We start from the raw sequence: 137,213 nt of genomic DNA, 5'->3' as shown, positions 1-137,213 counted from the left end.
CGGGCCGCGTCGCCCGTTGCGTCACACGCCGCGCCAGCAGCAGGGCCTGCCGGGAGTTGGAGTCTCGGGCTGACAGCCACTCATGTGCCGCGATAGCCGTTGCGTCACACGCCGCGCCGGCAGCACGGCCTGCCGGGAGTTGGAGTCTCGGGCTGACAGCCACCGCTCCGTCCCCCGGGAGCCACCGGGACCTGCACTCCCTCCCGGGCATCAAACGGGTCCTTCGCCCCAGGGCGGGGAAGGACCTGAGGCAGCACCGCTCTTCCCGGATGCCCTCTCTTTTTCCCTCCAACTCTTTTTACTTTTTTCACCCTGTTTTTCACCACTTCCCTTCCCTCTTCCTCTCCTGCTTCCCTTCCTTCCCTTCCCCTTCCCCTTTCTTGTATTTCTGATCTTGGTTTTCCTTTCCACCTTTAGAATAAAAAAGCAGCAGTAGAAACTTTCAGGCTACCCGGGAGTAAAAAAAAAAATCCAAAACGAAAATGATTTAAAGAAAACTATTTATTCCCTGGGAGCCTGAAATTTTCTACTGCTGCACGTGACACAGAGCTTTTATTCCTTCTTATAGATAGTTGATATTTTATATATATTTATCGTTTATATTGATGTATTATACTAATAACTATATATAATATGCACCTTATTCAAAAAATATACGGGAAATATTTTTTAAATTATTTACCATATCTACTGCTACAACTTATTTTTCCTTATATTTCTAATTTTTATATAAATCTTTAACGTGTTTATGATATATTTCTATACTCATATTTCTACCTTTATATTATTTGTATTTGTAATTTTTACACGAAAACCCCTGCTTTGGCAAAGAAAAAACAAAACCATCCATTATTTTAAACTACCTAAATGTTTTTTTATATTTGTATTTATCATAATATACAACAAATGATAGATAGAGATAGATAGATAGATATATCACATCCATATTTATATCTATTTTATATCCATTTCCTATAATATTTTTCATAAAATATATGCAGTATCACTTGTATTATATATTGTATCAATTTATGTTATTTTATATTTACAATTTATTATTAATTTTTTATATATCTGCATATAGTTGCAATACATTTATATATTTGTATTTTTGTTTGGGTTGTATTTACATTTATATTCTCTATTCATATATCTATAAACATACACAATACTCTATTAAAATTAGAATAACTTATTGTAACATATAATGACTCATGTTACATGTTAAATTTTAAAAATTGACCGAATATATAAAAATAAAATTGGCTCATTCCCATTGCTACACATCTATTTCTTTTGTTTCAATACAGTTAGAGTCATAATTGTATATTTAAAATCCAATTCCTAAATGAAATGACAGAACAAACAGCATCAAATTCCCACCAATATCTTCCAAAAACATCAAGATACCTCCAACAGCCAAACAAGTGTCAGCGAAAAAACAAAGAACACTCTTTTCAATAACAATTCTCATCACGACAGAAAAATGGAACCAAAATAAAAGAAAATCCTATAGAAACACACACAGCAAATTACAAAAAGTACTAAAAAAAAGTCAAACCAATCTACTAAACTCAAGACAGTGCCACTCACCCTGAACGACGTTACTAAAAAAAAATAAAAAACAACAAAATTCTACCTCTACACTAACTCAAGGAATAAACAATCCTCTGTAAAAATAACTTTAAAACCTGAACTAATTAACAAAATGGAAAAACATCTCAACCACTAAAAACTAAGAAATTAACTACCCAAATAAATAAATACTTTAAAAACCCACCATATAAATACCCAAAAAAAACCCTGATAAACAATACGCAAATACATTAAAAGACAACAACAACAACAACAAAAAAGGAAAATAAAGAAAGCAACAACAAGAATAATACCAAAAACCAAATAAACTGAAATCTGCAACAAAAAACTTATTCCCAACTGAATAAACCCATAGTGCCTCAAGCTATCAAAATAAAAATACCACCTAGAAACAAACACAAAGACTAAAGACAAACGTAACCATAAACAATGTCCCCCAAATTACCCGTAACCATAAAACATACACTACAATCAAACAAACCAAACAAATAAAAGCCCTGGAAGACGATAAACACACATGCAATTATCGAGATTAAAAACCCGCTGCTATGAAGGACAGGACGCTTCCCCAAGCCCCCCAAAACAAACACTACACACTCACGCTAATAAAAGCCACCGCAACAGAATTAAAATGCGAACCGCTGCTTCGCGCTACGACCCGTAAAAAACATTGCGCGCCCTTCTAAACATAATACCCCGGCAAAAAAATATATATCCGACTACAAAACTCAATCCAAAACAAACCATTATCATCCCTACCGGCACCGAGAACCGTGCCCACTCAGGAAGAACACCGTATCCCTTAGCGGACACCCGCTGCAAACCGAACCCAGCGATGCCATCAACGCCTCCAAAGCGCCTCCGAGCCACGGCACCGCCGAACTTGGAGCGGCCGAACCCCGCGCTCGCTGCCGGCCCCGGACGGAGCGCGGCTCCCGGCAGGAAAGCGGCTCCTGCGGCGGCCGCTCCGGCGCGCGGGGCCGGCGCCGTCCCGGGGAGCCCCGCCCGCTGCCCCTGCCCGGCGGGGCCGGCACCGGGCGCGGGGCTACCGGCGGCGCCCGAGCCCCGCGCCCGGAGCGGACGGAGCGGCCGGCACCGCCCGGGCCGGCGCAGCAGCGCCCGCGCCGCCTCTGCCGCCCTTGGCCGGCCCGGCCCGGCTCCGCTCGGCTCCGCACGGCTCGCACCGGCGCGGCTCCGCCACTGCCGCCCTCGGCCGGCCCGGCCGCGCCGAATCCCCCGTGCGCCCCGGCAGCTGTCCGGGCCGTGCCAGCAGCGCTCCCGAGCGGGAACGTTCCGCGCCGGGCCGCGGGCACGGGCAGCGCCCTCCAATGCAGCGGTACAGCCCCATTGCAGCCCTGCAAACGCTGCGGGAGCTGCGGCTTCCCGCAAGCCAGCCCCGAAACCGCAGACGGAGCGCACCTCACTTCAACAAGGGCAAAGAAATGTGTTCTCCCCTAAAATTTCACCCCCTAGGAGAGCAGAAAAGTAGGGGCGCTCCCCAAATGAAAGCCTTCGACTGATGGGAAAGGGCGATTTCGACCTCCATTCAAACCCTTGAAAAGGAGGGACACCAGGGCTGCCCCCGCCATTTAAACCCGAGGGTGGTGCAAATGGGGTGGCTGCCTTCAAATCAAACCCATAATGCCACAAGAATACTTTTCCCATTCCCCTTAGAATAGAACGCAGGGATTCCCTGTCACCCCCGGGATACCCCTAACAGCCTGGAAAAGGCAGCTTTTCCTGCAATCAACACCCTTAAAACCACAAGTCAAGAGGGATCCCCTCAGGTCAAATGCAGACAATAAGAGAAGAGGAGCTGCTTCCTTCTCCTTAATCCCTTTTGTCCTCGCAAGCTCCATTTGTGTTCCTGGGGAACCGGGGAGGGACTGGCAAGATGAAATTGCAAAGGGGAAGGAGAAAAGTCCCCGCTCCAAACCCACACGTGCTCACCTGTTCGGCTGCTGTTCCCCGGCACAAAGATTCGTCCCTCGGCGCCTCCTTTAAGCGATGCTCCACGTACCCAAGCGCGGATCCAGGTGGTGCCCCCGACCCTGTGGGAAGCTCCCGCAGTCCTTCCATGAGACAGCGCCGGGAGCGCCCCATAAACCCCTCCACTCAGCAGCTCCATGCAAAAGGGAGCTGAGGCAAAGCCTCCCCCTAAAACAGCCTCGCCCCGGCAGGAGCCGGCCCCTCATCATCCTCACACTCACACCTGGGCTGCTCCGAGCCCCCATCATCCTCACAGCTCATACCTGGGCTGCTCCGAGACCCCATCATCCTCACACTCACACCTGGGCTGCTCCGAGCCCCCATCATATATTTTTCATATTTATATTCGCATTTATATTTAGAATTTATATTACTCTATAATAAAAATTATATTATATATTGCATCTCTTCATGTTACTTGCATAGATTTCTATTTCTATTCATAGTTTGGTATTATATCTTTATATCTCTATATATTTATTATATATTTCTGTATGTCGATTTACATTTCTATAGTACTTATATTATTTAAAATAAAACCCCTGCCTCTAACGAAATAAAAAGCAAAGACACCCCTTTCTTTAAAACACATTTAAAAGTTTAAAAATAATTTTGTTTGTCATAATTCTATTCACATCTATATTTGTAATTTTCGTTTGTTATATTTATAGATATTATATATATTGGAGAGAATACCTTTTTATATAATAACATATAGATTCTTTTGACACAATAGATTTCTTTTACTTATATTTATATGTATTAAATATTTATTGATATCGACATATATATGATATATTTGCATTTCTAGTTTTATATTTTTTATGAAATCTCCAGCCCATACCCCAATAAAAGCCAAACAATCCCCAATTTATTTAAACTATATTTAAACATAAATCCTGTCACGGCTGCATTGCACAGCAGTGCCCCAAGCTAATCTGACACTTGTTCATCTCCTGGACCTGAAACTGAACCCGCTCACCTTGATCGCACCTGGCAGAACCATTTTCGTACCTTTTTCTGGCATGTCTTGGTTTTGTTTTCTTTTGTCTTGAGTTTTTGTGGCCTTTACTGCCTCTCTTTTTTTCTGGCACTTCTTGGGGTTTTTTCTTCGTTTCTTCTTGCCCATCTTGGTGTTTTTTCTGGTTTTTCCTTGCCCCCCTTGGGGGTTTTTTTCAGTTTTTTTTTTTTTTTTCCTGGGTTTTCCTTTTCTGGATTTTTTCTTTGCCATCTTAGTTTTTTGTTGCGATTTTTTTTCTTGCCCATCTTGGGGTTTTCCTCTGGTCTGTTTTCAGGGATTTTTCTTGCCCATCTTCGTTTTTTTTTTTTTTTTGGTGGTTTTTCTTTTCTTTTCTTCTTCTATTTTTTTTCCCCCTAGGTTTCTCCTTGCCCTCCTGGTTTTTGGGTTTTTTTATCTTCCTTCCTTCCTTCCTTCCTCTCCTTCCTTCTTTTTTCCTTTCATTTCCTTTCCTTATTTTCTTTTTTTCTTTTTCTTTCTTTCTTTCCCTGCATTTCTAATCTTGGTTTTCCTTTCTAGCTTTAGAATAAAAAAGCAGCAGTAGTAACTTTCAGGCTACCTGGGAGTAAAAAAACCTCCAAAACAAAAATGATTTAAAGAAAACGATTTATTCCCTGGGAGCCTGAAATTTTCTACTGCTGCACATGACATAGAGCTTTTATTCCTTTTTATAGATAGTTGATATTTTATACTTTATACAGCGCCCCCTGCCGTGTGCACCGGCGCTCTGCAGGCACAGCGATCCCTGCCGTCTGCACAGGCGCACTGCATGCAGAGCGCTGCGGCGTCGTTCGGTTCTGTTTAATGAAACTCGGCTGAATTCGGCGTGGTTCGGCTCTTGGTCTAAACTCGTTTCAGTTCGGCTCTTCGGCTAAACTCGGTCGTATTCGGCACATTGTCTAAATGCGGCTCAAGTCGGCTACACTCGGCTATCGGTTCCAGTCGGCTATCATCGGCTCTTGGTGTAAACTCGGCTGTTTTCGGCCGCACTGGGCTCTTCGGCTCAACTCGGCTGTTTTCGGCCACACTCGGCTCTTCGGTGAAACACGGCTGTTTTCGGCCACACTCGGCTCTTCGGGGAAACTCGGCTCTTTCCGGCCACACTCGGCTCTTCGGGGAAACTCGGCTCTTTCCGGCCACACTCGGCTCTTCGGGGAAACTCGGCTCTTTCCGGCCACACTCGGCTCTTCGGGGAAACTCGGCTCTTTCCGGCCACACTCGACTCTTCGGCTCTTCGGAACTATTCGGCCCGGCTCGGCTCCCTCAGGGCGGGAAAGCGGACGTGAGAGGACCCCGGCACAGCGAGGCGTTTACCCAGATGCCTCTCACAAACCCGCCAAAATACGCCCGCCCGCGGAGCCCCTGAGCCCACAGCATGTCTCGGGTACACATGAAACGCCACAGAAAAATCCGTCGGGGCCGCCATGACGTCGGTATTCCGCGCAGGCAGTGCAGTTAAACACCCACACGGTCCTCCACTTCCCCGCCCTTTTCGCCGCCATGCTGAGAAGGTCAAACAAAACTCCGCGACATCGCCCACGCGCCACTCCCAAGCTGGCCGCCTCTAGCTGCACGGCTGCAGTACCGCGCTCTGCCCACAAGGCGGCAGCACTGCCGCCCGCCCCAGCCGGGGGCGCAGCGCGCCTCGGGGCTGCGGCAGCGAAGGCGGCAAAAAAGAACAGGGGCGACCCCCGCCGAAAACTGCTCTGAAATAAATGCCCCAAAACAACCGGGAAGAGGGAAAAAAACCGTCTGCCTCTAATCTAATAGGATAAAAGACAAAACAAAACAAAACACAACACAAAAAAAATTATTAAAAAAAATATTTAAATATTTTTAAAAATATTTTTTCATATTAATATTCACATTTCTATTTACAACGTATATTGATGTACACTGTCCATTTATACATTTCTTTTTATAAATACATTTCTATTCCATATTGCATATATCCCTAAAACTTAAATTTATTTGTATATTTTTATAAATATTTTCACATAGTAAGTATACATTTCTGTTACGATTTTTACTTCGGTAACACTTGGATTATTTAAAATAAAACCTTTGCCTCCATCCACATTAAAGCCAAAAAGAACCCCTTTCTTCCAAACTGTACTTAAATATTTTATAAAATTCTATTTTTCAGGTTCATATTCACATTTACATTTAAAATGTATACTTATGTATACTGTTATTTGTATTCTTCATTACATCACTTCCTATTATTTGTATTTATTTATATTTTGTGTTTATATATATATTCATATCTTGATTGTATATCTCAATATTTAGAAATATATAACAATATCTACATTCATACTATTTAAAATAAAAACCCTGCCTCTAACACAACAATAAAAAAAAACCGAACCCTTTCTTTTAAAAAATATTTAAATAGATTTTATCCTCATGTTCAATTCTTATATTCATATTTGTATTTATAATGTATATTAATGTATATTGCTTACTTATATATTTATCTTTACCAATGTCAATTTATAAATAAATTTATATTCTATATTACATCCGATGCGAGTAGGTATTTATATTTTTTATATTTTTTTATTCATATTTTTATATGGATTAAATATTTCTGCGTCAAGATTTTTACTTCTGGAACACTTATAATATTCAAAATAAAAACCCTGCCTCTACTTAAATAAAAGCCAAAACATTCCATTTCTTTTAAACGATATTTACATATTTTTATATTTATATTCCCATTTATAATTTATATTGCCATTTAATGTTATTTATATTCCACGCCACAACTCCTCATATTACTTACATATATTTATATTTAAATTTATATTCATAGTTTAGCAATTTGTCTTTATATATTTATTATATATTTCTATCTTAAGATCCACATTTCTATATTGCTTATATTATTTAAAATAAAACTCCTGCCTCTAACCAAATAAAAACCAAGGACACCCCTTTATTTGAACCAGATTTAAAATTTACGAAGTAAATTTATTTTTCAAAATTATAATGATATTTATATGGATATTTTTATTTATTTTATGCATAGATTTTATCTATATTAGAGGGAATACCTTCTAATATAATCATAGAAATATATTTTCTGTATTATACATATTTTCTTACTTATATTTGTTTAAATTAAATATGTATAGATATTTGTATTTCTATATATATTTGTATATCTGAATTTATATTTTATTGCTATCATTTAAAAACCCCAGCCTATACCCTAATAAAACCCCCCAATTTACTTTAACTCTATTTAAATATTTTTATATTTACAATCTATATTTATATATCTTTGTGTATATATATATAAAATAGACTATCATTTATCTATATGATAACATGTTACAATTATATACCATATATTATAGTTTTATGTATGTATCTGTTATCTATATTTATGTTTACCACTCTAATGTTATATTTATTTTTAAATGTATATTTATTTCTATTTTCATCTCTATATTAAACCATGTCAGTTCATTAACCCGACGCACCAGAGCCACAACAATACTGTACCTTTGTCAGCACCAGCACGCAGCACACGCCCATCCCATCGCAGCACAGCAAAACAAAACCTATTTCTATTACTAACAGAACAAACATCCCACAACGTCACTGAACCCTAATAAAAACTCAAATAAACCTAACTGTAAATAAATTTTAAATCTCACTATAAAGTAGCCCAAAACCTCCGCACATTCTCATCATAAACTTCCTCCTAAACCAGTATCTCAAAAACCCCAAAAAACTCAAACACACCTTGAAAATGACACAACTGCTAATAAAAACAAACACCCATTAAAAATTAAATCAAACCAACGCACTAGACTCAAAACTGCACAACTGACCCTAAACATTACTAAAAAAAGTCCCCAAAGCTCTACCTTTATGTTAATGCACAAATAATAACATGTAATCTATAAAAGTTATTTCAAAAAATTAAAAAAATAATTAAAACCATGAAAATAAAAAACCTAAACTATTAAAATATTAAAAAATATCACTACCTAAATTAAAAAACATATTGCCTATAAAAACCCACCATATAAATGCCCCTGTCCCAAAAAATAAAAATAAAAAAAAATATTGAACCACAAAGAAATCAGAACTTAGGAACACCAAAACCATAATGTTCAAGAACTCACACCACATCCCTTATCATACACCAACTACAAACAAGATAAAGCAATACAATGAATTCTTAAAAACCACCTTAAAACCACTACATTGAAAAACATTTCAAAAATTAAAAACTGCATCTAACAAAAGCCATCTAATAAATTCACACCCAAAACTCCAGCAGCCCAGCTGGCCCTACCAAAGCTCTAGGTTCATACATACAGTAAACAAAACCAAAATCCCAGTAATACCCATCAGAAATCTATGAAAGAACCCTACTGAAATTAATCCTCCCTCAAATACAAACCAACCCATCCAGAAAGTCAGCTTCACTCAAAAAACAATTTACACAGAGTTAATAATACCAAGAAATAAAACAACACACCATATACCACCAATGAATATCATAGTGAAGGAAAAAAAAAACACTACATTTTTTCCTTTTTGTTTTTTAAACTAACTTCTTTTATTAGCTAGAACAAAAGCTTTTGCCAGGACTGTAGCAACAACTTCTTTTTCTTCTTCTCCTTCTGAAATGTCCCTTCTCACTCCCAAATTCCTTTCAACTCCTGAGTTTACATCCAAGCAAAAAGCAAAATTCGTGCACTCGTGCGTTCGCTGCTCCTGTCAGATTCTCTCTTTCCCTCCACATCTTCTTACACTTTCAGTCTTCACGCTGTCCCGCCGTGATGAGTCTGACAGAAGAATTGGCACATGTTAACAGAGCATTTCCCTCCCTCCCTCCCTCCCTCCGCTTTCCTCAGCGCATTTCAATCCATCCCAGGCCTGCAGTGATGCACGCTCACCCCAAAGCTCACAGCAAGCATGCAGCAGCTCAGGCTCACTCGGCTCCAGGGCCCAGAGCCTGCAGGCCCTGCAGCTGCCACACGGATGGACCTGGTTCCCTCCCCGGGTGCCCAGAGGGAAACCTGAGGGCAGGCGTCCACCCCGAGGGTGCACCCGCAGCCCCGGGCAGGCATGGAGTCACCGGCTGCTCTCTGGGGATGACACCCTCCCTGCAGGCCACACTGCCTCGTCCTCTCCCTCCCTGTGGGACAGGCACCTCCAGGGTCTGTGACCAGCCCCCTTCCGTCAGCATCCAGGGGCTCTGTCAGAGCCAGAGGGCTCAATTCGTGGTGAGTACCGATGGCACACAAATGGCAGCCCGAGGAAATCGTGTTCTGGCCTCTAAGTGCTTGGGACAGGGTCTGATTTTTTGTTTTGTACTTGTATAAGATTAGTACAACAGGGCTCTGATGGATGACATGGCAACAGAGAATTAAAAACTCCTCGACAGGATTACATCGACTTCTAGGAAAAGACAAAAGCTTAGGACCCTTCTGAAATCTACTTTTATTCCAAAGCACGGGGATTGTCAGCGCGCTGCACCTTCCAGCTTTTCAAAGCAGCTTACCTCTGAAGACCAGGAAACATTGATTTCTACAGAAACAATGGGCAACCCCCAGGCTAATCTCAGCACTACTGTTTAATAGGGGACCTGCCAGCGTGCCAGTCCAGCTTCAAGTGTGCTTTACTTCAGTCTAACGTCCCCACAAAATTCTTCTCACATCTTCCAACCCTGAAATCTTATTTTCCCCTAAAGCTTCTCTTCATTAGCAATTTCCAAGTAACATGGTATTTTTACAACATTCAAAAATGTCATGCTGGACTGTGCTAGAGAGTAATCTGCAAATATCAGCTTAGCAAAGTTTGAATTGACTTGTCCAGAGATAAAACCTACAAGTGAACACCTACACCTGCCTACAAAGAGCTAACAAGCCCCTGGCAGCTGCCAGCATCAAAGCACAGCGGATGTTTCTAATACAGGGTAAGGATAACAACATCACCTTCTGTTCTCTCCAGCTTCTTTTCCCTGCAGTCATATTTTGCTTCTTATGATTTTTTTAGTCCCCGTATCTTCTTGGACAGCACCGAGCCCGACGACAAGGATACGAGAGTCTTTCCCTGCCGGGCGGAGAGAACCAGGAAAACAGTTAAAAAAAGAACAGGGCAGTTTGAAATTCGTACTTGCAACGAGAAGCAGCGCCTAACCAACAGAACAAGAGTAAACAAAGCATGATACCCCCTGGGGACAGAAGACTCATAAACTCTCCAGGATTCACAATTCCAGCCACCAACCCCTTCAGGACAGCAGCCAAGTGTCCCATGGGGTGGTGCTGCACCAAAGAACCATCTGAGAGGTTCCAAAGAGTGAAATGCACAGTATTTTGCAAAGACAAAAAATCTTGCAAAATAACAAAAATACAATAGATGTAAACTACAGGGCAAGAGTACAAGTGTTACCTTTGGCAGCTGGAACCATCCAGGTGAGCACCTGATAACGGGATCCTCGCCAGAGTTTGAACCCTTCAGGACACAGAAGGGTTTTCCCCAGGAATTTCACAGACTGAGTTTTGATAGAAGCACGCTCGCCGGATCCTCAGAAACGTCACCCATTCTCCAGGTGTCTGGAGAGAACTGCAAATGGCTCTCACGTAGTTGGAGCTAGTTCTGTAAGGTCTCAGGGTGAATTTCACCAGATGCAACCAAACTGGGCAACTCCCAGTGGGACAGAAGGAACCCAAAGCTTGGGTAAGCAGAGCTGCAGCAAATACTGAGGAAACAAACATAACAGCGTAAAAAATAATAAACCATCCTTTTTTTTCTCTTGCTTTTGTTTTTTTTTCTTATTCAGATCAGCATAGCAATTAAAGAGAAGGTGAAAAACTCACCATTACTGAACATTTCATCACCTGTAAGCTGAGCATCCTTAGCATAGTGGACTCCAAAGTTAAAATTCACCGATCCCTGGGAAATAAAGCCAAATATCGTATGGTAAAAAATCAAACAGCAGACATAAAAATTTGTTTCCTCTAAGCACTTTCAGGTACGTATGTATCTTTGCATTACACATTAGAACATACACTTTATACCATCACCTAATACATAATAATTTACCTTTAAATTTTGATAGTATAGCATGAATTTTTAACTTAAACTGGTGATCTATTATTATTCAGTTGGTGCCTAAAGTTATTTCTGCTGTCACGTTCAAAAAAACATGAATTTTTTTTACTGGAATGAGCAATTGATTTCAAAGTCATCACAAGCCCACCAAAACACAAACCTGGGTTCACTGGACGGGCCTGTGAGCTAGAAGTAGTTAGGCTTGTACTTCCCTCTTGTTCTTCCAGAACCAATAAATCCTGTCAACAAAACCAGGATCTTTAGCCCGCTGCTGTGAAAGATTCTACAAGGATGATGGTTTGATTTGTGTTTAGAAGTTTTGATTTGAAATGGCCAGTTCAATGGATAAAGACAGTTTACGTAGTATTACATTACTGTTATTATTATTTCTATTGTTATTTTTACTAGTACTACTGCTATTGTTATCACCTGCTACTGGAAGAAACAAACCAGTAGTACCTATACTTAATTACTTTTATTTCCAGAAAATAATAAAGAAAAAGAACCAAACCAAAAAAAGTCACTTCCTACCTTTTATATCAAGGGATGAAAAATTTCTCTTGGGCTCTTCTCCAACTTATCAAGACTCATAGCACTGAAAGGCAAACAAAACAGTGCTTTATAGAAGGCCAAGTGCACGTTTCAAGGCTGAACCACTAACTGATTGCAGTGACAGCACTTACAACATGAATCGTTCCCAGAGCCTCTGTGAAATGGAATGTTCTGTGGAACTGCCGTTTCTTTCCCAAAACACTAACTTCCAACACTTCCTAATCGTATTTTGTATTTTAAAACAAAAGAAGTTAGTGAGACTCTGTGAGGAGGTCAGGTTTAAATTTATTTCCTTGCAAAGCACAGAGCTCTGTTCCATCACCCTTCCCTTTGGCTCTACACTGAATTATGGTGAGCATTTGAGGACTGCTCAATAATCGATTCTATTTCTCTCTTTTTCTAGTTCTCTCTATTCCTAAATCATTCAAGACAAGTCAAATGAAAAATGACAAGTTCAGCATCAAAGTCACACTTTTTCCCTTTGTCTGGTCAAGAACAGGCTCTAAATCCACTTATTGCTACCTTCAAGGTTTAAGACTTGCAAAACCATTTTTACATGTTTTACAGGTTTATCATAAAACCCACAGAACGCAAGCTCTGAATTACAGGAAAAGGTACACCGGCAAATATCTAAAGGGATCACTTATTTGTAAATACATACCTTGATAGAGATCGCACTGAGAACCTTTCCGTGGGACTCTAAGGGACGCATGCTTTCTGAGCACCATGTAAACAAGAAAAGCGACGATATATTACAGGACATCCCCACTTTTTCCACATATTCAAATAGGATTTTTAATAAAAACAGTTCCGTTACAAAAGAAGGAAGAAAACCAAGCTAATTTTACTCAGCTGTATTTACTGCCGATTTAGAGAAAAATGCCGGGCCGCGTCGCCCGTTGCGTCACACGCCGCGCCAGCAGCAGGGCCTGCCGGGAGTTGGAGTCTCGGGCTGACAGCCACTCATGTGCCGCGATAGCCGTTGCGTCACACGCCGCGCCGGCAGCACGGCCTGCCGGGAGTTGGAGTCTCGGGCTGACAGCCACCGCTCCGTCCCCCGGGAGCCACCGGGACCTGCACTCCCTCCCGGGCATCAAACGGCTCCTTCGCCCCACGGCGGGGAAGGACCTGAGGCAGCACCGCTCCTCCCCAATGCCCTCTCTTTTTCCCTCCAACTCTTTTTACTTTTTTCACTCTGTTTTTCACCACTTCCCTTCCCTTTTCCTTTTCCTTTTCCCTTTCCTTTCCTTTCCCCTTTCTTGTATTTCTAATCTTGGTTTACCTTTCCACCTTTAGAATAAAAAAGCAGCAGTAGAAACTTTCAGGCTACCCGAGAGTAAAAAAAAAAATCTGCAAAACGAAAATGATTTAAAGAAAACTATTTATTCCCTGGGAGCCTGAAATTTTCTACTGCTGCACGTGACACAGAGCTTTTATTCCTTCTTATAGATAGTTATATTTTACATATATTTATATTTTATATTGATGCATTATATTAATAACTATATTTAATATGCACCTTATTCAAAAATATACGGGAATTTTTTTTTTATTATTTACCATATCTACTGCTACAACTTATTTTTCCTTATATTTCTAATTTTTATATAAATCTTTAATGTGTTTATGATATATTTCTATACTTATATTTCTACCTTTATATTATTTGTATTTGTAATTTTTACACTAAAACCCCTGCTTGGGCAAAGAAAAAACAAAACCATCCATTATTTTAAACTACCTATTTTTTTTTTTATATTTATATTTATCATAATATACAACAAATGATAGATATATATAGATAGATAGATCACATCCATATTTATATCTATTTTATATCCATTTCCTATATTATTTTAAAAAAATATACACAGTATTACTTGTACTATATATTGTATCAATTTATGTTATTTTACATTTACAATTTATTATTAATTTTTTATATATCTGCATATAGTTGCAATACATTTATATATTTGTATTTTTGTTTGGGTTGTATTTACATTTATATTCTCTATTCATATATCTATAAACATACACAATACTCTATTAAAATTAGAATAACTTATTGTAACATATAATGACTCATGTTACATGTTAAATTTTAAAAATTGACCGAATATATAAAAATAAAATTGGCCCATTCCCATTGCTACACATCTATTTCTTTTGTTTCAATATAGTTAGAGTCATAATTGCATATTTAAAATCCAATTCCTAAATGAAATGACAGAACAAACAGCATCAAATTCCCACCAATATCTTCCAAAAACATCAAGATACCTCCAACAGCCAAACAAGTGTCAGCAAAAAAACAAAGAACACTCTTTTCAATAACAATTCTCATCACGACAGAAAAATGGAACCAAAATAAAAGAAAATCCTATAGAAACACACACAGCAAATTACAAAAAGTACTAAAAAAAAGTCAATCCAATCTACTAAACTCAAGACAGTGCCACTCACCCTGAACGACGTTACTAAAAAAAATAAAAAACAACAAAATTCTACCTCTACACTAACTCAAAGAATAAACAATCCTCTGTAAAAATAACTTTAAAACCTGAACTAATTAACAAAATGGAAAAACATCTCAACCACTAAAAACTAAGAAATTGACTACTCAAATAAATAAATACTTTAAAAACCCACCATATAAAAACCCACGTTCCCAAAATAAACCATGATAAACAATACGCAAATACATTAAAAGACAACAACAACAACAACCAAAAAAAGAAAATAAAGAAAGCAACAACAAGAATAATACCAAAAAACACAGATAAACTGAAATCTGAAACAAAAAACTTATTCCCAACTGAATAAACCCATAGTGCCTCAAGCTATCAAAATAAAAATACCACCTAGAAACAAACACAAAGACTAAAGACAAACGTAACCATAAACAATGTCCCCCAAATTACCCGTAACCATAAAACATACACTACAATCAAACAAACCAAACAAATAAAAGCCCTGGAAGACGATAAACACACATGCAATTATCGAGATTAAAAACCCGCTGCTATGAACGACACGACGCTACCCCAAGCCGCCCAAAACAAACACTATACACTCACGCTAATAAAAGCCACCGCAACAGAATTAAAATGCGAACCGCTGCTTCGCGCTACGACCCGTAAAAAACATTGCGCGCCCTTCTAAACATAATACCCCGGCAAAAAAATATATATCCGACTACAAAACTCAATCCAAAACAAACCATTATCATCCCTACCGGCACCGAGAACCGTGCCCACTCAGGAAGAACACCGTATCCCTTAGCGGACACCCGCTGCAAACCGAACCCAGCGATGCCATCAACGCCTCCAAAGCGCCTCCGAGCCACGGCACCGCCGAACTTGGAGCGGCCGAACCCCGCGCTCGCTGCCGGCCCCGGACGGAGCGCGGCTCCCGGCAGGAAAGCGGCTCCTGCGGCGGCTGCTCCGGCACGCGGGGCCGGCGCCGCCCCGGGGAGCCCCGCCCGCTGCCCCTGCCCGGCGGGGCCGGCACCGGGCGCGGGGCTACCGGCGGCGCCCGAGCCCCGCGCCCGGAGCGGACGGAGCGGCCGGCACCGCCCGGGCCGGCGCGGCAGCGCCCGCGCCGCCTCTGCCGCCCTTGGCCGGCCCGGCCCGGCTCCACTCGGCTCCGCACGGCTCGCACCGGCGCGGCTCCGCCACTGCCGCCCTCGGCCGGCCCGGCCGCGCCGAATCCCCCGTGCGCCCCGGCAGCTGCCCGGGCCGTGCCAGCAGCGCTCCCGAGCGGGAACGTTCCGGGCCGGGCCGCGGGCACGGGCAGCGCCCTCCAATGCAGCGGCACAGCCCCATTGCAGCCCTGCAAACGCTGCCGGAGCTGCGGCTTCCCGCAAGCCAACCCCGAAACCGCAGACGGGGCGCACCTCACTTCAACAAGGGCAAAGAAATGTGTTCTCCCCTCCAATTTCACCTCCTAGGAGAGCAGAAAAGTAGGGGCGCTCCCCAAATGAAAGCCTTCGACTGATGGGAAAGGGCGATTTCGACCTCCATTCAAACCCTTGAAAAGGAGGGACACCAGGGCTGCCCCCGCCATTTAAACCCGAGGGTGGTGCAAATGGGGTGGCTGCCTTCAAATCAAACCCATAATACCACAAGAATACTTTTCCCATTCCCCTTAGAATAGAACTCCCGGGATACCCCTAACAGCCTGGAAAAGGCAGCTTTTCCTGCAATCAACACCCTTAAAACCACAAGTCAAGAGGGATCCCCTCAGGTCAAATGCAGACAATAAAAGAAGAGGAGCTGCTTCCTTCTCCTTAATCCCTTTTGTCTTCATAAGCTCCATTTGTGTTCCTGGGGAACCGGGGAGGGACTGGCAAGATGAAATTGGAAAGGGGAAGGAGAAAATTCCCCGCTCCGAACCCACACGGGCTCACCTGTTCGGCTGCTGCTCCCCGGCACAAAGATTCGTCCCTCGGCGCCTCTTTAAGCGATGCTCCACGTACCCAAGCGCGGATCCAGGTGGTGCCCCCGACCCTGTGGGAAGCTCCCGCAGTCCTTCCATGAGACAGCGCCGGGAGCGCCCCATAAACCCCTCCACTCAGCAGCTCCATGCAAAAGGGAGCTGAGGCAAAGCCTCCCCCTAAAACAGCCTCGCCCCGGCAGGAGCCGGCCCCTCATCATCCTCACACTCACACCTGGGCTGCTCCGAGCCCCCATCATCCTAACAGCTCACACCTGGGCTGCTCCGAGCCCCGATCATCCTCACACTCACACCTGGGCTGCTCCGAGCCCCCATCATCCTCACACTCACACCTGGGCTGCTCCGAGCCCCCATCATCCTCACACTCACACCTGGGCTGCTCCGAGCCCCCATCGTCATTACAGCTCACACCTGGGGTGCTCCGAGCCCCCATCATATATTTTTCATATTTATAGTCGCATGTATATTTAGAATTTATATTACTGTATAATAAAAATTATATTATATATTGCATCTCTTCATGTTACTTACATAGGTTTCTATTTCTATTCATCGTTTGGTATTATATCTTGATATCTCTATATATTTATTATATATTTCTGTATGTCGATTTACATTTCTATAGTACTTATATTATTTAAAATAAAACCCCTGCCTCTAACGAAATAAAAAGCAAAGACACCCCTTTCTTTAAAACACATTTAAAATTTTAAAAATCATTTTGTTTGTCATAATTTTGTTCACATCTATATTTGTAATTTTCATTTGTTTTATTTATAGATATTATATATATTGGAGAGAATACCTTTTTATATAATAATAGATATATTCTTTTGACACAATAGATTTCTTTTACTTATATTTATATGTATTAAATATTTATTGATATCGACATATATTTATGATATATTTGGATTTCTAGTTTTATATTTTTTATGAAATCTCCAGCCTATACCCCAATAAAAGCCAACCAATCCCCAATCTATTTAAACTATATTTAAACATGAATCCTGTCACAGCTGCATTGCACAGCAGTGCCCCAAGCTAATCTGACACTTGTTCATCTCCTGGACCTGAAACTGAACCCGCTCACCTTGATCGCACCTGGCAGAACCATTTTCGTACCTTTTTCTGGCATGCCTTGTTTTTGGGTTTTTTTGTCTTGAGTTTTTGTGACCTTTATTGCCTCTCTTTCTTGCCTTGTTTCTTGGGGCTTTTACTCCCTTTTTCCTTGATTTTTTTCTGGCACTTCTTGGGGTTTTTTCTTCGTTTCTTCTTGCCCATCTTGTTGGGTTTTTTTAGTTTTTCCTGTTTTTCCTTGCCCCCTTTGGGGTTTTTTTTTTCAGGTGTTTTGTTTTTTGGTTTTTTTTCCTTGGATTTTCTTGGCCTTCTTTTTTTTTCTTTTCTGGATTTTTTCTTCCCCATCTTGATTTTTAGTTCTGATTTTATTTCTTGCCCACTTTGGGGTTTTTCTCTGGTCTGTTCTCAGGGATTTTTCTTGCCCATCTTGGGTACTTTTCTGTTTTGTTTTGGTTTTTTTTTTTTTTTTCTCTGCCTTTCTTACGTTTTTTTCTGGTTTATTTTTTTTTCTGGGATTTTTCTCGCCCATCTTGGGGGTTTATTCTGGGCTTTTTCATGCCCATCTTGGGGTTTTCTTCTGCGTTTTTTTCTTGCCCATCTTGTTCTTGTTTTTCGGGGTTTTTTTTCTTTTTTTTTTTTTTTTTTTTGTCTTTATTTTGTTTTATTCCTGTTTTTATTTCTGTGGTATTTCTGGGATTTTTCTTGCTCATCTTAGATTTTTCAGGGAGGGAGGTTTCTCACCCATCTCGAGGTTTTTTTTTTTTATGTGGGTTTGTTTTTTTTTTTTTTGGGTTTTTTTTTTTTTTTCCGTAGGTTTCCCCTTGCCCTCCTGGTTTTTGGGTTTTTTGTCTGTCTTCCTTCCTTCCTTCCTGTCCTTCCTTCTTTCTTCCTTTCATTTCCTTTCCTTATTTTCTCTTTTTCTTTTTCTTTCTTTCTTTCCCTGCATTTCTAATCTTGGTTTTCCTTTCTAGCTTTAGAATAAAAAAGCAGCAGTAGTAATTTTCAGGCTACCTGGGAGTAAAAAAAACTCCAAAACGAAAATGATTTAAAGAAAACGATTTATTCCCTGGGAGCCTGAAATTTTCTAATGCTGCACATGATATAGAGCTTTTATTCCTTCTTATAGATAGTTGATATTTTATACTTTATACAGCGCCCCCTGCCGTGTGCACCGGCGCACTGCAGGCACAGCGATCCCTGCCGTCTGCACAGGCGCACTGCAGGCACAGCGCTGCGGCGTCGCATTTTAAGACAGTCGTGCTTTACAGCAGTCGCGCTTTACGACAGTCGCGCTTTACGGCACCTTTTACGACAGTTTTGCTTAACGGCACCTTTTACGACAGTCGCGCTTTACGACAATCTTTACGACAGTCGCGCTTTACGGCACCTTTTACGACAGTCGTGCTTTACGGAACCTTTTACGACAGTTCTGCTTTACGGCACCTTTTGCGACAGTTCTGCTTTACGGCACCTTTTACGACAGTCGCGATTTACGACACCTTTTACGACAGTCGCGCTTTACGGCCGTATTTACGACAGTCGCGCTTTACGGCACCTTTTACGACAGTCGCGCTTTACGGCCGTATTTACGACAGTCGCGCTTTACGGCCGTATTTACGACAGTCGCGCTTTACGGCACCTTTTACGACAGTCGCGCTTCACGGCCGTATTTACGACAGTCGCGCTTTACGGCACCTTTTACGACAGTCGCGCTTTACGGCCGTATTTACGACAGTCGCGCTTTACGGCCGTATTTACGACAGTCGCGCTTTACGGCACCTTTTACGACAGTCGCGCTTTACGGCCGTATTTACGACAGTCGCGCTTTACGGCCGTATTTACGACAGTCGCGCTTTACGGCACCTTTTACGACAGTCGCGCTTTACGGCCGTATTTACGACAGTCGCGCTTTACGGCCGTATTTACGACAGTCGCGCTTTACGGCCGTTTTTACGACAGTCGCGCTTTACGGCACCTTTTACGACAGTCGCGCTTTACGGCCGTATTTACGACAGTCGCGCTTTACGGCCGTTTTTACGACAGTCGCGCTTTACGGCACCTTTTACGACAGTCGCGCTTTACGGCCGTATTTACGACAGTCGCGCTTTACGGCCGTTTTTACGACAGTCGCGCTTTACGGCCGTATTTACGACAGTCGCGCTTTACGGCACCTTTTACGACAGTCGCGCTTTACGGCCGTATTTACGACAGTCGCGCTTTACGGCCGTTTTTACGACAGTCGCGCTTTATGGCCGTATTTACGACAGTCGCGCTTTACGGCCGTATTTACGACAGTCGCGCTTTACGGCCGTTTTTACGACAGTCGCGCTTTACGGCCGTATTTACGACAGTCGCGCTTTACGGCACCTTTTACGACAGTCGCGCTTTACGGCCGTATTTACGACAGTCGCGCTTTACGGCACCTTTTACGACAGTCGCGCTTTACGGCACCTTTTACGACAGTCGCGCTTTACGGCACCTTTTACGACAGTCGCGCTTTACGGCACCTTTTACGACAGTCGCGCTTTACGGCCGTATTTACGACAGTCGCGCTTTACGGCCGTATTTACGACAGTCGCGCTTTACGGCACCTTTTACGACAGTCGCGCTTTACGGCCGTATTTACGACAGTCGCGCTTTACGGCCGTATTTACGACAGTCGCACTTTACGGCCGTATTTACGACAGTCGCGCTTTAAGGGAACTTTTTACGACAGTCGCGCTTTACGGCCGTATTTACGACAGTCGCGCTTTACGGCCGTTTTTACGACAGTCGCGCTTTACCGCCGTATTTACGACAGTCGCGCTTTACGGCCGTATTTACGACAGTCGCGCTTTACGGCCGTTTTTACGACAGTCGCGCTTTACGGCACCTTTTACGACAGTCGCGCTTTACGGCCGTATTTACGACAGTCGCGCTTTACGGCACCTTTTACGACAGTCGCGCTTTACGGCCGTATTTACGACAGTCGCGCTTTACGGCACCTTTTACGACAGTCGTGCTTTACGGCCGTATTTACGACAGTCGCGCTTTACGGCCGTATTTACGACAGTCGCGCTTTACGGCACCTTTTACGACAGTCGCGCTTTACGGCACCTTTTACGACAGGCGCGCTTTACGGCCGTATTTACGACAGTCGCGCTTTACGGCCGTTTTTACGACAGTCGCGCTTTACGGCACCTTTTACGACAGTCGCGCTTTACGGCCGTATTTACGACAGTCGCGCTTTACGGCACCTTTTACGACAGTCGCGCTTTACGGCCGTATTTACGACAGTCGCGCTTTACGGCCGTATTTACGACAGTCGCGCTTTACGGCACCTTTTACGACAGTCGCGCTTTACGGCACCTTTTACGACAGTCGCGCTTTACGGCCGTATTTACGACAGTCGCGCTTTACGGCCGTATTTACGACAGTCGCGCTTTACGGCACCTTTTACGACAGTCGCGCTTTACGGCCGTATTTACGACAGTCGCGCTTTACGGCCGTATTTACGACAGTCGCGCTTTACGGCACCTTTTACGACAGTCGCGCTTTACGGCCGTATTTACGACAGTCGCGCTTTACGGCCGTTTTTACGACAGTCGCGCTTTACGGCACCTTTTACGACAGTCGCGCTTTACGGCCGTATTTACGACAGTCGCGCTTTACGGCCGTATTTACGACAGTCGCGCTTTACGGCACCTTTTACGACAGTCGCGCTTTACGGCCGTATTTACGACAGTCGCGCTTTACGGCCGTATTTACGACAGTCGCGCTTTACGGCCGTTTTTACGACAGTCGCGCTTTACGGCACCTTTTACGACAGTCGCGCTTTACGGCCGTATTTACGACAGTCGCGCTTTACGGCCGTATTTACGACAGTCGCGCTTTACGGCCGTATTTACGACAGTCGCGCTTTACGGCCGTTTTTACGACAGTCGCGCTTTACGGCACCTTTTACGACAGTCGCGCTTTACGGCCGTATTTACGACAGTCGCGCTTTACGGCACCTTTTACGACAGTCGCGCTTTACGGCCGTATTTACGACAGTCGCGCTTTACGGCACCTTTTACGACAGTCGCGCTTTACGGCCGTTTTTACGACAGTCGCGCTTTACGGCCGTATTTACGGCAGTCGCGCTTTACGGCCGTATTTACGACAGTCGCGCTTTACGGCACCTTTTACGACAGTCGCGCTTTACGGCCGTATTTACGACAGTCGCGCTTTACGGCCGTTTTTACGACAGTCGCCCTTTACGGCCGTATTTACGACAGTCGCGCTTTACGGCCGTATTTACGACAGTCGCGCTTTACGGCCGTATTTACGACAGTCGCGCTTTACGGCACCTTTTACGACAGTCGCGCTTTACGGCACCTTTTACGACAGTCGCGCTTTACGGCCGTATTTACGACAGTCGCGCTTTACGGCACCTTTTACGACAGTCGCGCTTTACGGCCGTTTTTACGACAGTCGCGCTTTACGGCCGTATTTACGGCAGTCGCGCTTTACGGCCGTATTTACGACAGTCGCGCTTTACGGCACCTTTTACGACAGTCGCGCTTTACGGCCGTATTTACGACAGTCGCGCTTTACGGCCGTTTTTACGACAGTCGCGCTTTACGGCACCTTTTACGACAGTCGCGCTTTACGGCCGTATTTACGACAGTCGCGCTTTACGGCCGTATTTACGACAGTCGCGCTTTACGGCACCTTTTACGACAGTCGCGCTTTACGGCCGTATTTACGACAGTCGCGCTTTACGGCCGTATTTACGACAGTCGCGCTTTACGGCACCTTTTACGACAGTCGCGCTTTACGGCACCTTTTACGACAGTCGCGCTTTACGGCCGTATTTACGACAGTCGCGCTTTACGGCCGTATTTACGACAGTCGCGCTTTACGGCACCTTTTACGACAGTCGCGCTTTACGGCCGTATTTACGACAGTCGCGCTTTACGGCCGTTTTTACGACAGTCGCGCTTTACGGCCGTATTTACGACAGTCGCGCTTTACGGCACCTTTTACGACAGTCGCGCTTTACGGCCATATTTACGACAGTCGCGCTTTACGGCCATATTTACGACAGTCGCGCTTTACGGCACCTTTTACGACAGTCGCGCTTTACGGCCGTATTTACGACAGTCGCGCTTTACGGCCGTATTTACGACAGTCGCGCTTTACGGCCGTATTTACGACAGTCGCGCTTTACGGCACCTTTTACGACAGTCGCGCTTTACGGCCGTATTTACGACAGTCGCGCTTTACGGCCGTATTTACGACAGTCGCGCTTTACGGCACCTTTTACGACAGTCGCGCTTTACGGCCGTATTTACGACAGTCGCGCTTTACGGCCGTATTTACGACAGTCGCGCTTTACGGCCGTTTTTACGACAGTCGCGCTTTACGGCCGTTTTTACGACAGTCGCGCTTTACGGCCGTATTTACGACAGTCGCGCTTTACGGCCGTTTTTACGACAGTCGCGCTTTACGGCACCTTTTACGACAGTCGCGCTTTACGGCCGTATTTACGACAGTCGCGCTTTACGGCACCTTTTACGACAGTCGCGCTTTACGGCCGTATTTACGACAGTCGCGCTTTACGGCCGTTTTTACGACAGTCGCGCTTTACGGCCGTATTTACGACAGTCGCGCTTTACGGCACCTTTTACGACAGTCGCGCTTTACGGCCGTATTTACGACAGTCGCGCTTTACGGCCGTATTTACGACAGTCGCGCTTTACGGCCGTATTTACGACAGTCGCGCTTTACGGCCGTTTTTACGACAGTCGCGCTTTACGACACCTTTTACGACAGTCGCGCTTTACGGCACCTTTTACGACAGTCGCGCTTTACGGCCGTATTTACGACAGTCGCGCTTTACGGCACCTTTTACGACAGTCGCGCTTTACGGCCGTATTTACGACAGTCGCGCTTTACGGCCGTATTTACGACAGTCGCGCTTTACGGCACCTTTTACGACAGTCGCGCTTTACGGCCGTATTTACGACAGTCGCGCTTTACGGCCGTTTTTACGACAGTCGCGCTTTACGGCACCTTTTACGACAGTCGCGCTTTACGGCCGTATTTACGACAGTCGCGCTTTACGGCCGTATTTACGACAGTCGCGCTTTACGGCACCTTTTACGACAGTCGCGCTTTACGGCCGTATTTACGACAGTCGCGCTTTACGGCCGTATTTACGACAGTCGCGCTTTACGGCCGTATTTACGACAGTCGCGCTTTACGGCACCTTTTACGACAGTCGCGCTTTACGGCCGTATTTACGACAGTCGCGCTTTACGGCCGTTTTTACGACAGTCGCGCTTTACGGCCGTATTTACGACAGTCGCGCTTTACGGCCGTATTTACGACAGTCGCGCTTTACGGCCGTATTTACGACAGTCGCGCTTTACGGCACCTTTTACGACAGTCGCGCTTTACGGCCGTATTTACGACAGTCGCGCTTTACGGCCGTATTTACGACAGTCGCGCTTTACGGCCGTATTTACGACAGTCGCGCTTTACGGCCGTATTTACGACAGTCGCGCTTTACGGCCGTTTTTACGACAGTCGCGCTTTACGGCACCTTTTACGACAGTCGCGCTTTACGGCCGTATTTACGACAGTCGCGCTTTACGGCACCTTTTACGACAGTCGCGCTTTACGGCCGTATTTACGACAGTCGCGCTTTACGGCACCTTTTACGACAGTCGCGCTTTACGGCACCTTCTACGACAGTCGCGCTTTACGGCCGTATTTACGACAGTCGCGCTTTACGGCACCTTTTACGACAGTCGCGCTTTACGGCACCTTCTACGACAGTCGCGCTTTACGGCCGTATTTACGACAGTCGCGCTTTACGGCACCTTTTACGACAGTCGCGCTTTACGGCACCTTTTACGACAGTCGCGCTTTACGGCCGTATTTACGACAGTCGCGCTTTACGGCCGTATTTACGACAGTCGCGCTTTACGGCACCTTTTACGACAGTCGCGCTTTACGGCCGTATTTACGACAGTCGCGCTTTACGGCCGTTTTTACGACAGTCGCGCTTTACGGCACCTTTTACGACAGTCGCGCTTTACGGCCGTATTTACGACAGTCGCGCTTTACGGCACCTTTTACGACAGTCGCGCTTTACGGCCGTATTTACGACAGTCGCGCTTTACGGCCGTATTTACGACAGTCGCGCTTTACGGCACCTTTTACGACAGTCGCGCTTTACGGCCGTATTTACGACAGTCGCGCTTTACGGCACCTTTTACGACAGTCGCGCTTTACGGCCGTATTTACGACAGTCGCGCTTTACGGCCGTATTTACGACAGTCGCGCTTTACGGCCGTTTTTACGACAGTCGCGCTTTACGGCCGTATTTACGACAGTCGCGCTTTACGGCACCTTTTACGACAGTCGCGCTTTACGGCCGTATTTACGACAGTCGCGCTTTACGGCACCTTTTACGACAGTCGTGCTTTACGGCCGTATTTACGACAGTCGCGCTTTACGGCCGTATTTACGACAGTCGCGCTTTACGGCACCTTTTACGACAGTCGCGCTTTACGGCCGTATTTACGACAGTCGCGCTTTACGGCCGTTTTTACGACAGTCGCGCTTTACGGCACCTTTTACGACAGTCGCGCTTTACGGCCGTATTTACGACAGTCGCGCTTTACGGCACCTTTTACGACAGTCGCGCTTTACGGCACCTTTTACGACAGTCGCGCTTTACGGCCGTTTTTACGACAGTCGCGCTTTACGGCCGTATTTACGACAGTCGCGCTTTACGGCCGTATTTACGACAGTCGCGCTTTACGGCACCTTTTACGACAGTCGCGATTTACGGCACCTTTTACGACAGTCGCGCTTTACGGCCGTTTTTACGACAGTCGCGCTTTACGGCCGTATTTACGACAGTCGCGCTTTACGGCCGTTTTTACGACAGTCGCGCTTTACGGCCGTATTTACGACAGTCGCGCTTTACGGCCGTATTTACGACAGTCGCGCTTTACGGCACCTTTTACGACAGTCGCGCTTTACGGCCGTTTTTACGACAGTCGCGCTTTACGGCCGTTTTTACGACAGTCGCGCTTTACGGCCGTTTTTACGACAGTCGCGCTTTACGGCACCTTTTACGACAGTCGCGCTTTACGGCCGTATTTACGACAGTCGCGCTTTACGGCCGTATTTACGACAGTCGCGCTTTACGGCCGTTTTTACGACAGTCGCGCTTTACGGCCGTTTTTACGACAGTCGCGCTTTACGGCCGTATTTACGACAGTCGCGCTTTACGGCACCTTTTACGACAGTCGCGCTTTACGGCCGTATTTACGACAGTCGCGCTTTACGGCACCTTTTACGACAGTCGCGCTTTACGGCACCTTTTACGACAGTCGCGCTTTACGGCCGTATTTACGACAGTCGCGCTTTACGGCACCTTTTACGACAGTCGCGCTTTACGGCCGTTTTTACGACAGTCGCGCTTTACGGCACCTTTTACGACAGTCGCGCTTTACGGCCGTATTTACGACAGTCGCGCTTTACGGCACCTTTTACGACAGTCGCGCTTTACGGCCGTATTTACGACAGTCGCGCTTTACGGCCGTATTTACGACAGTCGCGCTTTACGGCACCTTTTACGACAGTCGCGCTTTACGGCACCTTTTACGACAGTCGCGCTTTACGGCCGTATTTACGACAGTCGCGCTTTACGGCACCTTTTACGACAGTCGCGCTTTACGGCCGTATTTACGACAGTCGCGCTTTACGGCCGTTTTTACGACAGTCGCGCTTTACGGCCGTATTTACGACAGTCGCGCTTTACGGCACCTTTTACGACAGTCGCGCTTTACGGCCGTATTTACGACAGTCGCGCTTTACGGCCGTATTTACGACAGTCGCGCTTTACGGCCGTATTTACGACAGTCGCGCTTTACGGCCGTTTTTACGACAGTCGCGCTTTACGGCACCTTTTACGACAGTCGCGCTTTACGGCCGTATTTACGACAGTCGCGCTTTACGGCCGTTTTTACGACAGTCGCGCTTTACGGCACCTTTTACGACAGTCGCGCTTTACGGCCGTATTTACGACAGTCGCGCTTTACGGCACCTTTTACGACAGTCGCGCTTTACGGCCGTATTTACGACAGTCGCGCTTTACGGCACCTTTTACGACAGTCGCGCTTTACGGCCGTATTTACGACAGTCGCGCTTTACGGCACCTTTTACGACAGTCGCGCTTTACGGCACCTTTTACGACAGTCGCGCTTTACGGCCGTATTTACGACAGTCGCGCTTTACGGCCGTATTTACGACAGTCGCGCTTTACGGCCGTATTTACGACAGTCGCGCTTTACGGCACCTTTTACGACAGTCGCGCTTTACGGCACCTTTTACGACAGTCGCGCTTTACGGCACCTTTTACGACAGTCGCGCTTTACGGCCGTATTTACGACAGTCGCGCTTTACGGCACCTTTTACGACAGTCGTGCTTTACGGCCGTATTTACGACAGTCGCGCTTTACGGCCGTATTTACGACAGTCGCGCTTTACGGCACCTTTTACGACAGTCGCGCTTTACGGCACCTTTTACGACAGTCGCGCTTTACGGCCGTATTTACGACAGTCGCGCTTTACGGCCGTATTTACGACAGTCGCGCTTTACGGCCGTATTTACGACAGTCGCGCTTTACGGCCGTATTTACGACAGTCGCGCTTTACGGCCGTATTTACGACAGTCGCGCTTTACGGCCGTTTTTACGACAGTCGCGCTTTACGGCCGTTTTTACGACAGTCGCGCTTTACGGCACCGTTTACGACAGTCGCGCTTTACGGCCGTATTTACGACAGTCGCGCTTTACGGCCGTTTTTACGACAGTCGCGCTTTACGGCCGTTTTTACGACAGTCGCGCTTTACGGCCGTATTTAGGACAGTCGCGCTTTACGGCCGTTTTTACGACAGTCGCGCTTTACGGCCATATTTACGACAGTCGCGCTTTACGGCACCTTTTACGACAGTCGCGCTTTACGGCCGTATTTACGACAGTCGCGCTTTACGGCCGTTTTTACGACAGTCGCGCTTTACGGCCGTATTTACGACAGTCGCGCTTTACGGCACCTTTTACGACAGTCGCGCTTTACGGCACCTTTTACGACAGTCGCGCTTTACGGCCGTATTTACGACAGTCGCGCTTTACGGCCGTATTTACGACAGTCGCGCTTTACGGCCGTTTTTACGACAGTCGCGCTTTACGGCCGTATTTACGACAGTCGCGCTTTACGGCCGTATTTACGACAGTCGCGCTTTACGGCCGTATTTACGACAGTCGCGCTTTACGGCCGTTTTTACGACAGTCGCGCTTTACGGCACCTTTTACGACAGTCGCGCTTTACGGCCGTATTTACGACAGTCGCGCTTTACGGCACCTTTTACGACAGTCGCGCTTTACGGCCGTATTTACGACAGTCGCGCTTTACGGCCGTATTTACGACAGTCGCGCTTTACGGCCGTTTTTACGACAGTCGCGCTTTACGGCCGTATTTACGACAGTCGCGCTTTACGGCCGTTTTTACGACAGTCGCGCTTTACGGCACCTTTTACGACAGTCGCGCTTTACGGCACCTTTTACGACAGTCGCGCTTTACGGCACCTTTTACGACAGTCGCGCTTTACGGCCGTATTTACGACAGTCGCGCTTTACGGCCGTTTTTACGACAGTCGCGCTTTACCGCCGTATTTACGACAGTCGCGCTTTATGGCACCTTTTACGACAGTCGCGCTTTACGGCCGTATTTACGACAGTCGCGCTTTACGGTCGTTTTTACGACAGTCGCGCTTTACGGCCGTATTTACGACAGTCGCGCTTTACGGCCGTATTTACGACAGTCGCGCTTTACGGCCGTTTTTACGACAGTCGCGCTTTACGGCACCTTTTACGACAGTCGCGCTTTACGGCCGTATTTACGACATTTGCGCTTTACGGCACCTTTTACGACAGTCGCGCTTTACGGCCGTATTTACGACAGTCGCGCTTTACGGCACCTTTTACGACAGTCGCGCTTTACGGCCGTATTTACGACAGTCGCGCTTTACGGCCGTATTTACGACAGTCGCGCTTTACGGCCGTATTTACGACAGTCGCGCTTTACGGCACCTTTTACGACAGTCGCGCTTTACGGCACCTTTTACGACAGTCGCGCTTTACGGCCGTATTTACGACAGTCGCGCTTTACGGCCGTATTTTCGACAGTCGCGCTTTACGGCCGTATTTACGACAGTCGCGCTTTACGGCCGTATTTACGACAGTCGCGCTTTACGGCACCTTTTACGACAGTCGCGCTTTACGGCCGTATTTACGACAGTCGCGCTTTACGGCCGTTTTTACGACAGTCGCGCTTTACCGCCGTATTTACGACAGTCGCGCTTTACGGCCGTATTTACGACAGTCGCGCTTTACGGCCGTATTTACGACAGTCGCGCTTTACGGCCGTATTTACGACAGTCGCGCTTTACGGCCGTATTTACGACAGTCGCGCTTTACGGCACCTTTTACGACAGTCGCGCTTTACGGCCGTATTTACGACAGTCGCGCTTTACGGCACCTTTTACGACAGTCGCGCTTTACGGCCGTATTTACGACAGTCGCGCTTTACGGCACCTTTTACGACAGTCGTGCTTTACGGCCGTATTTACGACAGTCGCGCTTTACGGCACCTTTTACGACAGTCGCGCTTTACGGCACCTTTTACGACAGGCGCGCTTTACGGCCGTATTTACGACAGTCGCGCTTTACGGCCGTTTTTACGACAGTCGCGCTTTACGGCACCTTTTACGACAGTCGCGCTTTACGGCCGTATTTACGACAGTCGCGCTTTACGGCACCTTTTACGACAGTCGCGCTTTACGGCCGTATTTACGACAGTCGCGCTTTACGGCCGTTTTTACGACAGTCGCGCTTTACGGCCGTATTTACGACAGTCGCGCTTTACGGCCGTATTTACGACAGTCGCGCTTTACGGCCGTATTTACGACAGTCGCGCTTTACGGCCGTATTTACGACAGTCGCGCTTTACGGCACCTTTTACGACAGTCGCGCTTTACGGCACCTTTTACGACAGTCGCGCTTTACGGCCGTATTTACGACAGTCGCGCTTTACGGCCGTATTTACGACAGTCGCGCTTTACGGCCGTTTTTACGACAGTCGCGCTTTACGGCCGTATTTACGACAGTCGCGCTTTACGGCCGTATTTACGACAGTCGCGCTTTACGGCCGTATTTGCGACAGTCGCGCTTTACGGCCGTTTTTACGACAGTCGCGCTTTACGGCCGTTTTTACGACAGTCGCGCTTTACGGCACCTTTTACGACAGTCGCGCTTTACGGCACCTTTTACGACAGTCGCGCTTTACGGCACCTTTTACGACAGTCGCGCTTTACGGCCGTATTTACGACAGTCGCGCTTTACGGCCGTTTTTACGACAGTCGCGCTCTACGGCCGTTTTTACGACAGTCGCGCTTTACGGCACCTTTTACGACAGTCGCGCTTTACGGCCGTATTTACGACAGTCGCGCTTTACGGCACCTTTTACGACAGTCGCGCTTTACGGCACCTTTTACGACAGTCGCGCTTTACGGCCGTATTTACGACAGTCGCGCTTTACGGCCGTATTTACGACAGTCGCGCTTTACGGCCGTTTTTACGACAGTCGCGCTTTACGGCACCTTTTACGACAGTCGCGCTTTACGGCCCTATTTACGACAGTCGCGCTTTACGGCACCTTTTACGACAGTCGCGCTTTACGGCCGTATTTACGACAGTCGCGCTTTACGGCACCTTTTACGACAGTCGCGCTTTACGGCCGTTTTTACGACAGTCGCGCTTTACGGCCGTATGTACGGCAGTCGCGCTTTACGGCCGTATTTACGACAGTCGCGCTTTACGGCACCTTTTACGACAGTCGCGCTTTACGGCCGTATTTACGACAGTCGCGCTTTACGGCCGTTTTTACGACAGTCGCGCTTTACGGCCGTATTTACGACAGTCGCGCTTTACGGCCGTATTTACGACAGTCGCGCTTTACGGCCGTATTTACGACAGTCGCGCTTTACGGCCGTATTTACGACAGTCGCGCTTTACGGCCGTATTTACGACAGTCGCGCTTTACGGCCGTATTTACGACAGTCGCGCTTTACGGCACCTTTTACGACAGTCGCGCTTTACGGCCGTATTTACGACAGTCGCGCTTTACGGCCGTATTTACGACAGTCGCGCTTTACGGCCGTTTTTACGACAGTCGCGCTTTACGGCCGTATTTACGACAGTCGCGCTTTACGGCACCTTTTACGACAGTCGCGCTTTACGGCCGTATTTACGACAGTCGCGCTTTACGGCCGTATTTACGACAGTCGCGCTTTACGGCCGTATTTACGACAGTCGCGCTTTACGGCCGTTTTTACGACAGTCGCGCTTTACGGCCATATTTACGACAGTCGCGCTTTACGGCACCTTTTACGACAGTCGCGCTTTACGGCACCTTTTACGACAGTCGCGCTTTACGGCCGTATTTACGACAGTCGCGCTTTACGGCACCTTTTACGACAGTCGCGCTTTACGGCACCTTTTACGACAGTCGGCTTTACGGCCGTATTTACGACAGTCGCGCTTTACGGCCGTTTTTACGACAGTCGCGCTTTACGGCACCTTTTACGACAGTCGCGCTTTACGGCCGTATTTACGACAGTCGCGCTTTACGGCACCTTTTACGACAGTCGCGCTTTACGGCCGTATTTACGACAGTCGCGCTTTACGGCCGTTTTTACGACAGTCGCGCTTTACGGCCGTATTTACGACAGTCGCGCTTTACGGCCGTATTTACGACAGTCGCGCTTTACGGCCGTATTTACGACAGTCGCGCTTTACGGCCGTATTTACGACAGTCGCGCTTTACGGCACCTTTTACGACAGTCGCGCTTTACGGCACCTTTTACGACAGTCGCGCTTTACGGCCGTATTTACGACAGTCGCGCTTTACGGCCGTATTTACGACAGTCGCGCTTTACGGCACCTTTTACGACAGTCGCGCTTTACGGCCGTATTTACGACAGTCGCGCTTTACGGCCGTTTTTACGACAGTCGCGCTTTACGGCCGTATTTACGACAGTCGCGCTTTACGGCCGTTTTTACGACAGTCGCGCTTTACGGCCGTATTTACGACAGTCGCGCTTTACGGCACCTTTTACGACAGTCGCGCTTTACGGCCGTATTTACGACAGTCGCGCTTTACGGCACCTTTTACGACAGTCGCGCTTTACGGCCGTATTTACGACAGTCGCGCTTTACGGCACCTTTTACGACAGTCGCGCTTTACGGCCGTATTTACGACAGTCGCGCTTTACGGCACCTTTTACGACAGTCGCGCTTTACGGCACCTTTTACGACAGTCGCGCTTTACGGCCGTATTTACGACAGTCGCGCTTTACGGCACCTTTTACGACAGTCGCGCTTTACGGCCGTATTTACGACAGTCGCGCTTTACGGCCGTATTTACGACAGTCGCGCTTTACGGCACCTTTTACGACAGTCGCGCTTTACGGCACCTTTTACGACAGTCGCGCTTTACGGCCGTATTTACGACAGTCGCGCTTTACGGCACCTTTTACGACAGTCGCGCTTTACGGCACCTTTTACGACAGTCGCGCTTTACGGCCGTATTTACGACAGTCGCGCTTTACGGCCGTATTTACGACAGTCGCGCTTTACGGCACCTTTTATGACAGTCGCGCTTTACGGCCGTATTTACGACAGTCGCACTTTACGGCACCTTTTACGACAGTCGCGCTTTACGGCCGTACTTACGACAGTCGCACTTTACGGCACCTTTTACGACAGTCGCGCTTTACGGCACCTTTTACGACAGTCGCGCTTTACGGCCGTATTTACGACAGTCGCGCTTTACGGCACCTTTTACGACAGTCGCGCTTTACGGCCGTATTTACGACAGTCGCACTTTACGGCACCTTTTACGACAGTCGCGCTTTACGGCCGTATTTACGACAGTCGCGCTTTACGGCCGTATTTACGACAGTCGCGCTTTACGGCACCTTTTACGACAGTCGCGCTTTACGGCCGTATTTACGACAGTCGCGCTTTACGGCCGTACTTACGACAGTCGCGCTTTACGGCCGTACTTACGACAGTCGCGCTTTACGGCACCTTTTACGACAGTCGCGCTTTACGGCACCTTTTACGACAGTCGCGCTTTACGGCACCTTTTACGACAGTCGCGCTTTACGGCACCTTTTATGACAGTCGCGCTTTACGGCACCTTTTACGACACTCGCGCTTTACTGTAACCTTTTACTACAGTCGCGCTTTACGGCACCTTTCACGACAGTCGCGCTTTACGGCAGTCTTTACGACAGTCGCGCTTTACGGCAGTCTTTACAACAGTTTTTTCTCGCCCATCTTGGCGTTTTTTTCTGTGTTTTTTTCTGGGTTTTTTCTTGCCCATCTTGGGGGATTTTCTCTGAATTTTTTTCTGGATTGTTCTTGCCCATCTTGGGATTTTTTTCCGTTTTTTTTCCCTGTTTTTTTTTTTTTTCCTGGTTTTTCCGGGGTTTTTTCTGGTCCATCTAGCATTTTTTTTCTGGGATTCTTCTTGCCCATCTTGGTGTTTTTTCTGTGGTTTTTTTTTTTCCTCTGCCTTTCTTACGTATTTTTCTGGTTTTTTTTTTTTTTGTTGTTGTTTTTTTCTGGGCTTTTTCATGCCCATCTTGGGGTTTTCTTCTGCGTTTTTTTCTTGCCCTTGTTGTTGTTTTATGGGTATTTTTGGTTTTGTCTTTATTTTGGTTTTTTCCTGGTTTTTTTTCTGTGGTATTTCTGGGACTTTTCTTGCCCATCTTGGATTTTTCGAGGAGGGGGGGGGTTTCTCGCCCAGCCCGAGGTTTTTTCTGTGGGTTTTTTTTTTTTTTTGGTTTTTTTTTCTTTTCCTTTTTCTTTTTTTTTTTTTTCCCCCTAGGTTTCTCCTTGCCCTCCTGGATTTTGGGTTTTTTTGTCTGTCTTCCTTCCTTCCTCCCCTTCTTCCTGTCCTTCCTTCTTTCTTCCTTTCATTTCCTTTCCTTATTTTCTTTTTTTCTTTTTCTTTCTTTCTTTCTTTCCCTGCATTTCTAATCTTGGTTTTCCTTTCTAGCTTTAGAATAAAAAAGCAGCAGTAGTAACTTTCAGGCTCCCTGGGAGTAAAAAAAAACTCCAAAACGAAAATGATTTAAAGAAAACGATTTATTCCCTGGGAGCCTGAAATTTTCTACTGCTGCACATGACATAGAGCTTTTATTCCCTCTTATAGATAGTTGATATTTTATACTTTATACAGCGGCCCCTGCCGTCTGCACAGGCGCACTGCAGGCAGAGCGCTGCGGCGTCGTTCGGTTCTGTTTAATTCGGCTTGGTTCGGCTCTTTGGCTAAACTCGGTCGTATTTGGCACGTTGTCTAAATGCGGCTCAAGTCGGCTACACTCGGCTATCGGTTTCAGTCGGCTATCATCGGCTCTTGATGTAAACTCCGCTATTTTCGGCCGCACTGGGCTCTCCGGTTCAAGTCGGCTGTTTTCGGCCACACTCGGCTCTTCGGTGAAACTCGGCTGTTTTCGGCCACACTCGGCTCTTCGGTGAAACTCGGCTGTTTTCGGCCACACTCGGCTCTGCAGCTCTTCGGAACAATCCAGCCCGGCTCGGCTCCCTCAGGGCGGGAAAGTGGATGCGAGAGGACCCCGGCACACCGAGGCGTTTACCCAGATGCCTGTCACAAACCCGCCAAAATACGCTTGCCCGTGGCAACCCGGAGCCCACAGCATGTCTCGAGTACACATGAAACGCCACAGAAAAATCTGTCGGGGCCGCCATGACATCGGTATTCCGTGCAGGCAGTCCAGTTACACCCACCCGGTCCTCCACTTCCCCGCCCTTTTCGCCACCATCTTGAGAAGGTCAACCAAAAGTCCGCAACATCAGCCACGCGCCACTCCCAAGGTGGCGGCCTCTCGCTGCAGGGCTGCAGTACCGCGCTCTGCCCACAAGGCGGCAGCACTGCCGCCCACCCCAGCCAGGGGCGCAGCACGCCTCAGGGCTGCGGGCAGCGAAGCTAATAGGATAAAAGACAAAACAAAACACTACACAAAAAAAAAAAAAAAAAAACCAATTTATTTTAAAAATATTTAAATTTTTTTAAAGTATTTTTTCATATTAATATTCACATTTCTATTTACAATGTATATTGATGTACACTGTCCATTTATACATTTCTTTTTATAAATACATTTCTATTCCATATTGCATATATCCCTAAAACTTAAATTTATTTCTGTATTTTTATACATATTTTTACATAGTAAGTATATATTTCTGTTACTATTTTTACTTCTGTAACACTTGGATGATTTAAAATAAAACCTTTACCTCCATCCAAATTAAAGCCAAAAAGAACCCCTTTTTTCTAAAGTGTATTTAAATATTTTTTAAAATTCTATTTTTCAGGTTCATATTCACATGTACATTTAAAATGTATACTTATGTATACTGTTATTTGTATTCTTCATTACATCTCTTCCTATTATTTGTGTTTCTTTGTATTTTGTGTTTATATATATTCATATCTTGTTTGTATATCTCGATATTTAGAAATATATGACAATAATATCTACATTCATATTATTTTAAATAAAAACCCTGCCTCTAACACAAGAAGAATAAAAAAAACCCCAACCCTTTATTTTAAACAAAATTTAAATAGGTTTTATCCTAATGTTCAATTTTTATACTCATATTCGTATTTATAATGTATATTAATGTATATTGCTTACTTACACATTTATCTTTACCAATGTCATATTAAAACTAAATTTATATTCTATATTAGATCTGATGCAAGTAGTTTTTCATATTTTTTATATCTTTTTTTCATATTTTTTTATATTTGATTAAATATTTCTGCGTCAAGATTTTTACTTCTGGAATTTTTACTACGGCAGCAGGCCATGCGGCAGGGCAGAACAGCTCCGGCACAAACGTGTGCACACACCCGTGACACAGAACGTGACAAACAGGGGGACATTAAACACGACACATCATGCTTGTGGTGAGGGGATTGAGGTGGGAAGGCAAAAGGGACCCCAAAGACACACTAGGGAACACGGCACACGGGACAACACGACACAGACCAGAGCTGTTCTGCACTGCACGCCTGAAAGCTGCCATCAAAAGTAGAGCCTCTTCCTTTTGCTGTCCTAAGAGGCCCTTGGAGAAGATTGCTTTCCCCTCTGCTCATTTTTGAATCTGCCCCAAGAACTCCCAACCTGCTACTCCGCCATCTCCAGGCCAAGGCCCCCGACTTATCTTTTGGATGATTGGTGAGGTGGATCCACGTTGCACCTGAAATGAGTCTGCCTTGGAGGGCCCCATGATCACCTGTTAGTCTCTGGTCAGCTACAATAAAGAAAACCAAAACCAAAGTGTGAGTCCAGAGTTATGTGGGCCAAATCCCAGCAAGGCAGCTACTTGCCCTCTCCTGAGTGTGCCTGGCTCCCTCAGGCTCCAGCTTCATCCTGATTCCAAGGCTGGGGCCTTCATTAGGAGTGGCACCTGGGTTAGAGAAAGGCAAAGTTAAATGGCATTCCTGTGAGTGCACTGGATGACCTTGTGTGCTCTAAGACATGGCAATGCCTCTGCTACGCTTCTGAACAGCCTTGTGTGGGGGGGCCCTCAAATAAACACCCTTTCTCACCCTGCTGCCTTCAAAACCCCTCCCAAGAACTCCTAAACTGGATACCTGATCACCCTCCCTCTCCCAGTCACAATCCTCAACGCACCTGAAGCCTCAATCTCAAACATCATCCTTGACACTGGGCAGATCCCTCTTGTGCCATGATGAATCTGCTGAAAAATTGTTGTGCTTGAGAGCTGAGCAATAACAACCACTTCTCTCCACTGCTCACCTTGGCTGCTGGCATCCAGATTGACTTCCTAAAAAGAAAGACAAAGAAGAGTGCTGTAACACAGTCACCATACACACTTCTGCTGCAGAGACAAATTGGGCCTCACCTGCTCGGGGCAATCCCCTCACCCGGGATGGGGCCCTCTGGCACAGATTTAATCCATCTGAATCTGAAAAGAAAGTTAGGACAAGAATCAAAATGTGGCAGGATAATTTAAGAGCTCCAGATATCCTGTGTCCATCTACAAATCCCATCTAGAGTCCAACTACACCCCACATGACAAATTCCAAGTCCCTGAGACTTCTCCTATTGCACCAGGCTGTGCAGCAGGGCAGAGCAGCCCCGTCCCAAATGTGTGCAGACACCCGTGACACAGGACAGACAAGACATGACAAACACTGGGGACACAACAGGAACAGCAATCTCTTAGCAAGGAAAATGGCTGCAAGGACTGAGAGAAGGCAAAAGAAGAAGAGTTGAAGATGATGGCAAGCTGATGAGGCTCAGAGAACCCTGGAGGAAGAAGATGCAAACTGAATGATTTATTCCAAAAACTGCAAAGATGGATGCCCGAGAATCCTACAGTCAGAATCCTCTCCCTAACCTCACATCCTTACAAGTCCCAGTCTGCTATAATGGATCATTGCGCAGCATGGCTGTCCGTACAGCTCAGAACAAGACCTGGCAAGACATCTGACTGGATGCTTCTAAAGAGAGATGCATTTCTGATGCCTGTGCGAGCTCCCCAGTCAAAAGTTCTATTGCATGGGTGCCAGGGCGAGGAACGCTGAGATCACGGATGCTAGGAAAGGTTTCTGAGAGGCCCCTCACAGGGCTAAGGTAAGAGACATGAGATATCCAGACAACACACAGTACACAAAAGACAAGTGACACGAGACACACCGGGACTGCTCTGCCCTGCTGCGCACCTCAGCACTGTGATCAAAAGGGAGACTTTGCTTTTATGGGGCCTAAGGGGCAACATCTTGGCTACCCTCATTGCCAGAGCCAACTCAGACCCCCAACTCAGGGAGTCCTGACCCAGCACCCCACGTTCATCCCCTCTGTGGGTCACAGCCCTCTACTTATCTCTCAGACATCTGGGGATGCTGGTCCCTGTCAGGTGTGAAGGAAGGCCACCTCGTCACCTGGGAAGGTCCTGCTGGCATCGGGCTGGTGTCTCCCAGACAGCAAGATTAAAGAGAACCAAACATCAGTGCCTGACCTTGGCACCGCATCGGCCAAAACCCCACCACTCTGCTACTCACTGCGCTCCGAAGGAGGCCCAGCACCTCCTAACCCTGACCCTCTGCATGCACACCTGAAAGAAAGTTAGAACATATGTCAAACACCTCCACAATAACTCACAAGCTTCAAACGCCCTATGTCAATCTAGGAAGAGCATCTAGAGCCCAAGTACAGCCCACATCACAAATTCCAACCCCCATGGTTTGTCCTACTGAAGCACGCCATGCGGCAGGGCAGGACAGCTCCGGCACAAATGTGAGCACACACCCGTGACACAGAACGTGACAAACAGGGGGACAAGAAACACGACACATCATGCTTGTGGTGAGGGCCTCGAGGGGAAAAGGCAAAAGGGACCCCAAAGACACACTAGGTAACACGGCACACCGGAGCTGTTCTGCACTGCCCGCCTGAAAGCTGCCATCAAAAGCAGAGCCTCTCCCTTCAGCTGTCCTCAGAGGCCCTTGGAGAAGATTGCTTTCCCCTCTGCTCATTTTTAAATCTGTCCCAGGGATTCCCAACCTGCTACTCCGCCATCTCCAGGCCATGGCCCCCGACTTATCTTTTGGATGATCGGTGAGGGGAATCCACACTGCACCTGAAATGAGTCTGCCTCGGAGGGCCTCGTGATGGCCTGTGAGCCTCTCGGTCAGCTGCAATAAAGAAAACCAAAACCAAAGTGTGAGTCCAGAGTTATGTGGGCCAAATCCCTGCAAGTCAGCTACTTGCCCTTTCCTGAGTGTGTCTGGCTCCCTCAGGCTCCAGCTTCATCCTGATTCCAAGGCTGGGGCCTTCATTAGGAGTGGCACCTGGGTTAGAGAAAGGCAAAGTTAAATGGCATTCCTGTGAGTGCACTGGATGACCTTGTGTGCTCTAAGACATGGCAATGCCTCTGCTACGCTTCTGAACAGCCTTGTGTGGGGGGGCCCTCAAATAAACAAATAAACACCCTTACTCACCCTGCTGCCTGCAAACCCCCTCCCAAGAACTCCTAAACTGGATACCTGATCACCCTCCCTCTCCCAGTCACAATCCTCAACTCACCTGAAGCCTCAATCTCAAACATCATCCTTGACACTGGGCAGATCCCTCTTGGGACATGATGAATCTGCTGAGAAATTGTTGTGCTTGAGAGCTGAGCAATAACAACCACTACTCTCCGCTGCTCACCTTGACTGCTGGCATCCAGATTTACTTCCTAAAAGAAAGACAAAGAACAGAGGTGTAAGAGAGTCAATTGAGAGGTGTACCAGAGTCTGCTGCAGAGGCAAATGGGGCCTCACCTGCTTGGGAGAATCCCCACACCTGGGATGGGCCCTCTGGCACAGATTTAATCCATCTGAATCTGAAAAAAAAGTTAGGACAAGAGTCAAACTGCTGCAGGATAACTGAAGAGCTCCAGATATGATGTGTCCATCTACAAATCCCATCTAGAGTCCAACTACACCCCACATGAGAAATTCCAAGTCCCTGGGACTTCTCCTTTCGCACCAGGCTATGCAGCAGGGCAGAGCAGCTCCAGCACATATGTGTGCTGACACCCGTGACACAGGACAGGCAGGACAGGACAGACAACGGGGACACAACAGGAACAGCAATCTCTTGGCAAGGAAAATGGCTGCAAGGACTGAGAGAATGCAAAAGATGATGAGTGAGCTGAGACCGATGGTGAGCTGATGAGGCTCAGAGAACGCTGGAGGAAGAAGATGCTAACTGAATGATTTATTCCAAGAACAGCAAAGATGAATGCCTAGGAATCCTACAGTCAAAACCCTCTACCTAACCTCGTAATATTACAAGTCTTAATCCACCATAATGGATCCAGGTGGGGCATAGCTGTCCATACAGCTCAGAACAAGACCTGAAAAGATGTCTGACTGGACGCTTCCAAAGACAGAAGAGAGTCTGATGCCTGTCTGAGCTCCAGAGTCAAAAGTTCTGCGGCCTGGGCACCTGGCCAAGGAATGCAGAGATCACAGAGGCTAACAATGATGCCAGGGTTTCTGACAGGCCCCCCTAAGATAAAGATATGGCATACAAAAACAACACATAATGCACAATAGACAAGTGACACGAGACACACCGGGACTGCTCTGCCCTGCGCACCTCAGCACTGTGATCAAAAGTGAGACTTGGCTTTTATGGGGCCTAAGGGGCCACTTCATGAACAACCCCCACCTCCCAATTGGACTCAAAAACCCCTCCCAGTAATTCCCAAACCAGCACCATGCATTCATCCCCTCTGTGGGTCACAGCCCTCTACTTATCTCTCAGACATCAGGGGATGCTGGTCCCTGTCAGGTGCAAAGAAAGGCCACCTCGTCACCTGGGAAGGTCCTGCTGGCACCGGGCTGGTGTCTCTCAGACAGCTAGATTAAAGACAACCAAACATCAGTGCCTGACCTTGGCACCGCATAGGCCAAAACCCCACCACTCTGCTACTCACCGCGCTCCTAAGAAGGCCCGGCACCTCCTAACCCTGACCCTCTGCCACACCTGGAATGCATCTGCGCCTGAAAGAAAGTTAGAACATATGTCAAACACCACCAGGGTAACTCACAAGCTAAAAACACCTTATGTCATTCTAGGAATAGCATCTAGAGCCTAAGTACAGCCCACATTACAAACTCCAACGCCCCATGGTTTCTCCTATTGCAGCAGGCCATGCGGCAGGGCAGAACAGCTCCGGCACAAATTTGTGCACACACCCGTGACACAGAATGTGACAAACAGGGGGGACATGAAACACGACACATCATGCTTGTGGTGAGGGTCTCGAGGGGAGAAGGCAAAAGGGACCCCAAAGACACACTAGGGAACACAGAACACTGGACAACACAACACAGACCGGAGCTGTTCTGCACTGCCCACCTGAAAGCTGCCATCAAAAGTAGAGCCTCTCCCTTTAGCTGTCCTAAGAGGCCCTGGGAGAAGACTGCTTTTCTTGCTGCCAATTTTTAAATCTGCCCCAAGAACTCCCAACCCAATATTCACTCATCTCCAGGCCAAGGCCCCCGACTTATCTTTTGGATGATCGGTGATGGGAATCCACGTTGCACCTGAAATGAGTCTGCCTCGGAGGGCCCCGTGATGGCCTGTGAGCCTCTTGGTCAGCTACAATAAAGAAAACCAAAACCAAAGTGTGAGTCCAGAGTTATGTGGGCCAAATCCCAGCAAGGCAGCTACTTGCCCTTTCCTGAGCGTGCCTGGCTCCTTCAGGCTCCAGCTTCATCCTGATTCCAAGGCTGTGGCCTTTATTAGGGGTGGCACCTGGGTAAGAGAAAGGCAAAGTTAAATGGCATTCCTGTGAGTGCAGTGGATCACCTTGTGTGCTGTAAGACATGGGAATGCCTCTGCTACGCTTCTGAGAAGCCTTGTGTGGGGGATGCCTCAAATAAACACCCTTTCTCAACCTGCTGCCTGCAAACCCCCCTGACCACAATAATGCCTAACTGGATACCTGCTCACCCTCCCTCTCCTACTCACAATCCTCAACTCACCTGAAGCCTCAATCTCAAACATCATCCTTGACACTGGGCAGATGCCTCTTGTGACACGATGAATCTGCTGAAAAATTGTTGTGCTTGAGAGCTGAACAATAACAATCACTTCTCTCCGCTGTTCACCTTGGCTGCTGGCATCCAGATTTACTTCCTAAAAGGAAAGACAAAGAACAGAGCTGTAACAACGTCACCATATAAACTTCCGCTGCAGACACAAATGGGGCCTCACCTGCTCAGGGCAATCCCCTCACCTGGGATGGGGCTCTCTGGCACAGATTTAATCCATCTGAATCTGAAAAAAGTTAGGACAAGAGTCACACTGTTGCAGGATAACTGATGAGCTCCAGATATGATGTGTCCATCTACAAATCCCATCTAGAGTCCAAGTACACCCCACATTACACATTCCAAGTCCCTGGGACTTCCCCTATTGCAGCTGGCTATGCGGCAGGGCAGAGCAGCCCCGTCCCAAATGTGTGCAGACACCCGTGACACAGGACAGGACGTGACAAACAAAGGGCCCAAGACACAGAGAGAAATCTCTTGGCAAGGAAAATGGCTGCAAGGACTGAGAGAACGCAAAAGGAGATGACCGAGCTGAGACCGATGGTGAGCTGATGAGGCTCAGAGAACCCTGGAGGAAGAAGATGTTAACCGAATGATCTCTTCCAAGAACTGCAAAGATGGATGCCTAGGAATCCTACTGTCAGAAGCCTCTACCTACCCTCACATTCGTACAAGTCCTAATCTGCTATAACGGATCATTGTGGGGCATGGTTATCCATACAGCTCAGAACAAGACCTGACAAGACATCTGACTGGATGCTTCCAAAGAGAGAACTTTTGACTGGGGAGCTCAGACAGGTATCAGAATCGCATCTATGGCCTTGGTGCCAGGCCAAGGAATGCAGAGATCACAGATGCTAACAATGATGCCAGGGTTTCTGACAGGCCCCTCAAAGGCCTAAGGTAAAAGACATGAGATACCCAAACAACACAAAATACACAAAAGACAAGTGACATGAGACACAGCGGGACTGCTCTGCCCTGCTGCACACCTCAGCACCGTGACCAAAAGTGAGACTTTGCTTTTATGGGGCCTAAGGGGCCACTTCACGAACACCCCCCACCTCCAAAGCAGACTCAGAAACCCCTCCCAGTAATTCCCAAACCAGCACCCTGCTTTCATCCCCTCTGTGGGACTTAGCCCTCTACATATCTCTCAGACATCTCAGGATGCAGGTCCATGTCATGTAAAAAGATGGTGGCCTCTACATCTCGGAAGTTCCTGCTGGCACTGTTGTTCAACTACCTCCTGTTGTTTCTTAGCCAGCTACATTAAAGAAAACCAAATATCAATGCATGATCTCAGCAGTACACTGGCCAAAACCCAACAATTCTGCTACTCACCATTCTCCTAAGAATGCCCAGCTCCTGGGGCCGTATGCTTCGGCCTCACTCAGAGGCTGACACCGTTGTCGCAGGGTAGGCCTGGGATAAGAGGAGAGGAGGTGATGTTGCACTGCTGAAACCTGAGTGGACCCTCGCTCCTCCTCCCTACTTCCCTGACTCACCGCAACTCCTCAGCCGTTGCTTAAGGCCACCCTGTTGACACCTTTAAATAGAAAAGGCAGAGGCTTCATCACAGAGTGCTGTGATACTCCTGCAGGGCTCAGGAGAGCAGCAAACCTGGTGCATCGGCCAGTGGGTGAGTGGGGCTTGGCATGCTCTGAGTGGAATGCCTAAAGTGCAGAAACAGGAATAGATGCTTAGAGTTGCACCAGAAAGTGAGACTTGAGCAATAACAACTGCTTCTGTAAGCTATTCAATGCTAACTTTGCCCATCTTATCTTGACTGCTGATATCCAGCTTTACTTCCTAAAAAGAAAAAGAACAGTGCTGTAACAGAGTCACACTTTACACTCCCCCTGCAGAGACAAACAGTGACTGACCTGCTCAGGGGAACCTCCTCCCCCAGGATGGGGGGATGGATTTTGCCCTGGATTTTATCCTCTGCATCTGAAAGTGAGGACAAAAGTCAAAGGGCTGCAGGATAACTTCACAGCTCCAAACATCTTGTGTCTATCTAGGAATATCATCTAGAGTCTGGAAATACCCCATAAACATCAAGCCTCTGGGACTTGTCCTATTGCAGCAGGCCATGCGGCAGGGCAGAACAGCTCCGGCACAAACGTGTGCACACACCCGTGACACAGAATGTGACAAACAGGGGGACAAGAAACATGACACATCATGCTTGTGGTGAGGGCCTCGAGGGGAAAAGGCAAAAGGGACCCCAAAGACACACTAGGGAACACGGCACACCGGACAACACAACACAGACCGGAACTGTTCTGCACTGCCTGCCTGAAAGCTGCCATCAAAAGTAGAGCCTCTCCCTTTAGCTGTCCTAAGAGGCCCTTGCAAAAGAATGCTTTTCCCTTTGCTAATTTCTAAATCTGCCCCAAGAACTACCAACCCACTATTCTCTCATCTCCAGGCCGTGGTCCCAAACTTATCTTTTGGATGATCGGTGATGTGGATCCACGTTGCACCTGAAATGAGTCTGCCTCGGAGGGCCTCATGAGCGCCTATGAGCCTCTTGGTCAGCGACAATAAAGAAAACCAAAACGTGAGTCCAGAGTTATGTGGGCTAAATCCCAGCAAGGCAGCTACTTGCCCTTTCCTGAGCGTGCCTGGCTCCCTCAGGCTCCAGCTTCATCCTGATTCCAAGGCTGGGGCCTTCATTAGGGGTGGCACACGGGTTAGAGAAAGGCAAAGTTAAATGGCATTCCTGTGAGTGCACTGGATGACCTTGTGTGCTCTAAGACATGGCAATGCCTCTGCTAGGCTTCTGAACAGCCTTGTGTGGGGGGGCCCTCAAATAAACAAATAAACACCCTTACTCACCCTGCTGCCTGCAAACCCCCTCCCAAGACCTCCTAACTGGATACCTGCTCACCCTCTCTCTCCCAGTCACAATCCTCAACTCACCTGAAGCCTCAATCTCAATCATCATCTTTGACACTGGGAAGATCCCTCTTGTGACATGATGAATCTACAGAAAAATTGTTTTGCTTGAGAGCCGAGCAAGAGCAACCACTTCTCTCCGCTGCTCACCTTGGCTGCTGGTATCCAGATTGATTTCCTAAAAACAAAGACAAAGAACAGTGCTGTAACACAGTCACCATACACCCTTCTGCTGCAGAGACAAATGGAGCCTCACCTGCTCAGGGCAATCCCCTCACCCGGGACGGGGCCCTCTGGCACAGATTTAATCCATCTGAATAAAAAGTTAGGACAAGAGTCAAACTGTTGCAGGATAACTGAAGAGCTCCAGATATCCTGTGTCCATCTACAAATCCCATCTAGAGTCCAACTACACCCCACATTACACATTCCAAGTCCCCAGGACTTCTACTATTGCAGCTGGCTATGTGGCAGGGCAGAGCAGCTCCGGCACAAATGTGTGCTGACACGCGTGACACAGTATTGGAAAAAAAAGCTCCCAATATTACCAGTTAGATTGTGCCTGGGCCAGTCTGACCCTCGCTGCTGGGCCAAAGGCAGCAACTGCGGTGTAACACCCCAGAGATACCTTGGCTTGCTGGTGGTTGCAGCTGGGCACTGAACAAGTCCAGGCTTGTAAGGGACCCCGTTACCTCAGGAGGAATAGCTTCAGGCGATGGTGAAGAGAAAAAGGAGAGATTCTGCTGGAGGGTTTAATGTCTAAGAGAGGGTTTAATGTTTAAGAGAGGGTCCCTCTGGTCCCGGTCCTTTTTTGGTGTGTTCTTTGCCTTAGGTGTTTGTTTTTCCTCCCACTGGAAAATAATTCCATGGAGGTGTGGCAACTTACCTAGGATGATAAATTTGAATGGCAGGTCAGGCCGGCATCGGTTGGCCTGTCTTGTGGACATTGCAATCTGAACCTTTTCTAGAGCTTTCTGTGCCTCTGGGGTAATAGACCTAGGAGCACCTGGGTCCTCTCCCCCTTTCAATAAATTGAAAAGAGGGGCAAGGTCTTCATTAGTCAGACCGAGCCATGGTCTTACCCAATTCAAAGACCCACACAACCTGTGGACATCCGCAAGGGTCTTGATCTTTGGATTGATTTCTAATTTTTGAGGAACAATGGTCCTATTTCCAATTTCTAAGCCCAAATACTTCCAAGGTGGCATCTTTTGAATTTTCTTTTCCTGGAGCTCGAACCCTGCAACAATCAATGCATCGATCGTTAGGTCAAGCGCATGCGTGAGTAAATCATCATTGGGGGCACACACAAGGATATCATCCATATAATGATAGATGATGGCCTTCTCTGCGGCTGCACGTACTGGGGAAAGCAGGGAAGACACATACCACTGGCAAATAGCTGGAGATACCTTTAATCCCTGAGGAAGAACGGTCCAATGGTACCTTTTCATAGGGGATTCCATATTAATAGAAGGGACTGAGAATGCAAAACGCGGTGCATCGTCAGGGTGCAAGGGGATTTGGAAAAAACAATCCTTAATATCAATAACAGCTAATTTCCAATCTTGGGGAAGCATTGTTGGGGATGGCATACCAGGCTGGGGAGAACCCATATCTTCAATTACATTATTAATTTGTCGGAGGTCGCAGAGGAGCCGCCATCTCTTTTTGTCAGCTTTTTGGATGACAAACACTGGAGAGTTCCATGGGGACATGGTCTCCACAATGTGGCCCTTTTTTAGTTGCTCTTCCACTAGTTCTTCAAGCACCTTTATTTTTTGTTTACTTAGCGGCCACTGTTTCACCTGAACTGGTTTGTCTGTTATCCACTTCAGTTTTGGGGTGGGGCGCTGTTGTTCAGTGACTGCTGTACAAATATGCTGTGGAGAGTCTGGAATATCAATTGTGACACCCCACTGGGCCATTAAATCTCTCCCTAACAAAGGTTCTGAATAATCCAACACAAATGGACGGATTTTAGCCAATTGTCCGTTTGGTCCCTCAAATTGAATAATGCTTTTGGATTGTCTTGCCAATTGTAGACCTCCTACACCTTGAAGGTGACCGGCAACATTTTGCAAAGGCCAATGTGCTGGCCAGTCTTGTACTGGAATCACTGTGCAGTCTGCACCTGTGTCTACAAGCATCTCAATGCGTTTAGACTCCCCACCCCCACTGACATTACACCATAATTTGGGTTTGTCTTTTCCAATAACTTGGACCCGGGCGACTGTGGGCCCTTGTTTTTTGATATTTTCAGGTAAAGATGGCACAGGGATAGCTTGTGCAACAATTTGTCCTTTGGGAAGAAACAGGGGTGGGTGGAAACAATGCAGGCCGAGAACGAATTGCTCAGGATCTGATGTTGTCATTCCCGGAGCAATTTTGATCTCTTGTGGTGTGTGTTTGGTGTCCCCAATGACGATGTACTTACAACGAATCCGGTTCCAAGTACCTTTCTGTTCAGGATTTACAGACACAAAATGCCAATCAGTGTCCTCTAGATGGAGTGACTCAGTCAGCTGCAACCTGTAAGGCTCATTGACAGAAGATGTGGTTAACACAGGATCACTTAAATCATACACAGTCTTTGAAGCACCTGCTTCACTTACACAAACATTAATATTATCGCGCGTTTGATTTGTTTTGCTACCCTTATTCCCTTGGCCTGCTCTTTTTGTGTCTACGCGCCTGGCAGGCCGGCGCTGGCTCTTCAGTTTTTTTGTTGTTGTTGACCCCCAGGGAGGGCTTGTAGTTCTCCTCCCCTGCCATTTCTAAATTCATCAAATTCCCTTTTCAGGGGGCACTGGTTACTCCAGTGCCCTAGGTTGTTACAAAGCAGGCATGGTTTTGTGGGCTCAACCATTGCTGGTCTCCGCTGCTGCCCAGGGTACTGCTGTGCTGAGGGGACAGGCGCAGGGCTGGCAACGGCGACACGCTGGGGTGGTCTTGGCAGCAGCCTTGGTCTGGTGTCTTCAGCTACACTCATCAGAGGGACTTTCCTGTTACACACTAGAAGCATGTCCTTTAACGTAGGGGTAGGTTCGAGAGGAAGGCTCAGGATTGCCGCTTGACACTGTTCATTTGCATTTGTAAACGCCAATTCCTCTAAAATTGCTTCCCTAGCATTCTCTTTTTTAACTTGTATTTCAATAGCTCTAGTTAACTTTTCTACAAATTTCAAAAAAGGCTCTGATGGTAGCTGTTTAATTTTACTATAGGGCTCAAAAGGCCCCTCAGGTTGTAGGGAAAAGAATGCTTTCTCTGCTGCTTCCTTTACTTTTTCGAGTGTTTCTGCAGGAATTGCAGTAGCTTGGATCGAGGGAGAAGACCATTGGCCCTCACCACAGAGGTGCTCAATGGTGATAGGGTTACCACTGTTGTCTTTGGCTGTGTTTGGATCAGCATGCAAGCCTGGGAGAGCATCTTTTAGCATTTGTTTCCATGCTATTTCCCATAATTTAAATTCCGTGGAGGTCATTAGACAGGAAAAAAGCTGTTTTAAATCATGTGGAATCACTACAGTCCTACTCAATTCAGAATTTAAAAGGCCACGGAAATATGGACTGTGTGGACCATATTCTTTATGAGACTTACAGATCTCTTTAATCAATTGCCGTCCAAAAGAACTCCAATTAGCAGTTGGAGCTGCTCCCCCCTGAGCTGCAGGCTGAAATGTAACAGGAGCCAGTGACAACATGGGACTATGCATTGAATCTGCTGTTCCCTGCTCTGTATCCCTTGAAACAGAAGCATTGGGATCACAGCTACAGGTTTGGGGGATGGCAGTGGGTGTGTCCCCACCGTGGGAACCCGGGGAGGGGGCGGGGACGCAACGGGGACAGGGGGCGGGGACAGGGGGCTGGCAAGGGGCGGGGATACCGTGGGAACAGGGGGCGGGGTCAAGGGGCAGGCAGGGGGCGGGGACACCTGGTGACATCACATCAGCAGACGCCCCCTGGGAGGGGTAGAGGGGCGGAGCTGAGGGTATTGCAGGAAAGGGAGGGGGAGGGGGAAAGGTGTCACGAGGAACAGGAGGAGAGGGGGATGGGGCTGGAGTTTTGGGATGCTTAAGGGGATTTTGGGAAGGAGAAGACCAGGTTTGGGAAGATGCCACGTGGCATCCACCATCTTGTGGACCCCCTAGGGGCTGGGGGCCATTTTGGGTAACACTACTCTCTGCAAAGCTAACACGTGCTGTTGGTTTCTGAGGATGGGACACAGGGGATTGGGAAAGGTTCCAAGCAGCCTGGCCAGGGCCTTGTGGAGAGGGCAACTCAGGCATTTCAACAGAATTTGGGCGTCGACTTCCCAATGAGTTTGATCTGTTTAAAATACTAAGTTTTGGGGAAAGAGGTTTAGGGGTTTTAGAACTAGGAGAGGGAGAAACAGGGAGAGTAGAGGTACATGGCTTTACATTTGGCTTTTTCTCCATTTCCTTTTGTTTGAGCAATGCTGTACGAATTTGTAAACTCCAAAACACAAATTTAGCTGAGGGGGCATTGCCAGATTGTCCTAAGGTTATCAATTCATTTCCAACTTTATCCCAGAATTGAATATTGTGGATTTCTTCAGGGGAGATTTGTGGGAAGTGGAGGAAAAGCCATCTTACAAACTGTTTCAATTTTCCTTTAGAGAACTTAACATTACCACTGTCCAAAATGCTTACAATATTATAATACACTCCTTTTTGTACAATGCTGAGTTTCAAACCCATGTTAGATGTAAAAAGCAAAGTACTAAATCCTGCCTGACCAAAAACAAAGCCAAAATCAGCTACCGATTTCAAAAAAAAAAAAACCACAGATGGAAAGGGATAACGAGCCGACAAAAGCTTCACAATGCAGCTGTATTTACCGCTTTTAAAATTCCCGGGCAGCAGCAGCAGGGCACGCCCTGCTGAGCTGAGGCAGAAAGAAAGCCTCCCCCCCCCGCCGTGGAATGCAGCCCCCCCGCGGAGCAGAGAGAGCAGCCACGCCACGTGGCAAGCCGAAACCGGGGCCCCCCGCACCGCGTGTGCAGAGAACCCCCCTTTCCCCCACAGAGAGAGAGAGAGAGGGATCCCCCGCGGCAAGAGAGCCGAGAACCCCCCCTCCCCCGCACAGAGAGAAAGATCTCCCGACCACGTGGAGAGCCCGAGCACGCTGCGCTGCAGAGCCTGGGGGAAGGGCAGAGAGCACTCCCGCTCCGGCGCGAATTCCAAAAGACAGCAAAACACGCGGCAGAAAGCTAATAGCTAGAAATCAATGAATTCCCGTCTGTGGGGCTGCGCAGCCAAAAATGCAAATGCAAAAAGGAACAGAACTCACGGCAGAGTCTGTTTTTGAGATCCTGCCCTACCGAGAGCAGAGATACTCACCCAAAATGGAAGCTGTAGCTGGCTGGGTACAGGCAGGTCTCTTCACCGGAACAGGACCTCTCTTGGGCGAGAGAGGCTCCCCTGTCCTCCCTCTGGAAAATCTGCTCACCAGAAAGGAGCTGGGCTTTCCAGAGGCGCCGAACAGTCCACGAAACTTCTTCTGGGAATATTCCCAAAGTCTCTAGCCGAGGGCTTTGCAACCAAAGCCCCTTTCAGCTGGATGCACAGCTGCCAGAAGCTTCTCCAAGATGCTGCGGGTCCGTCTTGGGCTGCAGAGTCGCTTTGCCCGCCTCAGGGACGCCAAATATTGGAAAAAAAAAAAAAGGCTCCAAATATTACCAGTTAGATTGTGCCTGGGCCAGTCTGACCCTCGCTGCTGGGCCAAAGGCAGCAACTGCGGCGTGTCACCCCAGAGATATCTTAGCTTGCTGGTGGTTGCAGCTGGGCACTGAACAAGTCCAGGCTTGTAAGGGACCCCGTTACCTCAGGAGGATAGCTTCAGGCGATGGTGAAGAGAAAAAGGAGAGGATTCTGCTGGAGGGTTTAATGTCCAGAGGTTTATTCCATAGTTACAGAGGTCTGAACGTGAGGACCTGCTCCAACAGAACGAAGACCGCATGGTCTGATCACCTTTTTAAGCTCAGGGACAGGGGGAGGGGAGGTACAGGTGAGCCACCAACCAGGTGAGAGGGGCAGGGTCTCAGGGGAAGATGACACCCAGACAGGCCAATGACCTCTGGGCATAGGGGCATCCTTTAAACTTGACCAACCACACGACGCCTTGCTGGAATGTTAGGTCTGAGTGACAGGACTCACTCAGCATGGGGGTAAGGGGGAAGGGAGAGAGACATAGGCACACCTGGGAAAGTGACCTGGAAGGCCAAAATGGGACAATACAGCACACCACAACAACACAGGACAGACAGGACAGACAATGGGGACACAACAGGAACAGAAATCTCTTGGCAAGGAAAATGGCTGCAAGGACTGAGAGAACGCAAAGGGAGATGACCGAGCTGAGACCGATGGTGAGCTGATGAGGCTCAGAGAACCCTGGAGGAAGAAGATGTTAACCGAATGATCTCTTCCAAGAACTGCAAAGATGGATGCCTAGGAATCCTACTGTCAGAAGCCTCTACCTACCCTCACATTCTTACAAGTCCTAATCCACCATAATGGATCCAGGTGGGGCAGAGCTGTCCATACAGCTCAGAACAAGACCTGACAAGACATCTGACTGGATGCTTCCAAAGAGAGAGATCTTTTCACCAGGGAGCTCCGACAGGTATCAGAATCGCCTCTATGGCCTGGGTGCCAGGCCAAGGAATGCAGAGATCACAGATGCTAACAATGATGCCAGGGTTTCTGACAGGCCCCTCAAAGGTAAAAGACATGGAATACACAAACAACACATAATGCACCACAGACAAGTGACACGAGACACACCAGGACTGCTCTGCCCTGCTGCGCACCACAGCACTGTGATCAAAAGTGAGACGTGGCTTTTATGGGGCCTAAGGGGCCACTTCATGAACACCCCCTCCTCCAAATCGGACTCAAAAACCCCTCCCAGTAATTCCCAAACCAGCACCATGCCTTCATCCCCTCTGTGGGTCACAGCCCTCTACTTATCTCTCAGACATCTGGGGATGCTGGTCCCTGTCAGGTGCATAGAAAGGCCACCTCGTCACCTGGGAAGGTCCTGCTGGCACTGGGTTGGTGTCTCTCAGACAGCTGTATTAAAGAGAACCAAACATCAGTGCCTGACCTTGGCACCGCATCGGCCAAAACCCCACCACTCTGCTACTCACTGCGCTCCTAAGAAGGCCCGGCACCTCCTAACCCTGACCCTCTGCCACACATGCAATGCATCTGCACCTGAAAGATAGTTAGAACATATGTCAAACACCACCAGGATAACTCACAAGCTGCAAACACCTTATGTCAATCTAGGAAGAGCATCTAGAGCCCAAGTACAGCCCACATTACAAATTTCAACTCCCCATGGTTTGTCCTGCAGCACACCATGCAGCAGGGCAGAACAGCTCTGGCACAAATACCCGCAAACACCCGTGACACAGAACGTGACAAACAGGGGGACATGAAACACGACACATCATGCTTGTGGTGAGGGCCTCGAGGGGAGAAGGCAAAAGGGACCCCAAAGACACACTAGGGAACACGGCACACCGGACAAAACGACACAGACCGGAGCTGTTCTGCACTGCCCGCCTGAAAGCTGCCATCAAAAGTAGAGCCTCTCCCTTTAGCTGTCCTAAGAGGGGCCCTCAGACAAGATTGCTTTTCCCGCTGCCATTTTTTAAATCTGTCCCAGGGATTCCCAACCTGCTACTCTCCCATCTCCAGGCCGTGGCCCCTGACTTATCTTTTGGATGATCGGTGATGTGGATCCACGTTGCACCTGCAATGAGTCTGCCTCGGAGGGCCCCATGATCACCTGTTAGCCTCTGGTCAGCTACAATAAAGAAAACCAAAACCAAAGTATGAGTTCAGAGTTATGTGGGCCAAATCCCAGCAAGGCAGCTACTTGCCCTTTCCTGAGCGTGCCTGGCTCCCTCAGGCTCCAGCTTCATCCTGATTCCAAGGCTGTGGCCTTCATTAGGGGTGGCACACGGGTTAGAGAAAGGCAAAGTTAAATGGCATTCCTGTGAGTGCAGTGGATCACCTTGTGTGCTTTAAGACATGTGAAAACCTCTGCTAGACTTCTGAGAAGTCTCTTGGCGGGGGAGGAAGGGAGTGGGGGGGGGGAAATGTGTCCTCAAATCAACAACCTTTCTCACCCTGCTGCCTTCAAATCTCCCCCCACCCACAATAACTCCTACCTGGATACCTGCTCACCCTCCCTCTCCTAGTCACAACCCTTAACTCACCTGAAGCCTCAATCCCAAACATCATCTTTGACACTGGGCAGATCCCTCTTGTGACAACATGATGAATCTGCTGAACAAAGTGTTATACTTGACACAACTGGGAGCCTCTAGAAGATCTACTCCTCCTAAAAAATAATAAAAAACAAAACAAGAACAACACCAGAACATGCAAATGCACTTTACCACCCCTAAACACAAAACCCGAAATTGTTAACTTAAATACTCCCTGTATTCCATGCTGTTTTCTTCAGTCTCTTCCAAGCCTCCATTGCTTTAGATGCCCAGAAACACCTGCTGAAAACATGCTGAGATGGGCTGAAAAAGCCTCTTCACTGAAATGAAAAGAGAGCTCTTACCCCAGCACATCCCAGAGAGGAAATGAAGCCCCTCAGCCACGGCTGGGGTTAATATACCCCTGATAGTGCCCGCCTCTCGTTCCCATGGCACCCAGGAAAAGGGAGGGGGCGAATCCCACCAAGCCCTCAGAGCAGCTGCAGCTGTTTAGCTCTGACTCAGATTCAAGGGCAGTAAACGTCTTGTTATAGAGGAAAACTCTTCAGAAAAGTAACAGTGCTTTCTTTTTTGCAACAACTACTTGGAGCAGAAGAACACAAAACTGGTAAAACATAAAACTTTGTGTTAAGGTTACACATCTAGCTAAATTGGGTAATTTGCTGTTAACTTATATAATTATTCCTTGGTGATTACTTAGTAGTACATCAGTAGTACATGCTGCCTAGCCTGCTCGGGTGCTGCCCCTTGGCAAGAGGGTTCTTCCCTTGGCATTTTCTCAAAGTGATGCTCTATGCCCAGGTTGGCCTAGCAGCTCCCTAGTCCCTGCTGGATGCTTCAACCATAGCTCCCAGAGGGATGCTTGGGATACCCCCGTTAGCCCCTGTGGACTAGCAGCTCCCTGTGCAGGTGTGCCTGGGTAACCCTCTGAAAGCAGCTGGTCGCGTGGGGGGCTGCTAGACCTTGGAGCGGGGGAAGAGGTGAAAAAAGGTCATGTGGGGTGTTCCCTTCCCTACACAGCTCTTCGTCTGCCCCTTAAACAATGGGGTGCCAGACTTGCCTTTCCTTCTACCCCAAAACTCATTAAAATTCTAAAAAATCTACCCCAAAAAATACCTTAAAATTCCCTCAAAAGCCCTAAAGATACCCTACTCATAAAAAGTCCTAAAATTACCCTCAATAGTCCTAAAAAAAAATCCCTAAAAATCCTTCATCTCCTGTCAAATGAGACATGAGGTTAGGAATTAACTTGGGTTAGAAATCAACTTCAGATTTAAGTGGAATGTGCTGTTTTGAATTGTTTAACTTGTTTAGTCTGTTAAATTTGCTGTGTTCAAAAAAGCCTGTAGCTCTCAAAATTGTCTCAAACAAGGTGAAAGGAATGTGAGCTTCCAAGCTAGAGGAAGGTAAGAGGGGCCCCTTGGACCTTGAAATAAGAAGCAAGCCAAAACTGAGGCTGCAGGACACAACGGACAAACAGCGAGCTCTCTGCTCAAGGACTGACATTAACTAATTGTAATGCGATGAATATGCATGAACCTATTGCAAAACTTAATGCATATGCAATAGGCTGGGGGAAAAAGGGGAGTTTGGACTCTCGATTGCGCGCATGTTCTTTAAGGAGTTATCCTGCATGCGTCCGACACTGAATAAAGATACATACCCACTTCACGACTTTTACTAGTTGTGGAGTTTTTTCCGCAAATCATGCGGACCCTGTGGGAAACCTGAGTTATGTCACCGGGGCGAGGGGAGCGCGGGGGCTGTGGGGATGATGGAGCGGGAGCTGCGGGCGGCACCCGCGGGGCGGGGGGCCCCGGGACCGGGGCGGCACCCTGCAGACTCTTCCCTTGAGGGTCCAAATGTTTATTTTGAACATTTATCCTGCAGCTGGATAGCTCAGGTAACAACCCCTCCGTTGCCTTGTACTGCCTTATCTGGCCTACTTCTCCATTTCCTTCCATTATCTTGGCTTCCACTGCCTCCCCTTGCCTTGCCTGGACCCCTTGCCTGCCCCTCCCTTTCCTCGTGTTGCCTTTACCAACCCTCCCTTCTGTCGTCTTGCCTTCTCCTCTGTTGTTTTGCCTTGTTTAACCCTCCCTTGCATAGCGTTTCGTACCCTTCCCTTTTTTGCCTTACCTAACCCACGCTTGCCTTGCCTTGTATTGGTGCCCTCTTGAATTGCCTCTTCCTCCTTTGCCTTTCCTCACCGACCAACCCTTCCGTTCCCTTGCCTTGCCTACCCCTCCTTTGCCGTTGCCCCCATTTCGACACATGACTCGAGGGGCGCGGACGGTCTCGTTCCCTCCCTGCCCCTCCTCGCTGTTCTCTCCCTCGGGTTTTTGCGTCGGGGGAGTGCTCCTGAGTGCCCCCGCTATGTTCGGAGCGGGTACTCCACCCTGCAGCGCCCGCTCCTCCAGGCCCTCGCTCCGGGGACGGCGCTCTACTCCCCTCCCGCCCCCAACAGCTCTAAGCCAATCGGTTGCCAGGCACACCAGGCCTCGGCCAATCAGAGCGCTTCATGCTTTGAGTCGCCTGTTGCCAGTCAGATCAGCAGAACGCAGCGCCCCGCAGAAACCCGCCGTATCTCGCAGGGCTGCGAGCCCAACCCGGACCGCAGCCTCTCCGGGGAGGGCTTTGCGGAGCGGGAAAGTGCAAATCAGCCAGACCGCTATCTTCTGATGCTGTCCGAGGGCTGTGGCGGGTGCCAAGAATGGCCGGTCAGGGTGGGCGCAAGGCTGGGCTTCGGGCATTCCGGATGTTTAGGGGGTCCCAGGAAGAGCCGGGACTTGTGGGTTCAAAAGCACAAATTTTATTAGGAGGAGATAAATGGGGCCCTCCCACACTGCATTGACTCAGGCATCCGGGAGAGACCCAGCTATCTGGTTTTGAATGGGGGCACGCAGGGGTCAGGTGTCAGGTGAGTTGGGATGGAGTCACGCAGGGTTCCAGCAGAGTCAGATGGGGTTAGGTAGGGTCACAGCTGGGGTCATAGCCGGTGTCAAGGTGAGGCATAGGGTTGGCAGGGGTAAGGCCGAGGTCAGGTGGGGTCAGTCAGGGGGTCACGGTCAGCCAGGTTCAGGCAGTGTCACACAGGCTCAGGTGAAGTCAGGTGTATTCAGGAAGGGTCAAAAAAACCTCAGGTGAGTCACAGTGTGTTCAGAAAAGTAATAAAGTGGTCAAGTGGAGTCAGGCCAGGGTCAGGGTAAGCCCGGAGGCTGGCAGGGCACCATACGCAGGCGAAAGGAGGGGCAGCGCAGCACCGTGCCCGGCGAGCCCCTCAGCCCCGGCAGTCCCTCCGGGCCCGGCTCCAGACGGAATTCCCGCAGGATCAGCCCCAGGAACACGAAGAGCTCGGCCCGCGCCAGCCCCTCCCCCGGGCACGATCGCGCCCCGCAGCCGAACGGCAGCAGCGACCGCGAGGGGGCGCCCGGCGCCAGGAACCGCTCTGGGGGGCGGCGGGTCAGCTCCGAGGGGTGCGGGGGGACCGGCAGGATCAGGGGGTTCCGGGGGGGGACCCACAGGCTTGGGGGGAGCGGGCGCCATGGGGGGACCCAGGACTTAGGAGCGGACCTCCACAAGTTTGGAGGGAGCCTGGGGTTGGACTTCGGGGTTCAGAAGGGAAACATGGGGGTTTGGGGTGACCCAGGGGCTCAGAGGGAGCCTAAGACTCGGGGGAGACCCCAGGATGACAGAGGGGATTCACATGTTTGGGGAGTGTTCAGACACCTGAGGGGGGTCTCAGGGGTTTCGGCAGGGGGGTAGAGGGGAGGAACAGATTTTGAGGGGGGTACACAGATATATGGGAGAACTAATGGGGATGGTGGGGGGTAACCACAGGTTTGGGGGAGGGGGTGTGGGGTTGGGGTGGTTCAGGTATCGGGGGGGGGACACTCATGACACAAAGGTGTTCCCAGGATACCCAGGAATCAGGGAAAACACCATGGCTGGGGGAACCCAGTTTGATGTTTGAGGAAACCCAGGAGTTCAGGGGGGCACTCAGAGTGCAGGCATACCCACATACCGGGCAGGAAGACCTCAGGGTGCTGCCAGATGTCAGGGTCCTGTTGGGCTGCCAGCAGGTTGGGGATCAGGACAGTGCCGGCTGCCACGGGGAGCCCCCCAAGACTGGAAGGGGACAAGGTGCATGGAGATAGACTGCGGTCTGCTGGGGGCTACTGCAAGTTACATGGGCCATACTGAGACCTACTGAGGCTCTCTGGGGGCTCACTGGGTATGACTGGATGTCTGTTTGGGTCTACAGGGTCTATACTGAGATCTGGTAGGTGCTGCTGGGAGTTACTGGGTGTCTGTTGGAGTCTACTGGGGCTCTCTGGGGTCTCCTGGGATCTATTAGGTGCCTACTGGAATTTACTGATGCTATACTGGAATCTACTGGAGCCATACTGACACCTACTAGAATTTATTTGGGGTCTACTGGCACACTGGGTGGGATCTGCTAGTGCCATACTGGGATCTGCTGGAGTCCTACTGGAGCTCTCTGGTATCTACTGGCTATCTGTTGAGGTCTATTGGGGCCATACTGGGGTCTACTGGGCTCACTGGGAACTGCTGGACCCATCGTGAGCTTTTCTGGGGGCTACTGGATGTCTACTGGGGTTTAGTGGGGCTACCTTGGACTTACTGGGATATATTGGGAACTCCTGCTGGGATCTTCTGGGCTCTGCTGGGGCCTACTGAGGCTATTCTGGAATCTTCTAGGATCTACTGGGTGTCTGTTAGGGTCTACTGGGGTCATTCCAGAACCTGCTGGGGCAAGTGGAATGTACTGGGGTTATACTGGGGCCTACTGGGACCTAATGAGTCTTACTGGGATTTATTGGGCTCTGTTGAAGCCTACTGGGTCCTACAAGGACTTACCAGACTGTACTGGTCTATTGGAGTCTACTGTGGCCCTACTTCTACTGGGCCCTACTGGTAAATATTCTGCATATTCGGGTCTTACCCGGGCCATGCTGGGATCTGATGGGTCTTAGCGGGACTTGCTGGGGTCTAATGGGCTCTGCTGGGTTCTCCTGGACCCTACTGATGATACCAGGCAGACCCTTCCTGTTCTGTGGTGGTTGCCCCTCACCCAGGCTGGCCGGTGGCGGCTCCTCCCTGCCCTGGTACCTGGTGTGGCGCAGGGCGCAGTGGGGCAGCGCCAGGGGCGCAGGGGGTCGCAGCCGCAGGGTCTCGCTGACGGTGGCCTGAAGAAGGGGCAGGCGCCCCATGTCCCCTGGCCCGGGTGGTCCCTGTGCCCCCTGCAGCTCCGCCCGCAGCCGCGCCTGCAGCTGCACAGGTGTGCCATGTCTGCCATGGGGCACCAGGGGACGGGGTGCATCCCAGGGGGCACACAGTGGCAATGGGATGACAGGGCGACTCCCCAGAACCCCAGACCCCCCCAAACTCACCAACCTGCCCCTGGGACCCCAAACCATCCTCAAGCCTGGCCCTCTCCCTTGGCAACCCCCTTGAACTCCCAGATCCTCCCCAGACCTGTCCTGAGACCCAACCCCCCCCCCCCCCAAACTTGCTCCTCCCTCCTCCTTGGGGACACCCCTGAGCCCCCAGATCTCTCTCTTGGGACCCTCTATCCCTGGACCACCTCTCCATGGAAACCCCAAACCAAGGAGCCACATAGGGACACAGACACAGCTCTGAAATGTCTGAGAGATCCATGGGGCACCTCAGGGTGGTGCAAGGGCACAGTGTCAGCCATGGGGAGGAGGACGTGGGGGACATGTAGGACACAGGTGGGGATATGGGACCCCCAAGTACACACATGGAGCCCTGGCACTGTACAGGGGACAGAGGGTGCTCCACATCATCTGGGGGCAGAGCAGCAGGAAACCCACGGAGAAGGGAACATGAGGGACATATGGAACACAGGATGTAGGGGGGGACACAGGACCCCTGGGGACACACAGGACCCCCCCAGGGCTGCATGGAAGACATGGAGGGACATGTGTTTCACCTCGGGGCGGTGCAGCAGGAAGGCCACAGCCCAGCCCAGCGCCGCCGCAGTGGTCTCGGTGCCCCCAATGAACAGGTCCACCAGCGCCATGTGCAGCCGGGGGGGGCTCAGGGGGCCCTCCCGTGCCCCAGGATTACGCCCCAGCAGTGCCCCCAGAACTGAGTCCGGGGGAGGGGAGGGGCACGCCTGGCAAAGGGGTGACACGTGTTGGGGGTTTCTCCTGATCCCCAGCTGCCCCCAAACACAGGAGTCTCTTCCAAACCCCCAAGTCCACCTAAACCCCTGGCCCTCCCCAAGGCCTTACAAGCCTCCCAGACCCCCGGCTCCTCCCATCCCCTTGGGTCCCCCCAAAGCTCTGTTTCCCCAAAAATATGTGGGTGCCCCCAAGCCCCTGGGTAGCCCCCAAACTCCTGGTTTCCACCCAGAACCGGAGTCCTTCCGGACCCCCATGTAGTTTCCAAAGCCCTGGGTTTCCCCTGAGGCTCTGTTCCAACCGCGCCGCTCCTGACCTCGGGCTGCCTCCCAGCTCCCCGGGACTCCCCACCTGATGCCGCTGGATCTGGGTCTCCACAAACATGTCACGGTGCTGGACAAGCTGCAGCAGCTTCCGCAGTCCCGGGTTGGGCAGGGCCTGTGCACAGGGACTCCATGGGGACCCCCACCGCCAAGAAACCTTTGACCTCAGAGAGACACCCGCTCCCCCAGAGATGCTGCCTGAGTCTCCTGAGCCCCAGAGAAACCCTATGGCCGCTCCCCTGGGCCATACAGACCCCTCCAATGTCCTATAGGCATCCTCAGCACCATAGAGACACTTTACCCCACCTCAGCCCTATACAGCCCCCACAACTGCCCCTCCCAGGCCCAGAGATCCCCAACACCATATAGACCCTGTAACACTCACCCTAGCCCCACACAAACACTACAACCCCTGTCCAGCCCCATTAGAGTTATAGGGTCCCTTCCCAGTACCACAGACACCACCCAAGCTCTCTATAGACCCTATAAGCTCTCTGTCAGCCCTCCATACCCTTCTCCAGTCCCACACAGATCCTATAACCTCACTCCCAACCCCATATAATCCCACCAGCCCCATATCTCTCCCATGGGCCATATAATCCCCCTGAGACTCACAGCCCTTCCCAGGCCCCCAAGGGCCCATAGTCCCCCTGTAGACCTCCACAATTCCCTTATTGCCCCCATAGGGCTCTATAGCTCTGGGCTCCATAGACCCTCATGCAGCAAAAAGGCCACAGCCCCACAGCCACCCCCAGGAGCTGCCAGGCTCACCCGCAGCAGGGGCAGCAGGTCCAGCACCCGAACACTGCTGTGCCCCCAGACCTGCAGCAGCTCCCCCAGGCAGCGTGAGAAGGCCTGGAGCTCCCCTGGAGGGGGCACCTGGAGGAGAACACACCTGTGTACTGCCCAGTACTCAATTGTCTCTGGATCCCCCAGAACACCCCGAACATCATTTCAGACATTCGAGTCCCCTCAAATTCCTGTGTGCCCCCAAACCCCTGCCACCCACACACAAATTGGTCAGTCCCCCCAAACAGCTGGATGTTCCCTCCACAAACTCCTGGGTCCCCCCCAAACCCCTGGGCCCCCATAAAAACTGGGGTCCTCCTCCAAACCCCTGTCTCCATCCTGGGCCCCCTGCCAGATCCTCACCAGCTCCCCAAAGAGGAGGCGTGCGATGGTGCTGCAGGTGTGGAAGGTGAACACCTCAAAGGGGTCCAGGGGGGCCTCCCCATACGAACGCAGCTCCTGGGGGAAAGAGAAGGTTAGAGAGAGCCCCAGAGCAAATAAAGGGGGACTCCAAGGCTGGTTTAGGGGGTCGCACAAGAGAAGTGCAGAGCTCTGAGGGAGTTATGGGGACTCACAGGGATAATGCCCTTTTGGGGTGCAGAGGGTGAGGTTTGGGTGGGTAAGTTTTGGGGGACAGTGATGCGGGTGCAGGGTTTGGGGATCAGGTTTGGGATGCAGAGATTGGGGGATGAGTGCAGGGAGTAGGGTTTGGGGGGCAGTTTTCAGATGCAGGGGACATGGTTAAAGTGCATGGGTGGGGTTTGGGTGAAGGGAGTGGGGCTCAAGATATCAGTTTTGGGGTGCATGGGCCAGGGTTTTGCTGGTCAATATTGTGTGGGGATCTGTTTTGCAATGCTGGGAGGATCAGTTTTGGGGGTGTCGGGGTTGCAGAAGGATCATTTTGGGCAGAAGTCAGTTTCAGGGTCTCACCTCACACAACTCCCGGCCCTGCAGCCAAAGGAGGGGCCCGAGACGCCCCCCAGCCCGTGCCAGTGCCCCCCGAACTGCTCCCCGCTGCCGCCGCCAGCCAGGGCAGGGGTCTCCCAGTGCCAGGTCCCGGCCCCCCCGTGACACCAGCGACCCTGGGGTTGGGCAGGAGCAGTCAGGGACTCCCAGAAACCCCCCAGCCCCTATAGGGACCCACCTCCAATACACCAGGGGTGTGCTACAGGGCCCCACTACCTCATAAAGCCTCCTTCAACCCCATAGCCGCTTCCTCCATAGGACCCTCCTAATGCCACCCTGGAGGCTGAAGGGTGTGTCTGGTGGGGCAGAGACCTCTAGAAACTGCCCTAGCCCCTACAGACAACCCACCCCTCCAGAACTGCCCCCCCCCCCCAGTACCCATGTCCCCAACTCCATAGGGACCCCCTCCCAATCCCGTAACAACCCCTTCAATCTCCTAGGGACGCCCTCAAAACCCATAAGGACTTGCAATCCCACAGGGCCCCCCCAAACCCTTAGAGACGCCCCCCGAGCCCCACAGAGAACCCCAGAAACCACACAGTGACTCCCTTCAAATCCCCCGAAGGGCTTCACTGCACACAGGATACTCCCCAAACCCCACAGGAACCCCTCCAACCGCCCCCCCCGCCGCCATACCCAGATAGCTGTGGGGGCGCCCCAGCCAGTCCCCCCAGTGCCGGACCAGCGCCTCGCGGATGGTCGCCACCGAGCTCGGCACCAGCACCTCTGCAGGGAAGAGGAGGGGCTGGGGGGTACTCCAAAACTGGGGGAGATCCCAAACCAAGTGGGGAGTCCTGGCGTGGGATTTTGGGGGGAGCATCGGGGGATTAGGGCCCCAAGAAAGGTTTGGGGGGTTTGAGGAGAGGTCCCCACCGCAGGGGGAAAGGGCAGGGTTGGGGGCTCGGAGAGTCCCTGGGGAGCAGGGAGGGGGGTTTGGGGGGCTGTGGGGTCCCGGGCGGTTGGGTTGGTGTCGGGTTCGGGGGTCCCGGGCGGCTGGGGTGGGGTCGGGTTCGGGGGTCCCGGGCAGTTCGGTCAGGGTCGGGTTCGGGGGTCCCGGGCGGTTGGGCTGGGGTCGGGTTCGGGGGTTCCGGGCAGGTTCGGCTGGGGTCGGGGATCCCGCACTCACCGCGGCCCGCCGCGCGCAGGCGCAGCACGGGCCCGTGCCGCCGCGCCAGGCGGCTCAGGTGCAGCGCCCCCTGTGGGTGCAGCAGGTGCAGCACGCCCCAGCGCGGGCCGCGCCCATCGCCACGCCGCGACAGTCGCGACAGTCGCGACAGCAGCGACAGCGACAGCAGCAGCGACAGCAGGCCCAGCAGCAGCGCCGCAGCCGCCATGGCCCGCGGGGCGGGGGGGCGGACCGGAGAGCCCTTATATTGGGGAACCCCACAACCACGCCCCATGCAGCCCCACCCCCTAAGTCCTGCCCCTCTCAGGTGGTGCACACGCACCCTACTACGACAACCCCCCACCGCCAGCATAAAAGTGGACCCTGGGCCCAGCCCCATAAAGAGCGCCCCTTAAAACCCCATCCCTCGAGGCTCGGGCCTCACACGGCAGGCTTAAGCCCCGTCTCACGTCAAGCCCTGCCCCGCACCGGCCGCTCTGCCTTTGTAAAGGGGAGCCCTGCCCCCCGGCCCTGGAGGCAGCCCCCCATCCTCTATAAAACAGACCCGAAGTCCCTGCCCCGGGATCCCTGACTCCTGATGCATTGATTCCTCCATAAAGCAAACCTCTAATCCCTAACCCCCCAAAATGACCCCACCACTATAAAAGTGCCCCCTCAAGCCCTGCCCCTCCAAACACCACCGTATTAAGGGGACATTTTAAGCTTCACCCTCCTCCTCACCTCCCCAAATATCCCCTACCCCAATTCCCACAGCCCTCGTGGAGGTGCTCCCACCCCCCCCCTTAAGTCCCTGCACCCAGAGCCTCCTTCACAGGTGCCTGCCCCCAATTTCCCTCACTCTAGCAGCAGCATTTGAGGATCAGAGACATTTATTGGGGTCCAGCAGTAGTGAGGGAGGTCTCCAATAGAGTGTGAGTCCTAGGGATGTCCCCTTGGGGGATGATGTCCCTCCAGTTCCCGGGTCCTGGAATGAATACAGGTGGGGACTCATAATAATCTGAGAAGTGCTGAAGTCAGGAAGGGGACCCCCACCCGGGGATGTGTTGCCCGGGGAGTTTGTGGGGTGCCATGGTGGGGACCCTCAGGAGGGGTATTGAGAAGGGAGTTCCAGGTGGGGGATGTCTCAATGTGGGGATCTCCCAGGGACCCCCCAATAGGATTAGGGATGTGAAAGTGTCAGGAGGGGGGCTCCTGTGGGTGGGTGCCAGGGATTGGGCCATGGTGTGGGGATCCCGGGGGTGCCCCCCATCAGACGCTCCCCCTCTGGGGCCCTTGCAGGTGTTGGGCCAGCTGCAGGTCCTTGGGGAGCAAGAGGATGCAGTGGGCAGTGAGAACAGTTATGAATCCTCCATCACCTGCACTCTGAAGCCCCTCAGCATCCCCTGACCCCTTGGCAGCATCTCCCAGGGGCAGAAACCCCCTAAACACACTCTCAGGGCACAGGGTCCTTTCAAATCCAGCCACTGGCAGCTCAAACACCCTGTACCCCTCAAAGTGGGTAGTGGGCCCCAGTATCAAGTGACCCTCCCCCCATACCCTGACAGACCTCCCCCTGGGGGAAGGGGCCCCCACATAGCACTTCCCACAGCCCTCCATCCATGGAGGCCACAGACCCCCCGCCACTACAAACCTGTCAGCCCCATGGGCTCTCCCTGAACCCCAACAACGTCCCCTTAGCACCCACAGATATCCTCCTAGACCTCCCTAAGCCCCCAGAGCCACCCCCAGGATCTGCCACAGCCCCTCTGGACACCCCCACCCCCTGAGTACCCATAGCTCCCTTCCAACTGCCCACAGAACCCTCCCAGCCCCCCCCCCACGCCAAACCCCCACAGGAGGGTTCCCCTTGGACCATCTTTGGTCCCCCTGCAGCACCAGCTGACACAGGGGGACACGGGGAATGTTGGGGGACATAGGAGGACATGGGGGACGTGGTGACACAAGGGGGATATGGGGGACATGGGGACATCGGGGTCATGGAAGGCACAGGAGTCGGAATGATGTGGGTGGGCGTAGGGGACATGGAGGGGGGCTGTGGGAGACATCAGGACATGGGAAGACAGGATGGGGACATCCTGATCTGGGGCCATATCACCCTGGGGAGACCTTGGGGACACCCCAGGAAGGGGGACAAGGGGGTGACATCCTGGGGAGATCCTGAGCGTGGGGACTTGGAGGGCACCCCCCTGGCGACATCCACTGTGGGGAAAGGGGACACAAAGCCTAGGGGCATGGAGACAGCGCTCTAGGGACCCCCAAATGGGACAGGGCGCCAGTGCGGCCACAGGGGAAGGGGCACAGGGGACATGCATCCCCTGGGGGATGGGTGGACGCAAGGACATCAGGAGGCACACAAGGACACTGCAGGACGACAAGGCCATGTGCTGGGGGGAAGGCAAGGACGTGGTGGGGCTGGAACAGTGTGGAGGGGGGGGCTTTGTGTAGGGGTGGTCCCAGGGGCCTCCAGGGAGTCTTTAGGGGGGGCCCAGGGTGGATTTGGGTGCTCCCAGGGGCTTCTCAGCAGATGTTTGCACATCGCAGGGTGGATTTGGGGGATCCAGAGGGTGGTGAGGGACCCCAGGGGAGATCCTGGGGTGGATTTGGGGGCATCTAATGGGGGTTGGAGGGTCCTGGGAGGGGGTGAGGTTCCCAGGCACTCTGGGGTGTATGAGGGTGGGTTTAGGGGGTCTGGAGGGGGTTTGAGGGTTCCAGAGAGTGTTTGTGGGGATTATGAAGGTGGAATTTGGTGTTCCAGGGTAGACTGGCGGAAGGGCAGTCTGGAGGGTCCCAGTTGGTGTTTGGGGGATTCCTGGGAGGGAGGGAGAGGTTTTCAGGTTACATTTGGGGGCTGCCAGAGGGTCCCAGGGAGTAGAGAGTGTCTGTGGGGGAGGGGGTGTCTCGTGGTGAATTTGAGGGATCAGGATGTTCTTGAGTGGATTTGGAGTGTCCCAGGGGTTGTCTGTGAGGATCCCAGGGTTGATTTGGGGGGTGCAGGGTGGATTTTGGGGGTCTAGGGGACTGCAGTGTCCCATGAGATGTTGGGGGGTGATGGGGATTTGTGGTTTCCCGAGTTGCCTTGGGAGGACCCTGATTAGATTTGGGGGACCAGGGAGGGTGACAGGGGCTGGAGAGGGGTCCTGATGGATGTTGAGGGTCCCAATATGGATTTGAGGGATTCCTGAGGGGCTGTTGGAGGGTACCAAGGCATCCCTGGAGGACTGGGGAGATTCAAGGGCATCCTGGGGAACATTGGAAGTCCTGGGGTGGATTTGGAAGGGTCCCAGGGGCTGTTTGGGAGGGTTCCCAGAATGGATTTGGGAGTCCCTGGGGGATATTGAGGGGTTCCAGAGTGGGAGGAAAGGCAGGTGTCACAACCCATCAGTCAGAGGTGGCAAATTCTTTGTAAATTCTCATCAGGCTGAACAAAGACCCCGGACACGTGTCAAGGGGTCAGCCTCATGAGGCACAGTCACCCAGAGATGCAGACAAAGCTCAATGCACATGATCCATGTGTAGGAACCTTACATGGAGCATTTCCTTGTCATTTCCCAGTTCACCGGCAGTGCTGGTCTGCAGAGAGACAGAGGGGCATTGATGGTGAAGTGCCTCACCTGTTTCAGGAGCACAAAGACAATCTCTCTTCTTCCCTTGCATTGGCTGTAGAGAAACTGTCCTGGGAGTTCCAGCAATTCACCAGTTCAGCGCCCCAGCAGAATGTCCTGCCTCCACCCGTATGGACCAGACTCTCAGCTATCAGCAGGCACCCTTTCTCCCTAAAGGTAGGATGGAGAAGGTGTCAACCACTCAGACACCAGCAGCCCTCTCCTGCCCCTCAACAGCTGGGCTGCTTGCCCCAGCACCTTTAAGAGCTGGGCCAGGAACCAGCAGTCCTCACCAATGCCTGGAAAACCAGTTCATCTCCCAGAGCATCAGGGAACCAGCCCCTCCCAGCCGAGGTAGGCACACAACACACCTGCCTCCACCTGAGCCCCACAGCCGCCCAACTCAACCAGATGTGCACTGCAGGACCAGCCCAGAGTCCTTCAGCCCTCACAGAAACAGAACCCACTTCTGGATGGCTTCAGTGGTTTCATAATAAAGGCAGAATGATAGACCAGGAGCAGAGTCATCTGGGTTTGCTGCTGGTTGCTGAGTGTCACTACCCCTCCCATACTTACAGGCACAGGGCAGTAGTTGAAGGAACAGAACCCTTCCCCAGCTAAAAACTAAGGACCCCCCACCATGGGGTTCAGTTCAGTCCTCAGACCAGCTTACTCTCTTCACTCTGGATCCTCCTGGGGTGCCTGGTGTAACCACCCCACCAGCAGGGGTCCTCCTGCCCCCTCAACACCTTCTATTCCCTCCCCCACCAGTGCCAAACCCTGCCCTCCCCAGCTGGGGACAGAAGGGAACCGCTATGGTGTGTGTAATTTAACTCGTTTTATTTAGACTCGAAGGTAACTGCGGCCCAGTGGGACCGTGACCCAGTAGAAACGCAGCAGTACATCAGGACTGGGGTGGGAGCAGGTGAGCTGCAGCGGGCTGTGGCACCCAGGCTGCCTGAGGAGCCGTCAGTTGGTGAGAGAAGGGTTTAGGAGAGCTGCCCACAGTCGGTGATGGTGATCTTCTTGCTTGTTTTGCCATCTTTGGAGCCGCAGCGCTCCATGGCCTCCACCACATTCATCCCCTCCTTGACGCGGCCGAAGACGACATGCTTGCCATCCAGCCTGTGGAGAACCAACAGTCACAGCCAGTCCCATATCCCCCAACAGAGGACATCTCCCAGATGCAGACCCCCAGCTCCTCCTCCCACAGCCCACGACTCACCACTCGGTCTTGGCAGTGCAGATGAAGAACTGGGAACCGTTCGTGTTGGGGCCAGCATTGGCCATCGACAGGATACCAGGACCCGTGTGCTTCAGGATGAAGTTCTCATCTGGGAACTTCTCCCCATAGATGGATTTGCCTCCAGTGCCATTGTGGCGTGTGAAGTCACCACCCTGTGAAAAGGCAGTATTTCAGGGCATGGGTGCAGAAGAACACTCTGGAACTGGGTGCAGGCAAATGGCAGAACCAATCCATCTCCAAAACCTACCTGAGTGCCAGACTGCCTCACCTACCCACCCACCCACCGCAGCAGGAGCGCCACGCACCTGGCACATGAACCCAGGAATGATTCTGTGGAAGCAGGACCCCTTGTAGCCGAATCCCTTCTCACCAGTGCTCAGAGCACGGAAGTTTTCTGCAAAGGAAATAAAACCCCACCATGAACAGATTTGCTGAGTTTGGGGCTTGGTACAGTCACCGTGGAGCCAAAGTTGTTTTACCAACCTGCTGTCTTCGGCACCTTGTCTGCAAAGAGCTGTAAAGACAGGAAAGGCATTTGTCAAATCCGGGCTGGCCACTGCCCCCCCACTCCCCGAGGATAGTCCAGACACTGCTCGGAGCCCAGGGACCCCCACCGGGTGGGGGCTTCTGGGCCGTGCCAGCAGCTCTAGATTCATCCCCGTCTCACACCGTTATCTGCAAGCTCTGAACTAACATCGCTCATCTCACCAGCGGTGCAGAGAAGGGTTCATTCTGCTGGCCTGGATTAAATTAAACATTAATGTGCCCAAGCCTTCCTGGGCGGGGCGCGCGCGCCGCCTCCCAGCGCTTCGGGAGGATTTTGGGCTGGATGCGCCGCCCGTACGGGAGCGCGGCCCCGAATCCGCAGCAGCCGCGGCGCCCGGAGCAGACCCGGCCGTGCCAGGGATGCTCTGCGCCCCGGGCGGGGTGAGAAATGCTTCGCCCTCCAGCGACAATCCCGCAGTGATCGGGTTGCCGGCACTCCCAGACTCGAGCAGCACCGCCCGGGAGCTCGACGCGGCTCATCCCGGTGCTCCGGGGGCCTTGCGATAAAATGGCGGCGGAGCCGCCACGGCCGCGACCCGCAGTGGGGGGGAACTGCCGCGCCCCCCCGGCCCGGGGCGGAGCGGAGGCGCGGCGGGAACGCGGCGGCAGCGAGGCCGGCGGTAACGGGGAACCAGCGGCACCGGACCAGGTGCGCATGGACTGCCTCGGGCGATGGCGCGCCCTGGGCTGGCACCGCGCCGCCGCTCCTGGAGCCGCCCGAGCGCGACGCTCGGGGCCCTTTGTTCGCCCCGCCGGGCCGGGGGCGCCCCAGCCCCGCAGCCACCAACGCGCCCCCGCCGCGCACGCGCGGCGCCTGCGGGCCCCCCACCGGCCCCGCGCGCCCGGCGAGGAAACGGCAGCGGCGCCCACCGCCCCTCCCCGGCCGCCTCCCGCGCCCACCTCGAAGGTGACGCGACCCAGGGGCTCGTTATTAGCGGCGATATCGAAGAAGACGACGGGGTTGGCCATGGCGACACAAGAGCAGGGTAGCAGACACTCGTCCGTCTGGCGGGCGCGGCGCAGCAGAAGGAGCGCACCGCCCCGCCGCCCCTTATATAGGGTTGATGAGGGCCCGCCTCCCTCGCAGAGCCGACCAATGGCCCCTGGCAGAGTGGCGGAGTGGCAGGGCAGGCAACCAATCGGCGGTACCGCCTTTGAAAGAGTGGGGAAGGAGGAAAAAAGCGCGGGCGGGGCGGGGGCCGCGGTCCGGCGCTGGGCAGGGCGCGGCGCGCATGCGCCTTGCGGAGAGCGAGGAGTGGCGGGATGGCGCAGGGGAGGCGGGCGCGGCGCTGGGCCGCCGTGAGGGGAGTCTCGGGGGATGCGACGGCACCAGGGCCTCTGGGGCTTGGAGCTGCCGAAGCTGCGGCCCAGCCGTGGCCGCCCACCCCCCAACGTGCGGAGACACCCGATTGCCCTCCTCCGCCGTCGGACTGCAGCACCGCCCAGCCGGCCCGGGTTAATGATTGACGCCACAGGTCCGGTTCACCGCCCAGCCCGGCCGCCGCTGCTCGGCGATAGGGCAGGATTCCCTCGCTACTCGAGACACACCTCCCCCCTCTGCCCGGACAGAGGCCTGGATCCTCCCGCCACCCGAGGGCCTCCCCTGCGCGCTCAGAGGGGTGGCGGGGCCAGCCGCACAGCGGGATGACAAAAGATGGGGGACACGCGTGACCCTGCAGAAGGATCCTTTAATAGCCATCGGGGACATACAGGGCAGCTCGTCGCGGGGCAGGGGGAGCTGAGCTCCACGCCCCATGCCAGACCCGTGCGGTTAAAAGGGGCAGCAGCATTTGCACATTGATAGGAGGGCACGGGCAGCCCCGCAGTGACGCACTTGCCTTTAAATATGGGGAGTCTCGGGGGAGCAGTAGTGTTTCTACACTATGTACAGCCTTGTGCTTCTGGGGGAGCTCAGCTCCTCTGTCCCATCGCAGCCCTTTGAGAAAGCCCCCACTGTGGGGGGTCCCAGCTCTGCAGCGGGCAGGGGCACACAGTGCTGCCCCCCAGCCCCGGGAGGGGGGCGAGGATGGCTCAGTTATTCTCGAAGAGAGAGAGGAGGTCATCGTTGCTGCTGCTGGGGAGGTCGGGGGGCCCCAGGTAGGAGAGCAGCTCGTCAGGATTCGTCAGCTCGGGCAGGAGCTGGGGGCGGCAGTGTGTGATGATCGGCTCCCTGCAGCTTCTGCCCACCCCCCTGCAGCAGCTGGGGTCCCGAGCCAGTGGCAGGACCCTTTTCCACCCCCCCGAGTACTCACGTCGAGGGCAGCCTCGGAGCCATCGCCTGCCGCGGCCATGCTGGGTGCGGGGGGGAAGACGAGGTCGGTGGTGTGGGCCGGGGCTCCCAGGGGCGGCCGTACCCCTGCGCCCCGAGAGTGCAGCGTGGAGCTGGGCTGGCTGCCCGAGGGAGCACTGTGCAGCCCCGTCTGCACGACGGGGTGGGACGGCTCCATTCGTCCCGCTGGGGGAAGCTGGGGTGTGCGAGGAAAGAGCATAGTCATGAGACCCTCCCTGCCCCGGGACCCCCCAGCCCACCCAGAGTGAGACATGAGGGCTTGCGGGGAGTCCCTCCACCTATAGCCCAGCTGACCTGTGCAGGCAGAGGGGGCACAGGAGGCTTCTCAGGGGCCAGAAGGCTGCCTGGGATGTTGGGCTGGTAGGAGATGGAGGAGGGGCCTGGTATGAAGTCACTCAGCGTTGAGGGGCCAGGGACACCAGGGGCAGCAAAAGGCTCTGGGAAGCCCCCAGGACCCAGAAAGCTGGAACCTGTGAGAGGAAATGGGGCAATTGGGGGACACACACACAGGGATGGGGTTCAGTCCTGTCCCCCATGGGTGCCCCCCGTACCCGGGGTGCCGTAGTCGGTGGCAGCCCCCACTGGGGGTTGTGACAATGCTGGGAAGGGCACAGAGCCAGGCCCCAGGGCCGCAATCATCTCCATGATGTTGGGCAGGACCATGTGTGCAGGACTGAGTGTCCGGCACCGCTTCAGCGCTGGCCCCTCCGGCTCCTCCTTGATGTGGACGTCAGGTTTGATAGGGACGGGTTTCCAGCTGCAGGTTGGGTCGATGGTGATCTCCTCATGCTCTGAACTGGGGACAGCAGGACCACAGGGGAGGTGAGGCTGGGGGCACTGGCTGCACAGCCACCCCTGGGGTGGCACAGGACTAGGCATGGATGGACAGACAGCCAACGGGAAGGCACTTACTTCTGAATGTAGATCAGGATGCCCAGCATGTACTGGTCAACCTCCAGCCCCTCCAGCAGGGCCGTCTTACTGCAGGCAGAGAGAGAACAGAGTGAGGTATGGGAACCCCCACCAGACAGGAACCTCCCCCTAAGGCAAGAACTGTTCCTCTCCCAGGGCAGGAAATAGATTCCCCACAGGCAGTGAAACACACACCCATGCCCTGCAGGCCGGGACAACAGGGCATGGCCCCATTGCAGACCCCACTCACTTGCAGACAGGACACCGCCATGTCCCCCTCTCACAGTTGAGCTGCAGGTATGACTCCAGGTCAAAGCACTGTGGGGAGAGCAGCAGTAGAGATGGAAGAGGCAGGATACTGGATACAGCACCCTGTCATCACCACGCCCTACCTGTATGTGCCGGCAGTCATGACCCCTGGCTGGAAGCTGGATCCTCCGGAAGGTGATAGGGCATTTGAGGGACACCTTGATGGCTGTCTGCTCCACACCATCCTCACCATTGGGCCCTGGTGTCCCTGGGATGGTCCCACTGCTGAAGTTGCGCTTGACTGGGAAGGTGAGGGCGAGGGGCACCGAGGGTCAGAACCAGGACCCTGGGACGGGGGTGGCACCGTGGTGGCACCTGGGCAACACGGCAGCATCACCCCCATCCTGCTGTGGCCTCCCTGCCACAGTGCATCCTGCTAAGCCCCAGGTGCTCACTTTTGGTGATGCAGTGCTCAGCGGGGAGCAGGCGCTTCTTGATGAGCCCCTGCAGCACCGAGCGCACCGAGGGCCGGTGCACCAGCTGCAGGACGAACAGGTGGGACTGTGGAGAGACAGGAGGCTGAGCTGCGGCCCCAGCCAGCACCCTCCCTCTCCTGGTACCCTCCTGGTGACTCACACAGCAGCAGGCGGTGACAGTGATCTGGATAGTGTTTCTGCCAGGCTGGCAGACGTGCTTCAGGTAGAGTGGCTTGTGGGAGGTCTTGTTGTCACCACGCTCGATGGTGAGCGGCGTGGCGTTGACGCTCACCTGCACGGAGGCCGGCCAGTTGGTGTTCATCTGCCGGTCCTCGTGGTGGTAGCACTTGAACTGCAGCTCCAGGTCAGGCCTGGGGACAGGCAGGGTGTGGGCAGGGGGTGTGTCCACATGTGTCACCACACCATGCTGCTCCCTGCTCTGAGCCATGCAAAACCATGCAGTGCTAAGCCATTCCATGTTACACTGAGTCATATGGCACTGTGACAAACCCCAACAGCAGCACAGCACTGTGCCCAGCCACACCACATCCCACCATGACGTGCCATGCCAAGCCATGCCCCAAAGCACCAGGCTGTGGCACAACGTGCCAAACACCATGACACCACGCTGAACCACGGCAGTACAGCTGTGCCAAGCCACACTTCACACCGTGATGCAGGGACAGTGCTGTGCCCAGCCATACCAGGCCACACATCCCCGTGCCACATGGCACACGCAGTGCCCAGCTGTGCTGCCAGCATAGCCCCACTCCACAGCACACGGTGCCATAGAGCACCCCCCGAGCAGCACTGTGTGACACTCCAGAAGGTGCCCCCCAGCATCCCCACCTCATCATGAGGGTTTTGTAGACAGAGTCACGGAGCTGGAAGACGTGGTTGCTGACAGCCAGGTTGTGCTGCAGGCGGAAGGGCTCCAACACCACGCCGTCCCGCACCGGGAAGGTCAGCCGCAACTCCTCGCCGGGGGCCGGCCCTGCGGGACGCCGCCATCAGGGAAAGGACACCTTCCCCGGCCGTCAGCCACACCCTGGCCACGCCCCAGCCGCGCTCCGCCCACCGCACAAGGACCCACCTTGCAGGGAGCCCAACCTACGCGACCCTGCCCACCCTGGACACCGCGCCCCGGGCAATACAGGAAGCCTCTCCCACCGAAAGCGGCCCCACCCCTGGGGACCACCCCCCTCCCACCCCTCTGGAGGAAGCCCACCCCACCGCAGATTCCTCCCGCTCGCTCCAGGAAACCGCACCATAGCCAAGCCCCTCCCGATCCACCCTAAAAGCAGAAGCCCCCACCAAATCAGCACTCCTATAAAGCCCCGCCCCCTGAGGCCACACCCTTTTAGCAAGCCCCTCCCACTAAACACAGGCAGCCCGCTCCTGCCTCAATCAGCCCCCAAACCCTGGCAGTGGGCACGCCTCTTCTCTGAATTCCCTCCCACCTTCCATTTAAGGGGAAAAGGCCACGGAGCTGTCAGGAGCGAGGTCTGCACCGTACACACGGGGGTGATCTCTGCAAAAATCCCCCTCACCCGCAGCAGGGACACCCACCTGAAGGGGACGGGTGCAGGGGGGCAACGCTGGGCTTCATGTCTGCCAGGAAGGGTGACTTGACATCCTGCCCAGGGGACGCATAGGCGGGGATGCCACTGCCTGGTGTCATGGGCGGCGTGGGGTTCCCGGCCAGCGGCGAGCTGGGGTAGCCCGGCAGTGACCGGCCCGGCTGTAGAGGCAGCACGTGCCCTCAGCGTCCAGCCAGGCCAGCAGAGCCCCCGCGCCGCCCACTGCCACACTCACCCCATTGATGGCTGCTTGGCTGTAGGTGCTGAAGCTGGCACTCTGCCCATTGAACTGGTCAGCTGGCTATGGGAGGAGAAGGGTCTCCAGGGGCTGGCACCGGGGCATGGTGGACACCCAGACCTCCACCCCTTGCCCACATTCCCCTGTGGTACCTTGTAATAGGGTCCAGCACTGCCTGAAGTGGAGAGGTACTGGCCCACACTCTGCTGCAGCCTGTGGCCAGGGTATGAGGGGGACGGAGCGGAGGACTGGGGGGCGCTGGGGGGATACTGGGCACCAGCTGCAGCGTACTGCCCGCCCTGGAGGTACTGCTGCGGTGGGTATCCCTGTGGGGCCAGGGAGTCAGCACCAGTGGGGAAGGGGCCCAACCACATGCCATAGCCCTCACCAACGCGGCACTCACCTCATTGGAGTACCCCCGCTTGAGGCCCTGGCGGGGCAGCTGCTGGCTCTGGGGAGGTCCAGGGTAGGTGTGCTGAGGCACTCGCTGCCCACCATAGAGGGGGCCAGTCCCGGGCGCCCGCACTGGGCTCATGCTCACAGGGGAGACACCAGAAGGGGCCACAACACCTGCCATGCCAGCTGGGCTCATGCTGTTGGGGCCACGGGGTCCAGCATGGGGCAGGAACTGGTTGCTGAAAGACTGCCCTGTGCCCATCTGCAGCAACAAAGACAGAAGGGTCAGAGCAGGCCAGGGGGGCTGTCAGCTCCCCAGTTCTGCCACATCCAGGTTCTTACCGCACCATACTGGCTCAGCTCCTGGCTCTGTTTCTCCTGCAGTGCCGCCACCGTCGCCGTGGCTGTGGCCGTGGCTGTGGCAGCAGCAGCAGCCACAGCAGCAGCTGCTGCTGCCTGGGTGAAATCAGCAGTGGCCCGGCTGGCATGCGAGGCGAGCCCCATCCCTCCAGGGCCACTCGGGCCACCATTGTAGCTGAAGAACAGAGAAGCAGTAAGGGGAATGCAGTGGCCCTCCCTGCAGCAGGGCACATGCCAGACCACAAAGAACAGGGCTGGCCTTACCTGGCAGCGAATCCCGGCCCATTGGAGTAGGTGTTGCGCCCATAGACACTGGGCTGCACATAGCCCTTCCCTGGGGCCCCCTCAGCAAAGGGCTGCTGTGGCAGGAATGGTGGGGAGCTCATGCCCGAGCTGGTGCCTGCCATGCCAGGCAGCAGTGGAGTGCTTGAGCTGCTTCCCCCAGGGCCCATGGGGCTGCCAAAAACCTGGAGGGCGCAATGGGAGGCAGTGGGTCAGGCAGGGGCAGTAGCATCCAGGTGCGAGGGAGGCCTGGGGTGGGGGTGCTGCTGGTACCTGGCTCTGGGAGGGGTTGCTGACACCCCAGACAGTGGTTACCACGGAGAGGGATCCCGGCGGCTGATTGGTGCTTGGTTGCCAAGGAACAGCCTCGTATGCAAATGAACCATCACTAGAAAGAAAAACAAATTAATGAAGATGAAGGACAGAGGGATGGAAGGACGGAGGGATGGAGGACTTGAAGAAATGGAGAGATGAAGAATGGAAGGGATGGAGGGACAGACAAGGGGATGGATAGACGCATGGATGGAAGGATGGAGGGAGGGATGGAGGGATTGAGGGAGGGAGGGAGGGATGGATGGATGGATGGATGGATGGATGGATGGATGGATGGATGGATGGATGGATGGATGGATGGATGGATGGAGGAACGCTGCCCCGGCGCCCACCCGTGGGGCGCAGGCGGCAGCGAGGGTTTCATGGGGTTCATGGAGCTCATCAGCGGGTGTGGGCTGGGTCTTCCGAGGCCGCGGCGGGCACTGCGGGACGGCGGCACCGTCTGTCACTGGGGCTGCGGGAAGCAGTGGAGCGGCGGGTGAGGGGCAGCCGCCCCCGGAGAGGCCGGGGCGGGGGGGCAGCCCGTAGGCTTCGCGACCCCCCAGCCTCCGCGGCCGGGGCTCGGCGTCCGGCCCGCGGCTGGCACGGGGCACCGGCCGGCACGCGCCGCCCCCGCTCCGGGCCGCCCCCCCGCTCCGCGCCGGCCACCGCGGCGTCAAAGCTCCCCGGGGCGGCGGGCGTCGGGGGCTTCCCCCGCGCCTGCGGGCGGGTGGAACCACGGGGACTTCCCGGGGAAGGGACGCGGCCCCGGCCCGGCACTGCGCCCCGCTGCCCGGGGTATTTCCAGCCGGGCCCGCCAGCGGGGGGCCGCGGGGGTCACCGGCGCTTTCGGTTCCTCCCGGCGCCGCGGGAGGGCGGCGGAGACGGGGTCGCCGCGAGGAAAGACAAGGAGAGGGGAACACCCGCGGCGGGCCTGCCCCGGCTCCCGGGAGCCGCCACCGCGGAAGCACCGGCCCCCGGCGCCCCTCGCCGGAGGTGACAGCCCCCTCCGCTCCTTCCCCGGCGGCACCGCAGGGACAGGCCCCGGGGCCGGGCCCCCTCATTGCCATGGCAACCACCCCCACCACCCCCGGCACGGCGGGGGGGGCCCGCGGGGGCACCGCCAGCCCCGCCCGCCTTCCGCCCCGTCCCCCCGCCCGGCGCTCCCGCTCTCACCGCGGCGGCGGCCCAAGATGGCCCTGGCGGCGCGGGGCGCGCGCGGCTGCGCGGAGGCTGCGCGGGATCTTCAGCCGCGCGCGGCCGCAGCTCCGCGGGGGGCGGGGCCGGGAGGCGGGGCCCGGACGCCGCCGCGCACAATGGGGCCGCGCGCTCATCAGTATGCAGGCCCCGCCCCCGCCCGGCCAGGCGCGGGTAGCCGAGCGCCGAAGGGTCCGGGCCGCGGCGGGGAGCGGGGCGAGGGCACTGGGGGAGCGCGCGGCCCCGTGTGCGTGAGGAGCGCGACCGCAGCGGCGGCACCGCCAGACGCGCGGGCATGTGGCACCTGGCACCGGTGTGCGCGCGGGGACACCGTGTGCGACCCGGTGTGTGACTGCGCAGCCAGGGGGATGCGGCGGGGCGTGGCACGCGTACACCCCGACCTCACCCCTGCACTGAAAGACCTGCCGACCCGAAAAGCGGCGGTGGGTTCTGGGGACACCGACAGCGAGTCCCAGCTGGGGCTGCCCTATCGCCCCCATCCCCCAAGGGCTCCTGCGGGAGGACGCGGTGGGCTCGGGAGGTGCCAACAATGAGCCCCGTTACGGAGATCACCTCCCTCGACTCCACTCAGGATCTCCAATGAGAGGACACGGCACCCAGCACCAGCCCTGTCTGTCCCTGTGGGGGCTCAGAGCTGGGGGATGAGAGGGGAAGAACATGCTCCCCGAGGATAGGCAAAGCTGAGACATGGGCACAGCACACTCACACCTGCCTGGGCCCTCAGGACATGCCCCATGTCCTGCCTTCAAGAGGCAGTGGCTGCACACGGGCAAGTCGAAGACTGAGAGGAACTGGGAAGAACCTGACTCACTGCACTGGACAGTAGAAGAGCTGTGGGGACCAGCCCCTCTTGTGGGGTACAGGACACCCCCAGAGAAGAGCCCCAGGGAGCAGACATTCTGGGGGGCCATGGGTCTTACCCACCATGGCAGCAGGCAGCCCCCAGACCCTCATGCTCCCCAGGGTGGCTGCACCAGAGCCACCCTGGCATGAGGCAGACAAGGACTCGAGGCACCAGTATGGGGTTGACAAGATCTGTAGTTGAGGGGGGGAGGCGAGCGAAGGACAGAGAGACGGACAGACAGACAGAGAAGCATGCTATGCCGCGCCGGCGCTCAGGCCAGGTCCTTGAAGGCATCGAGGTTGAAGGCCGTGTCGAGGAGCCGCTGCAGCTCTGTCAGGTGGGTTTTCTTATTGCCAGTGGCAGGGGCAGCTGCTGGCTCCCGCCCTGCATACCTGCCAGGGAGAAGGTGAGCCGTGAGAAGGGTTTGTACCGACCAGCTCCCTCCCAGCCTCTGAGCCAGCCCCTGCATCCTTACCAGACAGGCTTTGCACGGTTGATGGTGGTGCGAAGGCGGGGTTTGACATAGTCATAGTAACCCTGGTTCTTGTGCTCCTCCTGGCACCACACCAGCTCGGCAGCTGGGTATTTCTGGGCTTCCCGCTGGAGGAGGTCAAAGGGGAACGGGGAGAGCTGCGGGGGGCAGAGAGTGGTGTCACAGGAGATGTGGGGCAGTGTCTCAGGGGCTGCAGAACCCCCAGCCCGCAGGCACGGTGCTGGCAGGACGCTGCTCACCTGCTCCACCCTGGTGATGGCCACATCGGCCTCCATCTGCCGGGCCTTGCGCTCGCGGGTCAGGTCATAGTACACCTTGCCAGTGCAGAACAGCACCCGCTTCACCTGCTCGGGGTTCTGGGCTGCAGGGCCACTGTCGGGGATGACACGGAGGAAGTGGGTGCCTGCCAAGAAAGAGAACAGCACCCTGAGCCACAGCACTGTGCCAGCAGCCACTGCACCCAAATCCCATGCCAGCCCCTGCCAGGACCCTGAGAGGCAGAGTCAGTTCACCCAGGAACAACTCCCACCACAAACCATCGCGTGCCACTTGGGGCTGTCAAATCCCTTCCCATGGAGGAAGCCCCACGGAGCCAAGTCTCCCAAGGGTGGCAGGCTCAGTCCTAATGAGGCTCTGATGTGCCAAGGAGAAGGCCATGGCCTCACTCAGCCAGCCTCCAGCATGGGGCGGCTGCAGTCAGGCAGGCTTTACCCAAGGCCACAGACTCCTGCCCTTCACTCTGCGGAGCAGCATGGGGGGCACACAGGCAGCTCTGTACTTCTTGTACCTGGCAGCATGTCATCAAAGCTGGAGCGGGCTTCGGGGTGGCGCAGCAGCGACTTTGGAGTGAAGATTATCAGCTGGAGTGGAGAAGAAGAGGCAGAGCAAGGCGGTCAGCCCTGCCAGAAACACCTCCCCTGTCTGCCCTCCCCTGGCCATCCTGAGCAAGGGAGCAGCTGCCAGAGGTTTGCTTCTCACTCAGCTGCAGTGCTGTGCCAGATTGGGCATCCATTCCCGACAGCACCAACCATCCCAGTCGGGATGTCCCATGGGGAAGAGGCAGAGGGGCTACCAGGGACCTGCCTGTCCCATGGCTGGAGCTGACTGGAACTGGCTGAGGTAGGTATGTAGCAGTGTCTGTTGGCTCCAACAGCCTTGACCTCCCCGTGGAGTTTGGGAAGGGGACACAGCCCTTGCAGCCCACACGAGACAGCAGCTGCACATCAAGTGCCAAGCCAGTCCTGAGCACCATGAGGTCCTTGGCCAGGCAGCAGCCAGCTGCCCAAGGTGCAGGAAGAAGCTGCCCCCAGCCCAGTCCCAGTCCAGGGAAACACCCAGCAGGAGCACAGTGCCCTGCCTGGGCACCAAGCTGGGCACGGAGCTGCTGGCACTGACCGGTTTGCGGAAGGGCAGGAGGATCTGGCGCCGCAGGACGTGGAAGAAGTTGGCTGGAGTGGAGCAGTTCACGACAATCCAATTGCACTCATAGAGCTGACGCACATCAAAGTCATCCAGCTTCTGCCTTGGCCAGCACGGGTGAGGGGATTTCAGGAAACACAAGTACCTCTTGGCCTTGTGGCTCCAGCAGCAGGCAGAAGAGTAGGCCCCAGCCCTCCCTCCCTATCTCCCTCCCTATCTCCCTCCCTCCCTCCCTCCCTTCCCTCACTCTCCCGAGCACAGAGACCCACAGAGATCTGGGAGAGGCTCCAGGGCTGTGCCTTCCACCTTAGTCTGGCCATGGGGGTGGCCAGCAACCCCCTCTCATTCCACTTTCAGAGCCACCTCTCCCCTGGACTATGCCATGGCCCCAGGTTCCGTGGAGGTGCAGCCTGGGCACCAGGTTCAGATCCTTTCCCCAAACCCTCCGGCCAGCACGAGACCAAGGCATCCTAAGCCTCCTGCCATTAGTTCCCACTGTGCTAAGTCCACACGGGTGTTGCTGCCCTCTACCGAGCCCAGTCCAGGGCACAGGAGGGCCAGGCTGAGCACCACACCACCATGGGGGCCACCACTCACAGGGAACACATCGGGATCATCGTTGCACATCTGCAGGAATCGCTCTGGGCGGGCTGAGGAGTGCTCGGGACCCTACGGGGACCAAGAAGGGGGATGGTCATTGCAGGCCAAGGCAAGCATGAGAACTCCAAGTAAGGCACTGCCACATCATGAGCAGCGCCACTGCTGTGCAGGGTTTCACCTCGGGGTGAGCCAGAGGAGTCCTTACCATGCCCTCCATGCCGTGGGGGAGCAGCAGGACAATGCCATTCTGCCTGACCCACTTGGCCTGCCCGGGACAGATGAACTGGTCGATGATGCATTGAGCAGTGTTGTGGAAATCCCCAAACTGGGCTTCCCAAAGCACCAGGGCATTGGGACTGGCCATGGCAAAGCCCAGCTCAAATCCTGAGGAATGGAAGAGCAGTGAGAGGGCTAGGTTACCCTTCCAGAGCGGCCTCACCCTGGGCAATGAGCACAGACCTACTCACTCACCCAAGACACCGTACTCTGACAGGGAGCTGTTGCAGACAGTGTAGGGAGCCTGGTTGGGCCAGAGGTGGTTCATGGGGATACAGGTCCTCTTGTCCACATTCTGATCATGCAGGACATGGTGGCGATGGCTGGAAAAGGGAGAAGAGTAACTTCATCATCAGCCTTTGGATCCCTCCCAGAAGGGGTGGAATTGCCTTTACAGCCTCCAAAGCAGGGCTTTACCTAAATGTCCCCCTCTCAACATCCTGGCCACTCAGGCGGATGTGGATGCCCTCTTTGAGCAGGGAGCCAAATGCCATATACTCTGCCAGGGCCCAGTCCACGGTCCGGTTCTTCACCATCTCCCCACGGGTTTTCAGAATACGGCTCAGACCTGCCAGGACAGAGCTGGTTCACAGCCAGCACAGGACAGAGCTCCAGGGACACCAGCTCTGCTCCACAACCAGCCCACAGACTGACAGAGTGACAGTGCCATGGGCAGAGGAATGGATTCACCTCTTCTGGAGGCATGAATCATGGATGAAGAAAGCAGAGCTGCAGGGAAGGATCAGCTCCAAAGAAGAGCTGTTCCTTGGCTCACTTCCCTTACCCACAGCTCCCTCATGAACAAGTTCTTGTAAGAGTCTGGGTGAGAGGGAACCCTAAAGATCATCCAGCCCAACCCCTGCCATAGGGATTTCTTGCACTACAAGGGACATCTTCCAGTAGACCAAGTTGCTCCAAGCCCTGTCCAGCCAGGCCTTGAACAATTCCAGGGCAGCCACATCTTCCCTGGGAAACTTGTGCCAGGGCCTCACCACACTCACAGGGAAGAATTCCTTCCCAATATCCCATCTAACACTGCCCTCTGGCAGTGGGAAACCATTCCCACTTGTCTTGTCACTCCATACTCCTGGTGCAAAGTGCCTCTCCATCTCTCTGCAAACTCCTTTAGGCACTGGAAGGGTCTCTAAGGTCTCCCTGGAGCCTTCTTTCCTTCAGGCTAGACATATTCAGCTATCTAGGAACTCCTGCACAGGGGCTTCAGCACTGGTATCATTTTCAAGGCCTCCTCTGGACCTGCTCTAACAGGTCCAGGTTTTGTTCTGGGGCCCCCAAAGCTCCAGGCAGTGTCTCAAGAATGCAGCACCCAGGGGGAGGATCCCCACCCTTGACCCGCCGCCCACCCATATTGAAGCAGTCCAGTATGTCCCTACCTTCCAGGCCACATCTCAGCCCTATCTCACAGCTCTCTGGAACAAATGCCCAGGTCTGGCACAGCTTTCACAAGCTCCTACCTCCATGGATAGTGAAATCCTCCACTGGCACCGAGCTGGCCACTTGGCCAATGTGTGTCAGGTCCTCTTCATTGAGGCCAGTGGAAGGGCAGGTCATGCTCCGGGGCTGCCCATCCAAAGTGAAGAAACCTGTCAGAGAAGGAGAAACACCATCAGGTGTGCCAGATCTGTGGGAAGACCCCAGGACACGGACACCCTCAAGCAGAAGTAGGGACACCAGAAACGGGAAGAGCACCTCTAACCTCCCCTGTGGGGTGGCTTACTAGAAAATCTCTGCCATGGATCTAGATAGGCCGGGTGCCTTGCTCTGGCCTCCCAATCACCGCTACTGCCTTACCTGGCCAAGGTGAGTCCAGCCAGTGCTTGATGTGCAAGATCTTCTCATCCTTGGATCTGGCATGGGCCTCTTCACAAATCTTATCGTACTTGGCAATTTCCTCCTGAAAGGCAGAAACAAGAGGCAGAAAAACATTAATGGGGGATCTCCAAATGAGGGTGTTGAGCCTGAGGACCTTGGTAAGCTTGCAAGGGTGCTGGAAGGCAGAGGTGGTCCCCGTCATAGAAGTCCCAAAGCTGTGCAGTCAGCCTCAGAGAGCACAGCCACAGCCCTGTACCCCAAGGCATAGATCTGCTATGCTCAGAGCTGTCCAACCCTACTGATGCTGAAAGGTGGTGCCAGGGCAAGCAGGGCTGGTGGAACCTCTGCGTCATGAGCTGCCCAAGCAGCAGAACCAGGACAGGATCTGCCCCAGATACCCGTGGCCACAGCAATCCTGAGCACTGGGACCTGCCTGCAGTGGCCCAGAGCCGCATCACCTGTTCCACACTGATCACAGGGTGAACCTTGAACTAGATGTTCCTGCACTTTTCAGAGCTGGCACAGTTCAAAGACAAGCCTTGGCTCTGAACTCCATTGCTGCCAGGTCTGCAGCGCACACCCAACCCTGTGGAGAGTTTGGTTCAAGCACGGCTTAAAGAAAAAGGCCATGAAGGCATACAGTTGAGAGAAAAGTAAAAGGTAGTTGTAAAGCAGTTCCCAGGCTTGATTCTATAAACAATTAGGCTCTCTCAAGCATCACTTTATAAACAATAAGGTTCTCAGACAGTCTTCCCATAACAAGCAAAACACTCTGTCCTTGGGCTCTCTGGGAAAAGATAGCTTCCTGGGAACAGATATGGAAGTTTTGGGAACTTTTCATATCACAGTGGGAACACTAGTCCTGTTTTTAATAAACAATCATAGGTATTGTAAAACAAAAGGAGTGGTTAGAGTTTTCTCTGTTAACCTATCGTGAGCTTGCATTTTGCAATATGCATGAAGTTAATTAACACTGTTATATAAAGTGGCTGATTGATCAATAAATCGGAGTTCGATGCTCATCAATCAGATGGTCGTCTCCCTTCACTTCAATATAACCCCAGCACAGCTCTGCCACCTTTAGGTTACAAGCACAAGAACGTGGTTCTTGTAGGCCCACGTGGGCCTTCACAACCAGGTCTGAACCACATAAGTAGTTTTCCCTGGAGATGCCACTAGCAGTTTTCCCCTTTCAGGCCCCGCAGATGGTACCTCATACTCCGGCTGATTTACCACCCCCTGGGAAATCAGCAGCTCTGCATATTTCTGCAACACTGGCTTCTGTTTCCGGATCTGTTTGTACATCAGGGGCTGCGTGAACATAGGTTCATCCATCTCATTGTGCCCGTTGCGCCTGTAACAAACCTGCCAGGAAAGGAAAGATGCCTGCCTGTGATCTCCCGCTCCAAAAGCACTTGGGAGCTACCTAGGCCACGTGAGGGAGGGTCCCAAATAGCCCAGGAGGCACCCAAGCACACCCCTGGCTGAGTCCCAGCTTCAGCACTTGTGCCACATTCCTTACCAAATCCACCACCACGTCCTTGTGGAAGGTGCTTCGCCATTCTGCTGCCACGTTGCACACGTAGACCACGGCCTCGGGGTCGTCGGCGTTTACGTGGAAGATGGGCGCGTTGACCACGCGCGCCACGTCCGTGGGGTACGGCGAGGAGCGCGCCATCCGCGGGTCTGTCGTGAAGCCAATCTGTAGCAAGTGAGGGCAGACGGATAACCACAGTGGTAACAACTGCATTTAGGATACAGCTTTCATATGAGCTCCTTCTTTGAACACTGGTATCATAGCTGGCTCAGCATGAGACAGCTGCTTTGGTGTCCCAGGAAACTTGTCACACAGCTCCAAGGGCAGCTCAGCTGCTGCAGCTGGGCTGCAGATGCACAAGCTGCCTGTCTGCTGTGTCTGGACACAGTGGCACATCTGGGTACCTGCTGCAGCTGTGGGGACACGCTGGTCCCAGTGAAACATCTCTGGTTTCTGTCACAGTAGACAGGATCAGCCCTGTCAGACTCACACACTGAGCATCAGGTTGTATCACCTCTGCACCAGACTGGGCTCAAAAGCTGCTGCTGTTGAGCAGCTGGGTGAGAAGTACCCCCTGCTGACCCCAGGTTAGGGCTCCTACCACAAACACTGGCAGGAAAACAGCTGCTGCTGGTTCTAGCTACTCCCTGCCCCAGAGCCTGCAACAACAGCTCTGCCAGGGACCCACAGGCACAGGGTGTTTGCTCCTCACCTGGTTGTTGACCACAACATGGACAGTGCCGTGGGTGGTGTAGGAGGGAAGGTCGCTCAGGTGAAATGTCTCGTACACAATGCCCTGCCCTGCAAATGCAGCATCTCCATGCAGGAGGATGGACATCACCTGGGAGAGGGGAAGCCGTGGTGGTCATCAGGGACAGAGAGCAGGACACCACCAGGAAAGGGCCCAGCTCTCCTCCCCATGAGTTTTCACCTTTATGTCCCAAAAAGGACATAGAGCTGCTCATTAACACACCCAGTGCTTTCCCAGGGGATGGGAGGGGAGTCAGCCATAGCTGACACACCACTGGGCAGAGACTGTGGCCACCAGCTCCCAGCTCCCCACTCCTCAGCAAGGGCAACACATTTGGGGCACCCTGAGCAGACAGCAAAACAATACCCAGTATGCCCCAGCTGGGCAGCAATCCCATTCCCAAATACATACACCCCAAAGCAAAGCCTTTTTCTCACTGGGGGAAGAAGAAAAGAAGCCCTGCTCTCTCACACTTTCAGCCCAGAAGCCCCAGGGCCACTGATGTTATTTTGTCACCATCCCAGGGGCTGGCTAAGGACACCGCCTGCCAGGCAAGGACAGGATCAGTCTATTTATATCCAGCGCCTGGGGTGTAGGAGGGAGGGAAGCACTTTGGATCTCACTCTTCCACTTCTTAGGATTGGAGACAGGTCTGCAATGAATCACACAGCAAACAGCTCCCCACAGCCCCTTCCCACCGGGGTATGGAGAACTGCCTTCTGTTGCCAGTTCCAACTTTCCCAGTCCCAGGAATGGTTATGTCTAGTCACACTGAGATCCTGCTGCCAAGCCCTCCAAGGTGTGGTGCCTGCATTGCCTTGGGGTTCCCCTCATGTCCCTGTCTCCCAGTCAGGGGTTGTGCATTTGCTGTGCCCATAGCCCGGCTCAGTTCAGAGATGAAGAAAGCAGCAATGGGAACCTAGGGTGGGCAAGCCCCTCCCAAAGTTATCTCCAAAAACAGAAGGGAAGGATGGGGAGCAAAGTCAGAGTGACAGCAGGGGAAGTGGCACATCAAACACAAAGCAGACAAGTTACTTCACTTTCCCACCAGCCTGTCTCCACCAAAATCCATCCAGCCTCGGCCACGTCATTACACACATCTGAGCAGCACTCACCTTCTTCCCCTCCGTGTCCCCACAGTAAAACTGCTCTGCCTTAGTCTTGCCTTGAACAACAGGATCAGCTGCTTCCAAATGAGAAGGATTTGCCACCAAGGAAAGGGTGATGTTCCTGTCAGTGACGCGGTTAATCCGCCGGTGGTACATTCCCAGGTGGTACTTCACATCACCAGAGCCCTGGTGGAGGGGACAAGAGAGTCACCCCAGGGCATGAGTGGTTTTTGGGGCATGGAAGGAGACAGAGGAGTGCTGACCTCAAGGCTGGAAGAGGGAGGCATTTTTTGCAGGTACTGCCACAGTGCAGCAGGCACTCACTGCAGGAGCTGAACTGGCACCGAGGAAAGCCTGTGCCAGGTGCCAAACCACTGCCAACTTCAGACATGCACCCAGCCCATCGAAACACAAGGTGTGGGGGATGAAGCAAGTGTGGTAGGTTGGGCAAAGACCCTGAATAACAGGTAACGCCGGCCTGAGCTCTACCCACACTGCAGCAGCATGGCCATGCACCATTCCCAATATGCAGCCAGGCAGCCCATCAGGGCACCTCGAGGCCCCAAGCTGCTGCTTTCTCACCTTGAAATCCCACTGAAGGTCATGGCAGGATCCATCCAGCCCAGCTTCCCAAAAACCAAATCATCCCAGCTTATGATGCAGAAGCTTTGGAGCATGAGTTTATTGCAGTGACAGAGCTGCTTTTGGAGCTGCTTTAGAACCCCAGATGGGGACCAGGGGCACAAATAAACTTCTGCTCCTGGCCACCCCAAGCAAACACCCCAAGGCTGCTTCATGCCCTGGAGAGCTGCCAAGAGCCAAGTTTGTGCTGGAGACAATGGCACATGTCACCCCGAGGACAGGCAAGGACAGACCAGCACTGGCAGCTCTACAAAGGCTCCCATGACCCAGGTGTGCTCGCAACGTGGAAATCCATGCAACACCGGTGCCACTGAGTGACACCAGAAGCAATGGCACAATCCAGCCACAGCCCCTGGGGAGTGCTCAGGGGCAGGCAGCAGCAGCCTGCTGCAGGCAGGAGAGAAGCTCACCTCATCAGCAGCCTCCAGCTTGGAGTCGAACTGGCAGAAGATCTGCTCCAGCTCTTTCCTGATCACGTTGGCAAGAACATTCAGGCGTCCCCTGCAAAAGCAAGGCCACAGCTTACAGCCATTAAGTGCTGATGGTGATCTACAACCCCCACTGCCACAAGCCACACCTCCTGTGATGGCTGTGGGGTCACCCAGATACAGGGACAAACCAGGAGGAGTCTGAAGATCCCTCAGCACAGGGATGGTTTGGCCAACACCACATCCTACATACTTGCTGAGATGCCCCAGAGTGGGTAGGTGCTGGAATTCCAGCATGATTCCAGGTCTGACCTCAAGCCACCACCACTCTCCAAATGAATTTACTAAGCCGGAAAGATCCTGATGAGCAGAGAGCAGCCAAGGCCTGACCTCTCCAGCTGAGGTTCATCACTAACCAAGATCAATTTGGTGATGGTAGAAACCAGTGTGCCCTCCAGTAGCAAACCCCAGCAGCATCCCCCCACCTTCTACCCGCACCAGGCAGCACCATGGCTAGAGGCAAGGTTACCTGTGGGGCATTCCCATGATCACATAATCCACTCCCTTCTCACTTGACTTATCAATAATGGTCTTTAAGGCTGGGATCAGCACTTCGCATCCCTCCAGACCAAAACGCTTCTCTGAAGACCATTTCCGATGGAGGAACTCCTCAAACCTAAGAGGCAAAGGGAGGGAGGGATCACTGAGGGCAGAAACCAGGGAACGGACAGGGACTGCACCAAAGGAGCCACAGCACCGGCTGATGCTCAAGCTGGTACCATGCAGCACACAACAGTCACTTCAGTGTCTTCCCACAGAGTTCAGCTGGCCATTTCCCCCCACTCCAACACCATGCTGCACTTAATCCTTATTTTTAGACCTTTTCTTTCAGGATCATCCACATTTTCAGGCTGTTTGCCAGCACCTGAGCCTGCCAGACTGGCAGCTCAGTGGCGTCAACCTGCTCACAAAGGCGACAGATGATGTCAAGATGTGACTCAGCTGGTGACTGCATCACTCTGGCTGGGAGCAAACCTCCTGGGGAAGACATGGAGAAGGTGAAGCCCTCCCAGGGTACCTGGTGGAGCGGACCAGCCTGGCCAGCAGCGTGCGCTTCTCTTCATTGGTGAACTGCATGATGCCTGGGGTCTCAAACTTCTGCCGGATCCACTGGCACTGCTCCAGGTCATTGATGAACATGAACTCCACGCCAATGTGCTGGCAGTATGCCATCTGCTCCAACAGGGAGGGAAAGGAGGGGCCATCAAGCAACAGCCAGGGCTTCAGCACCTCAAACCCCCAAAGGACTGGCACTTGTAGCCCCACTGGATCACAGGGCCAAGGGCTCTTCATTTCCCCCTTCACCCTTTCAGCCAAAGAGCCTTTCTGTGCCAGCAGAGACATCGACCCTCACGCCTGGCAGCTGGAGGGGGTCCTGGGGGAACCCAGCTGCCAGCCCTGCAACAGCCCCACTTTAGGAGCCTTGTTTGAGTTGTATTCCCAGGAAAAGGGATGTAGCAGGACATGTTCCAGGATGCTGCAGGCCAGCACATGACCCAGCATCAAGCTGTTTAATTCCCCTTCCTGGAGGGGCCCACAATCAGTCCCTCAAATCCTTTACAGCCACCTCAGAGGAGAGATTTTCCCTCTCCATGGCACCACCATGTGAGCAGTCCAAAATCCCATATCACAGGGCAGGGGAGAATCAGAAGGTCCTCCCACAATGAGGAGCCCATTCCTGCAGATGGCCTAAGATGTTGGCAAAGTTTTGCTTCTCCTAAGATCAACTAGTCTCAGCAGAGACCATCTGAGCAGTGTGCCTGAGAGCTGCTTGAGATCAGTCCAAGCACAGGAGGGGATGAAATTTGGCAGAAAAGGGGAACTGGCTGTATGAGCTGGAAGTCCCAGCCCCAGGGGTCTCAAACCTGCACCAAGACCCTCTGAAGGACACCCATGCAGGACAGCAACACTGCTGCAGTGCCTGAAGAGGGGATCACTGGCCTCCAGCCCACTCCTGTGCTCTGCAAGCACAAGCTGCTGCTTCAAACTGGAAAGCATAGCTGGAGAGGTTTCAAAAAAGGCAGTATCCAGTTGCCTGGGGCTTGCTCCACCTTAGGCAAACCAAGTGCGTTGCTGCAATGCAGCAGAAAGCTGGAGACAATCACAGCTAAGCAGGTTACTCGAGGTGACTCTTGTGAGTGGGGCGAGTGCTGAGAAGCAGTTCCCAAACTGAAAATCTTGAAATGTGCAGGCTGACCCAGGACTTTCCAAAGACAACTGCTCTGCCCCAGCCCCTGGCTGCACACAGACCTGGTGAGACCCCTGCCCTTCTCACCTCCAGCCGACGGATGATTTCCCGGAGTGGAAGAGCCGATTCATTTCCCCCGATGAAAGTGGTTGTGGGCAAGTGGAAAACTTTGTCGAGGTCAGATTCATCCAGACCATAAAAGCCTGCAGGATTTGTCACGGGTGGGAGAAGCAAGAGAAAGAAGGAAGGAAGAGGGACGTGGATACCGTCACACAGGGACCAGGTACATTTGGGAGAAGTGGGGAAGGGACAAAAAAAAGCAGCATAAAAAAATAATAAACATGAAGGAGGTTTATATGGATAAAAACCAAGCCATAATTAAACAAAAAGACATTGAACACCAAACAATGAATTATTACAGAAGGCACCGCAGGAAATGAACCACAAAGCAATGTATACGCATGGAAATGGGCAATTAAAATCCACGGTGAGTCAGGGAGCTTGGAGCCCCAAGAACACAAAAAACACGCAACAAATTATAACAAAGGTGAGAGAAAAGAAACAGGAATTGAGGAGTCACTGAGCACACCAGAGGTGTCGGCATGTGACAGGAATTAAAAAGGGAGAGTCAACGCAGAGAAGGAAACAGTTAAAACAGACACAACCAAACAGACAAAACCCCAAGGAGGGAGAGACAGAGAAGCAAGAAAGAGAACAGGCAACAGAGCTCTGATGGACTCTCCTGAATAGCTCAACCCAGGAGCAGGGTGGCCAGCAGCCACTCAGGGGTTCGGCTGCGCAGGTACCCTTTCACCCCAACCAACAGCTTTTTAATTAGAGCTTTTGCCCAGCTCTGCCCAGCAAACCTCCACCCTCTGGTGCTGGCAAATGATGATTTGGAGGCAGCTCCTACTCATGGTATGGGGCTGTGGGGAGATGAGCTGGGCCTGGAGAGGGGCCAAGCAGGCCTCAAGAACTGGAGGTTGGGATTTAGGGCTGCAGGTGAGTCCCGCTGTACCCCAAAGCCATCAGAGGTGCCTCTCTACCCACTGAAGCTCATGGTTGTCTCTGGGGAAACTGAGGCACAGAAGAGGAGGGACAGTGCTGACCTTGCTAAACCAATGCAGAAAGGCAGAAGCAGGTCCAGGAACTGGAGAGTCCCGTGACCCTTCTGAAGCAGGAACGTGGATGAAGGAGTCGGTCTACAGCCCTTTTTCAGGCTCCTGCTCATCCCTCCTGCACTCCCAACCGGGCCTGGTCCCAAGGTGTTTCCTAACCCCAGGGCAGGAGCTGCAGTAGACACACATACCACTCCTCCCAGCTTCCTCCAAACCAGCCCAGGACCCCAGATTTTAGAGAGGGAGCTTTTAGAGGACCTGTTCCTTTAAAGTGGGGATGGAGAACACCATCCAAGCATGGCAGAGCAGTGTAACCCACCTTCCTCGGGGGAATGGGAGGCAAAAACTGGCCCCTCCTGAGCTGGCCCCTTCCTTGAACTTCATGTTAAAAGTCTATCCCTTGCTGTCTGGTCAGGAATGGACAGTGAGCTGCAGACAGCCAATCCCTGTAAGTGTTCAATGCCAGGCTTGGAGAGCAACCTGGTCTAGGGGACTGGGCAGTATGAAAGGCCCTTTCCAGCCTAAGCCAGTCTGTGATTCCATGATGACAGAGCTGGTCATGGCTCATTCCTGTGAAGCCTTGAGGGGCAAGTCCAGAAACATGAAACACATTCCTGGCTGCCACTGCTGTTCATCCCCTCTGCTCCTGGGACACTGGAGTCCCAGGAGAGGGAATGAAGCCAGGCCCCAGCAGCTCTGCTCCGGAGATATGCCTAGGAGCACTGAACGAGACAGGAGTCGAGACTTTGGCCCCATGTCTCTGAGGTTTCTCTTTGGTTCCCATTCAAACAGAAATCCCAGAGAGAGGCAGCAAGGAGCATCCCACACAAACTGCCTGTTGACGGGTTCCAGGGAATCCTCAGTAATTTGCTGAAGCTTGCAGACATGCACCACAGGGCTTTGGCTTGTTCTGCTGTGATGCTTTGAAGACACTCTGGCACACTTTGGGGAGTATCAGATTTTACAAGGAGTTTTAGGACATCTAAGCATCTTTGCTTCTTCTTTGCTGCAGCCTGACAGCTCTGACAACACTTGGTATTTATAGGCAGCAACACCATCAGATGGAGGAAGACAAGAGATGAGCTGCCAAATTTTCCCTGCGACAAAACCAGCAGAAGACAGCTTGGATTTTTAGGAGTCTTGAACCAATGAGGGAGATTGAGGCCTTGTAAAATTATTATTCATAACAAAACATACTCTAGCAAGCCAGGCATGCAAACACAGTATAGAAAAGGCCAGAAAGGCTCAAACTGAGGATTTATACTAGACAAAGTGTCACTAACCACACACCTACATCAAGACTTTGAGTAGAAATTAAAAATTAAACATGCCACAAAATTCAGGAGTGGTGGGAGACGGGAAGGGTCCACTTTACCAGCTCAGTTCAAGCCCAGAATAACCTATTCAAAGAAAGTCCTGCACTCCAGAGGGTTAAGGGCTCATTAATTGCATACCTCCTACTGTTAACACTCTCAGCCGCTCCTTGAACACTGCGAGGTCTGGGGAGGGCAGGGAGGGGGAATGCAGAAAGGGAGAAGACAGAGAGATGCAGTCAAAGTTAGTAAAAAATCTGGAACTGTGAAAACTAGTCATGGAAAGCACAAGTCAAAAAAATACAGTATTTAAAATACAGGCAAAATCCGTCAGAGGCAAAAGGGCAGGGATGGAGGATGACTATACACTAGGCAGAAAAGGAATCTTGGTGGGAAGTCTGATGAGAGGAGAGAGGAGCAGGAGGGGAAGGGGGTATCAGACACTGGGGAGTAGTTGAGCTGCATGGTTTGAGATCTCTCCTCTTGCACCTTGATGGAAGAGAGGGTGGCCTGGCATCTTCATTTGCCACGACCGAAAGCATCCTGCCAAGCTGCATCACAGGGAGTGGGACCCTCTGCAGAAGCTGGGAGCTGCCTCCCACCAACACCTGCTCCAGAGGGTTTGCTCTGCTCATGCTACTGGGAGGATTTCAAGGTCAACCCACGGAGTTAAGGATGCTGCCTTTGCACAGAGGAGGAGACTGGGGTGTTGACAAGCAGGCAGTTCTTAAGGAAGACAGCGACAGAGCAGGCATGCACATCCGCCTCTCTGGAGCATGCTTGGTGCAGGCAGGAGTGCCAGCACGCTGCAACAGTGGGCAAACATGCAGCACCAGAGCTGCCTGCCCAGCTAGGTTAGGTGATCCAAGGGCCTCAATCTCACCTAGGTTACAAAAAGGCCTTGGAAACACTTGTCATTTGGGTCAGCAGGGAAAATCAGACACTTTCCCAAAATGGGGAAAAGGAAGGTGGGAGGACCTCAAGCCCAGGTCCGTGCAGGGGCTCGCCTATCTCTTCCTGAGCTGGAGGAGGATTTCCATCAATTCCCCTTGGCATGAGGCAGAGGCAGCTGCCTTCCATGGGGAGAAGACAGACAGACAGACACTTAGACACACACAGCCTTCCATACACCATCCAGATTTCAGTGTGCTTCTTTCTTTCCATTTTCAGGGTCATACTGAGTTCCTGTAGTCATCCTGTCCTTGTTTTACACACTTACCATGCCAGACCAGCTGCAGTGAAAGACCAGGATGAGATTACTTGGTTTTTTTTAAATAGAAAAGACAAGAGAAAGGGGAATTGGGTGGCTCCAATTCCACTCCAAGGAGTGGCCCCACCACTGCTCAGACTGAGTAGCCCTGGGCAGGTTTTCTCCCTCTGACATTTTCCCCAGATATCACACTGCTTAATCCAAAGAGAGCTTCCAAACCAGAGCCAAACCAGTTGCTAAACAAAAGGCAGTTGAGAAGAAGGATCAATTTCTGAGATTAACCATCCAACTCATTTGAATCACAGCACTGCCACTTAAACTGTTGGCAACTGTGATCACACCACAAAAGCTGACCTTTAAAGGACTTTGCTGTTCTGAAAGAAGAAACAAGATTGTTTCCAAGTTTCAAAACCAAACCAGTCCTGTTATTAACCACCCTGTCAAGTGCTACCCATTCCTTCAAAGCAAAAAGACAGCAGGATCTGCTTAGATATTGGCTTTTTCTGCCACAAGCAGGCAACACCCAACCTTAGGCCCAGCTAGAGTTCTGTCTTCTGCATCACCACAGCTCCTTCCCCACTTCCTGAACACTATTTGCAAGCTAAGTTCACTCAGTTACAGCTAGGATTGACTAGATGAGGTTTTCCAAGAATATCAAGGGAAAATCTACTCAGCATAAATAATACTTATAGCAAGTTAAACAAAGTCTTTTGCCGAGATCTAGCCACATGAGTATGGGGTTCTACCATGAGACACAACCCCAGCATGAGCTGGCAGCTGCCACCATTATATCTTGTTCCCAGGACTCATTATTTCTATGAATTCATGGATTCCTGGGAAGCAAATCAACACCGCTACCCACTGTTCCTTTGTGGCTTTCATTTTAATATGAAAGCTACAAAGGAACAGAGATTAAGCTTAAGGGCTTGCTCTTACACAAGAGATCCCATGCTGAGGTTCCTTCCAGCAAATGCCTATGGACTATCTACACCTGAATGCTTGACTGTGAGCCACACTGGGACATACTGCTTGGCTTGTGGCAACTCACCCTGGAGAAGCAGGAAAAATGGAGCCTGGACTGCTTCCCTCAGATGTTGTTACAGCTGTACACCGTAACAACTGAGTTACACGGCCATGGTGAGTGGCTTTAAGTTCACCTAAAAAGTCTTCCTGCTTTCCTCACAATGCTAACTATGAGCACATGTGTCTTCTCCCACAGCTGGGTTCACAGCAATCATCTCCCCACCTCTTGCCATCAAAATGGCAAGAGGCACAGGACACACTCCCAGCTGGAGCTGGATGGCTCCTGAGGTTCATCCAAGGGTTGGTCTTCCAGAGAAGCATGTCAGAGTCCAAACTATGGGATGAAGCAGCTTCCTCATCATCCAGGGAACTGGTCCAACCAAAACCTACTCCCTTCCCTACCGCTCCTGGTACATGTAATCCTGTCCGAAAGTCCAGCAGGTCCAGGGCTGGTGTCCCTGTGCTGGCAGATGAATAAGGAATCAAGAAGGTTTACATGCACCGTGCATTCTGATTGGCTGTGTCCATTGGCAAGGTTAGTAATCATCACTGCTGCTCTACTCTACGTTAGGAGCATGAGCATGCCTCTGGAGCACTTGGAGTGCCAGGGAACCACCCTGGGAAGCACCAGCGAGGTGACAGAGTTCAGCAACCTCATCCTGGCTAGGAGAATGGTAGCAAACTACAGAAATCGGCTCTAAAGCACATGGAGAGGTGCTGGGTTTAAGCACTTTCAGATCAGGATTTCAAGTCCTGGGAACCACACACACTTATGTACAACACTCATGCAGCTCTCACTCAAACACATTGGAATTTTCACCTCTCTACTTGGACAGGAATGCATCCCAAAGCTTCCTTGTTATGATCACCAGTAGGGACTCATAGCTCCATCTTGGATGAAAGGCAATTAAAGGATTTACAGATGCTGGGGCAAGCTAGAAGTTCAGGAGGGCAGCCTCAGCCCTGCAGAGATGAACCCAGAATATTCACCCCCAGCTCTGAGGGTCCCCAAGGGCAGCAAGAGGAGCTGAGAGAACAGACCTCTAGCTCTCACCAACAAAAAACCTCTCTGCTTTGCATTTCTAGAAGATGCAATTGCTTCCAGCCCTTCTGGGTTTTTGCTTCTGGGTGAGCAAGATCAGTGATAACACTGATTGGTGGTACTGGTTGAAGAAACATGAGCTGAGTGCTGGAGTGACAGCCGGAGGGTGGCAAGACTGCACTGCTGCTGCTACCAGCAACCACAATTTTAGAGTGATCATTACTAAGGAAACTTCAGACCCCTGGCCTGTGAAGCAATCTACCTACGAAGCTGTGAAAGAGAGGGGAGCTCAAGCAATGCAGCACCAACTGCTCTCAAAGCCCTCACCCAGTTTGTCTGTGGATGTGATAATATCGGCTGGAAGGGAGGAGTCCAGATCTGCATCCAAGATGCCCAGTGGATCGAGTTGTGCTACATGATGCCCTCGAATCTATGAAATGCATCAGGAATGGAAAGGAGAACAGGAACCAAGAGGGAGAGAAAAACAAAAGAAGGGAGGGGTAAAAAAGTTAAATTACATTAGAATTAATTTGCAGAGTAATTCTCACCGACGTTTGGAGAAACAGTTACTGGCGCATCATCAAAATTTACACAACTAATGCCGAGAGGATCAAGCTTTGCAATGTGGTGACCCCTGACCTGGAAGCAACAACACAGATTAATCAATAAAACAAGTTAACTGAAGAGACATTCCTTTCCTTGGAAGTTCTGTCAGCAACAGAGGGAAGCAGGGTGGGTGCTCCACGCCACTGCTAAGCATGGCAGGAGCCCATGGCACTGGGGCAGCATTCCAGACAGCAGCAAACCACCCAGTGTGGAGACGAGCTCCCCCTCCCTGCTACCCTGTTTGGATGACAATAGCTTTAATCTTCCTATTGGCCAGTAAAGCATCAGCTGAGCTTCTGCCCCAACAGATCAGCTGCTCCTATGAGGCAGCCCAGCTCCTATCCTGCGTGCTCTCCATGCAAACATGTGCATCATTCGCACTAACTCCCACCCACCTCAGCCCCTGCAAGCCCCTCTGCAAAGGACGTGACCCTCCTCGGCACAAAGTCCCCTTACCTGATATGCCCTGATGAGAGATTGCACTGCAAGATGGTCCTCCACCAGTTTATCCACGTTAGGCTGTGCCTGAACCAGGGACTGGGCTTGGGACAGGGTGGAGAGGCTGGTCAGCGGAGGGGGGCTTTGGTAAGCAGTGCCTGGAGCAGCTCCAGCATTGGCGTTGCGAAAAAAGATGTCCCATGACTAGGAAAAAGGAAAGAAGAGAAATGACCAGGGTCTTCACTTGCAGTCCAAACACCTCCTCCAGCCAAGGTTACAGAGGTCTCCACTTCACTGCCAAAGCAGGGGACAGAACTGCCTCTCCTCTGTACCTCATCTCCATGCAGCTGCTGCTGAAAGCACCCACCTGCCTTGAACAAAAGAGCAAGCTCTCCGACTATTCCAGCTGCATCACTATCCCACTTCCCATCTATCTGGATTATTTCTTTAGGCATGAGGCCAACACCAGAGCCACCCCTCCCTTGGCAGTAGCACCAGGACAGGACAGAGTGACACCCCATCCCTTGGCTCTGCTCTTGGAACCACTGCTCTGAGCAGCAAGCCCCATCCCGGACTCCCAGCCCATTTCCATCTCCTCAGAGGAGGCCACTGCTCTCTAAATACCCCAATATTTTCTGAAAAGTATTTCTGCCTTGTAATCAAGTACACCTCTTCCTCTTTTCATGATCTGAATGGCCAGAGACCTAAATCCCAGCATAAGCTGTCTTGTTCAGCCCCCAACCAGCAATGTTTTATTTTTCTATCTCTTCTTCAATTTTCCCCCATCCTTTTGGTGACACCAATGATAGCACTACAGAGGTACTCCCATACCAGCTCTCCCATGCCCAGAACAAGGCAGTTGCCTCCTCTGCTCCTGTTCCCTTTGCAGATGGGCACTTCTAGGTGTTAAGAAAACAAATCAGAACACTGGGAAAAAAGCCCTGGACAGACCTGGTGTACTGCCATACTTTTCCAGCGCTGTCTGAAAAGTCTGGAAGTATCCCAGGCCAAACTCAAGTTAACCAGTCTCCTTGTAGAAGCACCAACAGATCTGGGGAAGGAGAGAGCCTGGCCAAACTAAATCCAACGCACATCCTCCCATCAGGTGTGTGCCTCATCTCATGTGCCACTAAATGATGGCAAAGGATGAGGGCACAGCAGAACAGCAGCTGTGTGCCAGCACAGACCCAGGAAGCTACTACAGCAAACAAATACTGTGGGATTTGCATGCTGGCTTCAGCCCAAGGGTCTCTCCACCAACTGGGAGCTTGGCATTCTGCACCTTGGAGGGCACCAAATACAGCCTTGGCAATCAGAGATGCACAAAGCCCAGCCATCCCCAGAGAGTTTAAATCAAGCAGAAAAGTGCCCTCAAATCAGGGGTTGTTTGGGGCAGAAAACAGTTTTAGTCCCCTGGAAGCAGGGTGGAAAGGACTGAAAATCTGCCCTTTGCTGGAGTCACCCCAGCACTGCTGCTCCCCCCGGAGCTCCTCCGGTTGCAGCACCCATCACATGCCCCAGGAAGGTATTTCCAGTCCCAATTTACCCAAACATCCCATTGTCTCATCACATGACTGCACAAGGTGAATAAATTTAGAAACAGGTCATGCTAAAGGAACATAAATAAGATCTGGAACATTTTGACACTGTTACTGATAAACAATCACTCCCCCAAGGGGAAAAAAAAAGGAAGACAGAAAACACCAACCCTGTTCTGACTGCTAAAGGAAATTCCAGTGGGAAAAGAGGAAGACTTGCTTTTTGTTCCTTCCACAGGCTCACAGAGCTCCTGGGTGCCCCCAAAGCCATCAGCTCCTGCAAACGGAGGGACAAGCACCCAGGGATGGGCTCTGTGCCCTTGGGATGGAGAGGAACCTGGCTGGAGACTTTGCTCCACAGTTTAAGGTTGGTTCATGTACTGGCAAATAAAGACAGGCAAGAGAAAAGGAGCACCTGACAACATCAGAGGGGGGTGATGGGAACAGGGACGGAGCCAGGGGTGTTGCCTTTATAACCTTCTCCCTTCTGCCACTCATTTCTCTTGGAGTTGCAATTAGCTTCTGTTTTGGAAGGAAAAGTTCACTTTAAACTCTGCAAACAAGGTATGGCACTTTCTCTGAGTGCTTTATTGCTCCACAGAATGATGTCTGGATGGCACAGGGCAGGCTAGGCTGTGATAAGGGCCATAAAGACATCAGCTTTCAACCTGCTGATGTGGTTGTGAATTCAAGAGAGTCCAAGGGCTATCCCATGGGTTTCTGAGGAGCACAGAGGTGCCTCTGGAGCTCCCACCTCCCATGGGAGAGGCTGCCCCATCAGAGTTATCCTGCTTTATCATGGGAAGGAGAACTTTGAACGTAATCCAGCACTTGCCAAAGGTAACACTAGTAATAAATTCATGGGGTTATTGTCCTTTGACTTTTCTGTGCCCATGGCCCAGAAAAGTGGCAGCTTTTCTGGGCCCAGAGGCGCAGCTCTGTGAGTGCTCCACTCACTTTTATACCCTGTATAGATGCGTACAGGATATAAGATACATAGATACACATTTTGGGTACAAGAGAGCCAGATTCAGGGCATTTTTAGACAGTCCCACAGCTGCAACACAAAGCATTAGCCTGGGCTGGCTTTCCCAGTGCTCCTCCATGCACTGGCAAGGTGGGATTGGTGAACCAGCTGCCTGCCACACACCAGGACAGTTTAGGCTTTAGAGGGATCTTGAGCTCAGTTCTGTGAGTGGAGCTCAGGGCAGGCTCCTCTATTGAGAACAATCCCAAACCAGCTCACCAAGCCAAACCAGCACCTTCTACCAAATGCAGCTTCTGAAGAAGGGTGTGGGCTCATACTGTCATGTCCCAGTCTCTCAGCTTGGAGGTCAGGCATGCAGAACGAGGGAAGAGGGATGACATTTCCCATCCACCGCAGGCACTAAGGGACACTGCTTCCACCTGCAGCTCAGGCTCCAGAAGCATCAACCCTGCTTGGTATGGTCTGCAGGTCTGGCAGCACCTCCTGCTCCAGCAGGGAGAAGATGATGAACATCAGAACTTAAGGCTGCAGGAGGAGGAGGAGTATCCTGAACCAAATGTAAGGCAAATTTAATCTTTGCTGAGAGCAGGCAGTCAAGTAGCAAGCAATGGGTTCATGCTATGCGCATTGCTTGTCCTTTATCAACCCAGACAAGCACCCTCAGTTTTTTGAGGGTGATGGGGTCATCAAACCTCTTTCTATTTAAAATCTCAAACATTGGCAAGTTAAAGGGTCTGTGTTAAGGGCTGTTTAATGTACAGATCCATAGGGAGAGCTGTGTCCCTGTCACCCAGTTCAACCCAAACTCCAAGGCTGCTGCTTAGGGAGGCTGAACCTACCTGAGATGTATGCAGGTAGCACTCACCTGCAGCCACAGCTGTTTGGCCACCTTCCCTGAAGCACCCATCATGTTGCTTAGGGGATGGGGAGACAGTGTGGGCTGTACCAAGCACCCAAGCTGGTCAAATGGAGGCAGGAGGATGGTGTCCCCACTTTTAAGGGGAAGCAGTCCCAGGAGCAAGCAGCACTGACTGACCCTGTGGCGGCCCACTGGCACCCATCCACCATGCCTTCACCTCCTCTTTCTCCCACTCTTCTCTAATTTTTATTATTTTACCGTTATTACTATCCAACTCTGCTCATCGGGCTTGAAAACCGGAGCTCAGCTAAAGGATTCCATGCAGAAAATGCCCTAAAATAACCTACTTTTTATCTTCCCTATTTTAAGCAAGAACTTGTTCTGCAGTTTAAACCCCTGGTATGTACATGGAGGAAATGAATTCAGTGTGCTCAGCTGGGACCATTGCACCAGCAGGAAGCCTCAGAGGTTTTTGGTGACAACAGCAAAGACACTCCAGCTCTTCCCAGCTGAACATGTCCCTCCTCCCTGGTGGGACACAGCACAGCAAGGAGCAGCTGGTCTCTGTGCTACACAGGGACAGAAAAACCTCAGCCAGGCCCCGTGACAGCCTGACTCCTTCCAAGAGCTCCAGCCTAGGATCTGACCCTCCACCTGGCAGGACAGAGGCCAATGCTCATCAAGGACAGAAGTAGGACTTTCCTCCCCTGGGCAGGGCACACAGGCTGATGGCCTGCAAGCCAACATGACCAGAAACAGCTGCAAGCCCAGCCTGAGCACAGCAGCTCAGCATCAGGGGTCCCATCAAGAAGTGCAGAGAGGACAGAGGAGTGCAGAGAGGAGCTGGGAAGGAATCTTGGTAAACAGGTCACTGGAACAAGGTGGAGTCCACACAAGAGACAAGGCCAGAATGGGGCCAAGTATATAGATCAGCAATCTGGCTTTACACACACAAGCTCAAAGCCAAGCTTAGCTTTGTCTGCCCCAACACAGAATACCACCCATGCCTGAGACAAAAAGAAAACCAGTCACGATGTGGAGAATACCCTCCATGCCCCTTTTTCCCATCCTCCACTCCAGAATCAATCCTCTTGATGAGCCACCAGAGATGGAAAAAATACAGCAAGTGGATTCCCAGAAGCCATTCCTTGTATCTGCTTGTGATCCAGGATGATGCCCATGTCCCAAGCCCACGGCGTTTCCTCTTGAACAGAAAAAGCTCCTCTTGCTTCTTGCTCCAGGAATCACTGCTGTTTCTTTTGGGCAAAGTGAGGCAGAAGGACCATCCACAAACATCCAGCCCCTACTGACGAATTCACTACTCCTCAAGAGGTGGCACTTACCTGCACCCACTGTTCAGACACACAGAGAAGTGAAGGTGACGTCCTGGCAAGGTTGATCCTTACCTTATGTACACTTTTGGGATTTTCCAGCCAAGCATAATACATTTCCTCCACATAGTTTGAACTAGTCCCACTCAGAAATGGCTCGGCAGCCACGGGTGCACTGTAGCACCTGAGCTGTTGGAACGTCCTGGGTGCTGCCGGTCTGTGTTGGGAAATTGTCTTTACAGTCTGTGAGGCCGTCAACGGCCTCAGTTTTGCTGCACAAGTCCTTAAGTTAAGCATTTTTGTATTGTTGCCTCACGCAAACTCCTGTCGAGGGAGAACAGAAAAGTGGGTTATTAATTAATGCAGGAGAGCACTGAACAGAGACCACCCCCGACCCGAGCACAGAGAATCAAGCTTAGAATCAGTTTTTAATTTGCATTAATCCATCCACCCTGTCCCACAGCGAGGTCTCTGATGGCTTGGAAATGCAGTTTTTGCTCAGTACACTCAGCACGGCCAGGTCTGCCTCTCCTATCCCTGGCAGCATGGTACCATCACCTCCCCTGTCACAACAGTGCAATGCAAATCTGCTTGGTGGGTACCCAACACCAGCCTCGAATGAGCCACTGCACACCAAAGCCACCCACATCTCTTGATTTCAGTTTCTTCCATCACTCTCCTTCCCAGGTTGGTCTAGGCTTCCTTTCTATGACCACTCTGCTTGGCTGAGGTTTTCTTCCTAATTTGCTGTGATGCGCACCAGGGTAAAGCTAGTAAGAAACTGTGTACAGGGAAAATTGCTTGCAATGAAGGGGTAGAGTAGTGCAAAGCACTTGAGAACTGGGCTCCAAGAAGGACTGCTGCTCCTCAAAAGCCCAGACCCAAGAACATCAGTGCAGGTGAAAGACCCAGAGAGGGGCTCTCCTCTGCTCAGAGAACTCAGAAAAGTAACACGGAGCTGGTGTGAGACCTTGGAGAGGTCCCACCTTGCAGCTTTCCACAGGGCATTTACTGGGAGGCCTGGGGTCAGCCAGGGTGTTTTACACACATCCTACCAACCACAGTAGCCCAAGGAAAGCGCTGGAAATCACCCTGAAGGAAGTGCAGGCACTTGGAGCAACTCTTCTTGGAGCTGCCCTTTCCACCCAGCTCCTCCTGCAAGAGGCAGGACCCAAGGCTAGAGGTGACCTAGCTGGCTGGTTTCCATAGCACAGACCAGTCCAACGAGCAGCAGTCCAATGGCAAAGCAGTTACCACGGTTCACCAGATTAAAATGAAATTTCACAAGGGACTAGAGAAAACAACACACTGTCACAGCCAGCAGTTTGCTAGCCAGCCTTCCAGCTGAATCTAGTTCAGACACTGATCTCTCCCCTGTAGTGACCAACAACAGGGCCCGAGAGCTGCATCAAGGGAGGTTTAGGTCAGATATTAGAAAAAGGCTCTTCACTCAGAGGATGTTTGGACACTGGAACAGCCCCCCCAGGGGAGTGGTCAAAGCCTAAGAGTTCAAGAAGCATTTAGGCTGTGCTCTCAGGCACAGGGTGTGACTCTTGGGATGGTCCTGTGCAGGGCCAGGAGTTGGACTTGGTGATCCTTGTGAGTCCCTTCCAACTGAGCATATTCACTGATTCTGTAGCTCTGGCTGCCCAGCATGGCAGGGGCTAGACTCCCCATTGCAAACTATAACACTTTGGTTCAAAGAGCCTGAGGAAGACCCAGAGTCACCTGAATTCAGACAAAGTGTTTGACAGATTTACCCATAGGATAAAGGGAACCACTTGTCATTTCCACCTTGCCCACAATAACACCTGGCAAAAAAGGCCAGCAGGTGCAGGACCACAAGTGCCACAGCACTGGGGATTCTCCCAGTTCACCCTCATCAGATCTACACAGCAAAACACACACTGTTATTTTTCTGAAAGGCTAAGAAAGTCAGGGATGTTCAGCCTAGAGAAAAGAAGGCTCCAGGGAGTCCTTAGAGACCCACGCAGTCTCTAAAAGGGCTCCAGGAGAGCTGAGGAGGGACAAGAGCCTGGAATGACAGGACAAGGGGGAATGCCTTCCCACTGCCAGAGAGCAGGGTTAGATGGGATATTGGGAGGAAATTATTCCCTGTGAGGGTGGTGAGACCCTGGTACAGATTGCCCTGGATCCCTGGAAGTGTCCAAGGCCAGAGTGGATGGGGTTTGGAACAACCTGGGGTAGTGTAAGGTGTCTCTGCTAATTGGCGGGGGTGGAACTGGATGATCTTTAAGATCCTTTCCCACTCAAAGCATTCCATGATATTTCAGAGAGCCAACTGAATCCAGTGCCAGAGCACAGGCATGCATATGGCAGGGAAAAAGCTTTAGGACAGAAGTAGCACCATCATCATCTCCAGTTTCATATCCAGTTTTGATGCTGTCACTCAGCAGCATCCCGTGACCTCTCTGGAAAACAGTGAGGTTAATGCCAGAGTTTGACCCAAAGCGAGCAGAACTAGCTGCTCTTTGAAGGTCTCTTGCAGGAAAGGTTAACTAGGAGCCTTTCTACCCTAGGACAGAGACAGGCAAGCTTGGAGCTGGGATGATTGCAAGCTAGATCGAAGTAGAGAACCAGAAGCAAGGACGTAGGAAACCAAGTCTGAGATAAGGGATATCAGGGTCACACAGGAATGCAAAGGTCACACTGGGAGTGACGCCTGAGGAGCATATGGAGAGGCAGCCAGCCACAGCCCAAACCTCACCAAAAGGTCACACCTCAGGAATGCCCACAACAGATGACGGCTGGAGTGCGCCAATAAACAGATTAAAGTACTAAATGTGACCCACCCGCAGCCGGGATGGGGACGGCGGCCCAGATGGCGGGTGCTTGGTAAGGACTGCGACTTAGGAACACTTTCTAGGTTAAAAACAGCACAAGTTCCACCTTCCAGGAAGCGGCGGGGCCAGCGCCACCGGCTGTAGACACAGCTGATCCAGCACCGGGCACCTTCGGGCCCGCGGCAGGCGAGGGCCTCAGAGCGGGCGGGGGCCGGGGCAGACCCTCCGTGTCCGCTGCAAGGCCGGCCCAGCAGAGCCCTCCAGTGATGTCGGGAGGCGCCGCGAGCTCGGGCGGCATTCCCGAGTGCGTGGACGGACCGGAGCGGCCCCGCGGAGGGCCCGTGGCGCCGTGAGGCGCCGTGAGGCGCGCGGGAAGGGGCAGCGGGACCCCCGCCCCCCACAGAGCGCCAGGCCCGCCTGCGCCCGCGCCCCTCAATCAGCGCCCGCCGCCGCCGCTCAGGCTCCGCGTCCCTCGCCGTCTATAGGCCCGAAGAGAACAGCCGAGCCTTCCCATTGGCCGCAGGGCAGCCCGTCTGCCCGCAGTCCCGCCCCCCTCGCTCCCCTCCTCCCAGGCGCTCGGGCGGCGCCAAGGACACCGGGGCGCGACCGCGGGCTACCGGCCCAGCGCGGCCGCCGGCGCGACCGCCGGCCCGCTGCGGCCCCGGCTGCAGCCCCGGCTCCTGCCCTCCCGCCCGGCTAGGTCCGGCCCCACCGTCCGGCCCTGCCGCGGAACTCACCGGCGTGTCCGCACGCCCCGCTCGTGGTCCCGGCTCTGACAGCGGCACCGACGGCCGCTCCCGCCCCGCCTCTCCCCTGCGTCAGCACGTCGCGTCACCGCGGTCCTTTTGCCACGCCCTCCGATCCCGGCCCAATGCGTCTGCGCCGGCCCCGGCCGGCGTGCAGTGGTGGGGGGGGCCGGGCCCGGGGGCCGCTGTACGGGCCGGGGACCCCCGGCATGGCCGGGGAACTCTCACCACGGCCAGGACACCTTGTATGGCCCGGGGACGCCCACCGTGGTTCATGGTCTCAGCCCTTATCGCGGCTTGGTGACTCTCACCATGGCTTCAGGACCCCAACCGTGCCCTGGGGGCCTCTGCCATGCCCTGGGACCACCACTGTATCGTGGAGAACCCCTTGCTCTGGGGCACCTCAGGCTTTTGGGGATATCCAGCCATGTGGGATGCCCAGCAGGGCACAGGAGGTGCTCTGGGAACTCTGCTTTTCTGGCTATTTCCTGGCAGTGAGTCATGGTGGTGCAGTCTCGGGCACGGGAGTGTGCAGGGCTGGATGGCACTTTCAGGAAGTGAAACGGGTGCCAGGAAAACACCCCAACAGCCCGAGTCCACGCAAGCCTGGCCACGCACATCCCCGGCCCTCCCAGCATGGCGCAATCTCCAGCACACCGGATGGATGTGAGGATGAGGAAGGCCCCTAAAGGCCATGTCTCTGAAGGCCATGTCCCCAGGTCACAAGAAACTGAGCGGACAGCAGTGTTATGAGTAGAAAAGTTGTCCATTTATTAAAGGTTACAGAGTTCACAAGCCAATTGCTGCCACATTGGAGTTCTAACTATTTGTTGTTAATAATTTCATGTTGTAATCCTCTGTTGTTAATAGTTTTCCTTTAATTACCTGTTCCTGATGGTTAGTAATCCCCCTTTGGCACCCGGGACTACCAAGAGGAGGGGACATCGGGGTTGGCATGCAAATGAGGAAACCCCTCACCAAATCTAGCAGGAAAAACCCAAGACACAGTGGAATTAAGAGTTCAAAGTGATGCCTAGACGTGAGGAACTGAATCCGGTGTCCGCTAAGACCCTTTTTACCCCTCACCCTAACCTAAAAGATGTTGGCTAGAAAGAGGACCTCGAATGTCAAACCCAAAAATTGGGACTCCTCTGGTGTTCTGAAGCCTCAGCTCTGCCTGCAGACCAGCAGACACAGCTGCACTCTTCTTCCTCCTCCGTGCCACTCCTGGGAGCAGCAGTGGTCTGAGCGCAATCTGTCAGTTCTCCCCACCCGAGCTGATTTTTAATAAAGGCATTAAAAAGGAGAAAGAACTCCTTCCCTATTTATTTCAGCAGGGTCCTGCACCCACTGGTGTTGGGGCAGTGCGGACAAGAGGGGTGACAGAGGAGGCACAGCTGGCCATGGCACCAGGGGTCTGGGCAGTACGGGAGGAAGCTGTGGGGAAATGGTGGAGAGGCAGCGCTTGCATCACCGGCCACGTCCGGGACACCCACAGTCCCCGGCCCTGACGGTGACAGTGTTGTCACAGCTGGGCTGGGGCTGGCGCTGGGACTGGGGTCGGAGCTGGCTCTGACTCCAACTCCCTGCTGTGTCAACCAAATGGCAGATCGGCACATGGTCACAGGCCCCACACATCAACGCCAAACACCCCTCCGCTCTCTGCCCCACACACCAGCCCTGGAGCATCCTTCTGCTGTGCCCCACAACCCAGCTCTGGATCATCCCCAGCTCTGACCCATATCTGGTCCTGGAGTATCCCCTGCTCTGCTCCATGCTCTGCCTCCCCACTGCACTGCTTGGGGGCAACCAGCCCCCCTCAGCCCTCCAGTCTCAACAGAGTAATTGGGCAAAACCAGGCATTGCGAAACCTGGAAATCCCACTCTGACGGTGCTTCCTTCTACAGGCTCTTGAAAAGCAGCCGCGCTGACGCTGGGCTCAGAGAGCAGCCAAGCAGCACTGCAGGCAGGACAGGCAGGAGCAGGCAAGCGCCTCAGAAGTTTGCAGGTGCTGTGAAGTCTCAGCCCAGGACTCTTCAGTCAGTGGCAGCAATGGCATTCGTCCCTGACTTGGACACGCTGGAGAGCAGCAGGTAAGAATAGACATGCCAGAGAGGACTTTGGGGATGTGAGGCTGCATTCCTGACCCTGACTTCACCACGTCCCTTTGCCTTTCAGCCTGAATGAGGAGACGTTGTATGGCCCCAGCTGTCTGTGCCCGCAGAAGGTAAGGCTGAGGTGGTGGGAGTGGTGGGGTCCGTGTTGTATGGAAGCCAGGCTCTCACCCTACATCCCCTTTCTTCCGCAGAAGACCCGGCTGGACTTGGAGGGGACATCGCCTGGGGTGGGCATCCAAGTGACAGTGACAAAAGGACCCCTTTCCAGGACGTTTCGCCAGGCTGCCGTCCTGGTGGTGGCTGTGACCAAGCTCTTGAAGCAGCCGGCACGCAAGGACTTTGCAGACAGTGACCTTGGCAGCTTCTTGGATGATATTTTCGGTATGAGGGTGATGTCAGGGCTGGCACCCCAGCCAGAGGGTATTGTTGGGGGACATTCTTGGACCTGAGAGCAGCATCCTCCTGACTGTCTCTCTCCCCACAGAGCCTGTCTCCTTCCAGTGCATCAAGGGCAGTTATACCAGGGCACCCGTTTTCCGCTACACTCGCTCCCAGTCCTTCGACATCTTGGACATTGACCACAAGTGCTTCGTACTGGAGTCACCCACCCAGCTGGTGGCCCTGCACCTACAGGGACCCTCTGCTGGACAGAAAGGTGAGAGCACATGGTCCCATCCCCATGTCCCTGTCCCCAAACCCTGGACCACCCAGAAGCCACTCCACAAGCCCAGGAGCACCCCTTTACCTGTCCCTTCTCTCTGCAGTGAAGCTCAACATTGCTCTGTACCGTCCCCGGTCATCGCAGGGCGCTCCAGGCTCTGGGAGGGTGCCGGTGGCCTTGGGTATCAAGGGCTACCAGCTCTACATGTCATGTGTGATGAGTGGCACCAAGCCCGTGCTGCAGCTGGAGGTGAGCAAGGGGTCCCAGCAGTCTGTCCTCTGTGGGGCTGGGGGCTCCATTCCACCTTTGTCTTGGTTCAGGGCAAATTTTGGAGAGAACTTTTAATTTTTAACTCATAAAGTCAACCAATGGAAAACCTTGACCACCATTTCACCCCTCTGGCTATAGGAAGCTGACATCAGGAGGGATATTGAGAGCGTGGAGCTGACCCGCTTCATCTTCTACCGCCTGGACAGCCCAGCTGAGGGGACCACACGCTTCGAGTCGGCCGCCTTCCCTGGCTGGTTCATCTGCACATCCCTGCAGCCCCGCCAGCCCGTGGGCATCACCAACACCCCAGACCAGGTGAACATCGCTACCTATGAGCTGAGCGGGCGCTGAAGACCCTGCACCAACCCAACCCAACCGGCAGTCACCGGTTTTCAGGCTGTATGTACTAAGTACAACCCCTGGGACACAACCTCTCTCCTCATCTATTTCATGTGAAATAGCAGCTCTGGGCCCCATGGGCTCGAGCCACCCCAGTTTATATATATGTATTTATTTATTGTGTCTTCCCATTGCTTTGGTACTTACTTGTTGTACACCTTATTTATTTTTGCTTTTAACTTGTATGTGGATGGAGGTGGAAATAAAAAGTTTTCTAGGACAGCATGGCTCAGCTCATTACTCATGGGGGATGGAGTTACAGATGGGAAAATCCTTCTGCTTTGGCTGCTTTTTGGGTGAAAATCCAGGGCATGGGGGGCCACCCCACAGCCCAGGAACCACCGTGACCCATGCAGGACCCTCCACTACTCTGTCTCCATGCCCGCACCACAGCTGGGAGGTGACTGAGGTGGGCATCTCATAGTGGATCCCTGGCAGCTGCCTGAAACTGTCACCTCTGCCCCAGCTATGGCCAGCAAATGGCATGGTGGGCAGCAGGACAACGAGCAGCATGGCATTACAAGGTGTGGCATGATATCACATAGTACCATGTGGAGCGCTATATAATACAATGTCACATCACACCATGTCTTATCAGGTGGTCAAACATTGGTGGTTGACCACATTGGTGGTTTGGTGGTAGTGATCACAGCATCCCAGAAATCTCATTTCTGGCCAAATGACCACAGATAGATACTTATTCTGTGCCAAAACCTCCCCCCTACATCTGAGGGGCAGCAAGAGCAGTCAGGGGAATGTGTACAAGGCAGCCTGCTCCTGCTGGGAACCGTCAGGGGCGCTTGGGTGGATATGAGCTCAAGCCCTCCAGCTCTGTCACTTCAGGCAAAGCCTTGTTCCTCCGGAAGAAGAAGCATGTCTCCTCCTCGGCAGCCAGGATTTCACTGAGAGCTGACACCACAGGGTCATGGTCCTTTAGCATCTCTGGGTAGCGACTCCGAGCCCTCTCAGTCCGCAGGGAGCGCCGCACAGGGGTTAGAAATTTAAATTCTCTGTGTTCTGGCAATTCCCTTCCTCTGTGGGGAGAAGAGCCTCAGGTAAACCCTGCAGAGGACCACGGGCATGCAAGGGTGTGTGCTGCCTGGAGCAGGAGGCTCAGCCTTACCTGGTTGCTGATGTAACCAGTAATTTGACTGAGGGAGGGAGGGAGGTCATGTGCCTCCCCACCAGGCCTGGAGTTGATGCTAAAGGACGCCTCTCAGCGGGACAAGGTGTGATAGGCTCCCGAGGAGGGGCTTCTTCTCCCTTTGCTCCTGGCAGAAAAGGAAAAGTGTTGCTATATTTCTAGAGTCCCATACCTTCCTTTGGTGTTTTCTTATGGCTGTAGATCTTCACAGCACAGACTCCTTCTTCTGCATGTTGCTCCTTCTTAGTCAGGGCTCCTTCCAGGCTCTCCCTGACTGGCCAACCCACCCCCTTTTATCCCAGCTACCCTCACTAGCCACAGCTGCAGCCCAATGAAGGACATTGCAGTTGCAGCCCATCAAGATCAACTGGGACCTACCAGGGCAAGGCCTATAGACAGATATTGAAGTACAATACAGATATTTTACTGGGACTCAAAGGCCACCTCTACTACAGAAAAAGGCAGCACAGTTGCAGCACTGGCTAGGGGTTACACCTCGGCACTCTGGACAGGGGCAAGGTGCCTGCCTGCAGAGGCTTGCAGGGCCAGGACCCTCCCTAGCCCAGGCAGAAGAACAGTGTCCCATTTTTCAGATCAGGATTCCAGAGTTTCACCACACTCCTTAAGAGGGACACGAGGTGCTGGGACAGACTGTAAACCGTGTGGCCTCCAGGCTGGCAACACCTGGGAGCGCCCATGCTCATCAACCCCACAATGCTCAGGTTACCTTCCAGTTTCTGGCCTGCATCCTTCAAAAGATTGAGAGCAGTTTCTCGGAGATCTTCAACTGGCTGCAGGAAAAGCAGAACATGGGTCAGGGCAGCTCTGGCATGGGAATGGAGACCAGAGTTAGAGATGAATGGGAGGAAAGGCTTTTGCTGCTCAGCCTGTGCTGAGGATAGGAAGAGGCTGCAGTATTCCCCTTTGCCCAGTGGGATCCATCAGCACCCAGCTGGCCAGGTGCCCACCCTGCATGGGCACATCCTGCAGCACAGAATGGGACTGGCAGCTCTAAAAGACTTTTTCACCAGTGACTAATGCTGCTAAACTCATTCCAAAACCCGGCCCCTGGATCTCGTGGAACCCTTCCAGACCAGACACAGGGAACACTCACCTCAGCCCCAGCGCTGACTGCTTCTCTGTACAGCTGCAACACATCAAAGGGGCCACTCTGGGCCAGCAGCTTTGCTTGGCAGATCCAGAATTTGGCAAATTTCTCTGCCTGGGGCACAAGGGACAGCACTGTTGAGATCTCCTCTGCATGGACACCCTGCAAGGAGAAGGGTAAGGGTCTGAAGGAAGGTGTCCATGGCATGGATGAGTGTGTGCACCAGGAGGAAGCAGACCGTGCCTGACCACAGCTCACAGCACTCTCCAGGAGGAGGCTCTCAAAAGTCTGGCTTTGCAAATCTCCTATCTCTCCCTTGGATAATTTGGTCTAGTATTCCAGAGGGGTGTCAAAGCAGAGAATGCAGTGCTGGCATAATTGGGGCCAGTAAACCCTGGAGCAGGGCTAGTGGTCAGTGTTGGTCTGGTCTCTGCCTTCTCCCAGTCAGCTCACTATTGTATCCATATTGCTGTTATTATATTTCTAGAGTCCTGTACCTTATGAGCAGTTCTTCCTAGCAGTGTTGTTCCTGCTTCTTCCCCAGGGCTCCTCCAAGGCTCTCCCTGACCAGAAAGCCCAGCCCCTTTTATCCCAGTTATCTTCATTTGCTACAGCTGCAGCCCAATTAAGTGTATCACAGCTGGAGCTCATTTAGAACAACTAGGATTGGGGCACAGCCACTTACACAATGCCTATATTTTACAAGGACTCCTACTACAGCTCACTGCCTGCCTTTGGCCTACCCATAACTTTACGAGCACTTGTATTTTCCTATGTTTCCCCTCTTGCCACTGAACACTTGTTACCAACCCCTCTTAGCTACTGGAGGGAAATGGCCCTGGTCCCCAGGCACGCTTCAGGAGAGGAGAAGCTCATTCAAGCAGCTCCTTCCCTATTCTCACCTCCTCAATGAGCTGCAGGCACTCAGTTAATATGCTGTTTGCCTGGGCTCGGAAGTGCTGCTCTTGTTTCTCTGTTGGCTTGCCCTTTCTGCAGGATGGTATCACCGCCTGCTTCTGAAGCAACCTCATTGGCGGCCGCTTGTATGTCCTGCCTTTGGCTGCCAACCACTCCTCCAGCTGTTTCCTGTCCAAGGACAGAGAAATCACAGTTACCACAGCAGACAGTGTCCTCGGAGTCTTCCTTTAGCCAACTTCAGCTGCTTAAAAAGAATCAGTATATCTATCTCAGAAACACACCTGAGCTCTGGGACTGGGAGAGGAAATCACACTCAAGCCAAAGCCTTGAGGCTGGAGCAGGAGAGCGGCCACACACTTTCCTTGCACTTACTGAAGTGGTGGGAGAGAAACCCAGGGTGCCACCCAACATTATCCCCAACCCCTTCTTTTTCAGGCCATCAACCCCCCCACAAGCTTTTGCTCATAAAAGACTTTGGACTCCATTTCCAGCAGGATGGTGCTGGCTCACTCAGAGCTGCCCCTTACCTGCGCTCATCTGTAGTTCCCGGAGTCCTTGGAACAGGCCGAGCATGCATGTCACTTGCCTTTGGCAGCTCTGGTTTAAGCTGCAAAGGCTGGTTATTTGTATTTTGTGACATGCTTCTTTATTTTTTCAAGGCTTTCCTGTATTTATTCAGAGCTGGGTCTTCTTTAGTCTGATGGTTCTATAAAAGAGACACACAAAACTCAGGATGAAAACCTTCCAAATATTCCTCCTTCCCCCAACCAAGTTCCCAAGGCATCACAGTAAGACAAAACCTTGGACTCTCAATTCAGTTGCCTGAGCCCCTCAGATCACCAACTCTCAGTCCATCACCACCCTTCAGATAATCAATTCTCAGTTCATCAAGAGGAGAGGAGTCCTTCTTGTGCCGTAGGCTTCCCCTGGAAACCCAGTTGAAAGTTTGTGTGTTACCATGTCACTCGTGGCACTGCCCAGAGAACATCTGCCATCCTGACATCTTCTGTCCATGTCCATGCTCTCACCACTGCACACGGACCAGAGCTGCTTCCAGGGTTTTCCTTTTAAGGGTGCTTTGTCCAGTTCCAAAAAGAGCACAGTCCCCTTTAGGACACCTGTCCCCCCCAAATTTCACCCTCTGGGGCCGAGGGGTCTCAACACTGAACTCTCTTGGCTCTGAGCCATTGCCTCCCCCTGGATGCAGTCTCTGTGTCACAGGAAACATGATTCTGTCCATGGCTATACAAGAAAAGTCCAGCCAAAGGCCACTGCATCATCTCCTGCCACCTAGAATTCTTCTCAACTTCTCTTGGACATCTTTCACTTGCACAAACTTGCATCACACTTGCCCATTTCCTGCTATTCATCCCTATCTCTCTTCTCATTTAGGAGGAGGATCAGCATTTGTAAGGTTTCAGTCATCCAAGAAAAGGGTTAAAAATCTCAAGCTCTGCCTGTCCAGAACTCCCACCCGGCCCTGCCGAGCGCACCCTCCCCTTCTCCTTCTCAGCCACCTGCTATCAAATTCCAGGGTGGCACAGGCACAGGCACCGGCCCCCCCTGTCTCTCTCCCCTGGGTGGGGATGGCTGCCCGATGACTCTCCAACGACCCTCCAGCCTTCCATCCTGCAAGGGCCTCTTCACCTCCCCTCTCTGTCCGAGGCCCTACCTCACCCGGCCGCACGGCTTCCCCTCCTGCGCCCGGCCCGCAGCTGGGCAGGGCAGCTCCGAACCTTTCCCTGACCGGAACCAAAGAGAGCTTTCCTGGGAGTCCTCTGCTTCTGACCTCCGTGTTCTCACAGGCCTTTCCATGTCCTCAGTGGCCACTGGGAGAGTTATGCCTCTCTCTGTTCAGAGGATTTGTGATTACCACATGGCAAAGCAGCTGTCAACAGAACAATAACACAACAGCCACCGGGACACAGGCAAAGGAGCAGTCTCCCAAACCGAAACTCCTAACTAAGCTAAACTCCTTTGAAAAACACCTAGTTTGATTAATTGTCAGCTACTTAGCAATCTGTGATATGTCCCCCATTTGGAGTCAGGATCTCATGACCCTGACTTGGGGATGTGGCTTTCAAAGTTTTCTGAATTGCAGCCAGGATGAAAAATTGTTATGACTAAAGTACGTTCTCTTGTGACCCTATTAAGCAGTGATCCTGAGTGAGACCTTTTGAGCTCTCTTCGACTGCTGGGGGCTGTGACCAGCATCTCCTGCTGAGTGAGGCTTCTCAGAGCCAGCAAACTCTCACATTTGCTGTACTTGGAGGAACATTTGTGTTCTGGTTTCAGATTGATTGGTTTCAGATTTTAGCTTGCTTTTTCTCTATGTGCTTTAACCATCCAGTAAGTAAAGTGAAGCTTGACAATGAATTTTGTTGTGCTTTCACTTTAATATTAAACCTGCTTTGGCCTTTGCCAGTCATTCTTTAAGCAACCACTCACTTAAAGCATGAAAGATTCAAAAGCTTCCTACTTACATGCTTGAGTTTAGAGACCAGTTCTGAGGGTGGGTTTCGATGATCAATCCTGTTCTTTCAAGTGGGTCTGTAAAAGTCCAACAAGTTACCAGGTTATTTAACAAATTATCAGGCTATTTATCAGCCATAAAAAAAGCAGAGGAATTAAGTATCTAACCCACTGCTGGTTGTCTGAGACACAGGAGCTTAGGAGCAGCTTTTAGAAATCAAAAACCTGTCAAGGAGTACTACCACATACTATTAATTTTCTTTTGTGTGGCATCAGAAAAGCAAGCCACTAACATCCAAGGTTGTCACAAAACTTCTATGGACAACAAAATTAACCAAAATGATTCCTTGTTGAAGATTGCCATGCAAGATATTTTCAATTACCATCTGTATGGCAGATTATCTTTGTCAAGTGGGCAGTTTGCTTTATCTCTCTCTTTGAGTGACCACAATCACACCTCCCTGGGAGGGGACATCTGCTGCTAACAGACTATTGAATGCCACTGCATGACTGTAAGAACTATAACATCCCATTGGGAGATGTGAGCCCACAGGGAGGAGCCAAGCATTGCTATCCACATATAATTCAGAAGTTTTTGAATCACCAGCACGGCTTTCTCCCTGGGATTCCCCAGAGGAACAGCTGCTGTCTCTTCTTCCCCTGGATCTTCAGAGGAAGAATACATCCTTTTCTGCAGATCCCCTTGCTCCAACAGAACCACCCCTGACCCTGCAGGAGGGCTGAGCCACAATTCCAATGGGACTGCTACCAACATCCTGATCCACAGGGTGTCAGGTTGGGTTCTGACTCTGCCAGTGTTGTTCTAGTGTACTGCACTGTTTATTTTATCCTTTTTTTTTTTTTTTCGTATTAAAGAACTGTTATTTTCTGCTCCCACATTTTTGCCTGAGAGCCCCTTAACTTAAACTTTATAGCAATTCAGAGGGATGGGGAGGGTTTACATTCTCTATTTCAGGGGAGGCTCCTGCCTTCCTTAGCAGGCACCTGTCTTTCCAAACCAAGACATTCCTGCAGGCAGTGGTCTGGCAGGTAGTGGGTTTGGAGGCTCCCAGACTGCCAGAGCCAGGAGCTGAGATGAGAAAGTTTCAGAGTTTCATAAAATATGCAGAAGAGACACCATCAGCCACTGGGAAACGCCAGCACTCAAACCATTCCTTTGCTCCTGCTGCCAGTAACGACAGACTGGTGCCAGGGTAGAGCCCAGACAGGAGCTGGTTCTTTGTACACAGGCCAGAGAAGGTAGACACTGGTCAGTGGGGAGAGCCAGCTATACCTCAGACCTTTACATATCATCTCATCCAAGCCCAACATCCTCCTAACTTACTTGGCACTTGTGCATTTCAGCCTTTCCTTGGCTACTTGGCAGTTCTGCAGCTGGCTCCTCAGTTTGCTGCAAAGAGATGGCAGGAAATGCACTGCACACAGGACAGTCTCAGTATTTAAGAACTCATGACATTGGATTTCTGTTACTCTCAAACACTACATTGCACACCTCCCTGCCTGGGGAGCCTGGCAATGCTGTTCCCAGAAACTCCCTTGCACATGATATTGCCCAGAGGCTCGTTGCCACTTAAACTTCCTGACCTTCACAGTGTGATGCCACTCAACCCCTCAGCTGGGCAGGGCTCAGTTTGCAGAAGGAAAGGCTTCCACTGAGCCCAAGAGCAGCACGACCCTCCAGCACACTCCCACTCCTCCCAGACCGCGTCCCTGGGCCCGTTTCGTGGGCACCTGCCGCGGATTCACACATCGTTACTCACACCGCCCGCCCTCAGCAGCTTCCCACCGGCCATCTGTGCCCCTTCTGCGCTCCCACAGAACTCGGGCCTCCCCACAAGGTACCCGCCCCACGGGGTCCGCAGCTCCGCCGCACCGCAGGTCCGGCTAGCTCCGTTCTCCGCCCCCACGGCCCCTGGGCCACCCGCACCCCCAGCACCGGGACCCCTCAGACCCCGCTCCGAGGCTCCCGCTCAGAGAGTCCCTCACCCGCCGCTCCCGCCCCTCAGACCCCGCTCCGAGGCTCCCGCTCCGAGAGTCCCTCACCCGCCGCTCCCGCCCCTCAGACCCCGCTCCGAGAGTCCCTCACCCGCCGCTCCCTCACCCGCCGCTCCCGCCCGCTCCATCCCGGGCGCCGCCGCCGAACCGCCACCGGCACTCCCGACAACCTTCGCGCTGCCGTTATTAGCCACCGCCTTCTTCAAAGCGACCAATGAGGAGAGCTAAGCGCCGGCCGTGGCTCTGTGATTGGCTGGGCGGGGTCGGGGCGGGGCTTTGCCGCGGTGATAGATGCCGCGCCGTAAGCGGCCGTGTCGTGCCGTCCAGAGCCGGGCCGCGCTGTGCTACGCCGTGCTGTTGGAAACGGGATACGCGCCTGGAACGAAAGGTATTTCAGCACTTATTATCATTTAAAATAAGGCCTAAAGCATGATGGAACGTTCCCGTGGGGGATGCTGCAGCGCCGGTGCTGGGTTTGTTTGAGCAGCGATGTCCCCGATGTTCCAGGTGGAGCGGCACGGATTCGCTGGGTCAGATGTCCCTTTTTATCCTGTTTTCTGTCCGTTTGGGTTGGTTTCTGTTTGGACTTTCATTTGCAGGAAGGTTTAAGGCACTTGATTAGCTATTACAGTTCTGTCCAGGCTGGCTTATGGTGTACTTTACTGAGGTGTGTTAGGGCACGGTGAGTACCATATTTCTTACAACTGCCCTTGTACAATATAATAACCAAACAAACAGTACATGCTTAACAATCTATCAACTATTTACAACTGTTTCTAAGCTATTTTTGACAGCACTATGGCACGGTGTGTGATGCTATGCCACATCTAGCCATGCTGAAATAAACAGGACAAGTAGACCTCTTTTTTTTAATGCCTATATTAATAAGTGATCAGCTCGGGATTGGGCAGCTCGGGCGGATCTGCAGCTTCCCGTCGTCTCTCCCAGGGCGACTCAGACAAGAAGGACACGCACAGTTTTGTCCGTTAAGGGCAAAGCTGAGGGTCTAGTCCCACCGAGAGCTTATAAAAGCGTTCTGATGCTCCATCGTTGCTTTTTCCCACTCCTTCCCGTCCACTCTCGGCGCCGTGGACCACTCCTGTGCTCAGGGCGAGAGGGACTCCGAAGGTGTTCCGCAACTCTGCAGGCTCAGCACTCTGCTCCTCACGTCCAGACATCACTCCAATCTCTCAACTCTTAGGTGGCTCGTTTTTTTTGGGGTTTTCTCAGTACGTTTGGAGCAGGGGTCTCACACAGCATGCTGGTCCTTAGAGTTGTTTTGCATATCCCTCCCCTCCAAAGTCTCTTCTCCTCACTGTTCGGGAGGTACCCCACCCTTCACTGTCTAAGAGAAGGGCCGTTAACTCGCCCCAGCCAGGGCTTTTACTGATACAAAAACAACTATTAACAACAACGACCCATAATTACCATAACATAACAAGCAGAACTTCGGCAGCAACAGTGATAACCTTTTTCTCACAGAAAAATTGGCAGAATTTTTGTTCATAACTGCTATACTGCACCATGCTGTTCCACATGGATGCTCAGATTTTAAGATTGGTACTTGGTACGACCACTGAAAATTAGATCTGAAAACACAGGGGTTAAAAACCAGAGGTGCGCACCTGGGAGCTCTCTTGGGCTCCTGCGGTGAAAGAGGTCAGAGCTCTGCTCTGCCCAGCTGTCTGCTGCTGGCTGGGGGAGAGGAGAGCCGCGTGGCCTGGGGAAGGTGCCCTGACGCTGAGGGGCCCAAGGGTGGAGGAATGGAAGGAATGGAGGAGCACCAGAGGTGTTCTACCCGGCCCCCCCCTCGGGAGACGGAGAGAGAGGAGGCAGCCCGTGCTTGTTACCTTGAAATTCCATAAACATGTGCCTGCAGCAGGGCCGCACGGCTGCAGAGAAGGACTGGGGGGGGAAACTCCCGCAAGGTGTCCAGCCGAGTGTAAGTGCTTTTAACCCCTTTGTGGATAATGAAAACTTAGCAGAGCATTACCCTTCCCCTGGAGAAGATATGAATTTAGAGGGTGAAGAAGGAACTGAGTAAAGGAGAGGAAGGTCTGAGCAAGAGAGAGAAAGAAGAGCCCCAGGGGGTGGAAAGGGTGATGGAGTAGCATGTGCTGGACGCTTTTTGTATAGCTATGGACTTTTTCCGTGCGCTGCAGAGGCTCTATTCAAGGGGGACCCGGGCCTCCGAACCAGGAGGAGTGCAGTGTGGATGCCCCTCGGCCCCAGGGGGTGCTAAAAATATGGAGGGGACAGATGTCTCGAAAGGAGAGACTGTGCCTTTTGGAGTGGGACAATGCATCCTTAAAAGACAACCCTAGAGACAGCTTGGTTCCAAGTTCGGTGGTGAGACCACTGAACATGGAAAGGAAGAAGATACCATGTCTACAAGAAGGACTCCTCCCTTTTGGATGAACTGAGAATTGGGTGTTCTGGAGGGTGGTGCCAGACTAAGAGTTGGTGATTTTGGAAGATGTATGGTATTGGGAATTTGGTGGCGGGAGGAGGAGAATGCTGTTGTAAGATTTTCATTTTCCTTGTGTGTTTTTTCTTCCACGTGCAGTCTAGTTAATAAACTTTTTTTTTTCTTTCTTTTAAGCAAGAGCCTGCGGTTCTTATTCCAGGTCACATCACATCTCACACCAGATACCAGAGAGAGGTATCCTCGTGGGGGCACTGGCATTGTGCCAGGCTTAAACCATGACAGTATCAAATATCTAAATTTTGTTTTAAATATATTTTTAAATAACAAATGCATATTTATTAAACTTTGCAGAGGAGAACTGTATGCCTACACTTGGAGCAGGCAGCAGCACAAAGTACCAGGCAAGAGACTGGCAGGGGATAGGCAGGTGCTGTGAACAGTGACCACCGTGCAGCTGTGGAGGGTGGGGGAGCCCTGCTCTCACCCCCCCAGTGCCAGCAGGCCGTGCTCCTGGCCCCATCACGCTCTTCTCCTGCTCTCTCAGTATTCCTTGACAGGTTTTTGATTTCTAAAAGCTGCTCCTAAGCTCCTGTGTCTCAGACAACCAGCAGTGGGTTAGATACTTAATTCCTCTGCTTTTTTTATGGCTGATAAATAGCCTGATAATTTGTTAAATAACCTGGTAACTTGTTGGACTTTTACAGACCCACTTGAAAGAACAGGATTGATCATCGAAACCCACCCTCAGAACTGGTCTCTAAACTCAAGCATGTAAGTAGGAAGCTTTTGAATCTTTCATGCTTTAAGTGAGTGGTTGCTTAAAGAATGACTGGCAAAGGCCAAAGCAGGTTTAATATTAAAGTGAAAGCACAACAAAATTCATTGTCAAGCTTCACTTTACTTACTGGATGGTTAAAGCACATAGAGAAAAAGCAAGCTAAAATCTGAAACCAATCAATCTGAAACCAGAACACAAATGTTCCTCCAAGTATAGCAAATGTGAGAGTTTGCTGGCTCTGAGAAGCCTCACTCAGCAGGAGATGCTGGTCACAGCCCCCAGCAGTCGAAGAGAGCTCAAAAGGTCTCACTCAGGATCACTGCTTAATAGGGTCACAAGAGAACGTACTTTAGTCATAACAATTTTTCATCCTGGCTGCAATTCAGAAAACTTTGAAAGCCACATCCCCAAGTCAGGGTCATGAGATCCTGACTCCAAATGGGGGACATATCACAGATTGCTAAGTAGCTGACAATTAATCAAACTAGGTGTTTTTCAAAGGAGTTTAGCTTAGTTAGGAGTTTCGGTTTGGGAGACTGCTCCTTTGCCTGTGTCCCGGTGGCTGTTGTGTTATTGTTCTGTTGACAGCTGCTTTGCCATGTGGTAATCACAAATCCTCTGAACAGAGAGAGGCATAACTCTCCCAGTGGCCACTGAGGACATGGAAAGGCCTGTGAGAACACGGAGGTCAGAAGCAGAGGACTCCCAGGAAAGCTCTCTTTGGTTCCGGTCAGGGAAAGGTTCGGAGCTGCCCTGCCCAGCTGCGGGCCGGGCGCAGGAGGGGAAGCCGTGCGGCCGGGTGAGGTAGGGCCTCGGACAGAGAGGGGAGGTGAAGAGGCCCTTGCAGGATGGAAGGCTGGAGGGTCGTTGGAGAGTCATCGGGCAGCCATCCCCACCCAGGGGAGAGAGACAGGGGGGGCCGGTGCCTGTGCCTGTGCCACCCTGGAATTTGATAGCAGGTGGCTGAGAAGGAGAAGGGGAGGGTGCGCTCGGCAGGGCCGGGTGGGAGTTCTGGACAGGCAGAGCTTGAGATTTTTAACCCTTTTCTTGGATGACTGAAACCTTACAAATGCTGATCCTCCTCCTAAATGAGAAGAGAGATAGGGATGAATAGCAGGAAATGGGCAAGTGTGATGCAAGTTTGTGCAAGTGAAAGATGTCCAAGAGAAGTTGAGAAGAATTCTAGGTGGCAGGAGATGATGCAGTGGCCTTTGGCTGGACTTTTCTTGTATAGCCATGGACAGAATCATGTTTCCTGTGACACAGAGACTGCATCCAGGGGGAGGCAATGGCTCAGAGCCAAGAGAGTTCAGTGTTGAGACCCCTCGGCCCCAGAGGGTGAAATTTGGGGGGGACAGGTGTCCTAAAGGGGACTGTGCTCTTTTTGGAACTGGACAAAGCACCCTTAAAAGGAAAACCCTGGAAGCAGCTCTGGTCCGTGTGCAGTGGTGAGAGCATGGACATGGACAGAAGATGTCAGGATGGCAGATGTTCTCTGGGCAGTGCCACGAGTGACATGGTAACACACAAACTTTCAACTGGGTTTCCAGGGGAAGCCTACGGCACAAGAAGGACTCCTCTCCTCTTGATGAACTGAGAATTGATTATCTGAAGGGTGGTGATGGACTGAGAGTTGGTGATCTGAGGGGCTCAGGCAACTGAATTGAGAGTCCAAGGTTTTGTCTTACTGTGATGCCTTGGGAACTTGGTTGGGGGAAGGAGGAATATTTGGAAGGTTTTCATCCTGAGTTTTGTGTGTCTCTTTTATAGAACCATCAGACTAAAGAAGACCCAGCTCTGAATAAATACAGGAAAGCCTTGAAAAAATAAAGAAGCATGTCACAAAATACAAATAACCAGCCTTTGCAGCTTAAACCAGAGCTGCCAAAGGCAAGTGACATGCACGCTCGGCCTGTTCCAAGGACTCCGGGAACTACAGATGAGCGCAGGTAAGGGGCAGCTCTGAGTGAGCCAGCACCATCCTGCTGGAAATGGAGTCCAAAGTCTTTTATGAGCAAAAGCTTGTGGGGGGGTTGATGGCCTGAAAAAGAAGGGGTTGGGGATAATGTTGGGTGGCACCCTGGGTTTCTCTCCCACCACTTCAGTAAGTGCAAGGAAAGTGTGTGGCCGCTCTCCTGCTCCAGCCTCAAGGCTTTGGCTTGAGTGTGATTTCCTCTCCCAGTCCCAGAGCTCAGGTGTGTTTCTGAGATAGATATACTGATTCTTTTTAAGCAGCTGAAGTTGGCTAAAGGAAGACTCCGAGGACACTGTCTGCTGTGGTAACTGTGATTTCTCTGTCCTTGGACAGGAAACAGCTGGAGGAGTGGTTGGCAGCCAAAGGCAGGACATACAAGCGGCCGCCAATGAGGTTGCTTCAGAAGCAGGCGGTGATACCATCCTGCAGAAAGGGCAAGCCAACAGAGAAACAAGAGCAGCACTTCCGAGCCCAGGCAAACAGCATATTAACTGAGTGCCTGCAGCTCATTGAGGAGGTGAGAATAGGGAAGGAGCTGCTTGAATGAGCTTCTGAAGCGTGCCTGGGGACCAGGGCCATTTCCCTCCAGTAGCTAAGAGGGGTTGGTAACAAGTGTTCAGTGGCAAGAGGGGAAACATAGGAAAATACAAGTGCTCGTAAAGTTATGGGTAGGCCAAAGGCAGGCAGTGAGCTGTAGTAGGAGTCCTTGTAAAATATAGGCATTGTGTAAGTGGCTGTGCCCCAATCCTAGTTGTTCTAAATGAGCTCCAGCTGTGATACACTTAATTGGGCTGCAGCTGTAGCAAATGAAGATAACTGGGATAAAAGGGGCTGGGCTTTCTGGTCAGGGAGAGCCTTGGAGGAGCCCTGGGGAAGAAGCAGGAACAACACTGCTAGGAAGAACTGCTCATAAGGTACAGGACTCTAGAAATATAATAACAGCAATATGGATACAATAGTGAGCTGACTGGGAGAAGGCAGAGACCAGACCAACACTGACCACTAGCCCTGCTCCAGGGTTTACTGGCCCCAATTATGCCAGCACTGCATTCTCTCCTTTGACACCCCTCTGGAATACTAGACCAAATTATCCAAGGGAGAGATAGGAGATTTGCAAAGCCAGACTTTTGAGGGCCTCCTCCTGGAGAGTGCTGTGAGCTGTGGTCAGGCACGGTCTGCTTCCTCCTGGTGCACACACTCATCCATGCCATGGACACCTTCCTTCAGACCCTTACCCTTCTCCTTGCAGGGTGTCCATGCAGAGGAGATCTCAACAGTGCTGTCCCTTGTGCCCCAGGCAGAGAAATTTGCCAAATTCTGGATCTGCCAAGCAAAGCTGCTGGCCCGGAGTGGCCCCTTTGATGTGTTGCAGCTGTACAGAGAAGCAGCTAGCACTGGGGCTGAGGTGAATGTTCCCTGTGTCTGGTCTGGAAGGGTTCCACGAGATCCAGGGGCCAGGTTTTGGAATGAGTTTAGCAGCATTAGTCACTGGTGAAAAAGTCTTTTAGAGCTGCCAGTCCCATTCTGTGCTGCAGGATGTGCCCATGCAGGGTGGGCACCTGGCCAGCTGGGTGCTGATGGATCCCACTGGGCAAAGGGGAATACTGCAGCCTCTTCCTATCCTCAGCACAGGCTGAGCAGCAAAAGCCTTTCCTCCCATTCATCTCTAACTCTGGTCTCCATTCCCATGCCAGAGCTGCCCTGACCCATGTTCTGCTTTTCCTGCAGCCAGTTGAAGATCTCCGAGAAACTGCTCTCAATCTTTTGAAGGATGCAGGCCAGAAACTGGAAGGTAACCTGAGCATTGTGGGGTTGATGAGCATGGGCGCTCCCAGGTGTTGCCAGCCTGGAGGCCACACGGTTTACAGTCTGTCCCAGCACCTCGTGTCCCTCTTAAGGAGTGTGGTGAAACTCTGGAATCCTGATCTGAAAAATGGGACACTGTTCTTCTGCCTGGGCTAGGGAGGGTCCTGGCCCTGCAAGCCTCTGCAGGCAGGCACCTTGCCCCTGTCCAGAGTGCCGAGGTGTAACCCCTAGCCAGTGCTGCAACTGTGCTGCCTTTTTCTGTAGTAGAGGTGGCCTTTGAGTCCCAGTAAAATATCTGTATTGTACTTCAATATCTGTCTATAGGCCTTGCCCTGGTAGGTCCCAGTTGATCTTGATGGGCTGCAACTGCAATGTCCTTCATTGGGCTGCAGCTGTGGCTAGTGAGGGTAGCTGGGATAAAAGGGGGTGGGTTGGCCAGTCAGGGAGAGCCTGGAAGGAGCCCTGACTAAGAAGGAGCAACATGCAGAAGAAGGAGTCTGTGCTGTGAAGATCTACAGCCATAAGAAAACACCAAAGGAAGGTATGGGACTCTAGAAATATAACAACACTTTTCCTTTTCTGCCAGGAGCAAAGGGAGAAGAAGCCCCTCCTCGGGAGCCTATCACACCTTGTCCCGCTGAGAGGCGTCCTTTAGCATCAACTCCAGGCCTGGTGGGGAGGCACATGACCTCCCTCCCTCCCTCAGTCAAATTACTGGTTACATCAGCAACCAGGTAAGGCTGAGCCTCCTGCTCCAGGCAGCACACACCCTTGCATGCCCGTGGTCCTCTGCAGGGTTTACCTGAGGCTCTTCTCCCCACAGAGGAAGGGAATTGCCAGAACACAGAGAATTTAAATTTCTAACTCCTGTGCGGCGTTCCCTGAGGATTGAGAGGGCTCGGAGTGTCTATCCAGGGATGCTAAAGGACCATGACCCTGTGGTTTCAGCCCTCAGTGAGATCATGGCTGCCGAGGAGGAGACACGCTTCTTCTTCCGGAGGAACAAGGCTTTGCCTGAAGTGACAGAGCTGGAGGGCTTGAGTTCTTATCCACCTAAGAGCCCCCGAGGGTTGGCAACGAAATAAAAATCAAGTTTTTAAATTTTCTTTGCACATGTTTTTAAATAATGCTTTAAATTTTGTTTTATTATTTTAACACATTTTTAAAACAAAATTTAAAACATTATTTAAAAACCTATTAAAATATAAAAATGTGTTAAAAAATAATTTTTTAAATATTTTAATATTTTAAATATTAATAAATATTTTAATAAATATTTTAAATATTTTAATATGTTTCAAATTTTTTTTTAAACATGCTTTTAAATAAAAAATGCATATTTATTAAAGTTTGCAGAGGAGATGTGTGTGCCTACACTTGGAGCAGGCAGCAGTACAAGGTACCAGGGAAGAGACTGGCAAGGGGATAGGCAGGTGATGTGAACAGTGACCACCATGCAGCTGTGGAGGGTGGGGGAGCCCTGCTCTCACCCCCTCAGTGCCAGCAGGCAGTGCTCCTCGCCCCATCACGCTCTTCTCCTGCTCTCTCCCAACCCCAGCCTTGGCTCAGCATCGCCATTGAGCCAGGGATGCTGGCAGAAGCCTCAGAGCAGTTATGGCACGGGGTGGCTCCGCTCTGTGCAGTGCTGCTGGCCTGGCCCCTCTGCAGAGCTGGGGATAGCTCGGGGCTGCCACCTTCTCCCTAGGGGCTTGTGCTTGCCCCAGCTGCTGGACAAGGACTGGCGGACTGCCCTTTGTCCCCAGCTCTCAGGTGCAGGGACAAAACAGTTTTCCTTTAAAACCAACTTTATGTCTCTGCAGTGCCAGGAGTTTTGAGGGCGTTTTATAAATAGAAAAGGGTAGAAAGCAGAAAAGAGGAACAGCAGGTTCACGGGGTTCCCCTGCAGCAGGTGTCACCTGCAGAGCCCCACCCCATCCATCCAGCACTGCGGTGCTCGTGGCCAGGCCCAGAGGCTAAAGGGGCAGGGGGCTTTTGGTGCTGGGAGCCCAACTGCTGCAGTGGGGCTGCCAGGGACGCTGCAGCAGTGGCACTGCCCGTTCACCCTGGTGCTGGATGCCCCCATGCTGGCAATGAGCTGGTGGGAGAGGAATGAGTTCAAGGGGCACCAGGCAGATATGAATTAAACGGGCAGGAGCTAGCAGACTTGGGGGTGGGGAGCCTCTCCTGGCTCTGGGCAGAGTCAGGAGAAGGTCCCAACTGCCCAGGGACAGGGGACAGAGGTGACAGGGACCAGGAGTCAGGGCCACCGGCCATCCTGTGTGGCCACCACAGGTGGCAGCTGGCCATGAGCGCAAGTGGTCCAGGGCCACTGAATGTCCTCCTGTGGGCAGCATGGCAGTTGGGGTGTGCTCAGGCTTCTCCATCATCTTCCTCCTCCCCACTGGAGTCCTGGAGGACCTGAGGCAGTGCAGAAAGAGGCTCAGTGGGCACAGGACCCCAAGGGCGTCAGCGTGGCAGGATGCCCGTGTCCTTCTGCCCCTGTGCTCCTGCCACCCACCTGCTGGTGAGGGTCACCATGCTGGGCCAGCCAGGGAGGAAGGGCAGTGCTAGCATCCCCCGAGTCCCGGTGAGAGTGCTCCACTGTTGACTCATGAGCCATCTGCGGGGGGGGACAAGGCTCACAGAGAGAGGCTGGCACCAGCCCCGTGCCCGCTCAGGCAGCGAGGCAAACTGAGGCACAGTGGGTGACCAGCAGGGCCTGAGGGCTGCCTACCAGGACAGGGGGAGCCCGGAAGAGGTAGCTGAAGGGGTAATAGAGGAAGTTGATGAAGGAGGCAGCGTAGAGGTCTGCGTAGCGCATCAGCTGGTTGGCAAAGAGCGTCTGACGCGAGCCACAGCGGAACAGGCTGCCCATCTTCCCATAGCACATGTCCATCTCATGTGTGACTTTCTGTGGGTGCAGCAGGACGGTCAGGGCAAACAGCAGCTCCTGGGGGGCCCTCCACAGAGGAATTTGTGGCAGGGGGGTGAGCTAAGCTGTGTGCCAGCAGGCACAGTGCCCTGGCTGTCACCTGGATCCGGCGCTTGATGGAGCTGATGTCTGGGCGCTCACTGCTGCCACTGTCCAAGTGCCTGCAACGGAACAGACCCAGCTAAGGGCTCACCTGGAGGGTGTGCTCCCACCCCTGCCTGTCTCCCACCCCAACCAACTCACTGGTACAGCTCGGCCAGGAAGAGATCCAGGCTCCGCAGCTCCTCAAACAGCTCTGCAAGGGCAACAGGGCCAGCTCAGTGCAGGGCCATCACCCACTGCCCAGCACGACCAACAGAGTGTCCGGGCATGGCCCACTGAGGCAGTTTGGCCATCCAGGGGTGTAGGAGGCTCCAGACACCTCCCCTTGCATGGTAAAGTCAGTGTCCCCAGCCCAGCACTGCTCACCACTCTTCTCTGTCCAGACCTGCAGCTCTCGGGCCAGCTCGGGCACCACCAGGAAGGTGCGCCAGCCCTGCCGCTTCTTGGATTTCAGGATGTCCCCAAAGATGTGGTCCCCCATGTAGAGGATGTCCTTGCCCTTCACACCCAGGAGGTCACACACCACATCTGAGGAGCCTGTGACAGCCAGGGGTCAGGGTGGGGGGTGGGCACGTCCCCCTTGCTGCCCGCAGAGCCTAGAGAGCCCAGCTGGGTGCTTACCACCAGAGTACACAGCACAGTGCTGCAGGGGGCCCGTGTACGTCCCAATGCGCAGCTTCCCCGTGTCCTACAGGACAAGAGCACCCCAGGATGGGGACACTGTCACCTCTGCCTGCTTGGTGGCCAACCGGCCCTGAACCCACCTTGCTGTGCCCACAGGAGCCCCTCAGGGCCCAATCAGTGCCCACCCCTCCTGCAGCAGGGGAGAGGTGCCCACCGTGTCCACTTGGCGCAGGACAGTGCCCTCAGCAAAGAAAAGGGGCTTGCGCGTGTCCACCACAATCAGGTCGAAGTAAGACCTCCAGGGCCGCTGTGGGACATCAGCCTGTGGACGGGGAGGGGGTCACAGGAGGGTGCTGATGGCACCCTGTGCCCCCCCACCTGTGGCTGGGGCTCTCTCCACAGAGAGCAGCAGGCACAGCTTTCCCAGGCACTGTGCTGGGGGAGGCTGTGAGATCAGAGAAAAGAATGATCAACATGTCTTATCTTCACTTGCTGCACCTGTTGTTGTGAACATGTGGAATGTGCTGTGGAGATTTGTTTAACAAGGGGTGATTTCTTAACTGGCCTGCGGTGATGTTGTTTGGATTCAATCTGGAAAAAGCCATTATCGGACTGTCTGGACTGTCTGAAGGGTGATGGGTTTTCTCACAGTATAATACAGTATAGTATAAGAAAGTGATTGATCAGCCTTCTGGAATCATGGAGTCAATGCTAATTATTACCCTGTTCAGGGGCCTGCTGCTACAATACCCAGGCAGCCCACAATGGGGACAGACTCACCTTGTCCTCATTGCTGAAGTCAAACAGGTAGGACATGATGGCCTGCAAGGACATCTGGCATCATCAATGCTGCCCCCAGGCAAGGCAGACCCTGCCTGTGCTTCAGCACAGCCCCTCTGCCTCCCCTATGCAGGGCAGGGGGGACCGTGCAGGGCAGTTATCCACGCAGGTGGGGGACAGGGACACCCCTACTCACGTCAGTGTAGGTGTAGTCACTGTTGGTGGCCAGGAAGACCTTCCCCACCTCCTTCATACGACTCAGCAGCAGCGGCACACGGGGCTAGTGAGGGGCAAGTCAGTGAGGGGGAGCGTGGGGGTGGCACGAGGAATTGACTGAGGGGGGCAGAGTGAAGAGGGGTCCCTAGGGTCTGTACAACTCACATCCTTCACCACATATTTCTCCAGGTTCTCCAGCGTCTTCTCCTTGAGGCAGCCCTGCAGGAGGAATGGGGTGGGGCTGGCCAAAAGCTCCCAGGGGGTGCGTGGTGGGAAAACCCCAGCACTGCCAGCACCCACCAGCCCAAGCCCCCTGCCCCCTGCACCCACCGAGAGGTGGACGTGGTCCATGGCCTCGCGCACATCCTGGAACATGCTGCGGAAGGACATGAAGAGGTTCCCGTGCTTGTAGCCAGTGTCACAGCTGCAACAGGCAGGAAGGGAATGTGAAAGGGCTGCCCTGCTAAGGGAAACTCTCCCCAAGATCGACACCTGTCTGATCCAACACCAAGCCCCCGCCCACCACCTCCCTCTTACTTGACATATCTGGAGCAGTTGGTGAAGAAGTCCACGAGACAGGCATAGAGGTGGGCCTCTGTGAGGGAGGGGGCCGTGAGAAGGGGTGCAGGGCGGGACAGCACCCCAGGGTGGTGGGAGGGCCAGGACAATGGGGGCTCTCACTCACCTGTGAGGTTGAAGAGGGTGTTGAGGATGTGGAAGCGCTTCATGTCATCCCTCTGGATGAACTTGTTGGGGTAATAGTGCAGGATTTCGGCTCTGGGGAGGGAGCATGGAGCTGCACTCCACCCTGGGGGACCTCCAATGCCCTCCTGCCCCAGGGGTGGTGAATTCCCAGACTCACCCCTTGAGGAAACGGAAGCCATGGGCACAGACCAGCAGGTTCCCGTGGGAATCCACCTTCAGCAGGTTCCCGTACAGGGCATCGAACACCAGCCCCCTGCACCATACAGCTGTCAGTGCTGGGGGGCTGCCTTGCCCTCCCCTCCCGTCCCTGGGACCCCCTCCACAAACTGACCGGGTGGGGAAGGTGGGGTCATATTTGTAGGCCAGGATCTCAGGAGGGTACCCGATGGCAACAAGGTGCTCCAGCAGCAGAGCGAAGGCCAGCTCCTCATAGTCAGGGGACTTGTACACTGCAGGGGGGAAGGGGGATGTGGGCAGGGGCTGGGGGAATCCCACCACTGCCCCACCCTGCCTTAGGGTCCCCACAAAACGCACTGGCCAAGGTATAGTCCATGTCAAAGCCAAAGCACTTGATCTTCTCCAGCGCCAGGCTCCGGTTGACGAAGATCCTGGGGGAGACCACGGGGAGAGTTATGGGGTGAGGAGAGGTTTAGGGCTGGGGGTGGCACAGAGGAAGAGATGGGGTCGTGTGTCCCTATCCCAGTGCCTGGTCAGTGCTCTCTGGGACGGTTGTGCGCTCATCCCGGCCCAGGGCCCCCACAGCAAGTTATTGGAGCAGAAAAACGGGCTGTGGAGCTGGAAATGGAGCTGGAGGAGGGAGGGAGAACAGTAAGCCCCCGTTCGGAGCTGCTCCCACCCCAGCATGTCGACATGGCAACCAGGGCCTCTGCCCCCTCCCGCTGCGGCAAGGGTCCCGTACCTGAGGCCCGGGGCCCTTGCTCGGGGTCCCGCTCCCCTCCCCACCTGTCCTCCCGCAGCCCTCGCCCCGCATCCCCGCTGCTGCTGCCCCCCGGTGCTCGCAGTGCCCCCGCGGTCCCCAGCCCACCGGTGCTGGCAGTCCCTCCGCAGAGCCCGGGGGTCGCCCTGCCCGGGGCCCCGGGCCGCCGCCGGGCCCCGCTGACCCTCGCTGCCCATCGCCACCGGCTCCGCCGCCGCCTCGAGCCGCCGCCGCTTTAACGGGGGGCCCTGCGGAAACGCCCTCCCGGCCCCGCCTCGGGCGGCACGGCCGGCACGGGGCCGAGGCACCCCGGGGCCGTGACCCCCGGCCGGGGCAGCCGTTCCCCCGTGCTCCCCCCGGGCTACGGACACCCCTTCCCGTCTGTGCCCCTCACACGGGGAGCGCTCCCCGCGCCCCCTCACCGGGGCTCGCTGTCCCCGCGCCCCCCGGCTGGGCCCGCAGCCTCGGGCCCTGTTTGCCCAGCGGCGAATCATTAACCGGGGTCAGGGCCCGGCCTCGCCGCCGCCCCAGAGCCGCCCCGCGGAGCCGCCCCGGCCTCACTCGGGGGGATCGGGAGGATGGGGCACGCCCGGCCGGGGGACACCCGGGGGACGCAGCGACCCCCGGCCGGGGCTGCCTCACGGCCCCACACGGCACCTCCCGAACCTTCCGTGTGCTGCCCCGGCCCGGAGCTCCCTCACGGCCCCACTCAGCGCCCCACGAACCCTCTGTGTGCCCAAGGCCCCGGCCCCTCTCCCGGGGCTCTTGCGACACCCCGAAGCCGCTGACGCGGGGCCCGGCCCGGCCTTGACCCAGGCGGGAGGGAGCAGCCCACGGCACATGGAGGGGCTGCGAAGCAGCTGCTGTGCCAGGGCTGTGAGGCACGGATAAGGCCGAACACACAACCACACATCTCCCCACAGCGGGCTGGAGCCGCCCCCAGGTGCAGGGCGCCGATAACCCCAGCGCAGGGCTGTTTACCGCCCCTCCCGTGATACAGGCGGCACGTGGGGCTCTTATCTCTGTCCCCAGCTCCCTCCTGGGGCTCAGGGCCAAGGCAGCGAGGGCTGTGGGGCAGCATTTGGGGCCCCCGCCGTGTCCAAAATCCCCAGAACCACAGGCAGCACTGGCATCCCAAGGAAATCTTTATTAAGTCCGAGGTAGCAGCAGTGACAGGGGGCCAGAGGGCAGCTCCCCCGGGCCCCCGAGCAGGATGGTGTCCACAGCACTATGCAATGGAGGCAAAGCTGAACACTGCACAGCCTGCAAGAGGGGCACCCCACGACTCCCCGGCCCTTTGTTCCAGGGCAGGCAAGGACCAACCTCTGTCCTTTCCCCAAAAATCATTGCCAGGGGATCGGTAGAAGTGAGAAAGTGGCCCCCAGTAACTGCTTATCTACAGCTACAGCAGATCAGGAGGGTCACCTGGGGGCACATACAGCCCTGGCAGTGCACCCCCACAGTGTTAGCGCCAAGACAGTTATATTAAAAAAAAAAAAAAAAGATACTTCAGTGACAGCACTATGCGCAGATGGGCGCAGCTGCCACCCCACAGCAGGCAGCCTCGGTGGCTCCTCGAGGGAGGACAGCAGTGGGAAGCAGGAGCAGTGGGACCCTGGTGCCCTCACACCTCCAGGACAGCGAACTTGAAGACAGCCATGATGGCAGCGCTGATGAGGCCGGAGATGGGGACGGTGACGAACCAGGCCATGAAGATGTTTCGGAAGAGGCGCCAGTCCACCGCCTTCCTGGAGCGCAGCCAGCCCACCGAGACGACTGAGCCCACCTGCACGAGGAGCCGGGGCACGTTCAGCACCAGAGCAGCCCTCTGCACCCCCCAAACACGCACTCCTCCACCCCTCGGGCACAGCCCTGGGTCCTGCCCCGGCCTGTGGGCACCGCACAGAGCGCAGGCAGGGAGTGCAGGGCAAGGAGCCGCCAGCCCAGAGGTGTCAACGACATCTTTTCATAAAAATCCTTTCTTTAGGATTTTTCCTTCTGGGAAGCTGAGGCCCCAGAAAAGGGATTGTAAACAATGGTTATCTGCTGCTGTGGAATGCAACAGGTGCACCTGTGATTGGCCCACATTGGATGTGTACAATTAAGGGCCAATCAAAGACCGAGCTCTTTTGTTATTCATTCCTTTTTTACTCTTAGCTTAGTAGCTTCTGAGAACTCTCCTTCTATTCTTTTTAGAACATTAATAATGTAATATATATCATAAAATATTAAATCAAGCCTTCTGAACATGAGGTCAACATTCTCGCCTCTCTCTTCACCCTGAAAACCCTTGCAAGCTCTGTAACACAGAGGGGTGACGGGACCAGGATCCCGCAGCACTCGGGTTCCCATGGCCTCTTGGCAAGAGCCTAGGGGACCATGAAAGGGGTTTTGTTCTGCCATCACCTCCCAAGTGCCCCAGGGGCCCACCCCGAGGCTGGGCAGCTGCTGTCACCTCACATTGAGATGCAAGCGGCAGAGCTGGGAGCTGACAGTGGCCGGGTGCCCAGAGTGGGGCCTCCCACACAGCTCAGCCCTGTGAGCACCAAGAGTTGGGAACTCTGTGCTCACACCAAGCCAAAGCCATGCCCCTGGTAGCCCTCCTACCTTGCAGTGGGTTGTGCTGATTGGGAGGCCAACATTGGAGGCAGTGACCACCGTCAGCGCTGAGGCCAGTTCGATGCTGAAGCCGCTGCAGGGACAGAGAGCAGATCGGAATGGGGGTACTGGATACCCCAAAACACCGTGGGCTCAGCTCAAGGCAGCACTGCTTGGCTCTGCAGCCCCCAGATGAACCCCCCAGGATGCAGCAAGGTGTTGGAGCCCCACACACCCCAGCTCCACCACTGAAACCCCCAGGAGAGAATGGAAAGGGGCTCCTGGAGCAGAAAGCAGCTCTTAGGCTGCACGGAGCCTCCCCTCTGCTCCATGGTAGCCCTTACCTGGATGGTGTGATGGGAGTTAGGTCCTTCCCCATCGTCTGGATGACTCTCCTTCCCCAGACCCACAAGCCAATGCAAATCCCTGCACCCCCATAGAGAAGCAGCCAGATGGGAGTTGCCACCTTGGTAGCCACATCGCCCGTCTGATAGACCAGGAAGAGTGCAACCAGGGGCCCAATGGCGTTGCTGGAAGAGAAAGAGGAACTGGTCTAGAGGGCCAGAGGCTCTTGGAAAGATAGAACATCCCTGGAAGTGTTCAAGGCCAGGTTGGATGGCACGTGGAACAACCGGGTCAAGAGGAACACATCCATGGCAGGGGGTTGGAACAAGGTATTTAAGATCCCTTCCACCCCAAACCATTTTGTAATTCCATGATTCTGTGAGCACTAGCCCCAGCTAGTAGCCTCCCTGGCTCCCACAACTCCACTGACCTGACATCATTGCCACCGTGAGCAAAGGAGCCAAAACAGGCTGTGAGGATCTGCAAGAACTGGAAGAGCAGAGACACCTCAGGCTTGTCCTGCTCGTGCCACTCTTCCAGGGAGCCGGCGCTGCCCTTGCGGTCAGCAGCCCCCAGCTCTGCCTGGGCTGTGTTCAGGTCCACGTCTGCAGCCGGGTGTGCGTCCGCCACTGCGTTGCAGTAGCTGGTGTAGCTGTCCATGCGGACCCTCTTCTTTGTGTCCACCACAGACCAGCTGAGCTTCTCCCCCTCCTCGACGTCCCTGGCCCGCAGAGAGTCCAGGGGCATGCCACAGATGGCCATGGTGTAGGAGGTATAGCTGTTATTGCGCCGCAGGGGCTTGTCCCCAGAGTCCCCCATGCAGTCCCCCATCTTGGCCAGGTGCAGCTTGTGCAGCAGCTCCTTGTAGAGGCCGGAGTCCTTGTGCACAGTGTGGTACTGGTACTGCCCCCCTGAGCCCAGCTGGTGGCCCACTGCCTGGCTCAGGTGCACCAGGTTGCCGTTGGGCAGCCGCACAGCTCCTGCCGGGGGGACAGCGGGGTTAGCACCACGGGTACCTGGGCTGGGGGACTCTCAGCACCCCAATCACCCCCTGCTACTCACCACTGTCAATGCTTGTTTCCTTCAGGTCGAGGCTGGGAAGCCTCTCCTGCTCTGGGGCCTCCTCCAGCTCCCCCAGGTTGAAGGAGACCATCCTCTCCTCCCCCGCTGCCCGGGGCGGGACGGCTGACCCTGCATCAGCAGCAGGGCCCTTGGCATCTTCCAAGGCCATCTTGGCCTCCTCTTGCTCCTCCTTTGGGCAAACATTCTTCTCCATCAAGGGGCTTTCAGAAGGACTTGATTTTATCTCTCCTGCAAAGAGGGGCAGCCGCCATCAAACCCCTTTCCACCACTGCACCGAATGCCAGCAGCAAGCCCACACCCCTTGCCACTCAGATTTATGGCAGCCAAATAAAATTTACAGCGCCTCCACATCCTGAACTTTGGAAACTGCTGGACAGTCACACCTTGTCCCGGGCACAACAGCCAAACCATCTAAGCCAGCTCATCCCTTATTTTTAGACACCCCCACCCACACGAGGTGTGGTGAACACCATTATGGGGCTTTTATGTCGGTAATGTCTAGTGCAGAGGTTCCTCTTTGGGCCATGTTTGTCCCATCTCTGTGGGCAGTGGGATGCTCTGGACCCACTTCTGGAGCGGCTATGACCCCTGAAGCTGACAGAGAGGTGCCCAGAAGAGCCCAGCTCCTCTACCAGCCCAGCAGCTCCAGCCTGGGCTCCTCTCCAGCTTCCACTGGATGACAAACCCAAACAGGAGCTGGCCTCCACCCCCAAAAGGCAGCCTGGTTTCCTGTCCACCCTGGGCAGCCAAACCAGAAGCACCAAGCTGTGGAACCTGAGGCTGTTCCTCCGCCTCTAACAGTAAAAGCATGTTTTTTCCAGGTGAAAACATGAGGTCAGCTCCTTCAGACAACAACCAAAACCACCTTCTTGTCATAAACACGACCATTTCCCTGTCACTTTGTTTGCCTCAAGGGCTGGGTTGTGGCATCAACTCTCCATCCTGGCATCTAGTCCTAGCAGAGCTGTCTCTCCCTGCATGCCCACATCCTCGCAGGGATGCTGTGGGCAGGCAGGGAGCATAGCATGCCTGACAGGCAGAAGAGCCCACCTCACCTCACAGGCAGGAATTAACTTAAACAGCTGGAGGATTGTCAAGAGCAGCCATAAAGCTGTTAGTCGCACCCCAATTACACCAGCACAACAGGGACATCCCCTCATCACCAACTCCCAAGGCCCCAGCCTGCACACATCATTGATATTCAGGACCACATGCAGTTCCAAGTACTGCTCTGGAGGCAGAGCTCCAGGCTGATCCTTTGGATGCCTTTCAATAGAGTGTTTTGGGTTTTTTTGCTACAGGCAAAGGATTTCGTCAGCTTTAAACTTGTGATCTGCATCAGCCAGGCCAAGGATTGCTCAGCAGGTATGAGAAGATTAAAGGTTACAACAGGCACGTTGTCTCTTGCCTTCTCTCTCCTCTATTAGAGTGGGACAAGCTGTCTGACACTGCCCACAGCTCCAGGAGAGACCACCCTGCAGATCAGTCAGCCCCAGACACTGCTCAGCAGCACAACAGCTGCTCCTGGAGGGTCTGGGTGCCTGGGTAAGGAGCAGGCAGAGCCCAGCCCGCTGCGTGCCCCAGTGACTCAGAGCAGGTTAATCCCCGAGTGAAGAGGAGGATTCTGTTAATAACAGCCCCAGAGCTAATGGGATCTCCCACTGGGAAGAGAAGTGGGTTAGCCAGAGCGTGCCCTTCCCGAGGATTGCAGAGGGACGTGGTACTTACGGTCGATTTTCTTCTTCATTCTCGGACATACAAAGAACCAGACGACGAGAGCACAGACAACAGCACTCCCCGCCGAAATTAGGAGGATACCCCACAGAGGAAGTTTGTCAAAGCCCAGCACTAGGAAATAAAACAACGGATCTTTGAAAACCTCTGGGCAAAACCCTCCTCGATATATGACTTTGGTTTTCCCAGGCACAGGCTCACCATCACCTGCAACAGCCCTGAGCTAATCCACCGGCCAGGGAGAAGCACTGCTGGGAAGGGATGACTGACCTATGCTCTCAGCCCCACAGGTCACATTCCCATCAGCAGCTGACCCTTCACAGCCCCTTCCCCCAGCCAAGCCTTGTACAGAGTGGTGCATGCCCCAGGCTCCACACAGCTCTTGTCTCCTCATTTGCTGCAATGTCAAAGGAAAAAACACCTCCCAGTGTGGCTGCTGCAGCGCCAGTGCTGCTTCCCTGCTCTGGAGAGGACACAGACGCTGGGCTGCTCCCACCCTGGAGTTCTCCAGCCCTTGCAGGTGCTGGGAGGGCAGCTCTTTTGCTCCAGGAGTCAATGGCAATTTGGGCTTCATGGCATCTGAGGTGATACATGACCCACTTAGGAGCATTCTCACAGGCAGCCTGACTTTGAGCAGAGGACTGGCATCACACAAGCCCAGGCAGGGCATCGAGTGCTTGTGACTATCCAAACCCTGCATTTGCTGCTGCAGGCAGTGCCTTATTGCTCCTGAAGCAGTCCAGACACCTCCAGCAGGCACAGGTCTGCCTGCAAACCCTGTGCTCAAGCAACCTAGAGCTCACTCAGCAGTTCAGGGCTCAGGATAAACACAGATCCACTTTGGACATGCCAACTAATCAAGTGATTTGGGAGCAGCCCCAGTGCCCCCAGCAGCACCACTGCAGGCCTGTCCTCCTCTCCCCTACGTTGCAGAGCCCAGGCAAGGGGAAGCTGACATCCCTCAAAAAAATTTTCCAGCCACTGTTTACAGAGCAAACCCTGCCAGAGCCAGCACTGCCTGCCCGCATCCCACCTCCAGAGGCTCCTCCACAACAGGAAACCCACGCTGACACCAGAAAACAGCTCAGGCCGAGTCATCCCAGCAAACAACGGAGGTGACGGAGCCTCTGGCTCTGCGGGCAAATCCACCTGTCCCTGCTGAGCCCTCCCTCAGTCCTGCTCCTGACCTGTCCCCTGCCACACAGCATCCTAGCTTGGCTTTTCCACCTGAAGCTCAGACTCTGCAGCACACAGGCCAGCTCTTCTGGACAAGAGTAATTAGCTCGATTTTAGGGACAGGATGAAGCAGGAGGCACAGCCCCATCCCTGCTCCTAGCCCCACTGCTGGCAGCCAGCAGATACCTGAGTTTTAGCACAGGTAAGAGAAGGGAAGGGGAAGCCATGTTATTGGCCAATCCTGGGAAGTCTAAGGAGAAAGGTCTGCAGGAGTTTAGTTTGAGCAGGTCTCTTTGGCTGGGCAACTACCTAGCCCAGACAGTGCAGGCTAGCCTGCCGCCTTCCGTAACCGGCACAGGCCAGCCGCCTTCTAGGAGATCTCAGCCCTGTAAAGCAAAAAAGGGGTAAATCGTGCATTTAATGGAGGCTTTGGAAAGAATTTCAAAATTCAGGTTGAAGCATTTGCTGTGCACTTACAGGGCGCCCCAGTGTACATGATGGAGAAGAGGTTGATTCCCACAGTGCAAGCGTAGAAGACGGGCAAAGCTCGCAGGCCGTTGGGAACAGGATCTGCCTGGAAAACACAGAGCAGTGCTGCAGAGAGGCACACCGGGGGCTGTGCAGCAGCCCAGGAGCAGCTCAGCAACAGATCCTCTCCAGAAGGGGTTTGTGCCCTCAGTCGCCTACAGACAACAGCTCCCAACAGCCTTTAGGGAACAGCCCCCAGTCACATGGAGGGCAGGAGGTCCCACAACACCTGGATCCCACAAGGCTCCCCACAGAGCTAGGGCAGGCCCAGCCAAGGCTTCCAGCACTCCCAGGCCTGGAACAACTCATCGCTACCTGGCTTCTGAATCCTTTCCCTGGCTCCCCAAAGTGCCACCTCCACTTACATTTTTCTTTCAACTCTCCAATAACTTCCAAAGCTTTTGCCCCTTTTCAGCTGACTTGAACAAAATAAAAAGTCCATTAGTCACAAAGGAGCTTATTGGACCACATACCTGGCAGCAAGGCCCTCACCCCAGCCGAAGGAGTGTTTAATCCCCACTGCTGCCCAGCAATTGGGATTTGGCATCAGGACAAGCACACCAAGCCTCCTTGAATGCCAAGCAGCCCGAGCACCAGGACGGAGCGTGACAGGGCCAGCCACGCTTTGGGAGGCTGGTTACACAAGGTTACTGTGACAGTGGTGACGCTGAGCTGTTCTAAAGGGCTGCCACTGATAAGATCTTAACATCTCTTCAATTGTTAGAGGTAAAACTTAAAGGAATTCAACGTGAGATATGCAGAAAAGAATACTGGAGTTTCTCTGCATAGTTGGGGTCTCAGGAATGTGGTTTCCCCAGCCTCGGGAACAATTCTGTCCCTCCTAGCTGAGGAATGCCATGGCTGTGGATAAACACCTTTACCTGCAGCCTACCCCATAGAAAAAAAGCCCCTTACACCAGGATTTTGGAAAAGCCCAGCTGACAGCTCTGGTCTTATCAATTCTGAGCTACTTCATTACTGGGAAACAGGGCTGTTCCTGCTGAAGCCAGGCAAGACAACTCCCACGTTTCAGAGGGAAGGTGATGCCCCAAACCCTCCAAGTCCACTCTGTGGAGTGGCCACAGGCCCCATTTTCTCAGTCTTCAGCTCCCAAAGGGCTCCCCTGATGCCAACACAGACACTCCAGGATGTGCCAGGAGAAACACTGGTGGCCATAAGCCAACCAACAAGCCCACTGAGAGCAGCCCAGAGCCCCAGAGCATCAGAAAACAGGGCAGACAGCCCTTACCTTACAGAGGATGAACCTCTGGACGAGGAAGAACAGGATAGCAGACATGATGCCCGAAAGAAGGGGTGAGATGAACCAGGACAACACTAGAAAGTGGGAGGCACAATCAGTATCCTGCTGCTGGAAAAGGAAGCCCAGGGACACACGGGGTCCGTGTCTGGGGTGGTCCTGCTGCTGCACTTACCAATCTTCAGCAACTCAGACCACTTGACACCTTCCTGCCCTTTGGCCACCAGTGAGAAGCCAATGGTGGCTCCAACGATGCAGTGGGTTCCAGAAATGGGGAGCTTCAAGAATGAAGCCATCAGCTGCCACACAGCAGATCCTGGAGAAGAAGCAGCCTGCTAAGAAAGCCATCACCAGGGCATCCCGGGACACAGTGCCCCTCCACCGTGACCTCCCCGCTCCTCACCAGACATGGCGCTGATCGAGCCTGCCATCAGCAGTGTGGAGTTGTACATCTCGACATCGATCAGGCCCTTGCGGATGGTCTCGCTGACCTTGGCCCCCAGCAGCACGGAGCCCACCGTCTCGAAGATGCTGGCCAGGATGCAGGCCTGCCGCAGGGTCACCACCCCCGAGCCCACGGCCGTGCCGAACGAGTTGGCCACGTCGTTCGCACCGACAGAGAAGGCCAGCACGAAGGCGATGATGAAGCCCAGGACCAGCATCCAGAGGAAGTCGGTCATCGGGGCGGCGGGCACCGCGGGGGTCGGCTCCATGGCGATGGGTTAATAAATTAGGTACAAAATTAAATAGAGGGATCGCTATAGGGCTCGGGGACACCGCGACGTCCTAGGGGCCCGTGGGTCGCAGGGGCTGGGGGCCGGCTGCCGCGCCATGGTCCGCGCCGCTCCTCATCCTGCGGGAAGGACAGAGCTGAGCGGGCCGAGCACCGGAACCGGCCCTTCCCGCCGCCGGCAACGGCCGCTCCCGCGCGCGCCACCGCCCCCTCCCGCCGCCATGCGTGCGTGGGCCCGCCCCTGCCCGTCACCGCCGCTCACCGCCGCGCCGCGCTAACCGGAAATGCCCAGCCGCGTGCGGTGCCGCTCGGATGCGCTGCCGCCCGGGCCCCGCTGCCCTCCCTCGGTGCCGGTCGGTGCCCGTCG

The 137,213-nt window shown here is 53.0% G+C and overlaps 9 protein-coding genes and 2 long non-coding RNA genes across 33 annotated transcripts in view; 2 read left to right on the top strand and 9 right to left on the bottom strand.

Moving 5' to 3' along the window:
• LOC134428464 (uncharacterized) overlaps positions 1-2,473 on the bottom strand; it is a 6,794-nt gene extending 4,321 nt beyond the window's left edge. Inside the window, exon 1 of one of the 4 annotated variants that reach the window (XR_010030394.1) lies at positions 2,356-2,473. This is a non-coding gene — a long non-coding RNA (uncharacterized LOC134428464). Of the gene's footprint in view, positions 158-2,355 lie in introns of those variants that run through there. The other 3 variants (XR_010030392.1, XR_010030393.1, XR_010030391.1) reach the window with 3 other exon arrangements.
• A 6,641-nt stretch (positions 2,474-9,114) lies between these two features.
• On the bottom strand, positions 9,115-12,034 carry LOC134428465 (uncharacterized). Its single transcript, XR_010030396.1, has 5 exons — positions 11,847-12,034; positions 11,452-11,527; positions 11,024-11,333; positions 10,567-10,684; positions 9,115-9,414 (listed from the first exon to the last, which is right to left on the bottom strand). It is a non-coding gene; the product is annotated as an uncharacterized LOC134428465 (long non-coding RNA).
• Positions 12,035-55,525: 43,491 nt separating this feature from the next.
• On the bottom strand, positions 55,526-62,311 carry LOC134428442 (steroid 21-hydroxylase). The gene is made up of 10 exons (XM_063175163.1): positions 62,104-62,311; positions 61,614-61,703; positions 60,942-61,093; positions 60,375-60,470; positions 59,994-60,101; positions 59,251-59,337; positions 58,707-58,892; positions 57,863-58,023; positions 56,754-56,857; positions 55,526-56,177 (listed from the first exon to the last, which is right to left on the bottom strand). Exons 1-10 carry the CDS (start codon positions 62,309-62,311, stop codon positions 55,930-55,932), a joined length of 1,440 nt encoding a protein of 479 aa, XP_063031233.1. The 3' UTR covers positions 55,526-55,929.
• A 4,217-nt stretch (positions 62,312-66,528) lies between these two features.
• On the bottom strand, positions 66,529-68,547 carry PPIA (peptidylprolyl isomerase A). The gene is made up of 5 exons (XM_063175107.1): positions 68,398-68,547; positions 67,435-67,465; positions 67,257-67,345; positions 66,931-67,103; positions 66,529-66,830 (listed from the first exon to the last, which is right to left on the bottom strand). The coding sequence occupies exons 1-5, from the start codon at positions 68,464-68,466 to the stop codon at positions 66,695-66,697; spliced, it is 498 nt and encodes a 165-aa protein (XP_063031177.1). The 5' UTR covers positions 68,467-68,547; the 3' UTR covers positions 66,529-66,694.
• Positions 68,548-69,165: 618 nt separating this feature from the next.
• On the bottom strand, positions 69,166-75,083 carry ZMIZ2 (zinc finger MIZ-type containing 2). 5 transcript variants are annotated; one of them, XM_063175101.1, is made up of 18 exons: positions 74,946-75,083; positions 74,554-74,668; positions 74,263-74,465; positions 73,981-74,173; positions 73,646-73,900; positions 73,395-73,568; positions 73,240-73,305; positions 72,994-73,165; positions 72,274-72,418; positions 71,585-71,795; positions 71,404-71,509; positions 71,092-71,249; positions 70,950-71,017; positions 70,700-70,768; positions 70,339-70,583; positions 70,082-70,257; positions 69,750-69,962; positions 69,166-69,636 (listed from the first exon to the last, which is right to left on the bottom strand). In XM_063175101.1, the coding sequence occupies exons 1-18, from the start codon at positions 74,993-74,995 to the stop codon at positions 69,529-69,531; spliced, it is 2,727 nt and encodes a 908-aa protein (XP_063031171.1). In that variant the 5' UTR covers positions 74,996-75,083; the 3' UTR covers positions 69,166-69,528. The 5 variants fall into 5 exon arrangements, with proteins under 5 accessions (XP_063031171.1, XP_063031172.1, XP_063031173.1 ...); XM_063175102.1 differs by having other exon boundaries at positions 70,082-70,224; positions 74,946-75,067; XM_063175103.1 differs by having other exon boundaries at positions 72,994-73,060; positions 74,946-75,067.
• Positions 75,084-76,830: 1,747 nt separating this feature from the next.
• OGDH (oxoglutarate dehydrogenase) lies at positions 76,831-103,077 on the bottom strand. Of its 3 annotated transcripts, XM_063175238.1 has the most exons (24): positions 102,995-103,077; positions 99,529-99,777; positions 94,756-94,941; positions 94,242-94,332; positions 90,560-90,604; positions 88,075-88,190; positions 86,818-86,972; positions 86,269-86,415; positions 85,722-85,812; positions 84,676-84,855; positions 83,522-83,650; positions 82,795-82,974; positions 82,485-82,637; positions 81,252-81,354; positions 80,915-81,043; positions 79,860-80,010; positions 79,638-79,765; positions 79,372-79,550; positions 79,164-79,235; positions 78,543-78,665; positions 77,935-78,007; positions 77,387-77,550; positions 77,130-77,284; positions 76,831-77,046 (listed from the first exon to the last, which is right to left on the bottom strand). In XM_063175238.1, the coding sequence occupies exons 2-24, from the start codon at positions 99,748-99,750 to the stop codon at positions 76,926-76,928; spliced, it is 3,093 nt and encodes a 1,030-aa protein (XP_063031308.1). In that variant the 5' UTR covers positions 99,751-99,777; positions 102,995-103,077; the 3' UTR covers positions 76,831-76,925. The 3 variants fall into 3 exon arrangements, with proteins under 3 accessions (XP_063031308.1, XP_063031310.1, XP_063031309.1); XM_063175240.1 differs by lacking the exon at positions 90,560-90,604; XM_063175239.1 differs by lacking the exons at positions 90,560-90,604; positions 94,242-94,332 and adding an exon at positions 94,021-94,123.
• A 673-nt stretch (positions 103,078-103,750) lies between these two features.
• LOC134428407 (cytoskeleton-associated protein 2-like) lies at positions 103,751-114,276 on the bottom strand. 8 transcript variants are annotated; one of them, XR_010030388.1, is made up of 9 exons: positions 113,438-113,686; positions 112,104-112,170; positions 110,148-110,326; positions 109,605-109,788; positions 108,709-108,864; positions 108,322-108,385; positions 107,574-107,721; positions 105,866-107,484; positions 103,751-105,082 (listed from the first exon to the last, which is right to left on the bottom strand). XR_010030388.1 is itself a non-coding variant. In XM_063175120.1 (9 exons), the coding sequence occupies exons 4-9, from the start codon at positions 110,258-110,260 to the stop codon at positions 107,241-107,243; spliced, it is 909 nt and encodes a 302-aa protein (XP_063031190.1). In that variant the 5' UTR covers positions 110,261-110,326; positions 112,104-112,170; positions 113,438-113,503; positions 114,215-114,276; the 3' UTR covers positions 103,751-107,240. The 8 variants fall into 8 exon arrangements, 7 of the variants coding, with proteins under 7 accessions (XP_063031190.1, XP_063031191.1, XP_063031192.1 ...); XM_063175120.1 differs by adding an exon at positions 114,215-114,276 and having other exon boundaries at positions 103,751-107,484; positions 113,438-113,503; XM_063175121.1 differs by adding an exon at positions 114,215-114,252 and having other exon boundaries at positions 103,751-107,484; positions 113,438-113,528.
• Positions 105,156-106,402, top strand: LOC134428441 (interleukin-1 beta-like; the record flags this gene model as incomplete). Its single annotated transcript, XM_063175162.1, has 4 exons — positions 105,156-105,501; positions 105,605-105,775; positions 105,885-106,030; positions 106,190-106,402. Coding segments are annotated over 4 exons (876 nt in total), but the record flags the coding sequence as incomplete, so codon positions are not given.
• A 104-nt stretch (positions 114,277-114,380) lies between the features above and the next one.
• Positions 114,381-122,241, top strand: LOC134428505 (cytoskeleton-associated protein 2-like). Of its 4 annotated transcripts, XM_063175260.1 has the most exons (9): positions 114,381-114,496; positions 117,241-117,307; positions 117,903-118,054; positions 119,085-119,263; positions 119,623-119,806; positions 120,539-120,694; positions 121,018-121,081; positions 121,682-121,829; positions 121,919-122,241. In XM_063175260.1, exons 4-9 carry the CDS (start codon positions 119,151-119,153, stop codon positions 122,178-122,180), a joined length of 927 nt encoding a protein of 308 aa, XP_063031330.1. In that variant the 5' UTR covers positions 114,381-114,496; positions 117,241-117,307; positions 117,903-118,054; positions 119,085-119,150; the 3' UTR covers positions 122,181-122,241. The 4 variants fall into 4 exon arrangements, with proteins under 4 accessions (XP_063031330.1, XP_063031329.1, XP_063031332.1 ...); XM_063175259.1 differs by lacking the exon at positions 117,903-118,054; XM_063175262.1 differs by lacking the exons at positions 117,903-118,054; positions 120,539-120,694.
• A 641-nt stretch (positions 122,242-122,882) lies between these two features.
• On the bottom strand, positions 122,883-128,487 carry LOC134428573 (cytosolic purine 5'-nucleotidase-like). 4 transcript variants are annotated; one of them, XM_063175379.1, is made up of 18 exons: positions 128,117-128,487; positions 126,989-127,062; positions 126,786-126,903; positions 126,612-126,707; positions 126,435-126,526; positions 126,287-126,344; positions 126,080-126,173; positions 125,915-125,968; positions 125,730-125,813; positions 125,534-125,575; positions 124,968-125,075; positions 124,751-124,817; positions 124,496-124,666; positions 124,271-124,322; positions 124,128-124,188; positions 123,830-124,006; positions 123,614-123,715; positions 122,883-123,513 (listed from the first exon to the last, which is right to left on the bottom strand). In XM_063175379.1, the coding sequence occupies exons 1-18, from the start codon at positions 128,470-128,472 to the stop codon at positions 123,466-123,468; spliced, it is 1,854 nt and encodes a 617-aa protein (XP_063031449.1). In that variant the 5' UTR covers positions 128,473-128,487; the 3' UTR covers positions 122,883-123,465. The 4 variants fall into 4 exon arrangements, with proteins under 4 accessions (XP_063031449.1, XP_063031450.1, XP_063031452.1 ...); XM_063175380.1 differs by having other exon boundaries at positions 128,058-128,248; XM_063175382.1 differs by lacking the exon at positions 128,117-128,487 and adding an exon at positions 127,814-127,850.
• Positions 128,488-128,518: 31 nt separating this feature from the next.
• Positions 128,519-136,968, bottom strand: SLC20A1 (solute carrier family 20 member 1). Its single transcript, XM_063175378.1, has 10 exons — positions 136,517-136,968; positions 136,289-136,429; positions 136,105-136,190; positions 134,805-134,901; positions 133,146-133,265; positions 131,397-131,645; positions 130,765-131,314; positions 130,334-130,519; positions 129,999-130,083; positions 128,519-129,177 (listed from the first exon to the last, which is right to left on the bottom strand). The coding sequence occupies exons 1-10, from the start codon at positions 136,824-136,826 to the stop codon at positions 129,016-129,018; spliced, it is 1,986 nt and encodes a 661-aa protein (XP_063031448.1). The 5' UTR covers positions 136,827-136,968; the 3' UTR covers positions 128,519-129,015.
• Positions 136,969-137,213: the final 245 nt, after the last annotated feature.

This window comes from Melospiza melodia, chromosome 23, assembly GCF_035770615.1.
Source record: "Melospiza melodia melodia isolate bMelMel2 chromosome 23, bMelMel2.pri, whole genome shotgun sequence".
NCBI classification, from domain to species: Eukaryota; Metazoa; Chordata; class Aves; order Passeriformes; family Passerellidae; genus Melospiza; species Melospiza melodia.
Note: the sequence above shows the minus strand (reverse complement) of the source record. Positions and strands in the feature narration are given on the sequence as shown.

Bases quoted from the DNA above. Each gene is read 5' to 3' on its own strand.
- LOC134428442 (XM_063175163.1), bottom strand. From the start codon at position 62,311: ATGGCGGCTGCGGCGCTGCTGCTGGGCCTGCTGTCGCTGCTGCTGTCG. The intron at 58,893-59,250 runs GTGGGGAGTCCC...CCCCTTTGCCAG, and splicing joins CCCAGATCCAGCGGCATCAG to GCGTGCCCCTCCCCTCCCCC. The intron at 58,024-58,706 runs GTGAAACACATG...ACACCTGTGCAG, and splicing joins TCCTGCTGCACCGCCCCGAG to CTGCAGGCGCGGCTGCGGGC.
- PPIA (XM_063175107.1), bottom strand. From the start codon at position 68,466: ATGGCCAACCCCGTCGTCTTCTTCGATATCGCCGCTAATAACGAGCCC. The intron at 67,466-68,397 runs GTGGGCGCGGGA...CTGTCTTTACAG, and splicing joins TGGGTCGCGTCACCTTCGAG to CTCTTTGCAGACAAGGTGCC. The intron at 66,831-66,930 runs GTGAGTCGTGGG...GGTTCTCCACAG, and splicing joins TGCACTGCCAAGACCGAGTG to GCTGGATGGCAAGCATGTCG.
- ZMIZ2 (XM_063175101.1), bottom strand. From the start codon at position 74,995: ATGAGCTCCATGAACCCCATGAAACCCTCGCTGCCGCCTGCGCCCCAC. The intron at 71,796-72,273 runs GTGGGGATGCTG...GCCTGTCCCCAG, and splicing joins TACAAAACCCTCATGATGAG to GCCTGACCTGGAGCTGCAGT. The intron at 69,963-70,081 runs GTCAGCTGGGCT...CGCACACCCCAG, and splicing joins TGCCCCCTCTGCCTGCACAG to CTTCCCCCAGCGGGACGAAT.
- OGDH (XM_063175238.1), bottom strand. From the start codon at position 99,750: ATGCTTAACTTAAGGACTTGTGCAGCAAAACTGAGGCCGTTGACGGCC. The intron at 81,044-81,251 runs GTAAGGCAGTAG...CTTCTCTGACAG, and splicing joins GCTGGACTCACCTTGGCCAG to GTTTCTTCACTTTGGATGGG. The intron at 79,766-79,859 runs GTAAAGCCCTGC...TCCCTTTTCCAG, and splicing joins GTTGAGAGGGGGACATTTAG to CCATCGCCACCATGTCCTGC.
- LOC134428407 (XM_063175120.1), bottom strand. From the start codon at position 110,260: ATGTCACAAAATACAAATAACCAGCCTTTGCAGCTTAAACCAGAGCTG. The intron at 108,865-109,604 runs GTGAGAATAGGG...TTCTCCTTGCAG, and splicing joins GCCTGCAGCTCATTGAGGAG to GGTGTCCATGCAGAGGAGAT. The intron at 107,485-107,573 runs GTAAGGCTGAGC...TTCTCCCCACAG, and splicing joins CTGGTTACATCAGCAACCAG to AGGAAGGGAATTGCCAGAAC.
- LOC134428505 (XM_063175259.1), top strand. From the start codon at position 119,151: ATGTCACAAAATACAAATAACCAGCCTTTGCAGCTTAAACCAGAGCTG. The intron at 119,807-120,538 runs GTGAGAATAGGG...TTCTCCTTGCAG, and splicing joins GCCTGCAGCTCATTGAGGAG to GGTGTCCATGCAGAGGAGAT. The intron at 121,830-121,918 runs GTAAGGCTGAGC...TTCTCCCCACAG, and splicing joins CTGGTTACATCAGCAACCAG to AGGAAGGGAATTGCCAGAAC.
- LOC134428573 (XM_063175379.1), bottom strand. From the start codon at position 128,472: ATGCTGCCCCACAGCCCTCGCTGCCTTGGCCCTGAGCCCCAGGAGGGA. The intron at 126,345-126,434 runs GTGAGTGAGAGC...CCTCCCTCACAG, and splicing joins CACCCTCTTCAACCTCACAG to AGGCCCACCTCTATGCCTGT. The intron at 123,514-123,613 runs GTGGGTGGCAGG...GCACTGCCTCAG, and splicing joins ATGGTGACCCTCACCAGCAG to GTCCTCCAGGACTCCAGTGG.
- SLC20A1 (XM_063175378.1), bottom strand. From the start codon at position 136,826: ATGGAGCCGACCCCCGCGGTGCCCGCCGCCCCGATGACCGACTTCCTC. The intron at 131,646-133,145 runs GTAAGTACCACG...CCCTCTTTGCAG, and splicing joins AATGAAGAAGAAAATCGACC to GAGAGATAAAATCAAGTCCT. The intron at 130,520-130,764 runs GTCAGTGGAGTT...TTTCTCTTCCAG, and splicing joins CACGGTGGCAATGATGTCAG to CAACGCCATTGGGCCCCTGG.